Genomic DNA, 121,896 nt, shown 5'->3' with positions numbered 1-121,896 from the left:
AACAGTGGGAAATGTATGCATCATTACCTTATCTCCCTCTGACAAGAAAACACAGCCACCTCTTTTGTTCCCTGCTTGTTGGGGAACTTGAGTGTATTTGCTTACACTGAGGCCTCGTTGTAAAAAAAAGAGAAGTGTTTTCTCTTTAATAATGTTCCTCTGTGTGAACAATGTGCCTCCTCTCTGTTGTAATTTCCACATCAGATAAAAGTTTCTGCTGCGGGCTGGTGCCTCCTGCAGCTTCTCTTTGTCTCTGACGTGAATTTGAGATTTGCTTTAGTCCCCTTCAAGATCTGATTGGGTGATCCTTCGATTAGACAAGTGAATCACGTTCGGATATGTTTGTGTTTCTGCGCCTCATGTTTTTCTGTGGAAAGGATGGAATAGATCAGCAGAGCCTATATGGATTCTGCTGCAGAATTAAAAGGTTGATTTAAGAGATTTGTTTTTTTTGTTTATGAATTTAAATCCTCTGGGACCTCTTTAAGATAATGCCACAACAATGGCTCTTTGGTCAACCATTCCAAATTTGTTATAAAGTTTCATTGAAAAACAATCGATTTCATACAAACAGCTCAGAGCGTTTGGCTGACGACCATTTGAAGCAACTCAACAACCTTTCCTTGGGACCAATTCTTGGATTTCCAACACCGCAAATAAACAAACACACCCACAATAAAATGTATCGGTTAATAGCTTTACTCTGTTTACTCTTTTGGCAGGTTTACATTGTTTATTTCTATGCAGAATTAGCCTTTTTGTAGTTGGCTTTATATTATATTTCTGAGATTCTGGCTGTATTGCAGTGCACGGAGCTCACAGGGGACAGAGGCTGGAAGAGAAGAGGAAAAGGATGAAACTGTGCCAATAAACTGAAAAGCCAAAACAAAGCACATTTCTTTCACTCTAGGATTTGTGATTAAAACATATGACAGCTCCTCAAAAACTAAACAGATCACTAGAAACCAACAGCGGATTAATTTTACATTCCTGGAGGCCTGGCTTACAACTGCTGTGCAGTAATATGAGGCACACCAGACCCAAAACCATCAGATCGGATGTTATGCAGGGCCACATTCATTTAAAATAGGAGTTATTTTTAATGTCATTTGTGAATTTGAGGCATGACAAAAGTCTTGGCTGAGGTCAGGAGTCCCTGCCAGCTTGAATGGCACCAGTTCAAGGGATCACGAACAGAATAATTTTGTAGACGAGGTGACATTAATCTCAGCATCTTTAAGTTCACACATGCAGCCATTGATACTAATTGGAACCAGACTGAAGACTTCAACAGTCTGTTGCATGCGGACTCGCCCCAGAGACCTTGGTTCTCTCGCCAGCAACAGCGCATGAGCTCATCTCCAGCTGGGCCACCAGGAGGAGGGGACTGTGCATGCAGGCACTGAACGGAGGGCTTTAAATCGTGAGTCATGCCTGCAGGCCATACATGTTGTGTATGTGTGTATCCAAAAAATGACAGAAGAAGGAAAACTGAGAGATTTCATAGAATGCAGGTGTCCTCTGAGCGCTTCCTCTACTCCTGTCATGGGATGATGTGCGAAAATGTTACTGTGCTGCCAAAGGAACACAGCAAATGAGTTCAGGCCACACCAGAGAGTGATGTAATGTACTGCTTAAAGGCACAGTCGGCGATCCAAATGTAAAAAGAAACACCCACAACTCAAGACCTTCCATCAATCAGACATCCGCTGACAGGTCTGTAATGACGCAGAACCACACTAAAGCAAGTTAAAGTAAATTCATGGTTTTTCTGATGCGGTCAAATGTTTGTTTATATATTTGTAAGCAGGAGTAACAGATCAATGTTTTCATATGCCATCAGATAAATACAAAAACAATTAAACTGAGTAAACTAAGATTTCAGTCGCACTCTTCAACTATGTGTATACAGTAAGTTATCATCATGGTGTCAAATAAATGACTAATTGCAGTTTTCACGACGAACTCCACCGATTCATCATCAAGATCAGTTTAGTTCTATGATCTATCTTTTGTGTAGTGTGAGAAAACAGTCCTGTCATCAGGGTTATCTCAGTGTGAGAGAGAAAATTCACTTTCTAACAGGATGTCTGCGCTACAAACTCAAGAGGTGGAGTTTGAAAGATGGGGGCATTTACCAGACAGACAGGGTCAATGGAAAAGATCCTTCTGGCTGCATTATGGGAAACGTGACATCCATGGTTTAAGAGCTTGACCTTTAGGGACTAAACATCAGCCTGTCTCAGCCTCTGCTACCTTGATTTTGACCATTCTCTTTAAAATCTGTGTCTTGCAAGCCCACCAACTTTATGGAAGAGCGATATAAAATAAAATACAGCATCACTGGAAATCAAAGAATAATCCAGAGAAACAAGAAAGGCTGACTTTTGAGTACAGATCTGAAGCAAACTAGTTAACTGCATTGTGTTGGAGCTGTGCTCAAACACACTGGATGTGAAAGTTGCCATGACGCAAAAACACTGACTTTTAGCTTCATGAGTGTTTGAGAGGGTCACATCCACACTGGGTGAACAGTGCAGGATACACTCACCTGCAAAGGCAACAAGTCAGTGTCCCGTATTGAAGGTTCACTGAATGGGAGGCTCTGATGGAAACATAGGACACCACTAATGCAAGAAAAAGGAATTAAGGCAAGCTAAAGAGGCACAGAAACAATCACATATTAACTCTGGAATGCAGTCAACATCAAAGATTGCTGTCGAACTGCTACAGCATCCAGAGGTACGTTTATTAACCTTCATTAGCTCAGTCATGACAGCAGCATTATTCTTAAAATGTTTATTTCAATAAGGTGCAGGAAATATTCAACAGTCACATTTGTTCTTTTTCCTTTCCACAGAACAAGGACAGTTATGACCCAAAGCCCGAGAAACCACAGAGTGTGTGCTGTGGAACAGAGGAGCATGACCTTCACCATTACATACACACAAAAGAGTCACAGTGTGGAAGAGAGGGAGGCTGAACGCACTGCACTGGGCAATTAAGGCAACACGTCAAAAGGTAAAAGACAACCTTTTCTGTACAAGGAGAGTAAAAAACAAAACAAAAAAACAAGCACCAAGGAACACATTACAGAGCCTCCTCGAACCCCAGAGAGAAACACATTAAAACACTTCTAATAGCTGCTGTGCAAGACAAAGACACAAAGACAAGTCATGAACAAGTTAGAGAACAGAAAATGTCTTCAAGTGACAGATGTTTTTCATTTGCCTGGGTGTGTCTTTGTGGTTGTGTCCCTCCAGATCTGGAACTGGTTTCTTGTCACAGCTCCAGTTTTATCAGTCAAGGAATCTAAGAAAATGGCACCTTCCTTTTCTTTTTCCCTTCAGGTTTTGTCTCAGTAGACTCTCAGTAGGCGCAGAGACACCTGCTGGTGCTTTGGAGTAGGAGCAGCTTGGCAATTACGACGCGACGTAATCCTCATGCCTGTGTAATAAAATAATCTCCCTCAGTGTGCCTCAGCTGTGGTTAAAATCACCACAAAACATCCTGTTTCAGTGAGACTAGCTGTTAGCTGTGTTAGTGTTGAAACATTTCCAATAAATACTGGCAGGCTGCTGAGGAAAACAAATATTAAAAAACTGTAAAAAACAAATTAACATCATTGAGTTATATTAAAAAGCAAATCTCCAAGAAATCGACACAATTAACCGTAAATAGGCTGAACAACTTCTGAAATGTGAAGGTGTCACAGCTCAGTGGACTCAGATGAACAGTTCATTGGCAGGTAAAGAAACACAGGTTTGTCCAATCCTGGCCCACATCTCTGGCCAGCATCCAATCATGAATCTGGTAGATAACTTTTGCATAATATTCGTCTCGAGAGAGCGATAAAACATAATATTAGTACCTGGCTCTCAATGACAGGCAGTATCGCAGGTCACTTAACAGTGTTGGGCCAGTTAAGTCTCCCCAGTGAGTCACAGCCAGCAGTTTGAAGCAGCACTAAAAGGCCAGGAGGTCGCTCGTTTAGCCTCGACTCAGCACAGCCAGGCCTGCTGATTGGCTGACGAAGCTGTCTACTTATCACTCTTTCATTCCTCGTTAGGCAGCCGATACCTTGATGCTGGTCCGGAGTCGCATCCAGATCGTAAGTGTTGATCAAGCTTGAGACATGTTTGAGGAAGGTGAACCGAGCAGCCACGCGGGGGGCGACACAGGGGCGACACTGAGAACAATGTTAAATATTAAATCGTCTGTAAACAACAACTTCTCTCAGTCCGTCATGCTGTGCCTGCTTACCAGAATTAAACCGTCAACAAAAGTTTGTTTCCAAAGGTAGACTGACAAATAAAAACAGGTAACGGTGTGTTAGACAGTCATATGGCATCGAGTCGATTGTTAATCAGAGTAAACATCGGTGTAGAGTCGCTTCTTGGTTCTTCTCAGCAGCCATACAACAGCAATCCATCACCACAGTTACCAATATATACATTTAAATCCTAAAATCGTACATCTTAAAAGAGCGCGGGCTTTTCCCACTTTCCTTTCACTGCCCTTTTCTCCTCGTGTTTGTGCAAGAATGATTATTCAGTCTGTTGTGATTAAGTTCTCCCATTTTTGTCCTCGGCAGTGTCACACGGAGACAAAGACGTCCAGGTAGAGGCGGTCGTAAGACTCCCTGAAGAAGAGGATGAGGAGCAGGCTGAACAGACAGGAGCCGGTGAGACACCAGTTCAACCACGACAGGTCTGGATGAAGGAGAAAGAGAGAGAAAGAGGCATGTTAGGGTAAAACTGTAAGAGGTCTTTATTCATGTGTTTGCCTTTTATACATTGGATGGCCAAATGTATACAGAAAGGCCTGTCCCTTTGTTTACTGTAGGTCTGGGGCTGTCTTATAATTTGGGGTAGGTCCCTGTTACTACTGTGCAGCATGCAACTATATATTAGACACCAATGCAACCATTTGGGGAACAGTTTCCTGTTTCATGTGACAATACACCCATGCAACCAGGCCCATCAACCAGGCCCACTTTGGTGTGGAAGAACCTGACCAGCCTCCACAGAGCTCTGACCTCAGTCCCATCCAGAACCCTTTGGGATGAGTTGGAGCACAGACTGTATGCCAGACCTCCTCACCCACTGCTCCTTTGGCTGAATGGGAGCAAATCCCTGCAAGCACGGTTCAACAGCGATATACAATGATATATTTTCCTGTGCGCACAACATTCAGCTCATTTTCCTTAGTAGTGTAAACACGCACAAAATAAATTATTCAGCAGGTGGATGTACAGTAAGCACATATTGGCTGATGCAGATTTTGCCGACTCAAAATCTGACCAGGAAACGACCACTGAGTTAAACCCTGCCTCAGCACTAAGCGACAGCGACACATGATCACGTGCTCTATAATGAAATGAGTGATCAGCATATATGCAGTAAGGTAATACGAGCTAGTATGAAGTAACATTGAATTATTTATGAGTATCATATAGAACCAATGGCTAATCAATAGGGATTCCTGACATACCAGCGAGAAAATACGAACAGCCTCCTGAGCTGTCTTTCATAAAGATTCTGAATAATTCAATGATATTGGCAGTGTTCCCCATTATCATTGACCTACACTTGAACCTAAACATAGTGCAGAATGAGGTGTTCTATTTTCTCTGCACTGTTCAAGCTCCATTAACCACAGGAGAGGTGCTCTGGCTGTTTGCAATAATGCTGAATCTGGAGGGCAGATGGGAAGCTCGCAGCTGCACTGAACCGTTGGCATCTTAACTCATCAGCACACAGACAAATAGCCTCTTCTTCCTGTTCAGCCTCTGTGATACACACACTCAAGATTTTCGCCATGCAGCCTGCATGACCAGGCAGGCACACCTCGACTCAAGCGTCGAGTTGGGGCCAAACCCAAATCAATAAACTCCTTCTTTCAAATGCATCAAATAGCCCATCGCTGTGAAGCTGGTTATCGCAGCCCCACGAAATGCGGATGTTTGAGGTGTTTTGTCCGGACAGAGACATTAAACAGAATCTGCGCTGCTCGGGCCAGCTTCTCAGCCAGGACAGAGGATGTGGTAGCAGCACGCAGCTGCCTGGGTCCTGATAACGAGCCAGACTAAATATAGAGAAATCAGGTCGTAACACGTAGTGGAGCCCCGGGGGCCCTGCCAGCACAATGTGTCTCAACTCCTGCCGACTCCACTTCGATTCCAATCACCCAGTTTTTCATAATGTCGTCAATCAGCTGCCCTGGCCTAGAGAGTGGCCGATCAATGCGTGGAGAGACCGGTTCCTGGACTGCACGGCGCTGCCTCTTTGCGGTAAAATATGAGTTTTGGTGGTGAGGTGCTAACCTTTGTGTGCTCGATGCTGCGCCGCCTCTATGAGGAGAAAGAATGTGGGGTAAGAGGTGTGAGGATGAAAGCAAAGGATACATCAAGGCATGAGGGAGGTGGAGAAGGGGCCTGAGAGGAGAGGGAGCTGAGGGATTGGGTGAGGTGTTTGCAGCGAGTCGAGACTCCTGAAGCAGCCTCATTAATCAGGGCTGTGTGAGCTGGACAGCAGGAGACCCGGCGTGGAGGCGGGTTAATGGAGTTGTGTTTATCTGACCTGCCGTCTTCTTCGCCTCACTCTGTCTCGCTTTCTCACATGTACGCCCGACACACACTTGTCCATTTAAAGTTCGAGACACTCAGTGTGTGTGTGTGCGTGTGTTTGTCTGTGGATGTATGTGTGTGTACGTGCGTGTGTGTGTGTGCGTGCGCTCGTGTGTGCTTGGGCCGGCAGCCTTGAACTAATGCTAATGGGGAGCTAGGTAATTGTATAATTCAATCAGGTGATATGGTAAAAATGGACAAGCGGCTCAATTGCGTGCCTCTGATCCCTGAGGACACGTCTGGAGCAAAGTTTGGAGGAAACACAGGCAAAGTTTGGCTAAACGGAGGAGAACTCAGGAGGAGGAGGAGGAGGAGGAGGGATGAAAGGAGAAGATTAGAGTAATGAGATAAAAGGAAGGAGAGAGAAGTGACTTGGGGCCTTAGTTTACTGGTTTGCTTTAAAGTTGGTTATTAGATTTTAATGATCACTGTTTTAAGGACACATATACATATCGGCTTGAGATGGGCTGCAGGTCTGAAAACTCGCTATGACACAGTGAACAGCCGCAGATACTTGTTCTAAACTCCAGACTGAGGACTAAAAGTGACTACTGGCTTTGAAGCAGTTCAGACTAATAAAAATCACTAGTATCTTCTAAATACTTTCTCTTTCCTATACTTTGGTAAATTATTTTAGTCTGTCATGCCCTCTTGTTTTTTCTTGTTTTAATTGATGATTAGGCTTTCATACTGATTGTTGAAGCACTTTGCATTAATCAGCAGAGTTGTTTAAATGGCTGATAATTAAGTTGCTGAAGAGGAAGGGGGTGATGATAGTGAATGTCTGTTAGGTAACGGGGCCCGAAGAGCTGGTAGACGATTCCTTTTGACTAAATTCTCCTTTTTGTCCTTCCTTTCTCCCCATCTTACCGAATTTAGAACTATAAATCTGTAACTGAAACATCCAAACTTCTGTACATCATTTTTTCCAGGAAGTCCCACTGGAAGCAAGCTCACCGTGCCTTTGCCTTTGCGTTAACAGGATACTTACGCCATTCTTGGACAACTTAGGTGATATTTTGCCAAGCAGCACTTGATTCCTGTTTGTATCTGTAATCTTGGAGGCGAGGGACAAGCATAAAGAATCTGCAATAACAATCTCCTCCACAGACTTTCATCCACAGCAGGTGAGGACGAAACTTTCTGTCACATCACTGCATCACTTTTTTTTTTTTTTTTTTGCGAATCCCCGCTGAGCCTCGAGACAAATCCCACCCTCATTTACATGAAGTTGAAAATGCTCAACTTTTAACCATTTCTTTCTTTTTGCATCACTGATCAGTCCTGCGTTGCCTGGAATCCCACAATGCCTTTGCTCACATCAGTAAACACATGAACGGGGGCAAACGTTGCCTCGCATCACAATTCCTTCAGTGGGGCTTCACTGTTTCTCTCCTTCTCTTTTATTTATGCAAATTTTGAGCCTGCAAAGAACACTCTAAGATGTGTGACTGTGGACATATGGTCGATGACTGTGGGAAGTTTTATCTATTTATGTGATTTTTTTTTTTTTAATCCTGGCAAACTATTGAATTTGTAGTCATTTTTTGATTAAAATAAATGGACAACTGAGTATTTACACAGTAGAAGGCAGGAGTAGGTGATGAAGGCAGAGGATGTTGAGTGATTCAACCTGCTGTGTTAAGATTTAACTGAACCAGAACAACTGGACAGCAGCCACAAACGACTTTTCAATTGATCACCGGCGCCATTAACTATATCAGGTTCCCTGTGACGGTGTGATCATATTCAGGGGACATCAGTGTGAACATGGACAGTTCATCATATTAACAGCCAATTACTGTAGCTGCTGCTGTCAGCACATTGGTGCTACAGATGAAGACAGAGACATGGGCCAGCAGGAATCTTATGGCCTTAATCAGTCTTAATTGAGGTCAATGCAGCATTACAATGAACGCGGCTCAGCTCTCCTTACGTAGACGAGCTTTGTGTAAAGATCAAGGTCATCCATCAGAAAATGATGACCGCTTCATCGTTACGATGCATGCAGAAATATTTACTGTGGATCGACAGGCTGCTGAACACACCGGATCACTGTAGTGACTGCAAAGCGTATGTGTGTGTGTGCGCTCTGCAGGTGTGTGAGCTGAGCTAATGTACAGCTGTTCATTTATTCTGCCAATGCTGCTTTTCACTCATAACTCAAAAATTACAGAAACAGCAAATGAAAAAGGCTTTTATTCTCTCAGGAGTGTCTGAACTCTACAAAGAAAGGCTGTTTGTTTTTTGTTTTTTTTAAACACCTCCACAGTCTTTACGGGGGGTTGAAAAAGTTAGACAGCAAAGCCATTTTCACTTCAGACGAGAATGCAAAGTTTAGCAAAAAGGGAAAAAAAAAAAACTTGTTGGGACTAAAGAACTGTGGCAATTATTTCTCCGTGCTGAATAACGCCTGCTTCCCCCCCATGCAGTACACTAACAACTCACAGATGAACAGAAACTCCACGCCACGCCACCCCTCCCCTCCCACCTCATCTTCCTCCTCCTCCTCCTCCTCCTCTTCTACTTCCACCACAAAACCTTTGAGGCTCTTTTGCTCCACAATACCTCTCTGCTGCTTTGTATTCCGCCCGATGCACTGCACTAAATGACACAAACACACAGTCGATGAAATCGAAAAAGAGCGACAAGCAGAGATATATGGGCTGGGGGCTCCATTCATGTGTCTGAGTCACATGGTTCAGAGACTTTGGGGATTTTTAAAACACAACAACAAAGTCAAGAGGCCAGGTAGGGCTCACTGAACCAAGACCGGCCTCTCGTGGATATTAAAAAGGACAAGGAGGTAAACTCATAAACGCTTCTCTGCTTGCAGGGAAAGAGAGCCATAATTCAGAATGCGTAATGAGGCAGTGGGCAGCCCAAAGGAAAACCTTAAAATGAACTGGAAACTGGAAATAGATGGAAATCTTTAAAGGCCGGGGTTGATATTTTCAATATCAGGAGTTAAAAAGGATTTTGAAAAGACGAGGCTCATGCAGAATTTATCAGGTTTGAAGCCTGCATATTATTTACCACATCCATTATGAGACTACAGAGAGGAAATTAGAGTAATGAGACGACCCACTACAATACTTTCAAGGTGAATTTACATAATAATCAAATTAATCTTCGCGGGAGTGATCTCTTCAGGAGAACAGAATACAGCTGATTTCCAAACAGGACAGGAAATGTGCACTTCAGTTCAGTAATCTCAGTGTTTTAACATCCAGGGCGACTTTCAGGGTAGATGTAGAGCAGAGGAGGGTAAAAATCTGAAAATCCATTTTCTACCACACAAACTGTTATTGTGCAAGTGTCTTTATTGAGTTAATTATCTGCAAATTCAATTGAGAAAATGGTTATAAGATTATAATAAGATGATAAGAATTAGCGCTGGGTGACACTGAAAAGGATTTACATGAATAGCTAATAATAATCAATATATGTTGATAAGGTGTGAGGATTAAATTAACGCTGATACAGATATTGATCCTTGAGAGTCAAATAAACATCTAACAACAATGCATTTGTCTATATAATTTTGTCAAACATAAAAACACAACATAAAAAAGATATTGGATTAATCTGGTTATTATGCATACCAGTGGGACGTTTTACAGATGATAAATGAACTTGCTAGTTCTCTCTGATAGACACATGATGTAATGGCAATGCTGTTTCTAAATGACCTCAAAATACCTTCAATCCACACAGATATGGATACTGTGTATCTGTGGTGAGCTACAATTTGCTGAGAATAGGGTATGTTGAGAGCACTGGTCAGCTGAGCTCTGTGGGGATCACTATGATTACTTGAGGAAACGCAGTGCGAGAATGGCGACTAAACAAGCATGTCTGAGTTACTGTTCATTGTATTGAGAAGAGTCAATTAAGGCCAGAATATCTAACCACTTAACTATAATGACACCCTGAAGAGCGACAAAACACAACATTTAAACAATAAGGATGATGATATTGAATTGTTTTATTATCGACACATCTCATAAAAAGACCAACAATGAATTCATCTAATGAACAAATACAGTCTGTGTATCCAAAGCCTGATCTGTCTTACTCCTCTGTGCCACTGTGCTCCATTGTTGGCCAGAACATATTAAAAACACATCAGTAAAGAACGCTTCAGGCCTGATGGAGTACACCCAAACATCACTGATTGCAGACTGCTTGGCACCACAACAGTACACAGATAAGTGCCAAGGTCAGCCTGCACAGGCAGAGCTACACCGACCCTCTTCTTCACATCACAGAAGGCATCCAGAGGATGTCTCTGTCCCAGTCAGGGATCAAACACCCCTCCTCCCTCTCTTCACCGCCATCTCTTTCTCCAGGGTCCCAGCCTCAACAACAAAAACAATCCCCTATTAAGGAGTTAGTGAAAGCTGCCACACTGACGCTCAGTCAAATTGGTGAACTATTAAACAACAGTAGCCACGGCCATCATCACTCAGATGTCCATCAGAAATGGGACAGAAGCCATGCCACTTCTTCAAACATACCGGTGATCTCTGACAGCTGGTGGCATGGTCAAACACTTAATAGCAATCACAGACCATCTTGAACCTGTCTCAGTAATCTGAAATTGGTCAATGTTGAGCCACAGTAAGTCTGGTCTCCTATAACAGAAGCCCTACAGCTGAAATTAGCTCTTTTTAATATCAGCTCATTGGCTAATATATCTTGGTTGAACATTTCAACAATACCATGTCACCTGCTTTAAATGCTGTTGCTCCACTAAAGGTTAAAAAGAGGTTGACTGACAGAATCTCCTCATGGTTAAACAACAGTATACAGAGAAGTCATGACTGTCTACAACAAAGCAATATGTCTGTCAAGAAAGGATTACTGTTCCAAGATAATTACAGGGAATGCTGGGAACTCTAGAATATTATTATCCACTATTGACCAGCTGCTCAGCACCGCCGCCACCCGCCCACAGTTCTCTGCATCAAACTGTGAAGAACCTGCATCGTTCTTCACTAACAAATAAGATCAATCACAGCCAGCACTGCTGCTGATGTAAACGCATGATGAGCTCAACAAACCCTTTGAAAAAGATGTAGCCATCTGCAAGACTGTCACTGAGTCTAACTCCTCCACCTCATGTGTTGACCCTGTACCTACAGTGTTTCTTTAAAGCAGGTGTTTGACAGTGTGTCAAATCATCTCCTGAAAATTATAAATACATCTCTGTAAGTGGGCATCTTCCCCAATGTGTTTAAAACAGCTGCTGCAAAACCTTTACTAAAGAGACCCAACCTACATAGTAATGCAGTCACCAACTACAGGCCGACATCCAACCTTCCATTCATTGGTAAAATACTGGAAAATGAACTCCTTTCTCAAAGAAAATAACATTCTGGAGGAATTTCAGTCACAGCTCTGAAACTGCTCTGACTGAAACAATCAGCGACCACAGACTAAATTCTGATTAAAAAATAAGGTCTCAGTTCTTGTCCTCTTCGATCTAAGTGCAGCGTTTGATACAATTGACCATCATATCTTCATCAATCATCCTGAACAGCTGGTTAGTCTGTCTGACTGGGTGTTAAACTGGTTTCAAAAATACATCAAAGGGAGAAAGTTTTCCGTCAGTTTTGGAGATCATGTGTCTGAGAAACATGACATCTGTTTTGGGGTTGCACAGGGCAGCTACCTTGGTCCATTACCGTTCTCATTGTACATGCTGCCACTTGGTGATGTCATTACAGAGCACAATGTATGTTTCCATAGTTATGCAGATGACACACAGCTGTACATCTGTGCTGAACCAAATGATGCTGCAGCTGCAGACTCCATTACAAACTGGCAATAAATAAATGGATGAGCAATAATTTCTTGAAGTTAAATGAGGACAACACTGAAATCCTATTGGCTGGCTCTAAAACAAAGAGAGAAATGATGTTTAATCATCGTTGGAAATTAACTCCATGGATTAAATCTGAGGGTAAATCTTGGTGTCATCCCAGACTCAGATCTAAGATTCAAGTTCCACATAAACAAGATGACTACAACTTAATTTTTTTTACCTTAGAAACAACTGAAGTACAACCATTTCTAAACCAAAATGATGCTGAAAAACTAATTCATGCCTTTATTTCAAGCCGAATTGATTACTGTAACGCAGTATTTACTGGCCTCCTGAAAAAAACCACTGAGACTTCAGCTCACTTAAAACTCTGCAGCTCAAATATTAACCAGAACCAAGAGGAGAGAAAACATCAGTCCAGTTTTAGCTGCTCTGCACTGGCTTCCTGTAACATTCAGGATTGATTTTAAGGTCCTCCGCCTCGTATACAAAGCCCTTAATGGACGAGGACCAAGCTACATCGCTAACCAACATTTGCCTTCAAGAACACTGTGATCATCTGCTGCTGGTTTATTGGACGTTTCCAGCAACAGCTGACAGAAAATTGGAAGCTCTGGAACACACAACCTCCAGATATCAGGGAAGCAGTTCACTGAATATTTTCAAAAGAAAGCTAAAAACTTATCTCTTCACTTCAGCTTTTCACTAGCTCTGACTTCCTGATAAAACTTTTGTGCTTTGCCTTGCACTTACACACTGCTGCATTTCTTTTAAAATGCTGTACTTTACTTGATTTTATGCATTGTGTGTAATCTATTTTAAGCTATACTTCATCATATTATGCTGTGATTTGCCTTATTCCACTATTTTTACCTTTGTTTGGTTTGATGCATTGTCGTTATTCCATCTTATTTTTCATTCACTTTTTATCTGTTTTTCATGTCCATTCTGTTATCAGTATCTGTAGAGAGGGAAAAAGATTCTGTTGTCTGAGAACCACAGAAAGCAGACAGAGATACCAGACGAAGAGTTCTTTTAGAGCTTCGTCCTAATAGACTCCTTATCCCTATTCTACTCTATTTACCCCTAGATTTTAATATTTATTTCAATCTTATATTGTTTTTATATCCATTCTGTCTATTTTATGTAAAGCACCCACTTGGAGCAGGTGATTTCTTTCGTGTAAAGCACTTTGAGCTGCAATTCCTGCATGAAAGGTGCCATACAAATAAAGTTTATTATTATTATCAGTGAGCCACACAGATAATAGCGCCCCAATTTAACTGCTCAGCTATTTAGGGAAATTGCTGAACCTTTTGATGAAAGATAAAACTATATGATTGTGAGCCATTTTTTCGGAGTTTTGTCCTCAGGAATGATTGGGCTTGAAACTGAGATCCACAGGCGGGGATGGGAAGTTAGCAAGTGTTGAGAGATGGATGAACACTTTGTTGGTTTTGGTCTTTTCATGGGATTTGCTGACAATGACAAAAATATAGAATAATGCCAGAGCTATTATTAAATATGACCAAACTCAGGACACTGAGCCACTGATTTATCGCCCTGTTTTAACAGCTCTGACCTGCAAACACTGGTTGGTTACCTGCCACTGTGGCAGAAACAGCAGACTTCAACAACTTGGTAAGTACAGACACTTTCTGCAAGTAGATGGTAGGTAACAACAAGCTCACATTACAATGCCTGCAAGCCTACAGCAGTGAGAACTTCTTGACAAGGAGGCTCTGATGCATCACACTGCAATAGATGACTTCAGGGTGGGAAGTGAAGAAAAGAGCAGCAAAAGCCTCCATCATCTCAGCTTGATCTTCTCTCCGGCTGTCGCAGGGAAGTTGTCAGGATCCATCTCAGCACATCAGACGGCCTTCAACCCGCCCACATACATAGTATACACACAAACACGCACACGCACACACACGTGTCGGCATCGCACTCAAAAACAAGCACATACTTTCCTGCTGATCACAGAACACACAAAATGCACATGCTATACACAAAACATGCAAGGCATTCAGGTGTGCACGCACACACACACACCTGCAACATCTAACAGTCAATCATTCAGCACAGGACGAGGAAGTGTCAAGCTGAGGATATATCATGTATTCTTTATGAGTCGGACTCGGGTGATTTTGAGTGTGTGTGCATGCATGTGTGTTGGTCTGCCGCTGCTCTATCTGACCATCCACACCTGGTATCATGCTGTCTAATCTATGATTTATCACCTCACTGACACAGTACCGCTTCAGACAATTCAAATGTATTATTTGGGGCCTGGATCACAATTTTCAAACAGCTTCATTTCAGTTGGAGTTATCCCTCAACTACTGCACTGTAACAATAACAAAAACTAAAATCAACTAATCCACTCAACATCCCTCCAGCTTCATTCTCAACCCTTCAAACTCTACCTGCTAAACATATTGAGCCAAACCTGTATACATGTGGAATTTCAGTTCAGTTGCCCTGACGAAAAACGTGAAACCCAGTCAGTGCAAAGGCAGCTGTAGTCCTGCCACAGAGGTCCGCTTAATGGCTACACCCTCTTGAAATAAGGCTCATTCAACAGAATTTTCAAGACTCAAGCTATATTTTTTTAAATTCTAGCATTGCAATCTGCCTTAAATCTATCAAACTTTAAATCTAAGATTATCCCACTTACTGTACCCTTGATAAAAAAAAGTATTTGCAGGCTCTAAATTTAGATTTATAAAATAAGATATGACTTTCTTGAATTACTGCTTATTTTGTGGTCTGATGCCAGCTAAGCACCACACGTCTGTTTGTTGGCAGTCGCTGGCAACTTTCTCTTCTTTACAAGCCACATTGGCAGGAAAGCAATCAAAAAAAAAAGTGTTGTATATGTATGTGGGTATGTGTCACCTAAATGTTTAAGACCTGCTGATTTCGACAAGACAAGCAGGTCTTGTGTCCTGGCTGTCATACTTGTTAGCGGGTCCAATGGCTGATCGGGTCAAAAAAGACTCATATCCACCTGCACCGGCAAGACAACCCAGAAGGCAGGATCAAGATGCAGTTGTCAGGCAGCAGCTGTCAGTAGCCTCGTAGCTATCAGAAGGACTTGGCGGAGGAGGATGACTCTCATGAATATTTACGAAGGTCTGAAAATATATCTCTTATTTACTCAGACAAACAGGGCAGGAGGATGTGTCAGCGGCGGAGCCATCATTCCAGCCGATTGGTGTCATGATGTAGCCAAACTTACAGGGCAGGTTAATGAAAACGAAGACAGGTGGGCAAATCTCAAAGCAGCGCTGGACTCATGAACCAAAACACTGTCCTGAGTTCACACCAACATACACATGTGTACACAAAAAAGTCCTCACACATGCAGGCGCTTACATAGATGAGTGAGCTAAGTTTACTTGGGATTTTTCTTTCTCCCGTGAAAGCCGCAGTGGCTGAAGAGAAGCAGATGACATGCCGTCCTCTCTGCTGTGGGCCTAAATTATTATATCAAATTCTGCCAGGCAGCCAACTCAAAAATAAATCGGAGGCTAAATTACAATAGGGAGTTTTTCTTTCTCTGTGCTGAATGTGTCAATTGCATTGTAACCTAATTTTCCCACTGTACGCCTTTTATCGGCAGCATCTGCAGGGCTTCAAATGGATTTTTTGAAAACAATGGAGCCTGTGGCTTTCGGGAGGTGGGAGAAACCGGCAGGGGTGCAGAAAGCTTCTGAATGAAGTAAACACTTCAGAGGATTTAGACTTTTTCCTTTGACAGCGGTCAGAAACACAAAAGAAGTCCTGAAGTGGCGTTACCCTGACCACACGACACTAAATAAGCACGAGTGGGTCCAGTACAAACGGATGAACAAATGCATTTATATTTTGTACTAACAACAGAGATTTCATTTTCAGTTATTTTCACTGTTTCCCCATTTATAGACACGCTATCTTACCTGTACAGTAAAAGGTGAGGAAGAAGAGAAGCAGACCGGTGACCAGACTCCCCAGGAAAGTTACCACTCCACACGTGATGCCTTCAGGGACCGGGTACACGGTCTCGATGAAGATCTCGAAGAATATTGGCACGCTGCTGTTGATGAAAATGCCCACCAGGATGCAGGAAGTGTACAGGATGGCTGCAAAGGGGCAAAATGAACAGCAGAACGACAGTAAGTCACAGTTTAACTGGAAACTGTGATTTAATAAGGTATCAAATCCCTTCAGAGCTACTCTTTTAAAAGGATGGCACACTGGTCAAGTTTATGGAGCAGCAGTGGTGATTTATGCCCCCTTCCACAGCCATCTACTCTACCATTTTTTTCCCGCAGCACTAAGATTTAAGACTCATCCTGAAATAACATTTGAATTTAGAATACCACCCCTTATGGTGGCAGTTTACCAGAGACAAAACCAAAATACTGTAGGTGTCCACCATGACCTTCACCTGGTCTGCAGTGTCACATGTTGAATATGTCAGCTTTGTCCTTTGAACTGTGTGTTTCTGGCTTCCAATGTTTTCATCACATCTGACCAAGCATCCCATGTCACCTTCGGTAATGGCAGATTTGATAGTCTGGACACATTCGGACAAGAAAGTATTGAGTTTTGATACGCAGCCGTCCATAAGGAGGGTCTTTACTCCAGTCTGGCATGAAGTCTCACGAGAAACTTTTGATAGCACGGTGACAGCCATTCAATTTCAATTTTGTTCAATTGTTTTTAGTTTACTTGCATGCTTGGCATTAAGATATAACTAATTTCACGGATTCTACAGTATATTAAAATCTAATTTCTGATTCTGATTCTGCCAAAATGTGCAGATGTCCACATAGTAAACAGCTTGTCTCATTTGCTCCTCAGGCATGACAAGAATGTTACTCTTCACGCTGGCTGCTGCTTGTTTAATTTGGGTGCAAGAACTTCTTGAATGAAGTGAAAAAAAAAATTGTGGATGGTAAACTTTAAATTGAAAATTCTGATGTGCAGACTGGCTCAATCTAGTTCCCACAACAAACATTGCAGGGGTCATCTTTTGCAGAGGTTTGCGGAACAACTGTGTCAAATGTGTGTGTGTGTGTGTGTGTGTGTGTGTGTGTGTGTGTGTGTGTGTGTGTGTGTGTGTGTGTGCATGTGTGTGCGTGGCCATGTATTACTCATGTTGTGGAGACATAAATCTGTTTACACAGTCACATTGTGGGAACTCGCTTTACTTGTGGGGACAAAATGCATGTCCCCAATATGTAAATCAATAAATTTTAGTGTGAAGATTTGAGTTAAGGTTAAGATTAGGCAAGTAGTGGGTATGGTTATGGTTAGGCTAGGTCTTCTGGAAATGGATGTAAGTCTATGTAATGTTCCCAAAAGTGATGAAAACCTAACCTCTCTATGCGTGTGTTCGTCTGCAGTGCAATCAAAGAGTTCAGTGTGTTTGGCCAGTGTGGGATCTACTCTCAGCCGCAGTCCTTTGACTGGGACCTGGAGTAAAATGTGTGAATGTGTATTAGAGTGGATGTGCAGAGAGATTAAGCCATCACCTCTGGAGCATCACGGCACCCTCCATCTCCCTTATCACAGCAGATTGGTCCAAATGAGCTCCCCATTAGCCTGCACGTCCCTTTAATCACAGTGCCTCTGAGGGCCCTTGCGAGCCTGCCTGCCCGCCTGCCTGTGACGGGGAACCCAGGAGTCACTCACGCAGCCATCATTGGCAGCCTTCTCCCCTGCTCGTCTTTATTCAACCCCAATGAAGCACTGATATCAGACACTTAAGGCCGCTTCAACCACTACACTTTTCCCCTCACGTTATTGAATTAGGCTATCTGGCCCTATTTCCCAGAAGGCAGTAGGATATCCCTTGAAGGAGGGAAACACATCGTGAGCACAGCAGTGGAGGTGGTTGGGATATAACTCAGTAGCCTGAAGAGAGGAAAATGTTTTTGTTTGCTTTAGAAATTATATAGAGGATCGTATTGCACAACCCTGATTCCAAAACAAAACAGAATGTGAGAATTTGTTAATCCTCTTCGACACATACTATTTAATGTTTGACCTCATCAGCTTCATTGGTTTGTGTACATATATGCTCATTCAGAATGTTTGCCAAAGTTGTGGAATGCCTCCAAGAATACCTGTTTGGGACATTCCACAGGTGAACACGCAGGTTCACTGGTAACAGGTGATAGTATCAAAGGCTCAGTCCACATGTAAGGATGGAGCAGGCAGATGACTGCGTTCTCTTTTGATTTACATTCTGCACAACTTCTTGGGAATCAGATTTGTAATGAAGTTGAACTAATAATTATTTTCATTATTGAAAGATTTGGTATGTATGTATGTGCCTGTGTGTGTGTGTGTGTGTGTGTGTGTGTGTGTGTGTGTGTATATATATATATATATATATATATATATATATATATATATATATATATATATATATATATATATACACACGTGTATGTACATATATATATATATATATATATATACACACACACACACACACACGTATATATATATACATATATATATTATGGATGATGGATGGATAGATAGATACACACACTCAAAAAACATACCATTTCGACCTAAAAAGTGATTATTCTTCATGGGAAATAAAAGCTGAATCCACAATATTCTCTATTTATATCTTTATATCTACCACAAATGCACCCACACAATCATAAATGTGGTATATCTGTTTACTTTGTTCATAACAAAGTATAACTGACCCCACTGACAATTTATATTCAAAATATTAAAAGATTTCTGATCACTCTGATCTGTGTGTGCGCAACTGATCACACCACAGTGATGAGGTGTGATCAGTGGCAGTTTTTGGTGCAGTATCACACCATCCTCTCATATGAAATGCTTCTTGGATCAACAAGGTTGCAGCTCGGCTGCTGCAGACTGCCAGTGTCTGGGATATGAGGACGTGAGGAGAGCAGTGCCAGGGCCGAGAGAATGATGATGGATGATGATGGCAGGAATCAGTGGCTTTGAACGACATGCTGGTATGCTTATTGGTTTGGCTTAGGAAAAGGCAGCTGAGTCCAGTTCAAAGTCCCTAATGGGTTTATCACTGACGTCTACAAATAGATTCGTTCTGCTGAATATGTACCAAAGTAAGTATTTGGAAAGTGAGACATTTTTTAGCGATTTGGCTCTGTATGCTGTGCACTTGTAATGAAACAGTAACTACATGGCTGACTTTAAGCTTTGAGGGTGTTTGAGGGTCCATACTGGTTGAATTATGTATGACTTTTTTATAGATAATACAATATAATTTGTTTGTGTCCCACATAGTCACATGACCTAGATCAGCCACAAAGGATAGTCAAACACATTACGGGTGTGGATTTATACTCAAATTGTAAAAAAAAAATTCAAACATTTGATTGTGAAAATAATATTAAAAAAAGAAATGAATGCACTGAATGATGGACAAAAGTCACAAAACCTCTTGTCCAGTAATTAGTTCAATTCAACACATGTGACTCCCCAAGGTCATAATGTCCAGTGAAATTAATTCTCAAGTTAGATTCCGGTTCAACAAGCTGTTTTCCCCGCTGCTTCCCTGGCGTCTACCCTCTCCCAGTTTGGTGAATTAAGGGTTTATTTTGCCCATACCAGAATAAGTGATGATTGTTGGAACGATGGAAAGATCAACCAAGAAGGTTTTGGTCAATTATATTTTCTGTCTGTCGCGTTTGACTGAAGTGCTTTTACAATGATAAAATGCTGTTTCTGTGAATGGAGTCCGGTGGATTCTGGTAAGAACGATAGAACAGCTGTTTCTAGTTAAACGAAGTGGGTCTTACTTGCTAACAAAAGGGTCTATCTCTGCAGGGATGCTTTCCAGAATTCTGAAATTCTGAACACGAGGATATGCCACTTCATGGTGTAACTTTCCAACTACAACAAGGAAGAACATGTGTAAAGGGACTCATACGCAAATAACGGTCTGTATGCCCATGCGTGAAATAGCGAAAATCTGAATTTTTGTGAGTTACAGTGAGTTTGAGTACAGTTATTCACAGGATATAATGGTGAGGCGATGTGTTCGGTGTGGAAGCAATGACTCTGAGGAAGAACTGCAGGAGAAGGAGGACAGCGAAATGTCTGCTGTTGACTCACAGGCAGAGGCCATGTTTCTCGAGGGAGAAGATATTGCTTTAGACAAGTAAGTATCTATTTTATCATGCAGCTTGAGTTTTTATGTGCACAATGTTTAGTTTCAAGTAGAAGTCTCCAAATTGCCATTTTTGGAGAGCGCTTTGACATACCCTAAGAAAAATGTGTCAAATTTTCATTTTCTGTGATTTTGTTATCAAATTTGAAATGGGACTCGGTAAGACTTCACGCTACGGTCCCATTGTGTTTTCCAGCAAAAGGTCCCAACCACAGTCATCTGCAGGTGTTTATTACAAAAAAATATTCAGCCAGAAAAAAAACCCTAAAAATTCAGTGTGTTCAAAATTCTATTGCTCAATGCCAGTAGCACTTACAGTGACTCTGACTGCCAGGGATAAAACTTCAGAGTGCGACTTTTCAAAAGAGACCAACACCATGCATGTTCTCCAAATAGTTCACGAACAGCTTTCAGTTTACTTTGGGTGTGCTTGGAAAGGCATTTTTATTCAAATTCTGCTGGAGTGATGAACCATGCTTATGTTGAAATAATACACAAGTAGCATGTCTCTGGTTGTATTGGTTTTCCCTCTTATGGACGTAATGCACAAAGATCAATTTTTGAATGGTTTGAACCTAAGTATTACTTTTAGAGGGTAATCAAACGTCATTTTGTCAGCCCTGCAGGGGCTATCACGTAAATCTGGGGAATTTATTTTACAGGTATGCAAACGTTTTTTTCTTGGATCTACACAAATCTTGTAGGTGACCCATTTTGAACTCTATTTATTTTATATTTAATTTTTGGTCTCTTTAAATTGTGGGGGAGTGGGTGTATAAAGGGCCTGTGGACTGTCCCGTGTTTCCCAAAAACTGAGCCGAAAAATAACCCTGAACTGCCAATGAATTCAGTTTGGCTGTGGGGTGTATCAGCTGCACTGCACATATGCAGTGTCACCTTGACAGTGATGCTACTGTGGACCCACCTGCAGTGGAGGGGAGGTGAGTGACTCTGCTCAGACACGTCAGTGTGAACCAAGTAGAGGACAGTGAGGCTCCTGCCAGCATCAGCACCAGGATCAGCTTCAGCATCCCCCGAATAGAGTCTGCAAACCTGGGGGGGTGGGTGGAAGGGAGGGGGGAGAAAGGAGGAATATCAATTTCTAAACGCTGAGGCACATCACAACATATTCAAGATACTGACCCTGAAATACACCAGGACAAAAAGCAGACAGGATTACTAAGGTGACTGAAGACAGCTGCTTCAGAAACAAGAGGCATCCTTCATAAACACAATGAGAAGCTAAGCAATTTCTAAATGTCTGCTTCCTCTGTGACTTGTGTCATAATCTATTACTGGAGACATGCATTGTTTCAGGGAAAGGGTACATCATTTTCCTTCTCCCACTTGTTCTAAGTGTATCAGTTGCACTTGTCATTACACAAGCAGACACTATTCTAAGAGTTGATTCAATTTGTCTCAGCAGCTAAGCGCGCAGACTTGAGATGTGCATTGTATTATAGTGTGGAAGACAAGCCATCGGGCCATTCCAAACCCTCTTGAGCACTGTGGTTTCTCTTTGTAGCCCTTTCTAAAGCCTCATAGTTCATTAACTCCTATCCGCTCCTCTGGGTACATATGCATATGTATGCTTGTGAAAGATTAGATGAAGCTACAGAAGCCTGTAGCAAAGACAGACACTAATTACTTTTGTTTTGTTGCTCACAGACAAGATGCTCGAGAAAAGAGGTCTGAACTTGACAATGAACTTAATCCAAGAATAAAAAGAAGTGTTGGAAACGGCTGATTAGTTGAGCTAGGTTGTGAAGTTCTGTCAGCATGCTGAGGGCCAGGGGATGAGGGAAATCATCCCGTGGACGGATAATGAGAACCCCTCCACTCAGAACGTTGCAGGGTGACATTTTTAGATGACATCACTGTCTCCTGGGATTTCATGAGCTGTCATTCACAGTCTCAACACATTACACACAGGACATCGGCTCCATTCTGAATCGCTACCTTTAGACTCACTCTCACTGCGAGAGGGTTTCGAGCTGAGTATGGCTATCGTGGGATAACACCATGAATTCTTTTCTGCTAAACAGATCTAAAGCTGTCATATTTCTGTTTACAAGAATGAGCTGGTTGCATTGCAAAAGGCAGTCTAGTCCAAGGGCCAAGCACTTGCTACTTCACAGAGATGTCTGGTTTCCCTGCCCATAGCTCGAATCTGCATCACCCATCTGCCACTAACTGGCTCACATCCACAACCCTTCAACCACCCTGGTGCCAGAGAGGGATGAAATCCTTAGCCTGCACCCAGTCATGCTCTCATCTCTTTGCGGAGAGGATCACAGGCTACTCCTATGTTTCAATTCCAATCTGATCCTCTGGGCAGAAAAACCATAAGTAGCTTATTTCCTATACTAACTCTGATGGTCCCTGAGTCCACTTGATAAAGAGCTTGGTCACTGATTGACAAGACAAGTTTGAATAAACTAATACAGCTGAGCATAGTTTGGGGTTTGAAAACCACTGGCTTACAGTTGACCAACAGTAGGATAAATATCCTATCATTATAATTCTCAAGTTAAAGGGCAGTGCTCTTCTGTCTGTCTTTCTGTCAACAAATTCTATGAAGACCTAACCCAACAATCAATGCTACTAACAACTGATGCCTGCATAGTCAAAGCCTGATATAAAACACCTTATCCCTCACATATCAGTGGGCTACAATGTTGCACTGGATGAGATGTTCCATAAGCAGTTTATTTTGAGTCGATCCCACATATGTTGTCCTCATGCCACAAATTCTCATTAAAGCAGCAAATGTGTATCAATCCACAGCTGAAAATAGTCCCCTTCAAATGAGCTTTTTACTCCTGCTTTTATCTGTTGGGTGCAGTGAGCAGCTGCTCAAAGAAATGCCTGCACCTTTTGTAAAAATGCAACTATATGTCACCAGGATTTAAAGATTTACCTTAGTAGAAGCAAAGCTTGCAACAAACAGGGTAGGGGTGGCGAAAAGTATTACATTATTTAAAAAATTAAATTATTTGATGATGATGAAAAAATATTGATCAAGAAAACTCTTTGCTATAAAGGTCTGCATGTCTCCAGTAATGTAATTCAGAGCTCTGTTACACTGCTCAGTGAGTAAAGAGGGTCATGTCATCTCATGAGGTAATATCAAAATTAAAAGCCTATCTTTTACACTGCTCTAACAGGATTTATTGGCCATAAAGATGGCATCATTTAAGTCATGTAGAATCAGATTCCATTTTCTGCTCTCCCAGTGCCTGCGGGGAATGATGAAATATCACCATCAGTACGATATTATCAATTGAGCCTGTCTCTGTTTCCAGTGAGGGACATGCAGTAAATGACCAAATAGATGTGGACAGTATAATATGATGATCAGCATGCAATCACAGATTGTCCCCATTTGCAAGCAAAACAAATTAGGCAGTGGCTGATACTCATTTGTGTTTGCTCTATCTCATCTCATTAACCTAGAGTATTGTCTGGCTCACACCTTTGTGATGTGAAGGAGAATACCTTGGTTCTGTTTTCCGCCACCCCCTCGTCCTTCCCCGCCTCCCCCCCCGTCTTTTCCTGAAGCTTGTAATGGGAAGATAATGAGGGACGCTTGTTAGTTATTCTTTCTACCCTCCTCAATCTGTGAAAAAAGCGTACAGTGTGCCGCTGTCATCCAGTCAGCTTCTGTCTTGGCCATACAATTAAACAGCTGCCAGACTGTTTGTCAAATGTTTCCATGACAGGTGCCACACCTTGGAGCATCCACCACTAATTGAACCTGCTGCATCAAAGTCCCTGCCATTCCACTATCCACCGGCAAGACACAGGCAATGAAATGTTCGCAAGCAGCCAGTGTTTTTTTGGCAGAGGCCAAATGCTAATCCCCCAGGAAATTCAGCCTTGCAAGAGTATAAGCCACATAAAATGTGAAACTGCAACACCTGCAGCATGAAAAGCATTTACAGGGGGCCTTTTTCTGCCCTCTGTGGTAAACTGTGCTCTGCATTGGCACCATTTTGTGCTAGCTGGAGGGACAGGGACATCTTAAGGGCTGTTAGTAGATAAGACAAGGGACAGAGATTGCTCTCTGCTCAGTTCATTACCACAAGCTTTCCCGGGACTGTATCTAATGATGCCATATTGCAGCACACTGATGAAGAAAGAGACAAAGAAAGCAGAGAGGCAGCATTTAGTTTTACAGAAGGAACAAAGCAGTAAGACTCTGGTAAATGTCTTCTGCTTCTGCTGTTTTAAGAATTTCTCTAATCAAAGGACCTCAGTCGGATTGTGCATCTAGGGGCTCACTTCCCAACGGACATCACCAATCAAAGAGAAGAAGTGAAAAAAAAAAAGCCATCAGCCCGGTGACAGCGGAAAAAAAAAAAAGCCATCAGCCCGGTGACTGATTATTAATGAGAACGTCTGCTCCCTATTGTAAATGACCCAGCAGCAGAAGCAGCAGATCACGGTGGGTTAACACTTCAATCAGCTGATTCTAGCTTTGTATGTAGCATTATAAGACTGATGACTTTTCCGCAGTCACTGATTTTTAAAGTCAATACAGTTGATGACAGAGTAATGGTGCTGTTATCACCTTTGTCACATTTGTGATCACTAAATAGTGATATAATCACAGGTAACATTTATAAGCTGCAATCAAATCACTGTTTGATGCTTGATCAAAATGATTTCAACCAACAGGAAATGACAAGTTTACTTTCACAGCACTTTTTAAAACTTACGTCACACACGGCTTCATAAAAGAATGGACCACCTTTAGTCAGAGAATACTTTATTGGTATTTTGCTTTGTTGTCTAAATTAACCCTAATGGGAAAATGCAATAAGGGATCATTTCTACCATTGCTACCCACTGAGCACAACTCTCTGGCATGATCAGAGGCTAAGAGAAGTTCATAACCAACCCCACAGCCACATTAAGCACATTTCAACAGTTGCACATAGAGCAAATTACTATCAACTGTTGCACCAAAGAGGGACTAATCAATCCCTCCACTGACTCAGAGTCTATGCAATCAACACCAATAATTCAACTGCTCTGTTTACATACCCTTTCATCTTGTGCTGCAAACAGCTTCATTGATTAACAGTGGGAGTTATGGGCTTATTTCCCTGATTACAACTTAAAGAAAACAGTGGGCCTGCTTGGAAGTGCTGATTGGGCATCAGCCTGCGCTAAACATATATCCCGTCAGAGGAGGAATGCATCCCTTGCTTTTGCAGACTCCGCACTTTGTCTTCATGGTGCAGCTCCCTATCCATCAATGGAGGTGAAGTGGCTGTTGCATTAGCATCCATTTCCCTCGCTCTATCACAGAGTCACTGGCTTCAGATCATTTATTAAAAGAGAGTAGATGAGATTAGGTGAGCAGCAGAGAGGACCCGACCCCACCTCTATTGAACCCTCTGCCATTTTTCATAAGAGATTTATTAGTTATTAATACTGTTATAAGGACACAGTACAGTATCAGTACAATATGTATGCATACAGAGCGACCAGAGCTATTTCACTGTGAAGAAAAGTCAAAGGTACTGGTTTCTAATCTTGTTTGTCAGGTAGCAAAGGTACAGCCAAGGCTATTAAACAGAGCATGAATTGATTACTTCCATGCTTTATGAATTAAAGGACCCTTTATTCACAGCTGTCTTAATGTGGTCTGTAAGAAATGAATTCACTCATTCCTTCAGCAGATGGTTTTGGCTGTGTGTCAACTGTCACATTTGTATTCAATTTGCAGAGGTGTTGGGGAAAAAGAAGACTCCCTATATATTCATATGAAAATTTCCATTGTCTTCTCTTTTAACTATGCAAATCGTGATGTTGAAAAGTCAGTTAAGTCAGTTCATCTGCTTTACCTTTATCTTCGTCTGAAAGGCCAGTGCTCCTTTCAACAAGGTAATGTCTACTGACTTGTGAACCAGGTTGCATAAACCTATGAGTTGTGAGCAGTTCAATTGAAGAGTGATTCTTCCTTCTCAGAGTGTTTCATCTGAATCATTTTTACAATGAAAAAAGAAGGAAAAACGAGAGAAAGTCCGATCCAGCTCACTTTGTGTCGCAGATACATGCATTTTCTTATTTCTTAATGATCTTCTTATCTTGTAGCTCTTTTGCGGTGCAGCACTGATCTAAACTACTTCTTACATATATTATATATTTGCTTGCAAATACTTCTTAATCGTTCTTTTCACAAATAATTTTCTCACTTCTAAAGACTTTTTTATATCAGGGTAAATGTGAAGTGCTAAATTCTTTTTTTTTTCCCACAGGTTTTCCCAAGCAGGAGAGGTTTCAACCTCCCTCACTGTGTGTGCAACCTCTCTGGTGTTCTGACCATCTCAGAGACATGCCAGACTCAGCTGCAAAGAAGGTCTGCAAATGTAAAGGGGGGATTACAGTAAACGCTTATTTTCTAATTTGATGCCTCACCAGGTCCATCGAGTTTTCACCGAGCTGAGTGGTATTAGCCTGATAATCAGACTGAATTGCCATTTTGCTTTCACTTAGAACGCTGAAAATCTGAGATGTGGGGGGCAACTCAGAGGTCTGGAAGCAGGGAAGGGTGCTGCTGCATTTATGTTAACTTTGAAGTCACTTCAAACCATATTCAACAGTCACACAATGAGCAAGTTACAAAAACACATGGATGAGAAGACTGCATGCACGTTAACCAGCTTGATGGGGGTTTGTGGGAGACGCTAATTAGCAAGGCCATTATTCCAAGGATCTGTGCACATCAATAGTCTTACTAGTCTGGACTTGCTTGGACAATCTTGGCTTATTACTTCCTTTTCACCTTAAAATCATATCAAAAATCATACTATGCTATAGTCAAACAATAAAAACGGGTATATAGTGGCTTACCTGGCCATTGCTACTCCAAACACACATCCACCAATAGTCGACCAGAAACCAATCCAACCTGCGTCAACCTGTGTGTTAGAAAAGAACAGGGGGTGGTGGGGGAGAATGAAAGAAGGTTATTCAGTGTTCAAAATGCAGTCCATGACTGTGGGGACAGAGTTAGACAGAGAGCAGGCACTAAGTGTCTGAAGTCCACAGAGGCCTGTCAATCACTGTGTCTGGTAAATTGCCAGGCAGCAATGCTATAAGAGCAGCTGTGTGTGTATGTGTGTAAGAGTGCAAGATTGTTGTCCTTTCTTATTTACACAGATGAGAGCCAACGCATACACTTAGCCTTAAAGTCAGGAGAAAAGACGTTATGGCCAAGCAGAATCAATATGAGGGAAAGTGTAGCACATAAGCGCACACACACAGACACACGCACAAAAAAACAATCAGTGTGTGGCACCCGGGCGAGAATGTCTCCAAGTGCCAATGAAGGTGTTTGGTTCCCATCAATCTCCTCGTGGCAATAGCTCACATTCAACCAAACCCAACCATATGGAAGATGAGACAGCAAGTGACCAGACTCTAAAGCAAGATCTGATGCTGTTTGCTTAATCACACTCTGCAGCGACCTGTCAGGAAACTCTGTAATGAAGAAAAGTAGACTATCAAAGATATTAAATGTAAAATGCATTCTGGCTCAGTAAGTGATGAATGTCTAAATGGCATTATGTGTAATCTAAATTACACTCCAAGTGTTGTGTGTGGGCCTTCTGTAAGAAGCTAGGAGCTCATTGGAAGGGCACCCATCTCTTGGTTGCGTGGCCTGAGGCAGCTTGTTGAGGTGAAACCTCAAAGATTTGACGCTTCATCATGTCTACTATATTGCGATGGTGTCAATAAGCTGGAGATGACTGGTGTTCGGGCAGGGAAAGCCAGGGCTCAAGGCTCTTCACACAGTAATGTGTTTATTTTCCCTAATCCTCTCTGTGTCTCTCAATCACCTTTTATAAGCCATTTTAAGCCAATAATCACAGACCTTATCCTTAGCATGGACCAGGCATCTAGTTATGCAAAATGGATGTTGTTCATTAAGGGGACAATAACATATGACCAATGAGTACAGCACACATTTCCTGAGTTATAATCATTATGATGGTGCTAAACTGAGTGAATTATCCTTTTGTTTGCAGGTCTTGAACACTCCCCAAGCAGAACTCAGGTGTTCAGGCCCCAGGAGTGCAGTGCTTTTACAAGATCCTATACTATCCCAATTCCAAGTCACGAGTAAGAATAATACACTTAAGCCTTTGTCTGACCATTTATACTTTCACCATGCTTTTGGCTCTTGCTCTGGTCTCACCCCAGCTCTTAGAAAATACAAACACAGTGAAGACTATGCTGTCAAAAAGCTGTAACTGTAGGAAGCACGGACTGACTGCATTTGAGAATCTCAGGCGCAAAACTGAAACAAGAACGGCAATGCAACCACTGATATGTGTTTCTGTCAAAGAAAACTGCCCAGTTCTGTTGTTTTTATTTCTTTTTCGGGCAATGCAGCAAGCGTCATGTCTGCAGGGCTGAAGTCAATGAAAGGCGATACTTCCAATGGCTGCTGTATGCTCACTGGGAAATAGTCGGACTTGATGGAAGTGAACTCCTTCACCACAGCAATTCACTCCCCAAGTGACTCCAAAGGGGAAGTCCACCCGGCAGAGTACCAAAGCCCTGGACTTGCTGTTTGTCACTGGAACAACTTACTACTCAGCTACAAGTTGCCCAGTATGTACAAGACGGCAACAGAACTAAATTATGAGCAACTACAACTACCACCTAGCAGTTGTATGCCTCCGTCAACCAGTCAGATTGCAGTTTACATCCATGTCTGCCCAGACTCATAAATGTAGTGCAGCCTTTGAAGGACTTTAATTAGGCATTAAGTGTATTTTCTGGTGGAAGTTATCAATATATTGACCCTTATGATTCCAATGAATAACTTCCAGTGAGAAACATGCTGTCTTCACTTAGAGACTATTTTTACAGAGGACTGATAGAGAGCTTCATCACATGGAGCAACAACAATCACCTGAAGCTCAATCAGCAGAACCAATGAGCCTGTGGTGAACTACAATGATTCAAAGATGGGTGTTGCGACAAACAAGCTACAAATTGTACAATGGGGATGCATCTTCAACCCAGCAGCACAGAAGATCTCTGCAATCAGCACAGTTTGAAGGTGGACACCCAAGATTAGAGTCAACAATTCAGTACCTGACCAAATGTGAAATGTGGTCACAGTCTGTCCTTCTGTTCCTGAGTTAAGGTGTTGAATAATGACCTGAGAAGTGTTTTTGCAGAACATTATGATGTCACAGTGAAGCTGACCTTTGGTCTTTTGGAGATACAATGTCATCACTTCATCATTTTGTCCCATTTCACACATTTGTGTGAAATTGTGTCATAATTAGTGCATGAACTCTTGAGTTATGAGGTCATGAGGTCTGACCACCAAAATGTAATCAGTTCATTCTTGTGTCCAAGTGAACTCTTCTGCAAAATTTCTGCCACAGATGAATATGCAGCTCTCATGCTTCCATAAGGGTTATAGGACTTGTATCAATGGCCCTAGAACCCCATATTTCCATTGTAGCCCTAACAGACAGCCCACAGGATGTGATCACAAGTGCACGTGTACTGTATGGGGTGGGAAAACGCTCAAAAACTTCAAGTTTCACAAGTTTCTCTCCAAAACAAGAGCTATGGCTGAAAGGCTGATTTGTGGCACAACACTGGTCTTAAATATTCAGCAATGGTGGTTGCCAGCCACCAGTGGTTCCACCACAGCTTCCCCTAGGATCCACCCCAGCTCCAGGCTTGAAAGTGTCCCCTCAGAATCACAAGTGTAACATTACAGGTACTGTGTCTATGTCTAACTCATAATATGCTCACACTAAAACTTGTTGGAAATCCGTGTGCATGTACCTTAAGAAAGCCCAACACGCAGTCATCTTAAAGCTAATACAGTTTCAGCATCCATAACCCTGCAAACTTTCCAAGGCGGGCTTCAGTCAGATCACCACATCTTCTCCTGCTGCACCGTTTGCCAGCCAGCTGATCCCTGTGTGTCTCTGCCCCTCTGCTTTTAATTTACTGACTAAATCTTCGCTGGTTGTTAAACACCCCAGTTGCATTTCTGGTCATATTTAGTCCTGAAATCTCAGCATGGCTGCTTACAAATTATCGGAAAGCATGAGGAAATTAATAGAAAGTATGGAATTGCTCTCTTGCTGTAATGCGCTGTGCCGTGGCCCGAGGCTCTTACTGCATACTTTAAATTACCAGAGAAACAGTCAGTCTCAGTAACATTTTTCAGGGATGAGAGAAAGATAATAAAAGACCAAGGGAACAGAGCAAGAAACATTTTTGAAATTGCAAGGGAGTTTAGGGATAGAAAGAGGAATAAGGTCTACATACAGCATCATGTGTTTGTATGAAATGCTCATTTCACTCCCTGAACAGCATCTTTCCGCACTGTTTCTGGATCTGACAGAATCAACAAAGCTTACAGCCTAAGCTACGATATAGGTCTGCAGATTCATACTGAGCTTAACAAAGAAGAAGATGCCATATTTGTTTTCCTCAGTTCAACTTGACTTTAAGAACAAACATCTCACACTCAAAGAAGAATGAAACACTTCAGAAGTCTTTTGCTGCATTAGTACTCCTCCGCCTGTTTAGATGCTCCACTATCTGCTTTCATTTAATTTTTAAGCTCAAAGTTTTGCACCCATGGGATATCCTGTAACGCAACTCACCTCATTGCGACACGCTTTTCATCTTCACACACTTTTTATCCTCTTAAATAGCATGGATAAAAGAAATATGGAAGAGAGAAAAAACTCTTTTGAGAACAAATGAAAATCTATGAACAATTTGGTATGCGCACTGCTGCCTCTTCACTGAGGTATAAAGACAGAGGTGTGACGAGGTGCGTCTCATCCTCCGCTCTCCTGTGTGTGATCTTGTCTCAAGCAGCAACTGTCTGATGATAACCTTGAAAAGATTCTCGCTTTGTCTTCCGACAGACTGCTGTGTCGAGACCTGAAAGACGCACACTACACACAGCCGCACTCCCAGTGCCACTCAACATGTCTTCCTCTTCGGTCTATCTCAGGCCGAAGATGGTGAGCAGGCATGCAAATGGTGAACTGCACTTGACTGGGCCTGAACGGACAGAAGCTGTGAGCAGGTTCAATGACTGGATAACACACAAAGAGAGAAGAGATGAACGATAATTGTTCTGTTTTATGTTTTGGTTCCCTCAAAAGTTACTAAATCTGTTTTTGTGTGGTGAGGCACAATGCTTTTGAACTTTAAAGTGTATTATATGTGTTATATAAAAGAGGGCGGGAGTGAGTTAATGAACCCTTGCAGGAAGGTTCAGCCGTCTGGAGGCCCTACAGACTGAAATGCACTTTTTACTGTAGTATAGGAGACATGGAGTTAATTATCCCTCAACATCTCCACTATTTCAGATTTGCTTTAAAGCAACTACAAGGAACTTTCGTGTGATTTTGGCAGACCCTGTGGACAGAAGCGGGAGTGTTTCCCGGAATGAAGATTGCATTTCCCATGAGCACCACTGCCTCGTGTCATAAAGATCTTGATCTGGCTCGTGTGTTCATTTGTTTTGGAAGTGAGTGAAAGAACTTATTTTTTATGCTATTTTTCTTTTTTAAACACAGACTGTATGCAGGAATCAAAGCGATGGGGTAGTGTTTCTACTCTTGGCTGTGTAAGATTAACAACTGTAATGTGATGATGGTTGAATAAAGTACACTTTGTTATAGTGCCATTCACACACCTAAGTTACATGTAAGCCCAAAACTAACAGATTCAATGGCTGAATTTTGTTGAGAAAGCTGAAGCTATCAGCATTCCAGAGTAATATTTTTGTAGGAAGATATAAGCCAGGCTAATGTGAAATGTTGGAAACCAGTTGTATTAAAGTAATGCCCACTGTGACCTATACCAGCATAAATTCATACCACACATTTTGCAGTGTATTTCATAAATAGGGCTGAGAAGAGGGCCAATTTAGGATTGGTTCTAAATCCTTTCAAATCCCGCAATTCTCTCCACCTGTAGAAGGACCAACCAAGGCTGCCCGTGTTCTATCGCCATCCCTTTTAGCTTTTTTTTTGCTCTTCAGCCAATTCTTTTCTTTTTCTCTTTACTGATCCTGCCACGAAATATAACACCAAAAACAAAATTCTCCTCCTGCTCTCTTTTACTTTTAGTTACTCACTGGATTGTTTCATCTGATTTCAAGTGGAAATGGACAGGAATTCAGAATAAGTATCTAGAAATAGCCAATCTTCTTGCTGATGGTCTTGTTTCTTTATTTGGATCGTATAGAGACATCAGTATTAAACTGAGGCTGTTTCATAAACAGTTTCATCTACCGGTCACTGTTTCTACCAGTCACTGGCACAGAGGAGGTTTTCAAAATGGGAAAATTAAACCCGGTAAATGGACTGACAAGCCACTCATGACACTTTGATTTTATGCAGAAATAAAAGATGAGCTTCTATTCATACTTGATCAATGTATAGACGGCAGACTGAGAGCTGACCTTGTCTGCACATTTTTACAAAAGCCAGTCAAAATAGCAGTTCTAACTCAGGACTGTACCATTTTGATGGAATGGAGTTTGGAACAGCCCTCTGCAGAAACTACTTTTGGCAAAATGTGCACAGAAAGCAATGCCTGCCCAGGGTCACTGTATTCTGTGTCAGTGACCTTGGTTTACTGATGCGCTTCCTTATTCAAAGTCTAACACATTGGCAAAATTCAAGGCGAAATGTAAGTGTGTGTTTTGCTGCCTACCTGGCTGACTTTAGCTGGTGTTAGGACCATGTCGAGGACCCCTGTCCAGCCAGCAATCACTCCTGTGGGGACAGCATAGGCCACGGCTATCATCAGGAAGCGCAGGTTACTAAAGGGGATGAAAACACATTAGAGATTCAAGATGGTGCTCACAAAAAGATCTTACAAGCTAACTGTTTGTGTGCTGAGTCTCCCCAAAATATGAATATGGATGAGTTCTTTGACCTGGTGTGTCTATGCAAGACAGGATGCATAATGTGTCCTGATGTCCTAAAGAATATGCTGGACATTAAGTTCTGCGAAAAGACAATGGGTTGTTCTTTTGTTACCTTCTGGTTTATGTCCATACAACACCCATTTGCCTATGTTCCTTAAAAGCAGACTGTCAAGACATTTTTTCGAGGGGCCCTATCGCTGTCCTCTGGGTAAGAAGATCTTTACTTCTCGAATGAACCAATCAATTTTCATGGGGCCCAACATAAAGCTCACAGCACATCAATCATTACATGCAGCAGTTTGCTCAAATCAATAACTAAATGGGCAGATCTCCACATGAATTTGATGCGGCATCTAACTACATCCTGCTCAAATCATTCCACCGCACAGTATTTTCACATTTGCTCTTATTATAACGAACAAGGGCAAATGTTCTGATATCTATGGATGTGAAGTTCAGCAGTTGATTTTAATCCTCATTAAGGGTTTCATAGTCTCATCTAACGAAAAAATGGCACTAATTGGATTACCGTGCGTGAGGCCTCCTCCAACGACAACCTACATCCCAACATCAGAAGCCTAAGACAAAACAGTGAAAGCAGCATAATGAAACGTCTCCTTCCCCTTCTGTTCACTGGTTTGGAGGCCTGCCATCGGCCTCAGGTCTTTTCACCAGCCCACTGCATGTGTCACACAGCTCTGGCTCATCTCCCTGCTACTGTCAAAGCAGAAGATCTATCCTTGTGAAGAGCGAAGTGACAGAGAGATATGCAGCTACCTGAGCGCAGTGGCCAGAGCTGCTGGAATACAGCAATTTGCATCTAAAACTGAACAATACAGTCCATGGATTTATATGATTATTCAAAACACTCTAAAGTCTTGTGGGGCTCAACAGTATGGTGTGTGTATTCATTCGATGGGTTGATGAACTGATCATAAATTTTGCTGCTAAACTAAATAATGGAATCAATTCACTCGAGCTGCAGCAACGATCAAACAGCTTGAATCAAAATAATCAAATTGAATGGAAATGATTCCCTCTTCTGCAAACATTGAAAGGCTATGATTACGGCAACTACTACAGCTGCCTCTGTCAGTATCAGGCATGTTTAAAATTGTTGATCACTTCATTCAGTACAGAAGATACTCAGTCTTTAGATCTCAGTTTAAATGCCATGTTCCAATGTGACGGCACTGTTTAATCAAACAGTCTCGGTAGCATTTCATACTATTTGGTGAAAATAGATGGAGATTATTTTTATGGATTTATCTACTGATTGTTTTAGGCTTCTTGAATGACAATTCAATTAAATTTACAGCAAGTTTACGTAAGAGCTCACATTTGGGAAGCAAAAACCAGAAAATGTTTGGCATTTTTGCTTGATAAATGACTTTTGATTATCAAAACTGTGGCCGATGACTTGTCTGTTCACAGCCCAAATGATAAACAGGCTTATCTTTTCAGCACAAACTGACTGTACTGTCTACCGATGGCTGCTCATCAAGTCATCAGCTGAAATCAAACTGTACAAATAAGAGATCTCCCAGCTGTGATGAAGAGCTTTAGGCTACAGATATTGTGCTGCGTGGTCTGATACGAGCTGTCTGCTAATATCTCATCAGCTCACAGTGTCCTGTGAACAACAGGGAAAAAAAAGGCACCTCCATATGCCTCGTTATGTATGCACATCTAGTATACACACAGAGCTCACCTCTTTAGGGTATATGGCTCCGCTCCAATCACATGCAACCCAATTACAATCACTCGGAACACCCACGCTAATCACCTTCGCCCAATGAGGTGGCCTGCTGATTTAAATCAGTGCCACCTCCTCAACCCTAACAATATGATTAGAATCACTGGGCTTCTGACAAATGAGGCGAGGCTGGCAGAGCAGGCAGCAGGTTCACAGATTGGTTTGTTTTCTTGCTCTGATCTCTTTTGTTTATGGACACTGTTTAACTCCTGATTTTATTTTCCCTGCCGTTGTTTGTTATTAACATCTGCAGAATTTGGGCTCTGCTGCACTATCCTTCAAACACTCAACACACAGACAGATTAAGTTCACACACGCTTTGAGTCAGTGTTTGACTTTGCAAACTATGGGGGGGAACTTGGCCCATGACGCATAACCTGTAAAGCAAAAGCACTGCAGCTGTAAACATATGCACATCCTTTCCCTCTGCTGACACTGGTGCACTGAATCACTTTTATTCGTGAAATGCTTTGACTCCACAGAGAAACAAACACGGCCCGTCTGCCTGCTGCAGGCCTGTCATGTCCTAAGCAGTATGAGGCTACTTGGCCTTGGGGAGAGTATGGAGGGACGGTCATAAAAGCCCCGTGATGGAGCACCTTCTCTGCTTTTCTCCCAGCAACCCTTTCATTAACCTTGCCACAATAGCAGGAAATCAATATCCACGCACCTTTTTCTCTGTCCGGGTGCTTATTTAGATAACCAAATGTAAGCAAGCAGACACTAGCTACTGAGTAAGAGAGGGGACATTTTTTCCCTTTCCTTTCCTCCTGTTGATGAAATATTTCCGAAGAAGTCTCAAAGCTGGCGGCGTCATCAGCTAAGTGCTATTTGTCCTTGGCAGACCCAGCTGGGGATCAATGCATCAAGATGACAACTTTCAAAGCTAAAGTGAGTATGACTGGGGAGGGAGGGATCATCAATACTCAAGCTCTGGGCTGTTTAGTATTCCCTCACACTGTGATCAGAATACAATGATAACTTTCCACCACGTGTAGAGACATTCAGGCTTCTAATTAGACTGCTGCTGTGGAAGCAGATGTGAACAGCTGGAGGCACTCATCAAGCTGAAGATCATTAACCAGTGCTCAGACCCTGACAGGCTAAATGGATGAAGAGATACATCAATGGACAGGTATCAGGCAGGCTAACTGACTAGCTGACTGCCACCTGCTGTCATTGCAGAGGCCACAAAATGTTACCGTTTTGTCAGCGTCTAAAGATTCAAACTTAAGTAAGGATGCGACAATCCAACCCGCTGGCTCAGAATCAGCCGACCTTTAAGCAGATCAGGTATCACGCAGACATGACCAATCCACTTTCTTCTTCAATGTCATGAAACTATTCTGCGTTCACGCTACGGCTGGTAGGTCACGGCAGACTACCAGCTCAATTTTCAGTTCCACAGCAACCTCCAGCCTCATGTTACCTCACATGAAACGATCCAGATTGGTTTCATGCAGTGAGATATATAGACTTTTGGGGGAAAAGGAGCACTGGTACTCTACCAGTCTCTGTGATTGGTAGTGAATTTCACAATCACATACAGTCCGTATAGTGAGTAGAAAAAGTGATCCAGACACTGACACAATTAGTGTGTTTGCAGTGGTGATTTAAGTTACTTTAAAGCCACATTAATTGTTTTTTTGTCCATTTGTGGGCACAAGAACTCCACAGAATGGTCGTATTTCTGTCATCCTGATATATCCAAGATCGATATTCACCAAACTCTGAGAAAAAATATCTGACTCCTTAAGCTGCTAGATGTTCCACTCATCTCACTAGTGAATCAGTTACTCTGACATTAGGCACTCGGTAGGAAGCATACAGCGGATTTATGAGGGCAGTCTAGTCTTGAAATCAGCTCACTGCTGCTGCTGGAAACAGGACTGATAAATGCAGTGAGACTGAACCAAGCAATGAATGTGCTTAAAAACAAAACAATGAGCCAACTGAGGCTAAAATACCTGTAAAAGACCCGTATCCGTGCACATGGATGCAAACACTCGTACGTCACTCTCCCTGCTCTATGTCCGGTCCCTGCAGCAGAATCCTAAGGCTTGATATTGCTGGACCGAGACACAACATGCTGCTCAAACAGGTCACTGGACGGCTGCCTATCACATGTGGAACAGAAACCCTCTCAGCTGGATGGCCTAGTTAAGTTGGCCAGTCTGTGTGCGTGTGTGTGTGCGTGTGTGTGTGTGTGTGTACATCTGTCCAAAACTATGCATTAGGTTGATATCGGCTTGGTCCCTGTCATCTATCTGAGGGAGCTCTTACAGGGAGTTAAGCCTCTCTGTGCTGGTGAGGAGCCTGTGGAAAGCATGGCACTGTAGTGAAGCAATTTCTTACTGCAGGGGACCAAGGGTAGCCAACAAAGCTAGGCCAACTCCCTGGCTGCCATCGCCCAGCTTTTCCTCTCCCTTCTGCAGTCCCTTTAATCCCAGGCCACTGCCATGGGCCTCATTCCTCCACAAGCCGGGCAAAAGGTGCAGCGCTCGCTCCTAAGGCAATGCCGTTTCCTCTGCCCAGATGATAAACACTGCCTTGATGGAAAGTGTGACAGAGTGTAACGATGGGTGTGTTGCAGGGTTATAGTGAAGTGTGAATCCATCACTTAGCTCCGCCCTTACCATAAGGGAAGGACAAATGTGATGAAACATCAATGAATGCATTCCACTATGGTGTTTTGAGAATATATTGATGACTGGCTCTGGTGGTGCAGATGTAGAGGATGATGTGGTTTTCAACAGCAACCAGCATGTTATAGTTTAGTAATTAATCTAGAGGGAAGGCTGGGGTTTCTTTGATAAAAACCAAAGCAGATGGTGAGTGGCAGACCCCTTCATTAAGATTCCATATCCTGCTCCAGCGCAAGATCCTGTCACTTTCACTTTCTAAGACAAGAAACGCGCAATGCATCAGCAAATAAGAAACCAAACTACACCTAATGGATTTGTAGACACAGTGGTTAGAGAGCATTGAAAGCGCTGCAGAAATATGCTCTTGACTGTTCCCTTCGGGTCTGATGTCGTAAAACATAACAGCACCTGAAACTAATTTCAAATGCAGTGCTGAAAGTTTCACTTCCTTTATATGTCTGCAAACGAGCTGAATCAAGGACACATTGAATCGGGCATACTGAATAATGTACTGAAAGTATGGTTTTTAACAAAACCTGTCAGATCATATTGGTCACATAACCTTGTGTGCATATGCTGTGTGTGTGTCAGCATGTGTGCCTGTGTGTGCGTGTGCATGTGGTTTTACCTAAGAAGTCTGCAGATGCTGCTCCTGTAACTGAGTCTCTGGCTTGCAGCGGCCACACTGGGAGGCATCGGTGGGCGTGACGGGAAATAGAGCAGGACTGCCACAAACAGCACAGCAATGGCAGCCAACTCTGCCAGAGCACAGCAGCACAGATAAAAGTGTTACTTTCATAGATAAAACAGTCTGACCAATTTTTTCTAAAAAGGGTCACCATGACATCTAAAAGTCCTCTGAAACTCCCCTGGAGTGAGCATAATGCCCTCCTAGACAAGACATATGTCTGTCCTTCTCTCTTCTCAATGACCTCAAAAACTTTTGGTTCACACAAGGTGTCTGCTTTGTCCTTTAAAATGAATGAAAATACTACTCTTACATTAAACAAAAGCCGCGGGCTCAATCTATTACAGCGTGCTTGTTTCTCTTTTCAGCATGCTTTTAATTTTCTGAGTCAGTTAAGCATAACAGTCTCAGCAATCTATTTTTCAGAGTGGTGGTTATGAAGATTATAATTGGGGTTTTTTGGTGTTAGTGCAAAATTCTTGGATCCCCTCGCCTGATTGTACTTGTGTCCCTTGACAGTGCCAACATGATGTTGAAATGATGTGCTATCGATCCTCCGTGCCCTCAGAGGTTCTCGCTTGCTGTCAGTACCTGCATACATAACCAGCTGGATCCTGTCTCGGATGGAGCCTTCGGAAACTGCTGCCGCCATTGTGGTTCCTGCCTGGGTCTCATTGGGGGCTGGCACTACCAGAGGTCCGACTACAAATGAAGCAGCGCCTCCAAGGTAGGAGAACAGTGTGGCCACGGCTGTTGCGGTGGCTCTCTGGTCGGGGCCAAACCATGTGGTGGAGAGCAAGGGGCCGGCGCTCATTATGGTTGGGCCAGCTAAACCGTTCAGGAGCTGACCTCCGTGTATAAACCTGTGACAAAAACAGCAGGAAAAAATAGCTTCATTTCAACAGATTATGTTGTGATAAACATGTTTCGTGTGGGTCCTTTTCTGTATCAGACTTCCAACTGTTGAACAAATACAATGAAACATGACTGCAGCAGTGAGCCTCACATCAGTGCGGTTAGTTAAAAATATATACAAAGACATGGAGTAATGATGCATTTTCATGAATATCTGATGGGATATTGACGGGCAAAGCAATGAAAATAAGGCCTGCTTATCCCAGGGGGTGTCAGTAACAATCTGCCCTTGAGAGAATCCAAGTTGCTGTACAGTCTCACTTGTGCACCTTCACACTGAGCTGTGCAAGACAGATGTTCTCTGAGACGTCCCCTGATGTCACCACCAGACCCCTCACCATGTTCCTCCCCCTTCAAAACTGTCTGACTGAGACAGCAAGCCGCTAGAGACAGCGCATGGCTGATTGTCTATGAGCTCAGTAAAGACACCATTCATTTAGAGCAGTCTGAGACGGCTCAGCTGGGAGAAAGGGAGAACAGCGGGGAAGGAGAGAGAAAAAAGGCAGAATGGGTAAATGATTCGGAAGAAAGAGGACAAGGAGGGATCTTGGGCTAATTCTGAATTTATGGTACACAAAAATATTCAGTGTGTCAGTGTTTCGATAGTAAATCTGACAGCTAGATTCCTGATGATTCTTTTTTTAACATAAGTGAGTGCAGGCGGGAGGGAGAAAGCTGGATGTTTGTTAGTTGAATCAAGTTAACTTCAACACTCTTTAAGAGCTTGTTAATACCAATTTGGATGACATAATGTATATCACCAATAAGGTAAGCGAAGTAAATTTGAAAATTTTCTAAATTGGTGTTGTTAAGAAATATTATTTAAGACCTCACTTGAAATATCAATTATTTGATTTGCATGACTTTCTCAGGACTGGGACCCTAAAAAATACATACAGTAACGGTCAGGTTTTGGTATCCATCATTGTCATTGTCAAACCATCACTATGACCATTTAGAAAATTCACCTGAGTGGGGATGACAACTATATTCAATTACAGCAGAATACCAGTGCTGACATTAGTTTTGTTACTGATACCATCACACAGGGCTTCTCAAAGTCTGGACCGCAAGTCAATCCGGACACTGCCCATAGCACGGTGATCATCAATTGGAGGCCCATGGGCTACATCCAACCTGCAGATATTAATGAATTCACAAAATGTGCACATCTAACATTTCTCACCAGCAGAACAGGACCAGTGAGTCCTGAGAGTGATGGCAGGTTAGCTTGCCAACCCCCTGGCAATCAGCCATAATTCATAGTTCACCCATTCTTACAGAAACAGATTATTCTCCATCTCCATCCAACCTACTCGATAGACCCACCATCAAACCATCTGAATCCAGGGGGACCATTCCCTGGAGCTGATGGCAGTGAACTGGTCGGATTACGGGAGATGATTCCGGAGCTGTCGGAGAACCACCAAGCTTATCTGTTAGACGTCCAGCCCCCACAGTGTCTGCACAGAAACACTCTGGCTCTTGGGCAATCGTAATTGAACGCCCCTGCCTGCCTTGAAATAAATTTACTGTTGATCAATAAATTATTAGTGACGTTGAATACACTGTGTAGCTGGAGATCCTCACAGTGATCGTGTCCTCAGATGAATGTGGTTTTAATATAGCTTATTTCCCTATCATTGACATCGTTGTCATGGCGACATTAACAGCGTTAACAGTGTTGTGTGTTGTTGCTGCCGAGGTAACACATTAATGTTACACGGGAGAATTCGCTGTCAGTTCTTAAACTGCAGATACAAAACATGTCTGTGTAAATGTATTTGTAATGAAATGTCTGAGTCAGAAATAAATATGGACTAACTGTCTGAGCCTTGTCTGCCTCTGTTTCATGCTGGATCAATCACAAAAGATCTTATTTTGTTATCGCCAAACGTTTTGGACCTCTGACCTTGAATAGAAATCAGATGCAGACCTTTGAGTATTAAGTTTGAGGACTCCTGCCATAACAATACAAAATCAATAGCTGCGATGAGACCTATGACCACGTTTTTCTCCAACACACACCCAAACAAACAAACAAACAAACAAACAAACAAACAAACAAACAAGCAAACAAACAAAAGCAGAATTACCGCCTCATGGTTGTGTGCTTTCACCAACCAGTCAAGCTGCAGTTTACATCCGTGTCTGTCCAGACTCATATGATACTGTATACATAGTGAAATTTAATAAAAGGTATTATGTGTATTTTTTTTATCTTACTGACATGTATACATGTCAATATGGCACCCTTACTGAGCAATTCAGTATCCAACCAAATGTGATATATGGTCACAATCTGCCCGTCTGTTCTGTTCTGGCATTTAATAATGGCCAGAAAGTGTTTTTGCACATCATTATTTCACAGTGAAGCTGACCTTTGACCTTTTGGACAGAAAGTGTCATCACTTCATCATTTTATCCTATGAGACATTTCTGGGAAATCTTGTCATAATTACTGTATGAATTCTTGAGTTATGGCCAAAAACGTGTTTCATGAGGTCACAGCGACCTTTGGCCGCCAAAATCCAATCAGTTCATCTGTGCGTCCAAGCGAACTTTGGAGCAAAATTTGAAGAGAGGTGTGTTGTTCATGAGAATAGGATGGACGGATGCATGGACGGGCAGACGGACATATATACAGACAGATGATTGTAGTACATACACAAAGACGGACAGACAGACGGACAACCTGAAAACGTAAAGCCTCCTCATAGCTGTCGCTGTCGCTGACGCAGAGGTTTGGACTGCAGAGACGCAGACCAAAGTCATCACCTGTTCATTCTCTAATCCTCTGCTTCATCTAAACGTTCTTTACGTGGCAGCCAAATGCTTCCTGACTGCTCCTCCTGAGACATCACATTCACGAGAATGGGACGGATGGATGGACAGATGTTTTCGGGACAACAATGCACCTCTGGTCAACGCTCTCACTGGCACAGAGGCATAAAAATCACAAGAAAGTAACCTGCAGTCCAAAAGTACCATTTTTTTCCAACTTCAATAAGGAACTATGTGATCAAAGAATACGTAAACAAGATTACAAATGTGAACAGGCAGTCAATGCCAGCTTTTATTCTCTGCTATGGACACGTTTCATTTGGTACCATACAAGTATTGCTGCTTAATACCCAGCTCCACATTTAAAAAAGCAATTTCTTAAGACTTCAAGCAGGCACACAGCAGTTTGTTCTACTCTTCAGTCTGCTTACTCTTCTCTGCCCTCTAACTCTTTTTAACTTTGCTGTCCATTGCCTCTGGAATTCACAGATAAATGTGTCATGGCAGAATATAAAGTGCAGCGGTCAGTGGCAGATTGATTGGAGAATAACTTGTTCACCCTATATCTCCTTCCCACATCTCAGACCTGCTAACATTCCAGCCTACACACCAGCACCTCCTAAAATACTCTGTGGCTTTTACTTTTTATTCATCCCACTCCTTCTTTTGTAGAGTTCTTTGTGCATTTCTCACTCTTTACTGCTCAATTAACTGAAAGAGATTTCAATGGTGTCATTTTACAGATTAGTGAACGTCCATGATGTTTACACAGTATTATCCCGTTTTGATCACATGTGGAATATGACATTTACATGGAACAGAGTAACTTGGTTATTCATTACCTTGGATACATGATTCTAGCACTATCATGCTTTCTGCTCTGGTCTGGTAAGGTATTACAAAATTTCTTCCTTTCTTAGGATTGCTGTTCATCACATGACAAATTCTGGTCATTGAATACATCTTTCAGATTCATGACTAAGAGGTCTTGAGTTCGCCCCTCTAACCAAGTGGTTAAGCACCACATACTTCACATCAAAATGAGTGGCCCACCTGATGCACTGTTCCAGCTGCTTGGCCATGTCACAACTTGTGGAAACATCCATAAAATCAAAAAAACCATTGGAGATATCTCTTTCATCTCTCCATGATCAGGGACTTTTTCGTGTACTGTCACACTTTAATTACCCCTAACTACAACTACCACTGTGGTCACGCTCCATTTGATTAGGCCAGCATGTCGCTTCCTAACCGCGAGGGCAGAGAAACCCACTTGAACGGAGTGCAGGCAGCAGGTATGACACTGAAACCTCTATCAGCTGATGATCAAATGGCAGCAGGTGGAAGAGATACTGTAGTTAGCTTTGATTTAAAGCTTTCACAGCTTTTAAGTGTTGGCTGAGACGGTCCAGTACGTTTTCCATCTGGCTTCAGTTACAACAAACCATGTGAAATGTGTGTTTTTCTACTATTTGTGGTGCTGTTGATAACACATGGTATTTTTGTTTACCTGCCCCACCGATGCCATTAATTCCAATTGGCATAAGCGGCCTGTGCTGCTTTGTGTGCCGAACTGAAGTAGACTGAAAACCATGACCAACTGGCACAAATAAGCACCGTGCTGGTGAGGTTTTGGAACACACCGTGTGATTACAGTCTCATTTAGGCCTGGGAGGGGGTCAGATACCAGACTGGTCCACCTGCTGTACTGTGTCATCTCATTAGACGCAAGAATTATTCCAACTGCAAAAGTAAAATCCACTTTGTCCAAATACTGATAATTAAAGCAACTATGACACACTGCATAAATTAAAACAATAACTGTGACCTAGTGTGACTATAGTGTAGTACTCATCACACATTTTTCTACAAAACATTCTCCTTTTTTTAATTGAACAAAACATGTGAGTAAAACAATCCATGAAAAGGCATATATGTGAATAAATCAACAGAACTAATAATCTGATGGCTTCAATGTCAGCTTTCAGCAGTTCACAGCCTTTGAAACTTTGTGTTACAAAGTTTGGTCAGAACTTAAAAGTATAAAAGTTCAGTACCCTGCCTTACCGGCTATCAGGATGGATGTGACTACGAAAATTGCCTTTAATGTGACAGGTGATGAGGACGGATGGCGAATAACATGAGGATGAGTGGTCACATGAGGCAGTCGCACTCTGGCAGGAGAACGAAAGAAAGGCAGCAGCTTTTTTCAACAGGATGATTAAGTTAATCGGTATTGATGAAGCCTGTCAGATGAAATCTGATCGAGAATGAGACAAAGAAGCCAGCACTGTGGTGAAATCATCCCGCTGCGTCTGGTCCGCCAGGGCTGACAGACCCAATTTTGCCATCACAAAAAGGCCAGGCCAATTCTGTCTTGAAAACGACACCACAGCAATCGTCACAGTAATAGGACAGCCTGCTGCGGGACCCACAATGTGTTCTGATGGCCAATCAGACAGTGTCTGAGTGAGTCTGAGATCTAACTGATTGGCACTTACTAATCACACAGCTGGTCTGTATTTAAATGCATGAGAGAGACAGACGGAGAGAGAGACTCAGAGGGGGAGAGCAAACAGTGAATGCCTGAAAACACAGGAGAATGAGGAGGTTCAAAATGTTATGTCTTTGATCCGCGAACAGTCCTAATCACAGCAAGGTCTGCTCAGTGACCCCTGATGCGGCCGTGCCTTTTCTCTCCTTATCTGAACTTAAAAAACAAACACGCGCTGCTTTTTCAAAAGTGACCGTGGCAGCTACACAGAAGATCCTGCTTATAAAAGAGAGGAACTTCCACCGCTCACAAGTTCACAACTGCCTTTGATTCACTGAAAAGAATCTCAAAAACTCAAAACAAAGATGCAGTTTCCTTCCTCATGAGGATATCTTAAAAAGAAAAAGAAGCAATCGCCTATCAAACATGAAACGGCATGTGAACAAACACAGATCTGCGGGGGGCTGTCGAGGGAACGTCTAAACCTGGATAACTATCGCCACTTCTCTCCTGATCGGGCGGGGGGGGGGCAGGAAACTTGAACGTTTGATCGCTCTTGCAATGCCTTTGAACTCCACACATTCAAAATTCTGGAGCCAGCTACAGTTGACCTGTTTTGTTAGGCCCCCTCCCCGTCTTACAGGTCATCTCAATCATCATCTAAGCCCATACTTCTGCTATGAGCAAAATGCTCTATTTATGAGAGCCGGCACACACAGCAAGAGCCCAGGTCACCAAACAAAGCCCTCACAGTCTGATAGATCTATCTCCACTACCGCAAAGCAAAGAGTGACATCTACTGGTGATACGGGGAGCCGCATGATTCTATCAGCCTGCTCTTCACTGTGATAATCCACTGTCGTCCATTAAAACATGGCTTTGAGAGCTGTGACCTTTTACATTTAATATGCAAATGAGCCTGAAATGTGTCAGAGTTAACATTTGCCGTGTTATCTTAGCTTCCGCTGTGCCATCTTGCTTTCCACTCTGAATACCAAATCTAAAGAGCTGAAGGTCCCCCATCGTCCAATGGGGAAACAGCACAGCTCTGGGCAACCCGGACAACATACCTTGAATTTTTGTGCACTTTTTAGCTTGAGGTCAGCAGACACAAAGAAATGATCATATGTCCTGTTGTGCAGCTGAATTCAGGAGGAGCGAGATTGAAAGCATGGTGGAGATACAGGTTTTTGTACTCAACTGACACTTCAGCAATGCTGGAAGTTGACCATTAACAGTTCGGCCCCGAGCAGGTCCAAACAAGTAGAGGAAAAGGTTTCTTGTGTCTTTGCAGCTGTTTCTATTTTAATTCTATTTCCCCTTTACAGTAAATGCCTCCGGTTACTCAATGCCTCTGCGTTGTGCGACCGGTAAAAGTTGCCACTGTAAAACACAGGCAAGACCACATCACGCTGTTATGCAATGCACTGACCTACAAAAGCTTAAGAGCCCGAGATAAGACACCTGAACATGGACCAAACAAGTCAGTCTACATGCTGGAATCACAATCTAGGAGAGAGCCCCTAAAGCTCTTAGTATGGGCTCTGAGGACTACACAAATACAGAGGCAACAAATCCAGAATACAAAACCTGAAATTTCACAACAAACTGTAAACACTCTTTTTCACGTAGGTAGTATCACAAGGGGATCATGATTCTATCACTTGTTCTTGATCATCTGAACAGAAGATTTTTATTTCCTTATATTTAGCCTGAATCCATTAGCCGCTCACTCCACTAATGGCTTTCTTACCGCAGCCTCGTGGCACACAAAGAGAGAGGCTGAGAAACAAATCTGATTTATCTGCTCCCTTGAAAGACCAAATTATTTTAAGAATTCTCAAATGCACGGAGTGACACTGAAATGTGACGCGTTCTGTGGAAATACAACTCCCTCTATGTAGTGATATTTTATGACATCCCGCTTCATTGTGCCCAATAGGAATCATTAGGCAGATTGGCACCTAGAAATATTCAATGATATCACATTTTTAAAAGGCACCTCATTAGAATAATTGAAATGACCGTCTCGGAGCTCTTGCACTTTCTAAAAGAAGAACACTGAGCTCGTGAGTAAAACTGAGAATGAAGCACTAAGGGATTTTTTCTATGATTTCCAGCGATGGCCCGTCTTCCAGTGAAGTGCTGTCTGATAAGGAAAGGAAACTGGCAGCGAGGACCCAAAAAAAGAAGTATAGGATCCACACAGTATTGAGCTGTCTTTCAGAACGCTGGTCTCTGGCAGCCAAATGCTTCCTGACTGTCCCTCTACTCAGCTGCAGGTCTCCAGTTTGAAGAAAGGAACAGGGCCTTGGCTGGAAATGATACATCTCAATATGGCATAACACCCTTACAAGCCACATTAATAGTCACCATTGCATTTAGCGCCAATGTTGGTCAGTTTAAGCCGCTTTCCATACACATGTGCTACCACTTATTGCTTGAAAACCGAACATGGGATGATTGAAAGTGATGAAGTATATCTGCTACGCCTGGCAACAGCAGCAGAGGCTTTTAAAACATGTCGCTGAATCATCCCTGAATGATGACAAAGCCCATTTGATGATTCTAGTGACAGTCCATCTCAAGAAAAACCAACAAATCCTCACATTCCTCACGGAGGCTAAAACGAGTGAACGGCTGATATTTTGCTTGAAAAGTGTCATCAACTATCAAAATACTTGCTGGTTGCTCATTTTCTGTGGATTTACTAATCCATTAATCTACTAATCTTGTCAGCGACATCACAAATCATGGTGAACTCATTAGACAAGGAGAGGCTCCAACTTTGGCAAGCAGCTACCTTTAGCCTGTAAACTGATGCACATAGCTGGTCCTGCGTTGGCTGTGGCAGTCGCTTCGAAAGTTTCCCGTAATGAATCGAATTATGGCAGGCTTATGACTGCACTGAAGATCACGAGTCACTGTCTGCCTCCTCTCCAAAACCCGTCCAAGGATCATCCTCACACCAGCCCTTTGAACCATCTGCTGCCATAATGTTTCCAGATGAGTCTTACCATCGTCTCAGATGCGCGTCTGTCAGCGGGATGCTCTTCAGAGCCGCTCCGAGCAGCATGAAGAACGCTGAGAGGAGGAGGGATGCCCGCAAACCTGGAGGACACATGACAGGGTGATGGAAGAGGAGAGGAGTAAAGTTACTTAAATGTTTCATTGACTGCCAAATTATTGCCAAGTAGTATTAGTATTTGATCAGGACACCTAATTAAAGCTAACGCAGTTCTTCAACAAATCCTCCCTTCAGGACGGTTAGAATGTTCAGTCTTTATTGAAACTTTTTGTTTTAGAGAGGAGCTGATTCATCTGTGTGATCATTTTGGAGGATGTTGTGGAGTTGTTCAATTCTACTGCTCTATACAAAGAGGCATTTCTATTATTCAGCCTACCTTCATAACGCAGAATGAACAAAATAATGGAAACACTTGTGAGTATAACACAACAGCTCCGCACACTGCATCCCACCTAATGACTGCATTACTTTTAGCTAGGTGTAGCTGATAAACTGGTAACTGGGTGTACGTGGCCCATAATAAGACAACAGCAATCCCAGAGTTCTTTCTTCGTACAGACAAAGCACTTTTCTCTGATAACCTGGAAGTCTCTACTCTCAGTTTCAATCCCATGACATCCATTTAAGGAAACTCTCTCCACTTCCCTATTCTTCTCTTTCCTTTCCAAGTGAATGTAATTATGTAATTTGCTGAAGCTTTGTCAAAACACACACACACACACACACACACACACACACACACAGTTAGGAGTTTGTTGGGCTCTTTTCGTTAGATATCTAACTGGGCATGCAGTCAGCTGTTTGTGTCCATGCTGTGCTTTGCTGCATCAAATACTGACACATCACTCGAAGAAACAAGTACCACCAAAGCTCTGTCATTAAAGCAATGCTAATTTTCTGTCTAGTGTCCATTTTTTTCTAATCAAGACACTGTTCAGCTTTAGCTCGATAAGAGAAAGCTCGGTCTCATTTGATTTGAGGAAAACGATACATGCATGACAACACAATAATCACCGTCTGACGTAATAACACTATTATGGACAGTAGGGAATTAGTTGTACTATTACATTTAGGCTTCACAGTCACAGACGTCTTTGTAGAGTCAGCCAACAAGAATAAAGGACTTCTAACGCGTGTTTTAAAGGGGCCTTGGTTATTTAAAATGTTGGGGTAGCAGAGGCCTAACATGGTCAAGAAGGACTCTTGAGTTTGACTCTGGATCAGCAGGATAAAGAGAATGAGGCACATAACCCCCAAACTGCTGCAGTTTCCTGTAAAGCTGGAAGATGTTTGCTGAGCAGACCTAACAAGCCCTCAAACACAACGAGTCAATAGTAGACAACAATTTTGGTCATCAGTTATAAGTTTAAGTAATTTAATAAGAAATATGTCAAACTTTCTCTTGTCAAATATGAGAATTTGTTACTTTGTTCTGTTTTATATTATTGTAAATGGAATTCTTTAAAGTTTGTTGTGTCAGTTGAACAAATTAAGTAATCAGACAATGTTGATGCGATGCGCATTCTTCAGTATTTTTGACGTTTCATAAACAAACAGATTAATATACACAAATCATTAATAAAAAATAGCCATTAGAGGAATCACTAAACCATCCATCCATCCATGGAGTGATTTTTAATATCCAATACAGTAAATCTTCAAGCTGTGTCTCTGAAGTGTTTCAGCCCTCCTCTGTTTTCACTGCTTTCTCACCAGGAGATTCAATTCTTACAAGTGAGATCAGACCCTATTCAGCTGATCAAATCTGATTTCTGCAGCATCATGTTATAATACATTTGCTGCACAGATAATATTGTACTTTGTGTGAAACATGTGGGCTTATATTACACACAGAATGCATTTGTATTGACTGACACAAAGAGTCGGTCACCTGAAGAGTACTTCAGAGAGGCCCTGGGGACCGGCTGCTGCACACAGGACTTTCAGGTTTCACACCCTTGCACTTAAATGGGTGGATCACCTCTCTCGGCACATTCTGCAACATCAGCATTTACATGTATGTATGTCATACACTGAGCACATTATGTAGGCTTACTACTGCATGGCTGGTTCACATACTTGATTGTAAAACTCTAGCCTCTCTTGGATTACAGCTACTGTGTTGCTGATCATCAACAGTCTCTACCTTTGGGGAGGGGGGACTCCCAAAGGAAACCAAGTGGTTTCCCCACTGGCAAATTGGAGCAGAGCCAGCAAGTGTGTGTATGAAAGAGGCTGAGAGTGTGAATCGCACATAACAGACAGTCTAAGCCTGTTGCAACCCCTGGATGTCATGTATCTCACACCCTGGCTTAAGGCAATTTATGAGAGCTGAATGAAGTACCCTAATTCGGTCTGTGACTTAGAGGCTGAACTAGCTGCAAGATGGGAATAAAGCTGAGCATTAACTTTACAGGTATGCAGAGAATCTCCTGCTGGATTATTTCACTTTATAGTCCTGTCAGTAAAGAGTTTCTGGTACTCACTGGGAGCAGCAGATAGGACGCTTCAATTAGGAACACAAAACATCCAGAACCACTAATTCCTGATGAATCAGGATCACAAGATGAGTTGTGCAATTTCTTGGCAACATTTTGCTTTTGCTCTTGAATTCATCACCGGCCTGGTTACTGTGATGTTGTCTCTGCGTCGTTGTAACTGTTTTTGTCATGTGACGGCCCAGCCTGAACACGAACCACTACGTGTCTATCAGGATCAGATGAGGGGGAACTGGTTGGATGAAGGGCGCTCTGACTCAGCAGCTCAAGACAAGAGCTCTTCTACAGGCAAAGGAATGTCACAAAATGTTCTGTGGTTTCAAGACCATGTTTAAACTCTTTTGAAAGAGAGAAGTCTTGAGAGCCATTCAGGAGTTGCTTCTCCTGCATCAGCACTTTTAAAGTCTTACACGGGTCCCACTCAGATGCTGGGCGGTGGACTCTGGGAAGCCCTTACACACAGGCTGACGTTCATTTCAAAAGTTAGAGTGGCCTCACAAGTATTTAAAAGTATGCAAGTATAATTAGTTCATGGAAAAGTGCTCAATGCAGACAAATGGTGCCTGTGACTGTGATGGCGTTACACATTATATCATTATTATTACTCATGTATTCATATGAAAGCAGGATTTTACTGTTGTAGTTGGTTGAGGTGGAGATCATTTTTACAGTTTTGTATACCACTGCAACTAATGATTATTTTCATTATTAATGATTATTAATCAGCTGATTACTTTCTACATCGATTGATTGTTTGGTTTGTAAAAAAAAAAAAAAAAAATCTGAAAAAAGTGAGAAATGCTGCAACCATTACCCCAAAATAACACCTTCACAATGCTTATTTTGTCCCATCACTAGAACAAAATAATTCAAAAATAAATTCAAATTATTAAAAAGGTAAGAAAAGGAAAGGCTGCAAATCAAATCACCATTTTTGCGTAATACATCGCGTGACCAGGAACCACCTCTGTCACTGTGATTAACGTTAAATACCAAGAATGTCAACTCCAGATAACAAATCTGACGGATAACAAAACACTGTGAAGCAGATAAGACTATCCATGGCAGGTTGTCCTGTGCCAAACTTCACAGTGATTTATCCAAACATATCAAGAAATGCGTACGTGGACATTAAGTTCTGCTGACAACATCCACACAGAGGTCCAGCTGTGAAAAGACGAGACAAACACGAAAGGACACAGTGTACCAAATCAGAACAGCTCACCTTTCTTATCCATCAACCACATAAACAACAGCCAGGGGACGAAGCCCACCGGGCCCCACAGCACCAGAACTGCGATGTCGGACTTGGTGAAGCCGTAGGCTCGAACGGCCGAGTTCTGAATGGGACCCCAGAAGTTCCATATCATCCCTTGCATCAGTCCCAGCAGAGAAAACAGGGTCAGAACCAGCCATCTTCTTCCGTACACTCTGCTGTTTACAGGGGGACTGGTTGTCTCCACACGAGGAGGGACGAGAAGCGGCTCCCTTTCGGCCTCGGTGCTCGGTCCGGCACCCATGTCAGCTATCTGTCGGTCAGTTCAGTTAAAATTCCGGTTTTATCTGCTGCGAAGCCACGGGAAATGGACGCCTCACTGGGGTTCAGTCGGTCACAAAAACAAAAACAGTCGATAGCTTCAATCTGTCACTGAACTTTACTGCGCATGCCCGACCGGAAACGGTCGAGCTTTTGGAAACTGTGGTCAATGGGTCGCCATTTTTACTCGCCTGGTGCATTATCTTGAGTGGGCCTGATGCAGCGGCCACAGAGCCGGAATGGAGTAGATTATCAAGGGGGTGTTTCAGACGTAAAAAGGACCCATGTACCGTCATGTGATTTTTGTTTACTTCCGCCTGAACCTCAGCTGCACGTGTAGTGAAAGGTGAGCCCCCTGTTTTTCCTAAGAACCCCTCTCTTTCCGTGGAACTCACTAGCTAACGTAAGGTGTCCTGAAATAGGAGTTTGGCAGTGGAGTCTGTTGTTCAGCGACAGCGTCCAGAAACATAGTTTAGCTATCAGCATCGTCTATATGTTTGCTGAAACAAATACGGTCGTCACTGCTGATGCTCTATTTGAGACGCGCTCTCTCGGGAGCAGAAGTTAATTTTGTCCTGTCTGGGCTGTCGGATGAGACGAGTTTCTTTTTTGAAACGACGTAACCAAGTTGCTCGTTCTGCTTCTTTTTGCATTCTCACAACTAGTCATCCAGAGTAGCCTCATTATCCGTATGGACCATTGCTGACATAAATGAGAAACTAGTTCGATTAGGTGGGAAATATTTATCAGAAATGACTACCAAAAGGATCAATGTGAAAATGAGATACACAGTTCCCTTAAGAGGACAACAGCAATTGACGTTGACCACCGGTAACATAATAGTGATCATGTGTAGTGTTATCGGCACTAGTGTTTGACCGATACTGGATTTGTAGGACCGATACCAGTATTGATACCTTAGGGTCAAAAATGTGATCTATTTAACGTTAACAAATAACATAATCACACGTTTTTAATAAGGATCATTTAAATTCCGACCTAAATTTATTGCCTTGTCGGTGCTCCAAACTGTGTAATGGTGACTGTGTTTCTAAATCTATGCAAACATGTCTTTGCCTTTTATGTAATGTCATTTCTTTTTACTTATATGCTTATATGTACTAATGTAAGTGTATCTGTGATGAGCTACTATTGGCTGATGATATCAGCTGACCAATATTGACTGGGATCTAATTAGCATGGAGTGCCAGATAATAAAATTCAATACATAAAAATAAGATAATACGTTTGGTCAAGTATAGCATACACTCTGTGTACACAAGTGCATACACATAAACTGTTGATCTGTGATGGTGACACATTTGCTTTGCACTGAATCTGTCTCATCCACCTGTTCACTCTCAGACAACCTGACCGCACTCTGAAACGTAGGGAGGGAGATTTGGCCTGTCATTATTTCAAATGTAAACTTGCTTTTAAAACTTAAATCTATGACCGTATTGCTTGAAAAAGAACAGACCTAAGTTTGTGTTAAGAGGCATGACTGTCAACCCCATCCAACACCTTCGGCATGAACTGGAACACATCACTGGCCAACCTCACTAATGCTCTTCCCAGAGAGTCAATGTAAGGCCCCCCCAGAACATTGGAGGCTGTTAAAGCAACATATAACACCAATGGTTCTGGTTTCAGTGTACCTCCAAACCTGACCTCCAGTGACACACAAAGCAACATATTTGTCTGAAGTTCATGTTCCAGGTTTATGCTGTAGGTAGTACAAACATGGTAAAATGAGGAAGCTTCAGTTTCCTCTTCTCCCCACATGCTCCCCAGCTTCCTCAGCGCAATTGTGGGTTTTTTAAGGTTGTTCATGAAATGACAGAGCGCTGAAGGTAATGTAACACCACAACCTGAATTCAAGTTGTTTATCAGCTAATCTGTATCTACATCCTCTGTGTTGTGACCCACTATCAGTGTGTACTACAGGCCATGGCTGCCCCCGACTCTGTTAAACCCTTCAGCTCAGAGGAAGTCCAAAGGATTCTACATCATCTGCAGCAGCCCGCAGTCTTCATGAACATGACCCGCGACTGGCCTGTTCTTCACTGGACTGCAGAGCACCTGTCTGGCTGTCTCGGTGACAAGCTCGTCCGATTCAGACTTGGGAGAAAAGAGGAGACAAACAGTAAGAACAGAAGATTAATGAAGATGGATTTCGGTTGAAATAATTCTTGTTTGATAATCACCTGGATTGAACATGCAGAATGAAAACAGACGCCTGTGACGCAAAAAGGTCTAATTTCAGACACCCACCAAGCACTCCGAGTGGATTCGTGATACATTAGTACATGAAAGGTTTCCTCAAACAAACATAATTTAGGAGTCTGTGTTTTATAATCCAGACTGTCCACTCCACTCTTAGATATTAGTCTAAAGTGATCAGGCAAAATTGCATTCCTATAGACAATGCAATTTTCATTTCCATTGAAAACTTACAACATAATTGATCAATTCCAGTTTGGTAAATTAAAAAGTGTACCTATTTTTGTGTTCCTGATCACATCAGTGCACAGAGCCTCGTATGGCAGCTCTCTACTTTTCCCCCAATTTCCATCGAGTGCATAATTGCCTGCAGTCATGTGTAGTTCATCCTCTGACATGTGATGATTTACAGATTGGTCTGCAGTTGTCAGGACGTAATGAAGTGTTGGAAGCTGTTTAATGATCTGATCTAAAATGCAAAGGAAAAAAACCACAGAGGGTTTTTGTCTTTGAGCATCTGGTGTATTTTGCCCACCATGTGGCTCTAAAACAGCTCCAGTAATGACTCCTCCTGTGATGAATAACAGAGAGCGTGTCCTCTGATAAAAGCTGGCTAATTAGATTTTGAAATCATCTTTTTCAGCTGTTACAGTTGACAGGAGGACATCGCTCATGATGGATTATAAATTACATCACTCAACCACAGACACACTTTGTTTACTAAAACAAAAGCAAGTAAATGACTACAAATATGATGTATTTTTCCTCATAAAAGCGGGTAAAACTAAGTTTCATGCCTCTGTGATTATGTGTAGTGCTGAAATTATGGGATATGAATTGCCCTTCTTTCTGCGTAAATTAGTTGAATTGTTTAACTGAAACTTTTTCCCATTTTTCCAGTGATTACTCTCTTTCTTGTGCTTTTTCTTGCTATATTCTCCCGCTGTCATAGCACCTCTGTTTGAAACCCAGTGTTCCTATGTGGAGGCCACGCTGGCACACTTTCTCAGCTGGACCCGGGGCCAGGCCGGGACACATGTAGGGCCTTTCCTTGAATACCCCAAGTCAGAGTATTGGGCCTATGCTGACTACAAATACATCGCCATGTTGTTTCAAGATCAGCCGTCAATGTTTGAGGTAATCTTTTTTGATAAAGAAGAGGCTGTTGAATATTGGAGATACGGTACATACGTAAAAGTATGTGGATACCCAAACGTTACACTCAGATGTGCTCCGATTCAGCCGCAAGAGCATGGCTGAGATCCAAAACTGATGTTGGGTGATAAGGTCTGGCTCACAGTTGGTGTTCCAGTTCATCCCAAAGGATCCGTTCTGAGATCAGTACGTTTTTAAAAAACAGGTCTACATTTTAAATTATGACTGACCAAATGTCACTCACTGCATTTAAGACTGCAGTCAGACCGTCTGAGAGCAAATGTTGACACGACCAAGAGAACAGCAAATGTGCCATCATCACCGATCTCGTATTGGGCTTCAGTCTGTCAGCTCATTTCCAAGCCAGAACAAATGAAAAAGAAGCCAGAGTCCATTTAAAAGCCAGTTTCAGTGGTGTTTTCATTCTATAAATGTGTCCACAATCAAAAAACATTCAAAGTGCCAGTTTTTCTTTAAGATGATATTAAACACGTTTAGAAGCCAGTCCCTTAAAGTTTCATTTAAAAAATATTATTCACATTTGATTACCTTCTAATTTATCGCCGAGAACTTTGGCTTATCAACAAATTAAATAGGAAGTGAAAGCAAAAAAGATGAAAGAGCCAAAATATTCCCTTCTAGACGCATTAAAAAATGCTTATTTATATTTTTGCTTTTTTTCCCCCTTGTTTTGACATTTTCAATTAAAATGTTAAGCTTTTTCTAATAATGACTTTACGTTAGCTGCTATTCTTGTCCTCCGGTAGGTAAAGACATAAAAGTGTCATCCTTTTTCACGCCACTGCCACCCATTCATTTCATTTTTATCTCAGTGATACATTTTTATTGGGCATCCACCTGCAATTATTACTCGCTGACTTTCATGCCTTTGAGACAGGCAGACATGGGCTTTTTACAGGATAAATGGTGCTGGGAAAAGGGGCTGCCTGAAGGCTAGATTGACCATTCTGTCATTTACAGCTGCCTGCATATATGGTAATGACTTCATTATTCAGGATGCTGGCGTGATTGCTACATCTTTGTGCTCTGACAAGACATGATTGACAGACCAGTTTTCTTTGAAAGATGACAAATACTGCAGCTTGGTTACTCTACACTGACACCTCCATTGGTCACCTATAATAGGACCTGTCAAAGTAGCTGATGAGGTGGGGGCAAGTGTGTGAGTTGTGACAGTAGCCAAAACGTGAGTCTTGTCTCCATTTCATGTCATTATCACGGACAAAAAGAATGGTGACTTGTAATTTAAAAATCCGGCTTTTATTAATATTTTCATTATTTTGCATTGTTAACTGTAATTGGTGTGTGTTTGTGTGTGTGTGTGTGTGTGCGTGTGTTGCAGGATGTAAAGTGGTCTGAGTTTGGTTTTGACGGACGTAATGGGAGAGAGAGCACCTTATGGATCGGCACCGAGGGGGCCAACACGCCGTGCCACCTGGACTCCTATGGCTGTAACCTGGTCCTGCAGGTTCAAGGACGGTAAGAGGGATCATAGCGTGTGTCTGCTACTTAATGAGCACCGAAGCGACCAGGTTATAATCAGTAATCCCATTTGTAACTCACACTTCAAATAAATTTCTTGCATTTTTGTGTCAGCCAAAAATGAGAGCGACAGCTGAACAGAGGGGTGTTTGAATGCAGTCAGTGATGGACCTTGAATAGACTCCCATTCTGATACTGTTATCTACATAACTTAAAACAAAGCATCACACATTTCCAGGCCTCACAGATTTGTGAGTATTGCTTCGAGTCACAACACAAGATTTAATTGAACGAAGCACACATCAACACTGAAGCATGAACGAATTGTAATATACTGAAATGCTCAATGCAGAACAAATAGTTTTGTGCAGCGCACCGCAGAGGAAGCCCAAACACTGGTCCAGAAATATGAGAGAATGCAAGAGAGCGTTTAGGTCCGTTATCCGATTTGTTGCCATGATCTAATTTCTCACAGTAATCTGTTTTAGTGTGTGCAGCTTTTTCTTTGGCTTTGCACTTTCTCTAACAACCCACATTTATGTTTTTTTTTAAACATTGATTTTCAATTTGGGCTGCAGAATAAAAAGCATGAAGAGAGATGTGCCCACTCAGAGGTGTGCAGTAAAAACACGCCCTGTCAAATCTGTGATGATGAGTTTGTGCATTTAATAGAGCAGATAACTGAGCATGAAGTGGATTCCATACAACCACGGCTGTACATCGCCGCAGCGGGGCGGTGGCAGGTTAACCACCGAGCTCATCAGCAACATGAGAGGTGCATAGTACTGTAGCTGCTTACACACAGTGTGATCTGTCCTCTGCCCTCTGGAAGAGAGTTAATTTGTCGCAGAGCTCGCCAGAGCAGGACGGAAATGGAGGCAGAGGGTGAGGCGCTATATGGGGCACCGCGAATCAAGAAACAAAAGGGAAAAGGTCTTTTTGTATCTTATCTCACTCCTCTGTTCTCCCAGAGAGCAACGGTTTTATCTCTCTCCTTGTAATTGGGTCTCAGGCTCTTCTTATTCGGTATTGATCTCAAATGGAATGAAAGTCAGCTCGAGCAGATCTTTGACACCGCTGAGCCATGACAGTACAGCTCTGATGATTGATATGGATGCATTTGTGACAATGGTGGGTCAGATAAACAACACAGAATGGCTGAGTGTGTTTTAAACAACACCCATATCGTTCAGATTTGAGAGAACTGGATTGTTTCACACTGATGGATTTGCAGTCGCCCCGTCAGCTTTTATCATCTCCCAGAATAAAAAAGGTAATTTAATCATTTTTCTTGATTCCCACATTCTGTGTTGTACTTTGGGTCACTGCAGGTCAAATCTGGCTCCATCACAGCTGAAACAAATATATTTACTGTGCTCTTCATTTCTAACAATCCTTCCCCGCTCTCTCAGTCTGAAGTCATATCTAACTGTGATGTTTCCTGTGCGTAGGAAGCGCTGGCACCTCTTCCCTCCAGATGACACTGTTAACCTCTACCCAACCAGGATCCCCTACGAGGAGTCCAGTGTGTTCAGCCAGGTGGATGTTCTCCATCCAGACCTGAGGAGGTTCCCTGCATTTCAGGCAGTCAGGCCTCACATCGTCACTCTGCAGCCAGGCCAGGTCAGGATTCTTCATTTCATGACCAAATCAGGTGTTTGGACAATGTTATTCTAACCAAATTCAGATATTTACTCTTTATCTTAATGAGGACGTTGTTTAGAAATGAATGATTCAGTTCTCGTCTGAGCATTAGCTTCTTTGTCAGTTTAGTTGTAAGCAGATCTGCAGAAACATCTGTTTGGGAAAGGGATCATTTTTTTATTGAACAGGTTTTTTTTCTCACAAAACCTAAATGATGACCAGAGATTAAACAGTTAGTCATCCATCGTTTCGTCTGCTGGCAGGAAAATAATCAGCGACTATTTTGATAGTGCGTGAGTGTTTATGTCATTGTACAAGCAGCAATGCTAAATGCTCTTTTGTTCCAGCGTCTCAGTTGTGTGGATTTCCTGCCTTTCTTTGTCTTAACGTGGAAGTAAACTGAAGATCTTAAGATTTTAGCGCGCTGGTTCTTCAAAACAGCTGATGATGTTTGATGATATCACATTGCTTGTTAGGGAATCACAGTAGGCATTTCTAACTTTTTATAGACTAAACAATTAATTAAGAGAATAATCAGCAAAGCAATCAGTTGCAGCCCCCAAGACGAGTTTTATAAAACCCACTGAAATAGTCGCATTTGAAAACCGCTTTAGACACACCTGAGGGAAGAATAAAAAAAAATAATCCACAGTCATCACATGTTCTCAGTCAGACTTTGTGATGAACTCTGATCCCTGCACCATGCATCGTGCCAAACAGGAGCTGGCTGTAATGTACTTTCACAGCCTTAAGGCAAAACATGTTTACTTTTTTTTTTTTTTTTTTATCAAACATTGAACTAAGACATGCCAAACACCTCTTTTGTAAAATCACTTGTGTGTTTAGAGGTTGGAAAACCACCGTGGGTGATTTACTAAAGTTTAATGTTATGCAATGTTGTCGCGCTAGATTTATATGATGAACTGCTTGTGACACGGACGCAATAACCATAAAATATTGCTTTATTGGTCCTTAAGCTCCGAACATGTAAAAGTAGACTCAACGGTGAGATTTATTTGTCACGGCGTCCTCCATAAAAATGTGAAGCAAGGCAACGGTCGTGACTTGTGTTCCAATTAAAATCTGGCCTTCTCAGCTATAGCCTGTCACCTTCAGCAGACCGGAGCTTTTAGATGGAAGGTTAAGTAACATTAAAGTCAGCTGCATCATCACTCTTCATGTCTTGTCAGGAGAAAAAGTAACAGGGACATGTCTAGGCTAGGCCTGTCCCCCGCTTTGCTTTAGCAGCAGCCGAGTTCACTGAGGTGTTGTGCGATCTGAAAATGACCATCATTTTCAGAAATCTCCCGCTCAAAGTCTTCTTGGATGTATTTGTCCTACTTTGCCTCGTTTCCAAATCCAGCTGCATTGTTTTGTTCTTCAAGAGCGAAAATGGTGACAAAGCAATTAGCCACCTGTCTCTTTTCACTGTCTGCTTGCGCCTGCGCTCCTGTAGCGTGCTAAATACCCTGCTATCAGCAACACTAAAACCCAGCTGTCAAATAACTCTGAAAGCTGGTGAGGCAATGTGCAGGTCAGGGTTATGGCAGTCATACAGTCAGACAGACAATAAACTAAACACTGAAATGCCCAAACTCATTTGTTTCCCCTGTCTAACCAGAAACTGTTTGGTGTAATAAGAATTTTGAGCACTGATGTTCAATCTTGACTGGGAACGGCATGTGGTGAAAAACGCCTTCAGGACAAAGGTCAGCTCGCTTTCAGAGCTCTTCAGCCTCTCACAGTCTTCATTTAGTAAATGGAATTGGCTCAGGTGGTATCACATTTTTTTAGTCACACAATAATAGTGGTTTTCCAGCCCTTAAACTCTTCCAGTCACTGTTTTGGCTGGCTTTGACGTTGCGTTTAGTGGACTTCTGTGATCAGATTCATTTCATCCTACACTTGGAAATAATCCAGCTGTTGACGCAGAATGGATAGTTTCTGTATCTGCAGCAATCTCCTAGAGGATGGTTCCTCCTCTGTAAATCAAAGCAGAGCAGGTCATTCCTCTTGTCTTGTCAGACCACAGGCCATGAATGAATCAGGACTGCTGAGGTGGCTGCCAATCAATACGGCTTGCCCATTTCAATAGAGTCACTTTATGAATGGATGGAAGAGCCGCTGTGCAGAAAGCAGTGTATGCTGCCATCTAGTGGATGCTCAGTACAGTTGCGCATTCACTCGACATTACAAAAAAAGGAGGGAGTTTGCGAAATCGCTGAGCTGTTAATCCATTTAAGCTTCTGAGTTTAAGTTTAAGTCTTCTGACTGTGTCTTCTCTGCTCAGGTGCTTTACGTCCCCAGACACTGGTGGCACTACGTGGAGTCAGTGGACCCCATCACTGTCAGCGTCAACTCCTGGATTGAGTTGGTAAGCGTTCCGTAAAGTCTCTTCCTCAGCCTGGACTACTCAGCTCGAAAGCTATAATGATGAAAAGATATTCTGTGATTCTCACACAGAATTTGATAAGCGTTTGCCCTGAAGAGCTCCTGCTCCAGTTGATCCTAACAGTGTTTAGTGCTCCCAGATGAAGCCTCCTCTCAGCTTTGAGTAATGAACAGGCCTGGCAGTAAAAGATTCCCTGTCATTATGATGAGTGTGCACACAACGAGGAGTGTGTGCAGCATGAAAAGCTCTTCGCCACCAGACAAATGTTTATTCAAACAGGGTGCCTCTCTGGCTTTCCCTACAAGGTCACCGACACCACAGACTGTGCCTGCAGCGTACCTCCAGACTGTGTCTGTCATTCAGACTAATTATCTTGATGCTCGTTATTTGACTTGGCTTTTCGTCGGACTTTCTGTTCCTGAACAGGAAGTGGATGACGTGGCAAGAGTTAGTGAAGCTGTGACCAAGGCTGTTGTCTGCGCCATAAAAAGCACACCAAGTGATGACAACACGGACGACTGGCTCAATCCCACCGAGGTAGCAAATGAACACTGCCGGATCAATCACTCCATTAAATCAGCAGCTCCCTGATTAATACCTCTTGCTGTTGAATAAAAAACACAATTTGTATTCTTTGTGTAAGATTTATACATTCTTGTCTCACTACTCACCTCTCACAGTAGAAGGAATTCTATCCAGATGGTCTGATGTCAAAATCAGAAAACAAATTTGGCCACTAATCATGTAGTAGCCTAAATACGGTCTGAGAATTAATTCAGTCTCATCATTCATTTCACTTTAAGAGGAATCAAATCTTGTTTATATGATTATAATGTTTCATAATAATGATAACAACATTGTTCAGACTGTGTTGGAGCACATAAGTGTTTTTTGGGTGCGAGATGTCCACCATTGTGCAACATTATTGGTATAAAGTAAAACTTTTGAAGTATGACTTTTTGTCAGACTTCCACAGGCTTGATGAGACTCTGGTCTGCCTGTGATAGATTACTAACCACTGTACCTCCCACACCTTCTTCTCTTTCTGTGTATCAGTAGGCAAAGCCAGGCTGCTTCCACCACTCAGAGTGTATATTTATCCACCCACAGGAGTTCATTTACTGTGCAGTCACAGTCTGAGCTGCTGTATTGAAACACAGATGTTAGGGAGAGACTAAAGCTCCGAGGACGCTTCCTGTAACTAGAAAGAGGGGAGAGGGACTGAACTTAAAACACTGGTACTTTCTCAGTCCTACAGGAGCCAAGCTAGACAGCTGACATGTGAGTTCAGAGAGTTTAAAGTATTCAGGAAAATAAAGTCAGTCGGTTCTCTGTGGTCTTTCTACAACAGCTATATGAGTTGCAGTAGCGGTTCTGCAGGACCAGTTCAGTCTAATTTGTCTCAGCTTGTCACCATGTAAACAGAGACATTAATACAAGATAAAGGAGCAGAGGGTCCCACAGAATGTTTAGTAACCAGCTGCTGCTGCAAGACAGATTATTTTCTGGTGAAATATACCTGTGATTGAACAAGCTCAGTATTTATTCTTCTTTTAAATTATTCCTATGGCAAGTTTTTGTTTGGAGAAAAATGGGGAAAGCGGTGCAGTCTTTGTGTTTCCTTCTCCCCATGCACCTCGTTTGATCCAGGGTTGGATCTGTGGGGGAGTCGGGGGGATGCACTGGCACTTACTGCTTTCTGCAGCAGTGTTTTTAGAAAAACTGCACAGGCTTTCCAAAGTCATACATTTTCACACCCTACACAGAACACAGGGGATTTATTGAGCATTAGTTTTAAGTGTGGTTCAAGGCATGTGATGGTTGGGGAAATAAACACATTACACCCCACTGAAATTCAATGCAGCTGTTTCCTCCTAGAAACTCTGAGGCTTTAAATATGCGTGTGTGAGAGAAGACGTTAACATTTTCTTCAAAGGCCCAACGTTGGATTGAAACCCCCAAATCAAACGATGCCTCGTGCAGTAAGCATTACCTGCATCGTGCTGTTCAGTCAGTCAGTGTATTTTAGGACATGGCAGGTAGTGTTTGGGGATGTCTGACCAATAGTTTGTGTTTATGTTTCTGCAGGAAGGCGTGCCATCCCATCATGAGAACATGCAGTATGTGAATCTGGCAGTGAGAGCTTCTGCTCAAAGACAGAGGGGCCTCTGCCACAGCAGACTGACCCGTCCAGTCAAGCGGGACTCCAGGGGGCAAATCAGGACGGGCAGTGATTTGGTCGGCGGTTCCGTGCCCTTCAGTGTTCCCTTTGGACGGCATCTCGCCGCTGTACGCTGTCAGCAAGAGGACTTGCCAGACGCGAGGGCCGTGATGACAAAAGGTGTGGAGGTCAGCTCAGACACAGCACCGAGAACCGAGCTTGCATCTGCAGCCAGGCTCCACCAGGGAAGACATGAATGTAGTTTAACTCAAGGTAGACCACCATGTGACTGTGCAGATGGGCTGTCAGAGGACTCTAAAGGGGACTATGAGGAACCAATACACACAAGGATAACCACTAATGACCTGCTGGACTGCCTGGTGCATCCTGATGTCATCGCCCATGTCACTAAGCTTTTAGTGGAAAGGCACACAGGGAGTCACAGGACCACGCCACCATCATCGCTTTAATACTGACCGGCCATAAACACTATATAGTAAGCCCAAGAAAAGCTAATGGTCCTCGTTTCAGGGGCGTTTTCGGGCACTTGATCCGAAAATATCAGGACAGGACTCTTGTAACTAAACTACTTCAGATAGCTCACTGGAGTGTGCAGTGATAGAGAGCTGTGAATAGAAAACAAAAGATGTTTGGCTGCGGAAATCCATCCTCCAAGGTACAGCTAATGCTTTGGTGTCAGCAAGAAGTGCGAGAGGAGAGATGAAGAGTTTCACCGAGCTTTTCTTTGAACTCTCATCTGTCAAGGGCCTCCTGGGACCAGCCCCGGATGTAAGAAGTCACAACCAAAACTAATCAGAATGTGATGAGTGATGCCATCGAGTGGCTCTACCATTTCCTTGTTTTGCTGTCTTGCACATTCTAATCCTGTTTGGTTCCTCCAGAGCAAGAAAAATGACCACTTAAATCAATTTGGTATGGTAATAAGCCACATCATTCAAAGTAATATTCCTGAAATGTGAACATTTGTTTTCCGCAGAATGTTTCCCTGTCTTTTGCTAATGAAAGTTGTCATTGAACAACCACAGAAGGCTGGCTGTAATGGTTTGGTGACAGATGAAAGCTGCGATGATGAATGAAATGTTTGTTTGAAAGCAGTCTGCCGCCACAGGTCACACATCTCTGAGGAAGGAATAGCACATCCAATCTTTCCTCTAACTTTGTTTGCTAGATTCGATGTTCTCATTTCAAAGTTTTAACATGAAAATAGGCAGATTTTCACAGTTGCAGCGTAACATATTGTGGTAAAAAAAATAGGTTTGGTTATTGAAATTGACAAAATCTGACAACAGTACACATTTTAATCTTTAATTTTCAAATGGCATGTGTTTTTACAGAACTTCATAGGGAGCAGCATCATTTACACTTTCCCTGAATAAAAAAAAAAAAAAAAGAACTTCATGACTTTAAAGGACCAAACTGTTGGCTTTACATGTTTTAGCACATAAACTACAGATCATATACACATTAAATTACAGTACTGGTGGCTATTTCTCAAAGTTTTTAGATGTATTTTTCCCCTGCTAGCTGGTGACTCACTTCAATTTGTAGGCTTGAACCTTTTCTGGAAGAGACAATCCCTCACCCAGAACTCTCTCTTATCTATGTCCTTGATGATTTGGCGTGTTCAAGGATGCGGCCACTTTTGGCACTTTGCAATGACAAGCGTTGTTTTCAGGAAATGAAGCCCAGATGACAAATGTTCGAGAAGCCTTCTCAAAGAACAAATATGAATTAGGTTGTTTCTGTGCTATGAAGGTTGGCTGTAGTTCATCGAGCTTAAACATATAAATGGCGTCAGAGACTGAGTGACTGAGTGCTTCCTTCATGGCGGGACATCCTTCATGGTATGCTTTGAAAAATGCTTATCTGCTCAACTTTCAATTGATGGCGTATAACATGCAAAACCAGCGGTAGCTTTGGTTTTTCAGTATCGTCGTTATCGGCACACAATGTAAACTGAACCGTTTCTCCAACATGTTCTGTAAATGGCACTTAGAGATTATTATGTAGCTAAGAGTTAATATATACAGCATATACTATTTGACATTCATTTGAAATAACACAGTTGATCATGGTGAGGGATATCACCACATTTAGCCTCTTCTAAACACCATGTATTCAGGAAATACTTTCCTGTTCCCTGGTTAGTTTTGTAATGACTTCACAAAATATATTAAACAACGTGACAAACCAATACTGTACTTCTAACCCACAAGAAAGGCCCAATGATCACACCTTAGTCACATCATCACGAGAACAGTACCTTAAACCATAAAACAGGAAGTGACATCAACTTCTCATAACTCATCCATCTGACTCAAATCAAATAAGCTGCAGCGAAGAAGACGGAGCACGCCATGTGGCACAGTTACAGTCTGGTGCTGCCCCCCGTTTTCTTCATGTATATGTCATTAGCTTTTTTCTTCAGGTCCTCGTGGTCCTCTTCCTCCTCCACTGAATCCTTTGCGTAAATCTTCTCCAGCTCCTCGGGGTCAACGTAGGTGTAGAAGTAAGCCATGATGGAGAAGATGATGCAGACGCCCAACAGCAGGCAGGCAAACAGCAGGAATTCCGTCCACTGGGGGAACAATTACTGGTTAGTGTGTGATTGGACTGTTGTTCATGGTGCTCAACAGCGCTGCAAAACTACATCAGGTTTTGGTATGTATCACTTCGTACCTGGGCCAGTCCCGCGCCCTCTGCCACGATCAGCACTATCACATTTCCAAAGGCGACCGTGAGCAGCCAGCCGCCCTGCAGGACTGACTTCATGTTGGCTGGAGCCTGGAGGGAGGAGAGAGAGATCCACAGTAAATAAAGAAAGGAGAACACACAAGCTTACACAAATATTTAAAGGTTCCATGAAGTGGGATCATTAGTTCCTGATCCTGAAAACGAGTGAGCGTGGGACATCAGACAAACTGTTACTTTAACAGAGCAGGAAGAAAGGCAGGGAAGATTCTGTGATGAATTTTTATTGGTTGGGACTGAAAGCCTGAGGTCACGACTGAAGATGTGCTGTTTTTAGATTCATTTCCTGAGACATCCTGGTTATAAACTGTTAAAAAGTTTTAGAAAATCATTAAGATGTGCTGGTGGCGGGTGGTTTGAAAGGGGGGTGAAGGAAGCCATCTGTGGAGCAGCCCTTGCTACACAGAGGAGGAGGTTTGAGACACCACCTGTCCCCAGCTTTCAACACTGTTGAACACATTTTTTTTAATCCATTGTAACCACCTAGATGACAGTCAGATTGAATGTAGGCACTCAGGCATTCATAATCATTTCTAAGAGGAATGCTGGAAATACAGACTCACCTGATGGAAGACAATCTTCTATATCTCTTTTTTTTCATGCATTGTTAAGAAGACTGCTTTCCCTCTGGTGAGTTTGTCTTTCCTGCATCAGGTAATCCATCCTGGATCAAGACTACAGTAGAAATACTCATGAACCCAAGCTGACTACAACTGCCGTCCCCCTTGAAGAAGGAAGCTCTGATCTTTCTTCCTGCATGCCTGCAGGTAGCGACTGTTTGACTGTCACAGCAAAAGTTTTCAGTGGAGTATTAGGAGCACAAAGGACGCAGAGTTACTGCTCAGTTGATAGAGTGTATCATGACCAACCTGCGAGTAGGAGAACTCCAGGCCTGTGATGGAGAACAGGACCTCTCCACAAGTTATCAGGGCGTACTGCGGGATCTGCCAGGCAATGTGCACGTTGTTGGCTTTCACATCCTCCATCTTGTGAGGCACGATGTTACCTGATTGCTGACACACACAAATACACATACGGGGTTCTGTCATGCTGTCTAATTGTTAAAATCTCATATAAACTTGTATAGGAGGCATCCTGACCTCCACGAGTATGACAGTGTAGGAGGCTCCGAAGTCCAGCAGGCCCAGATCAAGATTAGAGCATTTCTTTGACTCCAAGCTGCAGCTGACGTCTGAGTATCTACCCAGAGGAGGAGGTGCATGAAGCACGAGGTGAGTTAGAGAAGAACGAAAAACAAATAATATGATTCAACAAGCTTGGTACGAGTCTGACATCAGACATCAGCATAAAATCAATGAATTGTTGATTTAGTTATTAGTAGTAAATAGTTATTTTCACTGTCTCATTTTCTGCATGAACAACGTGAGGCGGAGCACTGATGCTGTTGTTAAACAGGAAAGAAGTAAAGAAAGAGCCAGAACATCCATGTACAGAGAAAACCTTAAAATAACTAATCACCAAAGTAAATACGTTACATAGACATTAATCTGGAGCTGTGTTTGCGTCCACCTGATGACAGCCCAGTGCTACTCACTCTGCCCGCTCCACAGGTTGGGTAGGAGACATGCCATCTGACAGCACAAAGAAGGTCGCATCTCCAACAGTCAGGTCTATTGTTTCTGGTAGTGCGTTGAGGAACCTGTTAAAGTAGAAGAACTCATGAGCAGATTTAACTGATTATTCAAGTTAGTTAAGTTGACCTCATTTTTTACAGCAATATGAGATGAATTAGGTTTAAATGTTGACTTAGTCAGTATAAAAGTAGGGAAGATTAAACATACTCTACCTCAGGAAAGGATTTCCAGTTTCATTTTTCATTATGTTGTCTTCCACCTGGATGATTAAAAAGAAAACACAGCCATGTCAAGGAGGTTTCTATCAATAACATCATTTTACAGTGCAGTTCATGCAATATATTGTGACTTTGTCTTACACAAGTTTCCCCAGAGATCAGCGCTCACCATGAGCACACAGTGTTTCTTTAAAGGCTGTGAAATGCTGTTTGTTCATTCAGCCTGAGGTTGCGATGAGGTAATTTCACATGACAGATCTCTGTGTCAGTGTTTGTCAGATTTTTACTCACTAATTTTAAGTGGGAGGGATCAGCTATGAAAATGTGATGAAAGGTGAATGTTTGTGCACCAATCAGGATTTAGCACATTTTAAGTCAAAATGTGATGACAGTTGTGGGGCCAGAAAGACTGTCAATCAAGTAAGTGTTAAGTAGTGTATATCAGTATATCAAAGCTAAGGTAAAAAACCTGAAATCTAATTGTGGACAAATAGTTTGCTAAATTACCTAAAAAATGCAATGTGGTTGACATTACATTACATTTATTAACCCTGTAAAACCATGTGAAACACTTTGTAATACATCATCCAGAAACCATGGACCTCTCTTGTGTTATCAGTGTCAGAGTCTGATTTTAGTTAATTATGTGTGCTTAAGCTCATACTGCCTCAATATGTAAACATCAAATGTGGAATAAAAAAAAGTTTTCCACCCTATTCCCACCCAGAATAAAAATGTTATTGTACAGTAACACAAAATCACCTCATGCAACAAGCTAATCTTCAGCACCTTAATATTAGAATTAAGCTGGACTTTAATTTAATGGATGTTAATTATACACATCTTATAACAGACTGAAGATGTAATATCTTCATAGGCACTCACAAGTTTGCACTGGATTCCAGTAGTTTCAGCGAATAAGATGAGACTGTAAGCCTTCTCTTGGAAAACCAGGTGGTAACACTCGGACGTTTTTCCATTCGAGGTGACACTAATCGGCAGCACCTTGCTGGGCGCCTCCAGTGGAATCGTCTTATATTCAGGAGGGTCCTGACACAGAGAAACCACGGGGTCAATGTTCAGCTTCTCTCCAAAATCTTTACTGTGCAAAAAACTCTCTAATAAAAGACAAACATACAGTCCATCAGTTGGTTCCCAAACTTTTTCAATCTGTTGCTAAAGAACACAACAGACCATGAAGGTAAAACAGGAATACATTAAAGCTCCTCCTCTGCATTTCGGAGAACAGCTGGAGGCTCAGACAGTTGGTCTGTAAACACAAGTTTAGCTAAGTGGATTCATTAATATGTAAACTCAGCCGGGTGAGAAAAGGGTTTGTCGGCACACCTTCTCTCTTTTGTCTTCCGCTAACTGCTGTGCATGTTTTTGTGCTGTGGTTCAGTGAGTGCTGACAGTGTAACAGTATCCTTCTGATCTTAGGCGAATTAGTCGATCGTTGTTTGTTCTCCACATGTTTTACATATTATATTAGAAATCTTCTGTAAATGTTTTGTAAGTTCTCTGCACTGCTGGCTGCACTCCTGTAAAATGAATGTTTAATCCCAGTGAGGCATTCCCTGGTTAAATGAAGCTGATATTATTGAACGCAGGGGGTGATAACCCCTGCACAGGTCAGCACTCTCTCACAGTCAGACCTCTGGCAAATTTCAAGTCAGCAATCCTGACTTGGAAATGCAAAAGAAGATGGAAAAACCCAGTAAACATATGAATTTGAGGAAATCCTGGTGACTGAGAACTCTGGACACTGAGGAGTATGAAAGGTTGTTTTCCCCTCCTCTCGTCTTTTTACCTTAAGGTACTGGATCGGCTCTGGAAAGGGCTCGATGCTGGGGAACTTCAGACTGACATCACTTTCTACCAGGTTAAAGACCTGCAGGAGACAGTTCCCTGCAGGGGCAGGATCCACCACCGTTTTCTAGAAAACAGAGAAGGAAATCAGAGCCTGATCAATATTGGAGAACACAGTATTTTCAAGAAATGACTATTGCATTATAAAGACTTCTATGCTATTTTGCATAAACCATGAAGTTTCCATTAAAACCTGCAAGCTGCTCACATGATTTGAAATGTGCCTCCAGCCACAACCCTCCTGAAGATGATTCTACTTTTAGCTGCTATCTTTTACAGTATGAGGACATCATAAAAAAATAAATTCCAGGACTTCTGATAGTTTGCACAATAAAACTTAAAGTAAGGAGAGCTCAGTGTTGTTTTAGTCAATGTTGTTCTCTTCCAGGACTGGAAAGTTTCATTAAAGTATTTCAGGTTTTCCAGGATGCATGACAACCAGCAATCCCATGTGTGTAGGTGAGTAAGGGTTTTGTAAGCATCTCTCATGATTGCTGCTCATACCTACCACAACGTTCACCTCCACCACTGTGGCCGCTCCAAACGCCAGCGCGGCGAAAATCATCCCTGTGGCCATTTTCCTGAGAGGCCTGAAGGACAGACAGTTGATAATTTTACACACCTTTCATTCCTGTAAGCCAAGTGTGTGTTTACTGGTCTGAAAGTCAAGCTTTATCACAGAAAGGTGATCAGTGTCTTCACTGCCTGATAAGAGACTGCATCATCACTTGCTTTGACATAATGCCATCTGTTGCAAATGTGTCCTTTACGACCTGAGCTCTGTTCTAAAAAGCTTTAATAAAATCAGTAACTTAAGAGCTCTGTGCTATTTGTGTGTGTGAACCCAGGTGACACCACATTTGTACTTCTGGAAGTACAACACAGATTGCAAAAAGAGTTGGGACGCTGTTTAAAGCACACATGAAACAGAATATGGTCGTTTACCATTTACCTCACTGATTTTTTATATATATGCTTATTCAAACAAGTTGGGACAGGAGCAACTTAAGACTGGGAAAGATGTGGCATGCTCCAAAAACACCTGTTTGGAACATTCCACAGGTAAACAGGTTGATTGGTAACAGGTGATAGTATCATGATTGGGTATGAAAGGAGCATCCTGGAAAGACTCAGTCGTTCACAAGCGAGGATGGAGCGACGTTCACCACTTTGTGAACACATGACTGGATAAAGAACATTACTACACAGGCTCGGTAACACTTCTTAAAACCATTGTTGGTAAACAACTCTTTTTCTACTGAGGCGTATTTGTGGGACATAAATATGAGGTCACATGGGTCATTTTCCCAGTTTAAGAGACTTCTTAGTGCTTCTTTCTGCAATAAAGATGGTAGTATCCAAAACAACAGGCGTCTACTCACGTTATGTTGATTCTGCAAAGGCCGACGAGCGGATATATGATGAGGTCAAAGATGGGCACAAAGAGAAGAATCAGCAGAGCATTCATCATCTAGACAGCATGGAGGGGGAAAAACTCACCTTTAATTGACTCTATAAAAGCTCACTAAAACTCGTAAAATCATAAAGGTTAGAGTTATACATGAATTGAGACACTGGTTCTGATTTCATATCGGCAGTAAAGTGACAGTAATATGGCAGGGTTTCAGAGCTGTAAAAGTGTTTTTCATGAGAATGACAGCATCATTTGCCACGTCAAACATGAGACATCTTTACTGCTTTACTTGAGACGCGCTGATGTGGCATACTGGTGTATGTTTTCATTTGTGTGTGTTCTCACATGCAAAGTACATCTTCCCAGATGGCTGAAAATCTATATCTAACATACACAGTGTTCTGTAGGTATTAGATACAGCCAACAAGTCTAAAGGTCATTAAATGGCCTTTTGCTGAGCTCTTCCCCCTTAGTTACTGTTCTTGCACTGCATATGTGTAGTTTACAAAGCCCACAGTGGCAGATTTACCACACGAAATTCATCAGCGAGATAATTAAACTAATGCTAGCTGCAGAAAATGGCTGAAAAAGTTTGATTGCTGGAATGTAAACTTCCCCAAATCCAGTGCAAAACAGGACAGATCTGTGTACAGATCTAGAACATAACCAGTCCTTAACTGCGCCACAATGTTACTTATTCACCTCCTCTAGTGTTTCTTATATTAAAACACTTGTCGTGCATTATTGCTTATTTCACTTCGAGCGAGAGGCACATACCTGTATTTGGTCAGGCTTAATACTGAAGGAATCTCCCTGTAATGAAACAAGATGACTTCAGCTAAACAGGACAGTCACTTAAACTTAAACTCATAGAATTAAAAGGATGTGCAGGGCATTGCCCAGTAAAATGCACTTCAGCCTGATGAGTGCATGATTTATCAGGATCATAAACAATACAGTTTACTGGAATAAAATGACAAACTGCAATAAGTCTATCTTACAAGACGGTTTGCACAATCAGATAAATAAAGCAACCCACCTGCTGATAAGCACAATAAAAGATGTTATCAGCTTTTTAAAAAATGTAAAAAAAATAAAATAAAAAAAAAAATAAAAAAAAATTATATAATGTTAGGAAACTCTTACAAAAGCCATGTTCATCCTGGCGGCTTGAATTGTCCAGCGGGAACCCTGCAATGAAGAAAAACACTGACGGTTACTGAACATGTAGTTTAGGACAACGGCTTGACTGGTAGCTCGGTAAACTGACCCTTTAACCACAGCAGCGGTTTGTTTGCTTGTTTTCCTGGAGGGGAAAATAAAGAAGATCTGGTAACATTTGACATGCCTTCCAAGGAAGACGTGGGTTTGCTTGTTTCTTCTGACAGTTTTCAGCTGCTGTTCTAAGGACATTTCAAACGAAGAATAAGTTTAGGGAGGGATGCAATTCAGGAATGTTGAATATGGCTTTGAGGTATTCCATAATCAGATGGTTGTGTTGATAAGATAACAAATATGGGATTTTATAAGAGAGCTATGATACAAGGCTTTGACCTTGAGCTGACTGAGAACACTGCTCATGTATTTACAATCAACAAGAGCTGAATATGACAGTTGGTTTAAACAATAACAGTGTTTTACTCCGTACAATGAAGCTGCAGCAGCAACGTTACTTAAACCTGCAGGTCAAGGGGGATTTAAGCACAAATCAAAGTCAGGAACACATATCTATTTATGCATATGACAGACTATATTAGCTGTGTCCCAGCTATGCTGAGAACTGGGTTCCAAATAGTCTGATCCATCAGAATTATATGCCTCCGATCTTATCAGCTCCTTTTAGCAATGCATTTTTTCTGGCAGTTACGCCAAACTCATGCATCCACACTGTGGGAAACTTGCATGGCAGAGAGGAAGTACCGGTCCAGAGCTTCGTTTCATGCAGAGAGACGATAACAGTGCTAGTTTTAATGTCTGTAAAATGATCAGTTAAAGTAAGAGTGGAAACACAACCAATAAGCTGAAACATCTTTCTGTGCAACATGGGCTTAACTTCCAGTAATGCCATATATTTGACACTGTATGCACGAGTGCACTGCTTCCCAACTGAGCGAACTACATAATAAAACTAACAAAACAGAATATTCTTAAAGGATCATTCACATTATTTTGATAGCATTGGTTTTTGCTCTGGTAACAATGGGGTTTGTTCAATCTGTACAAAAAGTGAAGTTTGTATTTTATGCTGTTTTTTATGGGACCACTGATTTCCTGTCTCCACTGTTCGCCTGGCAGCTACTCAAAAGGTTGATGGGAATGTCATTAATATTGCGGGTATGTGGTCAAACACCAAAGTATTAAGCAAAAAAGAATTCCGGCATGACCATGGCATGAAATCAAACGTCAAAGATCATCAAAGTGATTGCATTTCATCCTGAGGGGGACATGAATGTCTCTGCATGGCAATCCGTCCAATAGCTGTTGAAATACTTCAGTTTGGACCAATGTGGTGGACCGACAGGCCAACATTACTACCCCTGGAGCCTCTTGTGGCTTTTTCAGTGCACTCAACTTTAGTGCAGAGTGTGAATGATGGAGTCGGGACACATTAAAGAGGGTAGCTCTTGTTGCGACAGTTCAAGTCTTTTGTCTTCTCGTACCTGCTGATCAAACAGAGCCCAGAACATTGGCAACGGGATGTAGAGCACCAAGACCCGCAGCACCATCTTAATCTCCTGGATCAGATGTCTCTGTAAACACACAAACACGCAGACTGAACAGATCATTGATGCACTGAAACCCCTTTTGACTTTTTTAAGTACCATCATCCGAAAAGACTCTGTGTCAAATGCAAATCATTGCATGGAAGAGTTAATAGTAATAGTCCTTTTCTTACCGGATACTTCTCCTCAGCCCAGTCCAACCAGTGCTTCCTCGGAGACTCATACTTCCGTCTCTGCCAGCGATTTCTGATGGCAAACTGCCAACAAAGTAAAAAACAGGAATACAAAAGTGGACAGTTTAGTCCCAAACAGAAGCAGAAGCAATGTGCAAAGTGAATACCTCTATTACAGCACAGAATAATTCTTGGCAGTAAATAGGACTGAATAAATCATCTGATAGGATTCAGAGGCACTGGGAGATGACTCACCCCAATGCATCTGCAGACTTGCAACAGAATGTTTCCCTGGGGAGGATTCTTCTTGTACAGGGGGCTGCCAGCAATGAACACAACTGCACAAGATGGATGAAGAGTTAGATAGTTTATGTTGAAAATGGCTCGGCTGTTGTGCAAACAATCGCTTTGCTTGCCTGTTGGTATCAGACGTACCAACATGCTCACATCAGCTTTATGTATTCCCTCACCAACATGAGAATAAAGAGCAGAATCTGACAGAGTGTTTTACCATTTAAGGATGTTTTATGAAAACAGTAATAGAATCGAACATGTTGTAAACATACAAATCTTCGGTATAACAGTCAAGACACTGAAGCCTGTGCTTTATCACACCCGTATTACGATCTGTCCGTGGCCCCTCCAGTAATAAAATCAGAGTTTGTTTTCACAGTGAGCGGTCAGCCAAGCATGAATCCAATAAGGTTCAGTGGGGATGGTGTTTCAGTGGCAGAGACAACAGGCTGTCAGGACATATGGAGAAGGGCCTTGATCATGAGGAAGCCCAGCCTGTCGAAAGCTGGACGTCATACAAACATGCTCCCAGCATGCAGATGGCAGCCTGAACTTAGCTTGGATTCTCAAATGTGACACTTAATTCGGACACTGATGGTAATGATATCAAAATTAGGGCATTATGTTGCAGGAGTGTCACTTCTTTAATGTGACACAGACTAACAAGTCAATATATTATAGTCAGAGTCCTTCTGGCATATTAATGGTTTAACCAAGCGGGGCAAGGGAGCAAGGGAAATTGTTTTATCCATCATTACCATATTTTTCCCTTTTGAATATCCCTAGTTACCTGCCTCACTCCACAGCGGTGAGGCTCTAAAAAAGAAAGCATTATGAAGTCACTTTCTGTGCATTCACTACTATGTGGTTTACATCTGACTGGCTGATGCTGCAGGTGGATGGACACTCACCCAAAGCCACCACCATCAGAGCTGCAGGAACCCCAAAGGCCAGAGCGTAGCAGTCACCACCAAAACACTGCACATCACCTGCAGGAGCAAATCCAGCATTAACGGCATCAACACAGTGATGTGAGTCACACAGCGGGCCTCGGTGGGTTTACAACATGTATCAGACTGCCAGTGCTCACTTCTCAGAATGGGTGTAATCACAGTCGACAAGAAGCTCCCAGCGTTGATTGACATGTAGAAAATGGAGAAGAACTTCTGCCTCTCTTTGTTCTGTAGGAGAGCAACAAAATAAATATGAGACACAATTTTTTGTCCTACTTTTTGCAAATGTTGTATTTTGTGATCTTTAAGTCCCCATTAATGTTTCCGATTAGTTTTCTAAGGACTGATTACTGTGCAAAGCTACTACAGATTCTTCTGGACATACATGGCTTTACTGACTCATTTCAGATTATTTTTCTCACTGAGTCAAAGACAATACGAACAATGAAAGCTATGTTGCTTTCATATCTGCGTACTGAACTTACATTCTCCTCGTCAAACTGGTCTCCTCCAAATGCTGCCACGCACGGTTTGATTCCTCCAGTGCCGAGGGCTATGAGTATCAGACCCAACATAGACAGAGCGCTGCAACATGTACAGTATGTGTGAGCTGTCGTACTGGAACTACAGTACTAATTCACTGTTGAATTATTTATCAATGACATGTCCTCTGCACTGTGACACAGCTGTTTACTCAGAGATGAAGAATTCATCTAGTGCTGAAACCAATTTGATTAATTAGATTCATCTGTTAAGTCATTTATCAAGCAAAAATGCCAAACATTTGTTACTTCCCGTTGAAAATGTGATGCTATTCTCTGTGTCACATGTGACACCTTTGGGAGTTGAATTGGGTCATCTCGAACGATCTAACTGAAGAGTTCTAATTGATTCATAGTCTGACTAGTTTATTTGTCAATATTAAGAAAATGATAATAAAAATAATTGTTGAAACTGCCTAACTATGACTCTGTTGAGGAGACTTCCCACATCTCTGATATGCTGAGTAATTCACACATCACACAGTAATGACAGGGTTAGGGTTTGGTTTAGGGTGAGTAATGATAAAGACCTCTTTGTCTTCTGTCTAACAGCACTGAACATTGATTCTGCCTGCTGCTTATGCGCAAATCAGCTCCTGATAACTTACATGTGCACTTCATTGTTCCCCACAGAGGGAATGGCACCGACCGACTTCACCACATGTCCGATTACATAGATGATGGACAGATAGATGATGGTCCTATTGAGAGCAAACTGTGATTATGAACATGCACTATAATTATCATTATACAAGATCCATGTGTGTGGCCAGAATGATTCATCTCCACTAATGGGTGGTGTTACACAAAGCAGACAAAGCTCCCAGGTTCAAGGGCTGAAACATTGTATGATGTATTGCAAACTGGTGCATACAGTATGAGGATGAAGTACACCAGGACTCACTTGTATTTTCCGAGCCAGGAGTCGGCAATGAGAGCTCCCAGTATGGGCGTGAAGTAGCAGAGGCTGCCGAAGGCGTGGTAGACGGCGGTAGACAGGTCCTTGTCCCAGTGCAGATAGGTGATGAAGTAGAGCGTCAGCAATGCTGTGAACAAACAAACAGGCATGATTTGTGACCCACCTCAGGGGATGGATACTCCTGAGTCCTATGAAATGTTCAAATTCCGCAAAACACGTTCACAAGACCTGTTCTATTGCAAAGTATTTCCATTATTCAAGCCAAGGAGGTCCCAAAGTTTCCAGACATGTCAAATTAGTCATAGAACACGTGAATATTTGACTTATATTATACAGCTAATGAAGAATAGTAATTAAATTATACAAGAAACATATGAGATACTCTCAGGGAATGTGGGTTTTTCCAACCTTAAAGCTACTTAAGAGAAATTAAAGGGATGATGCAAGGATGATCTCCACTGTTATCAGCTGGACGTGTATTTATCACCATAATAGCTGATAGAGACAAACAAGTGTCAAATGTCCATGTTTACTATTAACCTTGTACGCTGTTTGTCCAACGTTGGTTGTAGTATCACAGTTAATGTTGTAAACTCAGGAACCGAAGAACCTGCCTGAGTAATACATACCACTTTGTCTTCCATTTGAGGCTAATTTTCTGGTTTTAACAATTAACAAATAAATTGATAATGACAGTTATTTGTAGCTGATGTGTGAAATTCATTCACTTCTCTCACAACTACTTTTCAAATCAAATGAAATTCACTTCCTTGCCATAAATTAGCATCAATCCTCACATTCAGCTGAAATCTATGACAGGATGTGTCAGTTTAAAACAGCTTGAAGGGGAAACCGGGCTCCTGCATGGTGTGCTTCTATGTGTGTGTGAACCGATGGAAGTAATGTGACAGACAGACATGTGAGTGTAAGTGAGGCCATGTGAGGGGAAGACAGACGCTCCGGCTCTATCTGCCTATTGTAGACTTCTAACTCTGTTAGTACTAGTTTAACAAGCGGAGTATCATTACTCATCAAGGACTTATGACTCTAAAGCTACTCTGTGAATACAGAATCCTGTTCTTGAGGTCAATCTATAATATCACATGTTGTCTGCACAGAGAATTTGCATACCTTTCATGCCATAGTAGGAGAAGCGTTCACAGAACTCATTCACCACTATGAAGCAGATGCTGGTTGGGTAGTTGGTCCCACATAGTTTCTAAAAGAGGCAGAGTTTGTTAACCAAATGAGGTTCAACATTTCTTAGACAACATAGAGTATGAGACATTAATCATGCAAACCTCCTACAAAAGATCCATAAAACAATCATAGTATAGATTATATTACATTCATATATTCAGGATGTGTCATACCACTGATGACACTCAGATCTATTTCTCTGCTGAACCCAGTAATCTGAATCAGCTGTCCTCCCTCCATGATTGCTTAGCTGCAACCACAGAATGGATGTCTCCTCATTTCCTCCATCTAAACCCTGACCAAACTGAAATTATTTTAATTGGTCCTGATAACTTTTCCTCTGCAGTTGATCAGTTTATTGGTCCATTTCACTGAAATATCAAATCTACCACTGAGCCTCTTAGTATCATCTTTGATCAGTTTCTGACTTTTGACCAACATGTTACTGAGCTTGTTCAGTCCTGTTTCCTTCAGCTAAGAAACATCACAAAAGTCAGATGTATGTTTCCTCCAGCCTTGATTATTGGAATTCCCTTTACACATGTCGTTTACGTTTGGCTCAGAAAGAAGCTCCCAGGCTGTTAACTGAACTAGCTGATGGTCCCACATTACCCCTGTTCTTACTTCCCTCCATTGGTTTCCTGTAAAATTCAGAATAAACTACAAAATCCTGTTGATTACATATTAGGCTCTGCATGACTTCACCCCCAGTTACATTTCTGATCTCTTCTCTCCGTGTTCCACTTCTTGGTCACTCTGATCCTCTAATCTCGGCCTTTTATCCATCCCCAGCTCTAACTGAAACATGAAAGGCGATGGTGTCTTTGCTGTTTATGTCCCAACCCTCTGGAATCATGAGATTTACTGAATCTTTGGACTATTTCAAGCAGCTTCTAAAAATGCGTTTTTATAGGTGAGCCTTTTTTTCATTTCCACTTTGCGTGTTGTTTTTTGTAACTGCATGTCTTAAAAAGTCTTATATAAATAAAGTTTTACTTACTTATGATTGAATGTTAAAGCTTTAAAGGTGCAATGTGTAAAAACATTGAAAGATAAACCAAAGAGACTTGGTGGGTTTGATTTTGTTTCCGTTGAGTTGAATGAAGTGTGCTTTACGATGAGTTAACTTAGCAGTGAAGCTCGTTTTGGTTCAGTAAAAGCGAGAAACCTAAATTTAGATGATACAGCTGTATTTTTCTGTTTAATAAGGACAATATTATATATCTTGACGTTTTGTGAGTGTATTTTGTTTATCCATTAAGCTAAAAAAAAAATCTAAGAGAGCTTGTGAAACACAGCAAACTCAGTGCTCACACACATCCCTGTGCTGGAACTACAGTGCAAAGTTGTATTATGAGACAGGACAGGCCACAGCTAGCTGCTTAGCATGCTAACTTCAGCAGATATCTCTGCAACACAATACACAGATGTCTTTGACATACGGTCAGAACTGTTATTCCCTCACATTCTGTTGATGTTAGTTCATTTTTTCATGTTTTAAACTAAAATTCTTACACTCATCTGACATATTGCACCTTTCAGTCTGTGCTTGGACGTTTACTTGCAATAGGGACTGCATTGATCCAGTGTTGGTGCTGACTGGTGCATACCTGCTTGTAATGGGTAATTTCTATATGCAATATTCCTTCTAATAGCTTCTTAATGTAAGAGCTGTTCCCTCAAAATTCCAACAAAGCTTTTTTTTTTTTCTTCCCTCCAGCAGTATCTATCCATGCAAATACATTACTTCATCTGCATAAAGGGCTCAGAAAATACGGAAATTTGTTCATGACAGCTGACTAAATGCTATTCACCAATGACGATCATGTGATAATCTCAAGAGCTCCAAAGCAGTTACAGCTCCGGGACCTTGAGGTGTGGTTATTTTGTCAATCATTGTCCCTCTTCTCTCTACCTTCTCCACTTGTCTCACTGTCAACAGCTGTCACGGGGACTATTTCTTTAGTAGAAACTGAGAACAGCACAGTTAGATATCTCAAAAGCACGATAAACACAAAGAAAAGTGCAGAGGTATTCTGCGTAAATGCGTCTGGGGGTGATAAAAAAAAAAATAAAAAAAAAAATAAGTTTGCCAGTGTTTCATCTGAGGGACATGTCCTTGTAAACTATTTACTATCACGATCTGTCTCTAAAGAAGCTCATTAGAAGTGTTTGTGGTGTCAGATTTCTCCAAACGTCCCCTTGATGTCCCACATTTTCAGTTTTCCATTTGGTGATGATGCGCCTGTTGCATCATCTCACTAGAAGTGAAACGGAGCGGTTCAGTGAGCGCAAAGAAGTCCCCAACACCGCTAACACACGTCTGCGCTTTGGCTGAGAACACAAGAGGACATTTTCGCTTCCTCTGCAGACCCTGGAAGCAGCCTCCGCTCCCGTGTGTCCACGCGTCTCTTCCACAGACTCGCAGTAACTTTTCACAGTGGCTTGAAGTGACTTTGAAAAAGAAAACGAGCCGCGCAAAAACAGCCAGCTGTCCCACCTGAGCGGCCCAGTCTGAGCTGCACGAAAACACCGCTTCCACTTACCTTAGTCATTGTGCTTTACTGGCTGCTGAGAGTTTTGATCTTTACTGCCGCATCGGGAGCTCCTGACTGACATCCAAGTCCGTCCCTCTCTGCTCTCTCTGGGGCCACGAATGTTGAAGCTCGATCATTTATGCTCTTTCCGCCAAATTAAAGTTAATATTCCACCACACAACTTGGACTTGTTACTTCGCCCACAGACTTTACTCCTTGTGTCCCGCACGGACAGAAGTATCATCCAGAGGTCTGGTTGTAGTCTGGGTGAAGCGGAGCGGCAGCAGCGGCAGCCTGTGCGGACAATAGCGTCGTTGTTGAGCAGCTCTCATTCGTAGAGGACTCCGTGGGATGGAGGCACAAACTGTGGATGTGTCGGCCAAGCTGCCTCTTTTCTCCGGATGGCTGAAGCCGAGCCCATCACTAATGTTCATGTAATTCACCATGAGTCCATGACAGCACAAGGCCACCTCACTACTGTGTGTGTGTATGTGTGTGTGTGTGTGTGTGTGTGTATGTGTGCGCGCGCGTGTGTGTCAGTCATTTCACTGGAAATGGTTCATCTTGATCATCATTGATCATCAGTTATTCATGTTCATAGTTTTGGGCTTTGGCTAGAAATGCAAAGTGACGCCCTTTGAAATCTGCTTCGAATATCCAATTTGAACTTTTCACATATTCAAGTTTTTTTCTCTCTTTTTTTCCCTCTCAGAAATCGGAAACAATTCGGTGGAGATTGGAGATGATACCCTGACCATGCAACAGGTCTCCAGCGGGATTCAACCCGTGGTATTCGGTCTCTGGCAACCCCTGGCGGTGCTGTTTGAAGGGACAGGCCTGCAACACCAATGGAGGATGAACACAGGAGTGCTGAGAGAGAACCTAAGCCAGTTTACTAATTTATGACCTGCTTTCACAAATCAGTCCTGGAACGGACCTGCAACTGGTCCTTTCAAGAGCCAATATTCCATGATCTGGATTTCATCAAGGACTCACACAGAAAGGACAAAGAAAATTAATTTGTAATGCAGAGCTAAACGAACATCCACTGATATATATGAACGTTTTGTGAACTGTTTCTTACTGTGTAAAACATGTGTGATATTTTTATAAAGCATGGATCACCACTTCGCTGTAGCTGACACAAACCTATCTTTCAGTGACATTGCTGATAATGTGGAAAACACTTTAATTAGTGTAGACTCCATCCCTAATGACACATTTCAAAGAATAGTCTAAATTCATGTCTGTTTTTTCTTAATCTCAAACTTTTTTTTTTTTTTTACACAGTTACTTGGTATTATTACGAAGTGTATGATAGTTTCATTATGTCCTTACTCCAGTTACTGTAGCTCAGATGGTGTGTTAGGGCTCTTTGAGGCGCTTGTAATAAAAAGAAAGTAAAGACTGACATCCCAAAACTCCCTCAGGCCACCCTCAGGGTGTAACAGGCCATGTGTTACTCACGTTGTGGGGACATAAATCTGTTTACACAGTCACATTCTGGGGACTCATCTTCCTTATAGGCACAAAATGCAAGACCCCTTAATGTAAATCATTACATTTTAGGGTGAAGACTGGGGTTAGGGTTATGCAAGTAGTGCTTATGGTTAGGATAAGTGTCCAGGAAATGAATATAAGTCTATGCAATGGAAGCACGGCGTGCATGTGTGGATCTGTGTGTGTGTGTGTGTGTGTGTGTGTGTGTGTGTGTGTGTGTGTGTGTGTGTGTGAATGAGTGGGCCCCTGTTGCCCGTCTTCAGACAGAGAAGAGAGAGTATATGTTCCTTTTACATCAGGATGTATGGACACTCACATTATTGATGTTATTTTACTCATTCGATAAAAAGAATTAGAACAAGGTAGGTGTGAAGAGGAGTGAGGAAGTTTCATGCCTCTGACAGCGGACACCGCCTCTCTCTCTACAGAAGACTAAAGCAAGAGGAAACAAAAGTTTTCCTGACTTCACACCTCCTCTGCTCTTCTGTCTATTAACTTCAAAGCTCTTAAGCTTCGTCTCTGCAGGCCCTTTCATCCAGAGATCAACTAGCTTCATCCGCTCCGGGATCAGCTGACTCAAGCTGCAGCGAGCACGATGAAGACATCCAGCTAACCTGAAAGGAAGACACCTTCTTCAAGGAACGTGCTCCAGTCTGCGCCTTGCTTTCATTTCTAACTTGATCAAAGTTAGAAAAGTCAGACATGTGTCGACTTCTGTCAAAGCTGCCACTGCGACTCCTGTCCAGCTAAGTGGGTTGTTGTGAAGAGGTTAATCTCTCCGCTGCCTGTTGAGAGACAGCCAACTCAAGCTGAATTCGCCACGTGAGATCCAAGGTAGCCTGAAAATACCCGAGAGCTCCAGGAAGCTCCAGACGACAGAAAGAGACACCTCAGCTTGCCGAGCTGCTGGTAGGATCAAACACCTGAGAGAGGCAGCACTGTGTTTCCTCTGCTCCCTCCAGAGTGACATCCTCTCCTGGCCGTCTATCAGCAGATGAACATGTGACACTGGGTTCATGCTATAGATTAATAGGAACACTAAAGAAGGAAAAAGAGGATTTCTCATGTCTGATTACTTCAGATCATTTCTTTTGGCTTCCCAGTGTCATAATCCTCATTTTAACGTTGAGTCTTAAAGATCACGTCCCTTTGTTCTTTTGTCTTTCCACTAATTGATGCATTTGATGAAGATGTCACGCTTGATCTGGTCTGATGGTCCTCATTCACAAATTTGTTACACTTGCAACTTCAATCATTCAATCATTTATTCATTGATCACAACTCCCCATAACATGAATCACGTAGGCAAGGAGTGGTAGTGTTAAGTCTCCAGAAAATTAATGAAAGTCTACAGAATGTCTTCACAAGTGATGGAGACATGGCTGAATTTGTGCGTGCGTGGGTGTGTGGTGTTCAGTTAGTGGTAAATGTGTGTATTTGAGAGTGATAAGCCTTTCATTTTTAAAGAACCTGGTTATGTGAGTTTGTGCGTATGAAACATTACAGTCACTGTACTTGAATCAGGAACTGCGTAGCAACCTCAGGATTGAGACTAATTTGATTAAGTAATCAGTTTTTCCCTTTCAAAGGGTTGTACTACGAGGTAAATTTCATGCAAATGAAATTCTGTTCTTTAATAAGATACTATTTCTGATAGCCAGAAGCGAGTGTGAATCTGATTCTTCCTTTTAACACAGTGAAGTTCTTTGCTATTATATCTTAATATCCCTGAAGGTAAAACATGTTACATCATTCTAGTCGAGGAAAAAGTTTTTATGAGGTGGAATAGAAACATAAAGTGGGAAAGCGCCTCAGAATTGTTAATATAGTTACTTTGCAAAGCAGGCTTTGTGTTTTTTAAAGATGTCATGGCACATTTGTTTTCTCTATGTGTAAATACTTAAATATGCATTCAATTCCATTGTTTCTAAGGTGTAACACTGCATATATTTAAACTTTCTTGACACTTTATTGTCTCAGTTTATAGTTCGACAAAACAATCATGACTCAAAGTCCACTTACTAGCTTTCTCTGACACATTCAACAGCATTGGATGTCAGCTGCAGCTGTTTGTGAGGCGCAGACTAAACCTGCTGACAACACTTATCAACAGGGTTGTGGCCAGGATTTTAGGGACACTGAGGTCATCAGTCCAAGTCCTCAAGTGCCAACAAATGCACCTATCTAACGACAAGTCTCATATCTTCTGATTATATATTTCTTCCAACATTTTATCAACTTGGACCAAAGTCGAGAATGAACTCTGACAGCAGAAAGAACACATTACTTTTCTAAGTTTGTGACTCGCAATGGTGTCTATCCTTAGCTAGAGGTTTTCTTCCACTTCCCCTGACTCAGACATCAAGTTCCCTTCTGTGAAATTTTACTTTCCTGACAAAAACAGGATTGTCTCACTGTTGAAATATGACGAAACTTGCCATAAAAAACATTGTAAAATCACCACAGAAATGTGCCGGTCATGCAGTGTTTAAAGTTTAAAGTTAAAGCAAACCTCTTTTTCCCTACTGTGAGTTCCACCAATGAGGTGAAGTCAAGTCAAAGCCAATGGACTCATGCAGAAAATAAGCACTGGACGAGGATTTCTGTGCTCAGAGTGAGAGATATGGGATGTATGTGCTGCACTCATGGCACCTGGTCATTTTATGGCAACTATGGCATCTGTTCAGGGACACATTTACACTGTTTATAAATGTGCATTACTCCTTTCAACAGAATAAACCAATGATAACAGCCCCAATCAGTGAACTGGAAAATCGTGTAGTGCCATAACAGTCCACAAGACGACAGCTTTGATCTCCTGCTGTACAGACAACTGCTACTAACACAACACATGAGAAAATTTAAAGAGTGACAAGACTGATAGGTCCAACGCGGCAAAGACACAGTGTGTGTGTATGTCTGTATATTTGCATATACATACATACATAAACATTTGAACACACACTCACAGCCAAGATTAAAGGCAGCCTTCACAGAGGTGATCAAAGACACTTCAGCTGGTTTAATTCTCTTTAAGAGTTTCGTTAAACTTGCCTCCAGAGCGTGCTCACCTACCCTGGTGAAATTCTGTCCACTGGGTTTTCAAGGTTCACATTATGGTATGTGTGTCGCCCCCCAGAGCTCAAGCTCAAAATGCTTCAGCCGGCCCATACCCAAACACAGCCTGATGATGTGTACTCAGGTTTATGATGACGACACATTGTTCTTCTCATATTACTGCTTTTCAGAAAATGCAAAATGGCCCAACTCCACCATGACAGACTTTCATGGTCCAGGAGGTTTATTTGTAGAGCACACTGAGCAAGTACATCTAAGGCTGACCAAGTGCCACTTTAGGGAACACTCAGATTTTAGCTGGGGCCAAAGCCCCCGTGGCCCCTGTCCCTGGATCCACATATAGCCTGAATCCACCGGCATACCATCATGGTTGTTTTATCATGTTATTTTGCAGCACTGTCTCGTAGCACCTATTGTCCAGCTGGACCAGGAGGTTGTGTTAGGGCACTTAGACTTGTTGTTCTCTCCCATTTAGAACCTTGCTTGGAATGTATGAAAATCTCATATGTATGTCACTTTGGATAAACGCGTCTGCCAAATGACAAATTGTAATTGTAATACCTGGAAGTGAAGGATCATCCGGTTAGACCTCGTACTTTCAAAATAAAAACTAACGTAGTGACATTTTTTAACCACCAGATGGAGACAATGAACATGTTTTCGTTATAACAAGAAACCAAGCAAATCTATTTTTAGTTATGCAACTGTGTGTTGTTTGTGGGTTGTTTTCCTTTTCTTATGCATCTATGAATTTGTTTTATTCATATATATATAAACATGTAACTAACATACTGTACCATTTAATACTGACAAGAAATTAGCAAATATGGGTGCTGTCAGATGCAACAGTACAGTGCTACCAGCAATGTGTGAACACATTATTTAGTCAAATCCTGCTTACAATTAGGAATTTGGATGGACCCGGGACACACCACTTCTGTCTCACGCAGTCAGTGAGCAACACTAAGAACAATACAGGCATTGTGACAATTGTGATATTTCTGCCTTTATTACACAAAATCAGGAGAAAGAGAACAACATGGTAAAGATTCAATTTCAGTATGTAACTTGTACTGATGGACGGAGTCTTAGACCTCTGGAGAGAGCATGAAGTGCTTTAGAACCTTGATGTTTTGGGTCTTTTCAGAGACATTCCATGAAATATTGGGCCGTACATATTTTTAATTGTAATTCTAACTAAAACAAAATCCCAATTATAAACCTTGTTAAAACCTAAAAATCAATTTCTTTATGCACAAGAAACAATTACTGAAATAAGGCAGTAAACCTGCCAAAAGAATAAGAACATTGGTCTGCAGATTTTTAATGGATATAGTAAAGATATTAGTATTACTTGAAAAGAATCCAGTGTGGCTTGGTCAGTGCTTTTTTTTAAGGAGACCTATATTCAATCATTTTCTTATTTAAACAAATCCCATGAACAGAACATCACCAACAATGAAATGATCCCAGTAACGAGTGTAATCTGTGTATGCAAAGCTGATTTATTGTGTTCCTCTGTGCCACAGAGCTCCATTGTTGTCTAAAAACAAATCAAAACATGTCACTGAGCCACAATGTTGTACTGGGTGAAAAGCTCCTTCATTACAATGAACATATTTTGACTCAGTCCCACATACGGCATCCTGCTGCATGAGCCGATTTAGGAAATTACTTAACTGTTAAAGAAAACAAAACAAAATTCTTGCATCTGTTTTGAACGATTCATGTTTTCAGTTGGCTTTGAGTGCCACAACGGGGAAATCTGAAAGACAGACACACTGTTGGTTTTGGCCTTTTCATGTCATTTTTTGACAACAATAACACAAGATTTGTCCTGTAGAAGTTGCATGTATGCATTTTGGTGGAAAGGACAAACACACACACGAAGAGAACATTTAAACTCCAGACAGTAAAGATCCAGTCAGGCCTTCTGTCATCAGGTCTGGACTCAGGATACTTTCTGCTCTGAAGCAACAGCCCTAACAGCTGAAAAACCACATGGCATTTGTGGAAATGAAACTAAGTAAATCCCCAGATGAAAGTTTTCTTTGTAGCTCTTAAAGTTTTCATATTTACATTCTATACATACACCATTACACTCCTCACTATACAACCTTCAACATCTTTAATCCGCTTGCACTTTATGCCACAGTTTATGTGCATTCCAGCCAGTCCTCATGATGTGAATGCTCTATAAACAAGTGCTTGGTGACAGGGAGGCAACACAGCGTGAATACTAACACAGCTCACAGAGAAACTCCTGCCGCGGCTCTCGGTTCCTCCTGCCTGGCCTTTCTGTCCAGAAACTGCAGGTTGATTGGCTCAGCAGGACAAAGCAGCGTCCTGGTGATGGGCGTCACTGTGGTTCCGGCAGGATCCGGCCTCACCTCGAAGTGTTTTATCAACTTTAATGTAAAAAAAAAAGACAAGCAGAAATGCATGAAATGGTATTTTTGGCAGGCTTTTTAAGTATGTGAGGCTCAAGAGTCCAGACACAGTCCACATTCCTGTTAATGATTACCAACTGCTAAATTATGACTGTGGTTTTTAGCTGAGGGACTCAGTCCAAAGTCAGATGACTGATATGTGGTTTTCATCGGTTCCACTGTCAGAACTAACAAAAGAAGAGCAGCCAGACGTCTGTGCTGTGGTTGCACAGTTACTACAGGTCAGTGCTGCTCTGAATGCAGCTAAAAATTAACTGATGTCCAGGGAGCGAAAACAGGGGGAGGTGTTTAAACTGCACACATACAAAGCCGCAAAGTGTTGGTTTGAGTGCTAATCAGCAAACATATGCTGGTGCTTCAATCATAGAGAGCTTTGTTCATCTGACCACCGACGGAGGACTCAGTTATTGGAGATATTTTCCTCAAAGTATCAAAAAGTTCAAGACAGTAACTTGACTATTTTACTGAATTTTATGTGTTCATGTGTTGCTCACATACAGGTTTTCTTTACCTCTTGTTTCAGTTGTCTGTGCTCAGTATTGTTATATCAATAAACAAAATCACAGACTGAGGGTCCAACTGATGCTTCCAAGGTCAAAACTGATCTCTGGTTCTTTTCAGACTATTCATCTAGACTACATTGCTTAGCCTGCTGCTGCCACTGCTCAGCTCCATAAAAGCAGGAGAAAATGGATGGATGGATGCTCAACAAACCTCACAGACATTTCATTTCTTAATCTACAGAAAAGCAAAAATTCCCACCGGAAATGAATGATAACAGCAATGAGAGAGAAAGCAGACCTACAGTCAAGCTGTTCTTACCCTGGACAGGAGGAGATACATCTCCAGCTCAGCCACTCGCCTGCCCAGGCAGGCCCGGATTCCAAAACCGAAAGGCACCGAGCCAAACGGGTGCTGCTTGGACTTCTCTGCTCCTCGCAGCCAGCGCTGCGGCATGAAGGTGTGGGGGTCAGGGAATATATTCTCATCATAGGACACACTGTAGTGGCACAGGTGGAACAGCGTCTGTGAGAGATGACATTCCTGTTACAGTGGAACACTGGTTTTCATTCGGGACAGTAAAATGTTTTCATTAAAGTCCACAGAGAAAAAGAAAAATGCTATCTAAACATTTAATACTGTTTAGGTTGTCAGAGATCTTAACACCATCCACACATATAGTATGTAAAAAAAATTGTATGGGACTGGAACACAGTTAGTTAGTTGCATTTCAGGTTTTTGTGAATGGACACATGATTAAGACAGAAAAGAGCGAGTCCTCACTGAGGACAGTGAAAACAGAACATTTTCCTATTAACCAGTGAGCCTTTCAGGACGTGTCATGTCTGACATGTTTCTCACCTGTTTGGGAAATATATAACCTCCAACCACAATCTCACTGTCAACAGTGAGACGGGCGTTTCCTGGCACCACTGGATACAACCTGGTGACCACAGAACACAGTGAGGAATAAAAAAAAGACCCTGTTTGGCAAGAGCTACTGTTCTTCAAATCTAGATTGGACTCCTGCTCTGGCTTTTTTCTGTTTCCTGGAATTTCAACCAGAGGCAGTAGTAAATTGTGGCGAGTCAGGTAATTGTCAGTTCTTTGATTCTTTAATTCTTACAACATACTGTAATTAGGTTCTGCTTTAATCTGGGGTTTGTGCAAACTTGGTCAATAAATGTGAAACCTGTGTATGGTTAAGAGACCTTATTCTAAAAACAGCTCAGGACTGATTGCTTCAGCTTCGTATTGAGTTGGCAGAAACACTGTTATTGCTCTTCTCATCAAACTCTCAGCGAAAAAGCACATAGAAGTTTTCCAGAATGTTGAATAATACCTATAATACCTAATAAGTGGCAGCTAAATCTATATTTCATACTGTCATATAAGGTATAAAAAGTCTTGTTTATCAAAGGATAGATTTTTATTTGTCTAGTAATAAGATAGATGTCCCCATTTTAGACTTCGGGTGATGTTATGTTTTTTCTGCCTGAGCAAATATACTTTAAAAGACAAACAAACTAGCTCCTGGTCAGCGAAAGAACCAGCAGCTCCTGCAATCAGGTTAAAGTAAATATGAAGAATTCCTCTAACCGCAGTGTCTCTCTGATGATGGCCTTCAGATACGGCATGTGAACAATGTCATCACTGTTTGGCACCTTGTCTCCAGGACAAACACTTATCACTTCCTGGTATAACTTCTCTTGGATCTCCGGATCCTTCGCCAAGAGGTACAGAGACCATGAGACAGTATTGGAGGTCTGCAAAAGAGAGGGACACAATCATCTTCTGTTTTTTGACGTAATATATCAGTTTGTGCCCTCTCACTCAGCACTGATTTGGTCATCCTTAGGTCAAAAGATGGCTCGATTAGAACTGGGTTTATCTGACTGAAAAATGAACATTTGGTTGATTTCTACGTCGCATAAAACTACTGTTTCAACATTTCAGTGGCCATATTTCTAATGTGAAGCAGGTCTAATACTTAATACTGAAATGCAGCAGTTAAAATCTTAAAACACTTACAATAAGGCATTGTGTATTTATTGCTGACAAAAAAAACTTCAAGCCAATAACACAAATAATGTAAGAAAAGTTCACTTCTGCACAGTAAATGGCCTCTTCCACAGAGTGCACACGCTCTGTATCCACTCACTGTGTCGACTCCTGCCAGCAGGAGTTCAGTCATGCTGCCCAGGATCTCAGTGACCGTCATCTGATCAGTGAGCAGCAGGTGTGTGAGGTACGCTCCCTCCACGTCCTGCTTCAGGTGCACCTTCTCCTGGATCTCCTGCATCTTTTTCTGCACCAAGTCATCAGCTGTGAGACACAAGAGAAAATGGAGGAACTAACACTAACAGGAGACGGGCTTGACACTTTTGCCCACTAGATGGTGAAAGAAACACAACGTGAGAGATCTTGTTCAGACATTGATGTGGATGTGAGGTGGACTTTGTCCTTTGAGGGAGTCAACAGAGTCTAGGAACCTTGAAATTATTTGCTAGTGCAAACTGAAAAATGGTCATCTGTGACAACAATCAGTCATGGGCAGGGACAGAGAAAGGGCTGTTGAATGATCTACAACACGACTACTACATTACTACATATTCATTAACAGCCTTCTCTCTGCAACAAAATGGCGTAACAATGCTAAACTTTGACTCACTGGTTGAAATTGTTATTGCTCACCAACTTTGAAGAGATAATCCCAGGCTGCCACAAACTGTTTCCAGAAAGGCAGGTAGGGCCAGGTGGACTTGGGGAACAAGACGATGATTGGGGAGAGCCGGAACATTTCCCCCACGGAGAAGATGAACTTCTGGGTTTCCTCAGGCACCACCTCCTTCATGCAGCCCAGACGCTGCTCAAACAACACTGAACAGATACCTGCATTAAAGAAAAAGTTATTCTACACAGACGGTTTGGCTTCTGTAACTGTCCCAGGACAGAACATGTGATTTCAAAATAGCAAGCACTGGTCTGGGAGTTTCCATCTGCATCCAATCATTCAATCAAGGCTCACCTGCCATCACAGTATATAAGCCCTGCTCTCCACTCAGTTTTTATTAAATTGTCTGTGAATGCACGCAAGCAGCCTGCCTGCATTCCTGACTCTGTTTTCTGTACGTGCTCAGGCGCCTTCAGTCCCAGAACACCTGTCTAGCCTCCTCCTCTTCAAGATCAACCCAAAATCTGAAATCTCTTGACTGCCCTAACCTGTTTTTGACAAAAAGGAAGATTAAATGACATTGAACCTTTTCCCAGTCTCTGTCCTCTCTGCTTTAAGTGTGGAATTTGGGTCCTGCATTCAGTTAAACTTAAATACTCTTGTTTTTGCTCATTCTGTCTGTCTATCCATCCCTTCAGTCACCTCTCCCGTTCCCATGCATTTTCCTGCCGCCTTCCCTTCAGCAGGGCTGATGTAGGGGGAGGAGGTAGGTGGAGAAGGTCAGGTGGGCCCAGACCAAACCAGGATAAACCCGTCTAAGACCAAAAGGTTCACAAGAGTATGTTGATAAAATAGTGTCTAACACCAGTGCGTTACTATAAAAACAGAATAGTCAGGAAGCATTATCACATATCATATAATCATATAATGCACCTAAACCAACCTTTGGGATCATACGCCCTGCTGGGGTCAAACCTGCATTATCTAATCAGCTGTCAAGGCCAAAAGACTCACCAACTGTGTCAAAGTCAACACTCTGAGCACATACACTGACAGGTTGCTCTTCAAACAGCAGCCTAAATCTGCCCCTCCAACATAAAGAGGTCAGTGTGTCATTACGAAACACTCAGAGTGAGGCCGACCTGTGACGGACTCTCAAGGACAGCTGTTAGCTCTCCACTGACAAAGAGTCAGGGACACTCACAGCAGGGCTCATAGCATTTCCTTCTATCATCTACCATGGCTGTGTTTTAGAGATATCACATTCTATGATAAAACACATTTTTTAAAGCCAATTCAAAGACACAATCAGTCGATCAATCCATAAAAACAAAAGGTGATTATGTGGAGGCATAGCGGTGTTCAGGTTTTAATTTCAAAAATAATGTTACAAAAGAAGAATTCCTGACTATCAGTTGATTATCTTAACCTTGATAACCTTGATAATCGTGACGTACCTGTCATTCATGTGTTACACTTTGTGTCAGTGTTTCTGGAGCTGGACTTTTGATGAAGAAACAATACAAAAACTGCAGTTTCTTTCATTCTTTTAAGAATTTTTAAACCAGCAACTACTGATGTGTAGTATGTATTCTTCTTCTAGTTACTTCAATACTACTAATCAAGGTGTTTTCCAGGATCTGGAAAAAAAAAGAGTTTCCACAGGTTATTGTTCTCTGCTGACCTTCAAAAGCAAATTTGTAGAGTTCTCCAGCCAGGTCATTCACCATCACTCCCCCGCCGCTGGTTTCCCTCAGCCAGGCCACTCTTTCGATGAAGTCTGTCACCACCTCGTTAATGATGTTAGAGTACGAGGAGACGTGTTTGGGCTTCAACATCCGAGGATTCAGGATGCTGCGGATGCGCTGCCACTTGGGCCCCATTCTACAAACAACAATGAATCAGAAGAAATGGGCAGAATGAATCAGATAAAGTTGTTTAATACCTAAACTAATCAAACTGAATCAATACCTTTTACTGTTCTAAACTGAAAAGGGTTTAATAGTAGCTTAGAGCTCGAGTAAGGCAGGCTTGCATTAGACCATTTCACTGGAAACTTGAAATTATGCCACTTTCTAAGTAGAAATTTATTCCACTTAGACTTTTGGTTACATGCCTTTTTTCTTATTTTTCTGTAATGATGAGGCTGGTGATATTCTACATTTTATCATATCATCACCAAATGAAAGCAGACCAAAACCACCAATGAAGTGATCATAATTAAGTATTGTTTGTGTATCCAAAACCTGATACATCTTATTGCTCTGTGTCATCCATAGTTGTGCAAAAACACATCAGTGAGCCACATTGCCACATTGTTCATGATAATGAACACAGTGTGTGTGTTCATGATCATGAACACACACACTGTAGTTTATTTTAACTTTATCCCACATACCCCACCCTACTGCCTGACATATTCACAAAGTCTGTATTAAGCCACATGCCCCATCTCCTGTTTGAGTGATGTTTGCTTAAATCTAGAGCCGGGTGGTTGTTGAGAAGATGGCATGATATATGACTATGACAGACAGGACAGGGAAGGCAGAAAGTATGAGTACGTGTGGCAAGTGCTGCCACAACAAGTCTGACCAGTGAATACCAGCGAGGATGAGCAAAGGAAACTATGCTCATCATGCCTGGGTCTGCCCGCATTGAATGACACCTCTAGAACATAGTTCCCTTTCCACGCCTTAACATTTGTTATGAAGCTCTTGGCGATATCTCTACTCTTACACAAGGACAAGAATGAGCTGCAGGGGCCAGACTCAACCCTTTTCCCTCCTACACAGTGCTTTGTTTATTAACCCTTTCACCTACGCAATACATCCAGTGCAAAGCACTCAGCAACGTTTCTCCTCTTTTAAATTTGGTTATTTATCATATTCTACAAAGCTTTTTCAAGGTTGCAGCAGCCAAATTAAGCGGGCAACTTCCAAAGGTACAACGTTAATTACCAAATACTGTGTGACAGGTCAGATCATTATGGTTTACATATTACAACCTGCACAGCATAAAACACCCTCTTTCCTTAGAGACACTCAATACAAAAAGTTTGTGGTAATTTAATTAAACACAAATTTAGTCAAGAATATGCACCATGTGGACAAATTATACAGTAAAATAAAACTAGATTTAGCTGAGGACCTGTCCTTAAGACAGTTTTATGGATCCATAGGGATATGGAGCTCTGGGGGTTCTGAAATCAGAAGCACATCTGGAAGTGTTCCTCCTCTGGCCTGAGAGGTGTGTTCAGGCTCAAATCCATACAACTTACTAATAGCATTATAAACTACTACTGTGACTTTAAAAATCCACTATCAATTTGACTTAAAGGTGGGGTTAGTCATTGTAATCCAGTACACTTTTTGTCAAATTCAGTGAATATCTACTTGTGGTCTGCTAGCTGTCTGCTCTGTGTGTGCGCTGAAAAAAAAAAAATCTGGTGTTTGTGCACAGGCTCTGTAAATGGGTAACAAACAAAGCGGCTCAGACTGAGCCACAAAACACCATTCCAGCCAACAGGTGGTGTTCATGCTCGTACACAGGACAAAGGAAGGTGAGATGGGGTCAGATAACATTACAATTACATGTGTATTCACATTGTGAAGAAAAAATGAAAAAGAAGTGTTACGATCAGGCAAAGGCAAGGAGCTACGCTAACATCGCTGAGGCTTTCCAGCTGTGGATAGAGCTCAGAGAGGTGAAAGTCATGAAGGCAGAGGTTGCTCTGTTTCTGCTTGATAGCTGGGTAACATCAGTGTTGCTATGTACTTATGTAATGTGATTTGTGTGCATTGCCCAAAGACATTCAGCTTTCTTCTTAGTTTGCCAAGAAATGCTGTTGTTATGATGAAAACTGTGAGTATCGCTGTGTGAAGAGACAGGCTTAAAGAGGCTGTTTCACCACCAAGCTTATTACTTTTGTGTTGCATTGTGGGAGAACAGGGTCTATCAACAGCATACTCAAAAATCAAGCCTTATTTGGCATGCATGCTGTTTTGAGTAAACAACTTTTCCAGTGCGAAAACACTACATCCTCAAAGCCTGCTAGGAATTAGAATGCAATGTGGATTTGTGACAAAGAAGTGTCCCCAAGTGTCTATACTGTAAAGCTGGAGGATCTATGGTGTGTCACTTACTCTGTCAGGGGGCCTTGGGCCTGGTTTCTGAGCTCTCTGTAGGTCCTCCAGTGGGGCATGTCTGTCCGGACCGGGTGTCTCCCCTCCTGCCTCAGCACCTGCTCTATCAGGTCAGCATTGGCCACGTTCACCACGACCAGAGGGCCATACTTTGTCTTCCACAGAGGGCCGTAGACTTTGCTCTGCTCAATCTTTGAGCAAACGGATCGAGTTAATGACTTATTTATTGGATTAACACAATTAATTGCCTGCTACAATCAGCAAATGATAAACAATTCAGATGTTTAGCTGTGACACTGATATGTGTAATATGTTCATTCACATGTGGCTGTAAGCTTAAAGGGTCAGTTCACCCAAAATCATAGAAAAAACATTTCTTACCTTCTTCAAGCATATCTGCAATAATGGCCCTCTTCATTGCTGAAACTTTGCTCTACGTCTGCTTCAATAACGTGTAAATATAATTCCACAAACTGATGGTGCAGAGTGCATTTTTCAGGTTTTGCTTGTGTAGAAACACACATTTAGTCTGTCTGGTTTGCTTATTTCAACATGATTATTTAAGCACAAGCCAAAAATGATGGAATAGAACTGACTAAAAGTTTGAAATGACGGCAATTAGTTTGTTCAAATCTGTCACATCTCCTCTCCAGGGCAAAAAGAGTACCCATGTCTTATTCTTTTAGTAAATAGGAGAAGATATGATAAAGAATTCCCATGAGTTTAGATACTTATTTTTCTATAAATTTGGCAAAATTATTGGGTTAGTTCATTCAGCAGTTCCATTTTTTTCTAATGGAAAGGTAAGTTTGCTGGAGTTGCAGTTTGTTTGTATATAGGTAAGAGATAGACTCGCCTATACTGTGACAGAGTCAAAGGATACACAGCAGGATATAAAAAGCTTCTGGTTTCTGTTGCATCAGCACGTTCTGCAATGTGATCCATGGGTGATCAGAAACGTTTGGCAGTCATGCATGTCCTTATTGCCGGTGAAGTAACCACTTCTGTTTTACAGCTTAATTCAACTACCATTAACTTCAAGCGTCTGGCACTGAAAACTCAGCCGCAGCTGACTCTGAGATTTCTGCCTCCACTCCAAAACAATGGAGCTGAATGGAATGAACAGACAGAATATTCAACATCCCCTTGTGCAGAAACAGTGTCCTGCCTACGCATGCTGTGACTGGTCTTCGTGGGACCCTTTCTGCTGAAGAAACTGTCCCTATGAAAGCTGTCCACAGTGAGCTCTGTGGATGATCAGGGACAACAGGGACACTTTCTGGAGAGTTGAACCTTGAAATGGATTCTTTTCAGTGCTGCCAGCAGTGCCGCTCATATTCAATTCACCTCCACCATAGAGGGGTCAAGAAACAAATCTCAGATGCAAAACCAAAATGCACATAAACCCAATACTGTCTGCGTGGCTAGATAGTCCATGAGGTAAGTGAGAAAAGGCGTTTCGTTTTGTTTTTTAATTTGGGAAACTGAGCATTTCCTACACGCATACAGTTATTTAACCCGTCTTCCAGCTAAAGTCGATGCAGAAATCGGGGTGAATAACCGCTCAGTGAATACTGGGTGCACTGTAGGGCAAATGAAAGAGGATCAGCGGCACAATGCGTGTCTGTACGCTCAGTCCCCCCGAACACAGAGGCACCCACTCCCCGCGCCTGCCAGGCCAACTTACTTGCAACTGTTGCGTCGTCTTGAAATACCCCTTCACAAAGAGCCAGTTTAAGGAGGCCATGAAACCTGGTCCGCCTAAATCGTCCATAGTCTTCAGTCTGACGTTGTTGTCCTCCACTGTGTTGGTCGTGGAAGAGATGGAGGATGCGTCGCGGCGGCGGAAGTCCTCATAATTCACTGTAACCCTCTGAAGCCCCTGATGCTGCGGACGGATCACTCGCGGTCCGATGTTTATCAGAGACTTCCTGAGCATTTTAACCGCGTAGACCGTCTGTTTTCCGCAGAGTGTGAGATCCAAAGACGTGTGATAGTCCCGGTGTGTGTCTCTGTGACGTGGAGGCTGATAAGAGTGGCTCCTTGCGTGCAGTGACACAGCGCAGCGGAGCACTGACAGCTCCAAGCCTCCGAGCCGACTGTGGACTTTAACTGTCATAAACTCCAGTCTGAAAGAGAGCTGTGCGTAATGTGGTCACTAATAAAGAATAAGCACAGCTCAAACGAAAGAATGGAATGACACAAATCAGTAAGTAACTGAGAAAGTTTACTGTTCTATAACACACACACACACACACACACACACACACACACACACACACACACACACACACACGTATATTCTTAGACTGGCTCTTTGTAAAGGGATATATATCTTGGGTGAAGTGAATGTCAGAGACTGATATCTTAAATGTGTTTCTCCCTTGTCTTCTTGAGTGTCACTTCAAGGCGTACTCAACAAACTGTAAATGGAAAAGGCCAAAGTAAATAAACTTAAGTGTTGTCATGCATTGTAAAAATAAAGAAATATTTACATTGTGTCTTAACAGACTGTTGAGGGACAGTGGCAGACAAATCTGTGATAAACACTGTAAATTCCTACCGACACTGATTTAAGACAGCCTTTTTGGAATGTGACAACTCACACCTGACCACGAAATGAAACATTAAACGTTTAGTGAACTTTCAGACAGAATCAGTAAAAGCTGACTGAAATTTAATCCAAGCGGCATAATGTCCTTATAATTATTACCACTGAAGTTGGTAGGGAAATTATTGATTGTGTTTTGGTATATGCAGATGTGTGAATGAAGTGTGTATGTGCATATACTGTTTATGGAACTGTGTATGTGTTCCGTGTGTTTTTAGCATTTCAGAAAATGTTTTTATCGTGATTTTGATGTAGAGTATCAAGTAGTAGTAGTAGAGATAAAAGAGATCCAAATATACACGTAAACAACATTGATTTGATGTCACATGACAGAATTACTACATACAGTAACTTCCTGTGGCGTTATGTTATTATGTTATGTTATATATTCTTCTGACACCATGCTATTAATTCAATTATACTCAGTTTTTATGAAATTATAATCATCATGATTTGCATACATATTTACATATTTTCTGTTCTGTCTGTTCTTATCTTCCTCCCTGGTTGGTGTTTGTGTTGCTTGAACGCTTCATTTCCCTCCTCAGATCAGTAAAGGCTTATCGTCTATCAGGTATTACATATCCAAGTGGCACGTTGAGTCACACTCTTGCTGCCACAAGAGGGGGACTCTACTCCACTTCTTCCTTCAGATATCTGTCACAAGTAAGTCCAGTTCACTAAACGTTGTGTGCATTTTACGTTCTGAGCCATAGAGTTCAATTTGGAGAAAAATATGCCGGATTGCTTTGTGACACAAAACTGGAAGAGGAAACTCTTCCTCCAGAGCAAATGGAGCTAAAGCTTTCAGAGTTTGTGGTGATGGGAGATGATGGAAGAAGTGAAGAATGCCGGAGAGATCAGCTGAAACAATATGAATCCTTTTTGTGCCTGGCTGTGTAAATATACAGTGGGGGCCGGGCCATGGGTTTGGCATTCAGCTCATCAAATTGTAAACATGGAAGCTGCTCTGGAAATTTTTGGAAACATTCCTCCTTAACGACTTCCCAGAATTGTCTTCTCAAAAACGTCAGACACTAAAGACAGCCTCCATTCTGCATCCACAGAGCCAGATTTGGAGAAAAATCTGCTGTTTTTACAGAGCTATCCCTTCAAATCAAACCTCCAGAGCTAAAATGTTTGGAGATTGAAGATGGAGAAATCACTTTCAACATCTTTGTCCTCTTTGTAACAAAGAGAAAAAAGAAAACTTTGCAAAAGGAAAGCAGTATGTACATGACTGGATGAACTGGCACTTGGAGTCCCTGGGTTGTATAACGGGCTCATCAAACTGTGTGTGTGTATATATATATCTTCTAATTGCACTACATAAATCTCTTCTATCTCTTCTATTCTTGTAAGGAGCACCTATAACGAAAATAATTTCCACTCGGGGATCAATAAAGTATTTGTGATTCTGATTATGATTCTGATTATCAAGACTCTAACTTGCTCTAAAGTGGACAACATTCAAGTACAATAAGTAAAACAGCACCCCCAGCTGGAAAAACACTGGCTTAAATATACAGGGGAGGGAAGACTAACGAGGAACAGGTAAAAGCGATCACACAGCAGGTGGGAACATACAGTATATGGATGCATTTCAAAACAGATATTTCGCCCCTCGGCAACCAGTGGAGTTACTGAATAAACATACTGACTCACATGTCACTTTGGACGGCTTTCAACTTCTGATAGCAGTAAGCAGTAACAAAGGAGAGCTGTAAGAGGAACATGGGGCATGTGAGGAGAACAGTTCTTCCTGTCGTCCTATTCAGGGTTGGAGACAGATACATTCTCTCTCTGTTAAGATTAGTAAATCAATATATTTTTAGCAGGACCCAAGAGGCAGATAAGCAGCAAGAGAACCAAGGGAGCTGTTTAAACAAACGGTTTATTAACAATAATGAAACCAAAACAAATGCAAAACCCTGAATAACCAGTGAACACAAAATCAGCCCAAGAAAACAAAAACATTCACTACACCGTGGCGAGTGGGTAGGAGGGAAAAAACGCACGACTATAATGAAACCAAACAGAGGACTCAGTACAAAGACAAACAAAGCAAGAACAAGATCCGCACAAAGGCGACTAAGACACCGAGATAAGTACTAGGAAGCTACAGTCACAAGATCAAATGGCTGGAAAGTCTCGGCTAGATGCTCTGACAATCTGGCAGCGTGCCGACACCGGCACACTGCCTAAATCATGAGACAATCTGTCACAAACCAGAGAGAATCCACACGCAGAATCACCAGGCAGAGACAGATATAAGGCGAAAACAGCAACTTTACTGGGTCCTTTAAGCAGAGCAAAATACAGTCCGTAGCTAGGGTCGATACCAGAAAGCAGGTTGATCAGGCAGAGGTACAGAGACAGCAGGCAAAAACACAAATCAGGTAACAGGCACAGGTCAAAAATCCAAAAAGGCAGAACAAGAGAACATGTGGGATACAAGGCAGGCATAAGCACTAACAACGGTCTGGCAGAGAACAAAGGGACACTGACTGGTATAAATACTGAGGGGCAAATGAGCAGATGAGAAACAGGTGTGTGGCGGCAGAGCAGGCTGGTCACAGATTGGCTGACAGTCAATGCAGGGGGGAGTGCAGTAGGGTGTGGGCAGAGCTGTGGCGGTAAAAGCTGGCAGGGCTGAGTGGAGGACGAGCAGAGGGGTGTGAGCAGGAGGGTGGGGCTAAGAAGCTCCACCAGAGTGCAATCAGTGGAGATCAGCCTCAGGTGTGCCATCAGCTTGTCGCACCGCCCGGCCACACCTCCACTGCAGACACGGAGAGAATGGTTAACAAAACATAAACAACCGACATGGAAAGGAATAAAAACCAAACTCAACATAACACAGACTCTAACACCCTCTTCCGTTTGACAAAAGTTTGCAGCAAGTTACAGCTTCGTGTTGAAGATACCAATGTTCAGGTAAAGTATAACCATGAGATAACTGTTTGACAACTGTGTTCTCGTTTGTACTGGTTGACATTAATTCACGGTATGGTAAAGAAAGCCTGTTGTTACATAAGTACGGTACCTGGAGCTCTTTCACCAGAGAAGAGCTCATGAACATCTACAACACCAGAGGATTTCTTTACAAATTTTCTGCTCCCAACATTGGAAATTCTGGACATCCTGGTCAAAGGTGCGCTCACCTTTGCTCACGCAGCGAAATGCCGGAGGAGTATGGAGTTATATTTGTGCCACAATCCTGAGCGAGCAATTGTAGATTTTGAGCACAGAAAAATATTTTGTGAACACAGAAAAATATTTTGTGCAAGGACACAAATCAACTTTTAAGGACAAATTAAATGTGTGCCCTCTCACAAACTCGTTCTTTGTGCGCGAGCAGTCCGCAGCGTACTCGCTCAAGATGTGTCTCTCTCTCCCTCTCGACCTGCCCTCACTGTGCGCTCAACTTCCCCTATGCGCTCGCTCAAGTTGTACACGGGTGTTTCAAATGTGCCACAATTATCAACCAATCAGAAAACTCGGGGGTGGGTGGGTTGAACACAACACATTTTTCTTTGCTCAAAATATTTTTCTGTGCTCACAACACATTTTTTTGTGCTCACAAAATATTTTTCTGTGCTCAAAATCTACAATTGCCCGCTCAGGATTGTGGCACAAATATAACTCCATAGTCATGGTCCACCTGATTCCTGCGTACAGGCAGAAACTAAAGCTCTGCAAACCTGTAGTGAGGACATCAAGGAAGTGGACCAGTGAGGCTGTGGATGATCGCCAGGCGTGTTTGGACTCTACTAACTGGGATGTGTTCAGGACTGCTGCCAACAGTCTGGATGAGTACACAGAGGCTGTGACGTTCTACATCAGCTTCTGTGAGGACTGCTGTGTTCCATCACCCCCAGGGTGAGTTACGACAGTGACAAACCCTGGTTCACAGCCAAACTCAGACAGCTAAGGTTGGCAAAGGAAGAGGCCTTCAGGAGTGGAGACTACGACAGATTCAAAGAGGCAAAGTACAAGTTTAGCAAGGCGGTGAAAGAGGCTAAACGAATGTACTCTGAGAAGTTCCAACACAAGTTCTCAGCTAACACGAACTGCAAGCCTAAAGCCCCCCACTCCATCAACGGCTGACGCCTAGCTAACAACCTGAACGAGTTCTACTGCCGCTTGGAAAGACAAAGGGACAGTCCAGCAACCATCCCGCAGGACACCTCCCAACAGCTCCAGCCACCTCCACCAATGCCCACCTTAAAGGTCCACCCCTCCCCCTCCCCACCCACCTCAGTGGCAGCTCTTTCCATCCATGAGAGATCCAAAATCGAAATGTTATGAATGTAACTTCTGTTCCCTGAAGGAGAGAAACGAGGTACAACACATATTGTATGGGATATCACGCCCCTGTGTGGCCTGACTGAAGACACCTCTATTCACGCCTTTACGGCAGATGACCTGTGGTGACGTATGTGAGGCCCCGCCTGCACATATATACGTGCACCACCACAGTCATCCTTCAGTTCGATAACCACTCTTCACCGAGCCCAGCTGCACAGCGGGGCAACATAGTGTTGTACCTCGTTCCTCTCCTTCAGGGAACAGAAGTTACATTCATAACATTTTGTTCCCTTTCCGTCGATTCACTCGGTACAACACTTATTGTATGGGACATGTATACACACCCCGCAGAGCAGCCACCGAACCAGAGCCAAACCTCCAATACTCTAGTGCGTCGTAGACCCAGCAGAAAGGACAGAGTGAGCCACTGAAGGGGCTGTCACGTCCAGACGATAAAACCGAGCAAAAGTGTGCGGTGATGACCAACTGGCTGCAGCGCAGATATCACTCATAGAAACCCCTTTAAACAAGGCCCATGAGGCCGCCATGCCCCTGGTTGAATGTGCCCTCACACCTTGGGGCAACGGAAGACCCCTGCTGCTGTATGCTTGGGAGATAGCCTCCACAATCCAGTGGGAAAGCCGCTGTTTAGACAGTGCCTTGCCCTTAGCCGGATTAGCAAAACAGACAAACCATTAGCAGACTGATCATCTCTGCGTACCACAACTTCGCCGGCCAGCGAGGGGCCACCATGACCAGCGAGAACCCCTGCCGGCGCACCCTCTCCAGAACAGACAAAATCATTTCCACTGGGGGAAATGCATACAGCAGCATGTTGGGCCATGTGTGTGCTAGTGCATCTGTTCCCAGGGGAGCACTGCAGTCTGTTATGGAGAAGAACAGGGGACAGTGGGTATTTGCTCTGGAGGCAAAAAGATCCACTTCTGCCCTGCCGAACCGATCACAGATCTGAGACACCAGCAGTGGGTGCAATCTCCACTCCCTCACCAGAGGACCTCCCCTGGAAAGAATGTCCAGCCCCAGGTTCAAGAGCCCTGGAACATGTGTGGCCCTGAGGGACAGAAAATGAGTACTGCACCAGAGCAACAGAGAGTGAGACAGTTTTAACAGGGGCAGGGAGCGTGTCCCCCCCTGCTTGTTTATGTAGGAAACCACCGTTGTGTTGTCTGTCCTGATCAGGATATGATGGCCTGTCAGAATGGGACAAAAATGCTTCAGAGCTAAAAGGGTCGCTAATAGCTCCAGGCGGCTGATGTGGAGCCTGCATTGTGCTGGCGTCCAAACCCATCTCACTGCTACGCCCTTACACAGTGCCCCCCACCCCCTCAGGGATGCGTCTGTGCACACCACCTTGCGGAAAAACACCTTCCCTATAGGAGACCCTTGTTGCAGTAAACCGGGTTCTCTCCACGTGAGAAGAGCCGACATGCAAGACGGAGTTATCCTCAGCCTCCTCTGGAGGTGACGTGGCGCGCACAGCCGGTGAGATAGAGTCCACCGTTGAAACGCTCGCATCTTTAACAGCCGGAGCCGCACTACAGCGATCATAGATGCCATCATGCCTGTCAGCTGTAAAATCATCCGGAAACGCAGTTTGCCTCCCAACTGAAATTGAGTGAGGCAGCGGTAAAATGCAGCCGCCCTATGCTCTGACAGACGCGCTCGGCTCGAACCGGAGCATATTTCCAAACCGAGGAAAGAAAATCGTTGGCTTGGTGTCAGTGAACTTTTCTGCAGATTCACTGAAAACCCAACGTTTGGATGTGCAACAGTATCAGTGGCAGCTGAGCCGCTGCTCGTTCTCTGGAGCTCGCAATAAGAGCCCAATCGTCCAGATAGGTTAATACGCGAACGCCTCGACACATTTGGTGAATGTTTGGGGGGCGAGTGACTATGGCAAGCCGTTCCTGCCAGAAATACGCCACATTCAGTCACGTTTCAACTTCATTACGGCGTAAAAAACGCTGTTTTTTCAGATTTTACGCCGTTTTTTACGCCGTAATGCGCAAAAAGAACGCCGCTTTTTACGCCGTAATGAAGTCCCCCAAGAACGCGTGTAAAAAACGCCGTTTTGCTCATCTGATTCTGGACTTTGAAACAGAGACCTTTTAGCTTACAGGTGCGAGTGGCATTAATTACTCGAATCCTTTGTATTGTATGTATTTGTTTGAATGTAAACCCACTGACTTTGCAGCCCTGTGTTAGTAAACATGGTGGCAGAAGCCTGTGTGTACTTGTACTTCCTCTCATTTCTGTCGTTGTTTAAACTCCCCTTCCATGCATTGTTAGGATATATAGACATATATTTTGGCTGCATATACATATACATACAAATGTGTGTGTGTGTGTGTGTGTGCGTGTGTGTGTCTCCAGAGCTCTAACCACTGTACCACTTCTTCACTTCATTGGCCAGGGAGTAAACCAGTGAAAATCAACAAAATCAACAACATAGAAGCATTGACCAAGAAAAATAAATAAACGATGCATGGAAGATGAATTTAAAATAACGACGAAGTTATTTTATGGAATATGTTCCTGCCTATCACCCAAAATATTAACCTACGAGAAACTACAAGGTAAGTCAGGACAAACTATGCCACAAAGGAGATCTGTGCTGAACTGATTTGGTCTGCTTGTCTTGATCAGCGATTGTGCGCAGACGCTTCAAGTTCAGTGGCTGAGAGAAAAGAAGGGTGGAGATTATTATCATACTAGGAAAACGCCGTTTTTTACGCGCGTTGTGGTGCGCACAATCGCGCGTATTTTACGCGCGTTTTGATGCGCAAAACGGCGTTTTTTACGCGCGTTCTTGGAGGACTTCATTACGGCGTAAAAAGCGGCGTTCTTTTTGCGTATTACGGCGTAAAAAACGCCGTAATGAAGTTGAAACGTGACTGAATGTGGCGTATTTCTGGCAGGAACGGCTTGCCATACAACGCGCGTAAAAAACGGCGTTTTCCTAGTATGATAATAATCTCCACCCTTCTTTTCTCTCAGCCACTGAACTTGAAGTGTCTGCGCCCAATCGCTGATCAAGACAAGCAGACCAAATCAGTTCAGCACAGATCTCCTTTGTGGCAAAGTTTGTCCTAACTTACCTTGTAGTTTCTCGTAGGTTAATATTTTGGGTGATTGGCTGGAACATATCCCATAAATTAACTTCCTCGTTATTTTAAATTCCTCTTCTATGCATCGTTTATTTATTTATTTATTTTGGTCAATGCTTCTTTTTCATTGTTGATTTTCACTCGTTTACTCCCAGGCCAATGAAGTGAAGAAGTGGTACAGTGGTTAGAGCTCTGGACTTTGAAACAGAGACCTTTTAGCTTGCAGGTGCGAACCCTTTGCGTTTTGTTTTTTTTACTCTGTCGTACACCACGTTGCTATATTGTGATGTATTTGTTTGGATATAAACCCACTGACTTTGCAGCCCTGTGTTAGTAAACAAGATGGCAGAATCCTGTGTGTACTTGTACTTCCTCTCATTACTGTCGTTCAAACTCCCCTTCCATGCATTGTTAGGGTATACAGACATATATTTTGGCTACATACGTGTGTGTCCAGTGCTCTAACCACTGTACCACGTCTTCACTTCATTGGCCAGGGAGTAAACGAGTGAAAATCAACAATGACATAGAAGCATTGACCCAAAAAATAAAAAACGATGCATGGAAGAGGAATTTAAAATAACGACGAAGTTATTTTATGGGATATGTTCCTGCCTATCACCCAAAATATTAACCTACGAGAACTACAAGGTAAGTTAGGACAAACTTTGCCACAAAAGAGATCTGTGCTGAACTGATTTGCTCTGCTTGTCTTGATCAGCGATTGGGCAGACGCTTCAAGTTCAGTGGCTGAGAGAAAAGAAGGGTGGCGTTTTGATGCGCAAAACGGCGTTTTTTACGCGCGTTCTTGGAGGACTTCATTACGGCGTAAAAAGGTAAGACGGAGCCCCCCTCCTTTCTTCGGAACAACGAAATAACGGCTGTACCAACCTTTGTTCGTTTCCGAAGCGGGAACAACTCGTATCGCTCTTTTGTTCAAGTTGTTTATTTCTTCCCTCAGAACTGCTGCCGCTTTGTCTCCTACTACTGTGTGTACTACAGAGTGGAAACGAGGCAGTCGGGCCCCGAACTGTGGACGGTAATGGCAATGGTCCGCTCTACCCAAGGTGAGACTGCGCATGCGCGCCACTGAGGGAGACGAACCGCCAGCCGACTGACCTGCAGCACTGTGGGGGAGGGGCTGTCGCCCTCTGGCGTGCCAGAGCGGAACAGCAACACTGGTCCGCTCCGGCTCATTTGATGTACAATGTTTTGAGAACAAAACGGAGCCTTTATTGAATGCACATGTACATTTACACAGTGAACAACAGGCACCATTTTTGTGGCACTTGTGTGTGTGGGGGAGTTGTGCTTGTGAGACTGTGTTTGGGGGGTGCAGCGCCTCACGGGACTGGACCCCTGAACGGAATTAAAACGCATCCTTTTTGGCGGCAACAACAGTGGGGCAGCAGTGTCTCCCTGCTGCCTCCCTGAAGCCCCTCTAGAGTCGACCCTGCCGCTAGGACGACTGTTTCTTCTTACTCCAGGGCGCTGAGCCCTTCTGGAGACCTGGTGGCGGACCCTTGCTCCAGGCTGATGGGCGCTGGCTCTGGCTGGTTGTCTGTAGCTTCACCGGCTGGGGACCTGAACTCACGGGCGGCGCAGTCCTCTTGGGAGGAGGCGGCGGTGCCGATTTGTGCAGACTGGCTGGCTGCTTGGGCTTAGCATCACGTCTAGGGATGATGCTGCTCAAAGCTTCGGTCTGTTTTTTTTTCTCAGTTCAAACTCAGCCTGGATGGCGTCGAGCGACTGACCAAACAAACCCTCAGCTGACACTGGCTCGTCCAGACAGACCGCTCTGTCCCGGTCCGGAACGTCAGAGAGAGTCAGCCACAGGTGTCTCTGCGCCACCACCGTGGAAGCCATCCCTCTCCACAGGGAGAGCGCTGCACAGCGGGACACACAGAGGATGTAATCCGTGGCGACTCGCACCTCGTTCAAGAGAGGGGACAGTGGACTGTTGGGAGTCATGTGTGACCCAAGTTCCGCCAGCAGCAGCTGCGGCGTACTGACCCAACGACAACGGCTCCTGTTCATCCTCCGACAAACCATGCACGTCTAGACCGATGTCCAGGACGTCCTCCTCATCATGGTAGCATGCTATCCCAGGTAGCGGCTGGTTAGAGCCCTTGAGGGGACCCGGCTCCAACCCTGCTACCTCATGTCGCTGTCTCCTGGCGTGGACAATTCCCAGGCAGATGGGACAGGCTTCGTGGAAGTCCTTCTCGTGCTCTCGTTGCTCCGGGTGCGTCTTCTGTACGGGTCCTGTGCGCCGAAGTTGCCTGAAGATCTGGCAACACAGGACGAGATATCTGCTCTGCAAAAACAAAGACAATAATACATGCAACCTGTTGAAGTAATTAAGGTTAAGATGACACATTTACCAGTTCTACCGAGTGCAAAATCGTTGAGATTTTTACACATTTTACTCCTACAGCTCTCCCAGGGGCTCGTCTCGCAGGGTTCGTTGCTCCAAATGCATCTTCCGGACGGATCCTGTACTGTGCGCCAACATTGTCCGGAAGTCTGGCACACTGAGTGACTGGTGCGCAGGACGAGATATATAACAGTTCTGAGATGTGAGAGTACAAAGGATCAAAGCCAATTGCTGGACTGGCTTTGATGTTTGCCTTTGATGATGACGTGTGTGTCTGTGTTGGCGCGCGGCGGGTGGCGGGGGGGGTGGGAGTTACCCGTCACCATGGCAACGTCGAAAAACAAAAAAAAAAAAACACGTGGGGAAAAATGTCGATCGATTCTCTAAATGCAATCTGTAATCTTTTTTATTATTATTATTATTATTGCTATGAGGAACGGAAGAACTCGTAAATTAGAACTCAAATGCTTCGTCTTTCTTTGATTACATTTGGAAGGTGATTGGCAAGTTCATAGAATTGAATTGATTTTTGTTTCGTTTTTGCATATTTTCCCTCAGAAACTCCACTTTCATGATCAGCTGGGTTTACAGGATGCGCTTCCGCAGCAGTTGTTTTGAGGGGTGTTGCTGTCCTCACTGTGACAAAACGATAGAGAAGAATATACCACTGCAGTTGCTGTAACTGGGCATTGATCATCTCAATCCTCCAAGGGGTTTGGTTATAATTCAGTGGTCCGTGGTCATCAGACCAGCCTGGCAGAGGTTCTCTATCAATGAGCAGAACACTGTCAACTGAATCATATTACTTTTAACATGGAGCATTGCCAGCATACAATATTTAGCTTTCGGGCACCATGTCAATATCATACTTCGAGCAAAATAAGAAAACAGTGGCTAAATAAATAAATAATGGAACTTAAAAATCGTCAACCTGATTTGAATTTACTGAAATAATAAGATCATACAGTAGTGTGGAAACGCAGGATCAACTGTCACCAATGTTCATTGCAACAATACTCTCCTAATAAAAATGAGTGTGTATTATCACTGAAAACCACACCCCAATTAGTGACTCCATAGTTACTCACAGCCACCCTGTGGTGAACTAACAAACAATTAAATGCAGTTCTGAACAACAGATAACACATTTCCAAATGGAGTTTCATGATCAACCAGCACTGTGTAACAAAAGACAGAAAAACATATGATTGTATGAGTGTTTCTATTTAAAATGTAAATAAAAACAGAATCCAATGCAGCATTTCACAACTTTCCTAGTCTTTAGTTGCTCCATGTTGCTGGCATCAAATTCAGAATAAGCAGATATTTACAAAAAAAATCAAGAACAATGACTTAAAACATCAAATATACTCTCTACATACTTTTTTTCAGGAGAAAAAAGATTTGCAGGTTATCACATTTTTTGTATTTATGTTTTACACAGCATCCAAACTTTTTTGAATCGTGTACAAGATTACAAATGTAGAAGAAATGCATTTGGTATATACAGGAAACCACTGGTAACACACATCACAGGACCCACCAAGAGAGAAAGTTCTGAACTGTCTGCTGGCCATGCACTCGTCCTCACTTCAACTAAATTAAATAAACCAAAGCAAAATCAGCCACAAAAGCATATGCACCGTGCATGCATGGTCCATACTCGCTCTGTGGAGAGATGCAGAGAGCTGCAATGAACCAGCAAGAAGTCCTTTTCTCCAGCACTCCTGTGGACACAGGACAGAGTGTAGCATCTGCTTTGTTCGTTGTTGCTCACAGCAGCCCAGCACTGTTAGTCAGGTCTTTATCTGCACATGGCAACAGTCATACTGCACTAGCGACTCTGTGTTTTACATATAATAGGCAAGCCATGGTCTGTCTGGCATTATGGGGTTAGTGCACCGTAACAATATCATTTCATTCATGAACGCTTTAGAATAGCACAATTTAAATTTGCAGAAGACCACGATGCATGTTGGTGTATGAACATCTCCACTTAAGAAGTATTGTGTAGTTATGTAACTGTGCACATAGTAAAATCACTTTAATCAGTTATACGTAGTGAGGGGATGCAGATTTTGAACTGATTTCTAAAAATCTAGTCTCACCTGCTCACTGCTTTACACATCTTCAGCTCCTTCATATTCATCCCCCCCCCCTCTCTCTCTTCAACTGGTTTGAATCAGACATTTATTGTCAAAAATTAGTTTCTGGGATCAGAACTGGACTGGAACCAAAAAATGGCCCTGGCATTTTTGGCCATGGTGGCCCACCATGATTATTTATACGATATGCGGAGGCACACAACATACCACAGGAAATATGCACACATTGTGTTGCTTCAAAAATTTAATATTCAAATTAAATATAATATTTAAAATTAATATTAAATTTAATATTAAATAATTATATATATATGTTCTTTCACTACTCACAGAGACTTTCATTTCGGGAGAGATGCCACAATTCCCATCTTGAAGTGAAAGTGGTTGTCAAAGAAACACTGCTAGAGATGTTTTCAGACTAGCGTTTAATGAAATTTACTGTTTCCACAGACGGACGCTCACTGCTCTCTAACTCCCGTCGAACTCCAATGGCAAAATTTGATAATCTTGCCTGGAGGAGAGGGGCGGACCGAGGAGGGAGGGGAGATTTCATTGGACTAACCATTGTCCTTCAAGAAAATCAACCAATGGACCGCATTTCGTATCTCACATACCGTCGCAGCCGATAAAAAAAACCAAAAAAAACTATTTCTAACTTTTTTTTTTAATTAAATTGTGACAACCCTGGCCCAAAAATGTGCGTCGTCCCACCGGATGGCCTGTCCATGTCTGTCTGGGAGAAAGAGGGCTGGTATTCCTGTATTTAATATGAAGATCTTCACTGTAATGGGCCCTTCACCAGAATCTGATGAATAATGTGACATTATTGGAAATTGGTACCATTGACAGCATGATAATGTAATCATGTAATCTACCCACTGTTAACACCTGCAACCTGTTGCTGAAGCATCTGAAAGTATTTACTTCCTTTATTCCAAGACTGATCATAACAAAGTACTGTAGACATTCAACGTTTGGAAGCATCAGACTTTGAAATAAGCAAATTGTTGCCATCAGCAAGAAGTGATCAATTATCTGTTCTTCACTCTGAATCCCTCGGCAGTGTATCATCCATGTCTGTGTCTTTGGAATACATTATCTGATCCATACATTTCTGATCTGAGTCAAACTGTTGCATACTGCAAAGAAATAGTATGTTGCGGGTGTAAGAGGGAGTTCATTAACTTCAGTGAACACACTTCAGCTCGGTTCATGGGTTTGAGCCGCACTCCTCCAGGGGTGGAAGGTTACAGAAGATGTGATTACACAGGTCGTCCACTGGGGGTCAGGGTTTGTAACGGCAAACTCTGCTGCTTCCTCAATGTCTTTGATAAGTTTCACATCAATCTCCTACACTAGCCAGACACAGAGGAAGCAACAACAGCATATGAAAGTTTTAATTTTTTTTGGATGTTTGGTGAAAATTAGGGTGAAAGGGAAGAAAAACTGCAGGACTGATCACCGTTTGAAGTCTTGTATCTCTGCTGAGGCTGAGTTTGAGTGTTTGACAGTGTCACAATATACATTTTGAGAAAACATGAACCATATCACACAGTCCACTTTGACTGAAAGTGTTGCACATGTACATTTAAGTATAATTTCTCCTGTTCATGTTTATGTTTTTTACACAAAATGCTGGAATCTATTTAACATCTTAAGTCCTGCTGTCACCCCTCCCCTTACAAAAAGGAAATTCATTCAAGTATACTGTTAGTATACTTCTTTTCAACTAAAAATAAGAGAATATACTTTCAGTTTAACTTTGATGTACTTATCAGAGATATACCTAATAAAGTTATACTGAAGTATACTTGGCTTATACTGAGAGGTATACAGAAAAGTCTAAGTATATTTGGCTTACTTGTACTTGAACTTTTGATCGAGATATACTTAGGAAAAGTACATAATGTTCAAGGATATTTGGATTGCAGTTGTGCGTATTCTTTTGATAGTAGCCTATTAATATACTTTCCCCATACATATTGCCTTCCTTGAGGAATTTAAAATAACGACGAAGTTATTTTATGGGATATGTTCCTGCCTATCACCCAAAATATTAACCTATGAGAAACTACAAGGTAAGTTAGGACAAACTTTGCCACAAAAGAGATCTGTGCTGAACTGATTTGGTCTGCTTGTCTTGATCAGCGATTGGGCAGACGCTTCAAGTTCAGTGGCTGAGAGAAAAGAAGGGTGGCGTTTTGATGCGCAAAACGGCGTTTTTTACGCGCGTTCTTGGAGGACTTCATTACGGCGTAAAAAGGTAAGACGGAGCCCCCCTCCTTTCTTCGGAACAACGAAGTAACGGCTGTACCAACCTTTGTTCGTTTCCGAAGCGGGAACAACTCGTATCGCTCTTTTGTTCAAGTTGTTTATTTCTTCCCTCAGAACTGCTGCCGCTTTGTCTCCTACTACTGTGTGTACTACAGAGTGGAAACGAGGCAGTCGGGCCCCGAACTGTGGACGGTAATGGCAATGGTCCGCTCTACCCAAGGTGAGACTGCGCATGCGCGCCACTGAGGGAGACGAACCACCAGCCGACTGACCTGCAGCACTGTGGGGGAGGGGCTGTCGCCCTCTGGCGTGCCAGAGCGGAACAGCAACACTGGTCCGCTCCGGCTCATTTGATGTACAATGTTTTGAGAACAAAACGGAGCCTTTATTGAATGCACATGTACATTTACACAGTGAACAACAGGCACCATTTTTGTGGCACTTGTGTGTGTGGGGGAGTTGTGCTTGTGAGACTGTGTTTGGGGGGTGCAGCGCCTCACGGGACTGGACCCCTGAACGGAATTAAAACGCATCCTTTTTGGCGGCAACAACAGTGGGGCAGCAGTGTCTCCCTGCTGCCTCCCTGAAGCCCCTCTAGAGTCGACCCTGCCGCTAGGACGACTGTTTCTTCTTACTCCAGGGCGCTGAGCCCTTCTGGAGACCTGGTGGCGGACCCTTGCTCCAGGCTGATGGGCGCTGGCCATGGCTGGTTGTCTGTAGCTTCACCGGCTGGGGACCTGAACTCACGGGCGGCGCAGTCCTCTTGGGAGGAGGCGGCGGTGCCGATTTGTGCAGACTGGCTGGCTGCTTGGGCTTAGCATCACGTCTAGGGATGATGCTGCTCAAAGCTTCGGTCTGTTTTTTTTTCTCAGTTCAAACTCAGCCTGGATGGCGTCGAGCGACTGACCAAACAAACCCTCAGCTGACACTGGCTCGTCCAGACAGACCGCTCTGTCCCGGTCCGGAACGTCAGAGAGAGTCAGCCACAGGTGTCTCTGCGCCACCACCGTGGAAGCCATCCCTCTCCACAGGGAGAGCGCTGCACAGCGGGACACACAGAGGATGTAATCCGTGGCGACTCGCACCTCGTTCAAGAGAGGGGACAGTGGACTGTTGGGAGTCATGTGTGACCCAAGTTCCGCCAGCAGCAGCTGCGGCGTACTGACCCAACGACAACGGCTCCTGTTCATCCTCCGACAAACCATGCACGTCTAGACCGATGTCCAGGACGTCCTCCTCATCATGGTAGCATGCTATCCCAGGTAGCGGCTGGTTAGAGCCCTTGAGGGGACCCGGCTCCAACCCTGCTACCTCATGTCGCTGTCTCCTGGCGTGGACAATTCCCAGGCAGATGGGACAGGCTTCGTGGAAGTCCTTCTCGTGCTCTCGTTGCTCCGGGTGCGTCTTCTGTACGGGTCCTGTGCGCCGAAGTTGCCTGAAGATCAGGCAACTCAGGACGGGATATCTGCTCTGCAAAAACAAAGACAATAATACATGCAACCTGTTGAAGTAATTAAGGTTAAGATGACACATTTACCAGTTCTACCGAGTGCAAAATCGTTGAGATTTTTACACATTTTACTCCTACAGCTCTCCCAGGGGCTCGTCTCGCAGGGTTCGTTGCTCCAAATGCATCTTCCGGACGGATCCTGTACTGTGCGCCAACATTGTCCGGAAGTCTGGCACACTGAGTGACTGGTGCGCAGGACGAGATATATAACAGTTCTGAGATGTGAGAGTACAAAGGATCAAAGCCAATTGCTGGACTGGCTTTGATGTTTGCCTTTGATGATGACGTGTGTGTCTGTGTTGGCGCGCGGCGGGTGGCGGGGGGGGTGGGAGTTACCCGTCACCATGGCAACGTCGAAAAACAAAAAAAAAAAAACACGTGGGGAAAAATGTCGATCGATTCTCTAAATGCAATCTGTAATCTTTTTTATTATTATTATTATTATTGCTATGAGGAACGGAAGAACTCGTAAATTAGAACTCAAATGCTTCGTCTTTCTTTGATTACATTTGGAAGGTGATTGGCAAGTTCATAGAATTGAATTGATTTTTGTTTCGTTTTTGCATATTTTCCCTCAGAAACTCCACTTTCATGATCAGCTGGGTTTACAGGATGCGCTTCCGCAGCAGTTGTTTTGAGGGGTGTTGCTGTCCTCACTGTGACAAAACGATAGAGAAGAATATACCACTGCAGTTGCTGTAACTGGGCATTGATCATCTCAATCCTCCAAGGGGTTTGGTTATAATTCAGTGGTCCGTGGTCATCAGACCAGCCTGGCAGAGGTTCTCTATCAATGAGCAGAACACTGTCAACTGAATCATATTACTTTTAACATGGAGCATTGCCAGCATACAATATTTAGCTTTCGGGCACCATGTCAATATCATACTTCGAGCAAAATAAGAAAACAGTGGCTAAATAAATAAATAATGGAACTTAAAAATCGTCAACCTGATTTGAATTTACTGAAATAATAAGATCATACAGTAGTGTGGAAACGCAGGATCAACTGTCACCAATGTTCATTGCAACAATACTCTCCTAATAAAAATGAGTGTGTATTATTACTGAAAACCACACCCCAATTAGTGACTCCATAGTTACTCACAGCCACCCTGTGGTGAACTAACAAACAATTAAATGCAGTTCTGAACAACAGATAACACATTTCCAAATGGAGTTTCATGATCAACCAGCACTGTGTAACAAAAGACAGAAAAACATATGATTGTATGAGTGTTTCTATTTAAAATGTAAATAAAAACAGAATCCAATGCAGCATTTCACAACTTTCCTAGTCTTTAGTTGCTCCATGTTGCTGGCATCAAATTCAGAACAAGCAGATATTTACAAAAAATCAAGAACAATGACTTGAATGAATGAATTACAAATGTAGAAGAAATGCATTTTGTATGTACAGGAAACCACTGGTAACACACATCACAGGACCCACCAAGAGAGAAAGTTCTGAACTGTCTGCTGGCCATGCACTCGTCCTCACTTCAACTAAAATAAATAGAGCAAAGCAAAATCAGCCACAAAAGCATATGCACCGTGCATGCATGGTCCATACTCGCTCTGTGGAGAGATGCAGAGAGCTGCAATGAACCAGCAAGAAGTCCTTTTCTCCAGCACTCCTGTGGACACAGGACAGAGTGTAGCATCTGCTTTGTTCGTTGTTGCTCACAGCAGCCCAGCACTGTTCGTCAGGTGTTTATCTGCACATGGCAACAATCTTACTGCACTAGCGAGTCTGTGTTTTACATATAATTGGCAAGCCATGGTCTGTCTGGCATTATGGGGTTAGTGCACCGTAACAATATTATCTCATTCATGAACGCTTTAGAATAGCACAATTTAAATTTGCAGAAGACCACGATGCATGTTGGTGTATGAACATCTCCACTAAAGAAGTATTGTGTAGTTATGTAACTGTGCACATAGTAGAATCACTTTAATCAGTTATACGTGGTGAGGGGATGCAGATTTTGAACTGATTTCTAAAAATCTAGTCTCACCTGCTCACTGCTTTACACATCTTCAGCTCCTTCATATGCTTCCCCCCCCCCTCTCTCTCTTCAACTGGTTTGAATCAGACATTTATTGTCAAAAATTAGTTTCTGGGATCAGAACTGGACTGGAACCAAAAAATGGCCCTGGCATTTTTGGCCATGGTGGCCCACCATGATTATTTATACGATATGCGGAGGCACACAACATACCACAGGAAATATGCACATATTGTGTTGCTTCAAAAATTAAATATTACAATTAAATATAATATTTAAAATTAATATTAAATTTAATATTAAATAATTATATATATATGTTCTTTCACTACTCACAGAGACTTTCATTTCGGGAGAGATGCCACAATTCCCATCTTGAAGTGAAAGTGGTTGTCAAAGAAACACTGCTAGAGATGTTTTTAGACTAGCGTTTAATGAAATTTACTGTTTCCACAGACGGACGCTCACTGCTCTCTAACTCCCGTCGAACTCCAATGGCAAAATTTGATAATCTTGCCTGGAGGAGAGGGGCGGACCGAGGAGGGAGGGGAGATTTCATTGGACTAACCATTGTCCTTCAAGAAAATCAACCAATGGACCGCATTTCGTATCTCACATACCGTCGCAGCCGATTTGAAAAAAACAACAAAAAAAAAACTATTTCTAACTTTTTTTTTTTAATTAAATTGTGGCAGCCCAAAAATGTGCCACGTCCCACCGGATGGCCTGTCCATGTCTGTCTGGGAGAAAGAGGGCTGGTATTCCTGTATTCCTGTATTTAACATGAAGATCTTCACTGTAATGGGCCCTTCACCCGAATCTGATGAATAATGTGACATTATTGGAAACTGGTACCATTGACAGCATGATAATGTAATCATGTAATCTACCCACTGTTAACACCTGCAACCTGTTGCTGAAGCATCTGAAAGTATTTTACTTCCTTTATTCCAAGACTGATCATAACAAAGTACTGTAGACATTCAACGTTTAGAAGCATCAGACTTTGAAATAAGCAAATTGTTGCCATCAGCAAGAAGTGATCAGTTATCTGTCCTTCACTCTGAATCCCTCGGCAGTGTATCATCCGTGTCTGTGTCTTTGGGATACATTATCTGATCCATACATTTCTGATCTGAGTCAAACTGTTGCATACTGCAAAGAAATAGTATGTTGCGGGTGTAAGAGGGAGTTCATTAACTTCAGTGAACAGACTTCAGCTCGGTTCATGGGTTTGAGCCGCACTCCTCCAGGGGTGGAAGGTTACAGAAGATGTAATTACACAGGTCGTCCACTGGGGGTCAGGGTTTGTAACGGCAAACTCTGCTGCTTCCTCAATGTCTTTGATGAGTTTCACATCAATCTCCTACACCAGCCAGACACAGAGGAAGCAACAACAGCATATGAACCCTAACCCTAACCCATTTTTTTTTTTTAAAAAAACGGTTTTTAATCAGCAACAACTGCAGTCTTAGCTTGTTAGAATATATTGGTAATGAGAACATGGCAACCTGTCCACAGCGTACCCTGCCTTTTGCCCCAGTGTCGGCTAACTGAACTACCCTCACTGAGTCCACGTGATCCAACAGCACTTTGTTTTTGGAAAAGAGGATTAGCTATTTGAGGTATCAAACTGTGAAAACCTTGAACAATTGCACATTTGTGTTTGAGTAAAAAAAAAAAAAAACAAGAATGTTGCAAAGAGTTACTGGTGAAGCACAAATAGAAACATGTGACTGCTTTGCTGAATGCAAAGTGGGTTTTTTGGATGTTTGGTGAAAATGATGGTGAAAGGGAAGAAAAACTGCAGGACTGATCACCGTTTGAAGTCACGTATCTGCTCTTAAAACCAGGCTGCGTTTGAGTGTTTGACAGTGTCACAATATACATTTTGAGAAAACATGAACCATATCACACAGTACACTTTGACTGAAAATGTTGCACATGTACATGTAAGTATAATTTCTCCTGTTCATGTTTATGTTTTTTACGCAAAGTGCTGGAATCTATTTAACAGCTTAAGTCCTGCTGTCACCCCTCCCCTTACAAAAAAGAAATTCATTCAAGTATACTATTAGTATACTTCTTTTCAACTAAAAATAAGAGAATATACTTTCAGTTTAACTTTGATGTACTTATCAGAGATATACCTAATAAAGTTATACTGAAGTATACTTGGGTTATACTGAGAGGTATACAGAAAAATCTAAGTATATTTGGCTTACTTGTACTGGAACTTTTGATCGAGATATACTTAGGAAAAGTATATAATGTTCAAGGATATTTGGATTGCAGTTGTGCGTATTCTTTTGATAGTAGCTTATTAATATATTTTTCCCATACATATTGCCTTCCTTGAAGTACACTGCAGTATGTTTTACATATTATCTCATGAACTTACATATTCCACAAGTAAATTTGCAGTAGCAAGTCAGTTTTGGGGTGGAATAGCTTAGAGTAAATAGTACATGGAACTGAACTTCATCTTTTATGTAGTGTTATTAACCCACACAGAAACAGATAAACATTTGTCTGATTTTATTATAGAAAAAAATTGACATTTCTTCCAAGGTCTCAGTATTGTGACAGACCTGATACGTAGTGGCTGCTATTATGAGCCATTACATATTAAGTATACCTAAATAGTAATCTAGTAGTATATTTTAAAGTGTGAAAATAATATAGAAATAGTAAACTTTAAGTAACTTCACTTAAAGAAAACTTCAAAGTATACTTGCAGTATAAAAACTATTAAACTAGTAGCTTACTGAAATTTGACTAAGTTTAGACTTGAAGTATACTTAAAAATGTCCTTTCATGGACTAAAAAGTGGTGTGGAGGGCCGCCCCTATAGCTCAGGTGGTAAGGTAAGCTCATTTGCTGCGTGTCATCCCCTCTCACTGCCCTCTTTCCTGTCATGTCTTCAGCTGTCTCTGTCCCAGTGAAGGCAAAAAAAGTATACTTAGTAAAATGAACTTGAAGCATACTTCTCTTTCGTAAGGGTCACCAAAGCTGTATCCTTAATAACTGATATTGATTGATTGGAAACAGGTGGTAATGTAACCTGTAACCCCACAAAATACTGTAGAAAGCTGATAACACGCCCGTTGCCTTTGGACGCAAAGTTTGGTTACTGCTGTCAGGAGAAAGCCAGTTACTCAAACATGCTAACATTGGCATCTTACGTACCTTACAGTGCTGAATGTTGTTCATTCATAAACTTATAACTGGTAAGTACCTCACTAGCTTTACTTAAGAAACCAAACCTTGATCTGCATCATTGAATAATTATCCACCAGTCTCGATTCTTTTCCACTGAATCTGCACTTGTTTGATATAAACTCCACCTCTGTGCACTGTGTACTGCTGGATCTCAGTGCAGCATTTGATACATTGATCATAGTACACTGCTAGACTGACTTGAAAACCAGTTGTGCACCTCTGGGCTGCTTCTCACTTGGCTGTATTTTACCTTTCTGAAAGAACATAGTGTGTTTTCCTGTAATAAAAATACTTTCTGACGTGAAATGTGGAGTCCCTCAGGGCTCTGTTCTTGGTCTGTCTTCCACATATATTTTACTTCTTGGCCAAATGCAGTTATGGAATAAATTTCCACTGCTATGCTCCCAATACTCAGCTGTACGTTTGTTTCATACAGATTTGATCACTGTAAACTTTACAGTGTTTTACAGTGTAAAGCTTTACTATCTGGTCTGTCGTACTAGTACTAGTAAGTATTCAAATGGTTCAAAATGCAGCAGTTTGAATGTTAACTAAAAATTTGATGATGTTACACCAATTTTAGCTTCACTTAATTGGCTCGTCCCTTCATACCTGTTTGACTTACCTAAACCTTAAGTCCCATCTCCTGCATTATGCTCTCAGGATACAGGACTCCTCTCACACAGTGTGACAAAAATAATGTGTAAATAATTCACGCAAAAGCAGACAAAGCTGTTAAAATCTTTCTTTCTTTATTATTAATATATATTTTTTTTTTTACAAAGAAAGGACTCTCAAACAGTTTACAAATGATGCTCCGAGGACATCGTTCTCCTTAAGGCTAAAGATACTTCTGACTTTTCAAATTCAAAAACATCATCTCAGTGTCTCACGGTCTCACTCAGCCGGGATGCCAAAGAAATGCTGGAACATAAAGAACAGCTTCCTGTCCGCTGAGACAGCTCAGCAGTGATATGGAGCTTGAGACTGAATAAGATGGCGGCCTACGTTCTAACTGGCCAAGGCAAACAACAAAAAGGCACAGTTCTGTAAAACTCGCATTGAGGTGCAGTATCAAAGCATCTGGCTTGTTATGCAATACAGTTCATACTAACTTGCACTTCCAATTGCTTGGCTATTAAAATATATATAAAATATATTAAGCAATTCACCATTGGTCGAGTATATTTTGAAATATAAATAATTAATTAGATTCAAGTATTGCAGGTTTAAAGCTACAAAGCATGACCCTGACTGGGTCAACTGAATACTAGTGCAGTACTTTGCCAGAAATGAGACCCACTTCTACACTGAAGTATCACTAAACAAGGTTTTTTGCCCACGGGAGCCCAAAAATAATAATGAATGCAGCTTTAAATGAAAATATTTTGTTGTTGTTGAAATTTCAGTAATCCAAAGTAAAAGCCTCTACAATTAACCTGACAATAACTATAAGACGAAAGCAGAAGACTGTCACATCATGGTCACTTGCCTACAAAAATTGCAGTTTCTGTTACATTATTGTCTCCACTCAGAAACTAATGCAGGTGAACTGAAGCCATTCACTGACATCTGACCTAAGGCACAACAAAAGATACTAGTTGCTAAACTGAAATGCAGAAACTCCAGTGGTGGTTTAAGACAACTGATTGGTGGGCAGAGACGTCCGTCTACACTCCATTAACACCACTGTCATCCTGCCTCTGATATGCTTGTTCATCTTAAACAACACATGTGCGTCCAGTGAGATGAAAGATTACAGATGGTTTGTCATAATTTACTGCTTCTCTGACACCAACCGCATCATCACGTCTCTTCACGCTAAGGCATCTGTTTAACATGCACTCTTCACACACAAAAAAGAAAGATCACGAAGCATTAAATGTGACAGGAAATCTGAAGTTTGTTGGCGGAGAAGCAACAAATTATATTTGCAAGCAGAATTGTGGGTATGTAGAGAAGACAGTCCCACATTACAGGAAGGAAGACACTGACAGGTCTGTGCCCGTTTACTTCACTCCCCACTGATGATCCTCCTGATGTCCACAGGCGGGCATATGTCCTCGCGTCATTCAGTCAATCACTTTCACTGCCTGATTCACTCAGCTGGAGGTCGTTCTCTGCAACACAAGTACATGGCAAAATAATCAATGAGTTTTTTTGGCGACAAAAGACTGGAAAAGTTGTGAAATGTCAAAAGAAAACAGCTGGTGTAGCATCAAATGCAACGCATTTCAACTCATAACAGAGCCTATATTTATACTATTCTAACATTTGCATTTTCAAAAAATACTTTTAATTGTTTTGGCATTCAACTACATTTTTTGTTCATTGTCATCCATGAATTCCTGTGATTTGCCTGTTTAATACCTGGCAGCTGGTTGAAGTAGATTCTGTAAGAAACAGATTACTGCTCCTGTTCTACAAACATCATGTCGCTCTGAACCAAGGCCTCACTCTGTCATTCTTAATTTGCACATATTGTGACATATTTGAAGTATTTCGGTGTAGAAGCCAACAGATTTCACACTGAACTTGAAGTGTCTGCGCCCAATCGCTGATCAAGACAAGCAGACCAAATCAGTTCAGCACAGATCTCCTTTGTGGCAAAGTTTGTCCTAACTTACTGTAGCAGGACGAGCAGTTTGGTTACCTTAGTTTCCGGTATGCATTAAGGTGCACCGGTATAAAAGCGGTAGTCCGCCAACTGTCTCTTCCTCTGTGCTGCTATCGTCACCGGTGTCATTTCCGGGTCAGCGGTTGTGTGTTGTTGGTTTGCTGCCCCGTGCTTACTGTGATTATCTGGCGGCTGCCTGGAGTCCTTTTGCCCCCCCCCTCTCTTGTGAGTGTTTTGTGCTGCTAACCAGGTACGTACGCGCCACATGCTACCATAACAATTCTAGCCTTCTTAGTAGTTGCTAACAGGCTCTTTTTGAATTAGGTGCTATTTTAACCCTCTCATCGGGCCGCTGCTGCTTTGGTTGTACCACGTTTGTGGCGTGTATTCGCTGCGGCTGCTTGCCGTCACGGCGTCCTGTGGCCGTCAGGGGATTGGTCGCCACTTCCTCTGCACGATTGCTGGGCCGCACGCCAGGACCGGGCGCGATAATTTTTTTTTTTTATCTTTTACTGGGGATTGAACCCCTTTTATTTTGAATGAGTGGACGTGTGTGTGGCTCGTTTCATTTTATTATTATTTGTAAGTACTGTGCTGGTGTTTATTTTGTTATTTCATTTATGTAATTTTAGTTTAGTAATCCTGAGTTGTTTTTTTTATAATTGGGGTAACTGAGTTTGGTTTTGTGTTCTTTATTTATTTATTTTTCTTCTTTTCCTTTTCTTTTGGTTATATTGGGCAGCCATTATTTGATATATTGTCTAGTCTGCAACCTGCCCATAAATTGTGGTTTCGTTTTTGGTGTGCAACCTTATTAATTGTTTTGTTTTTCCCTTTTCAGTTGCTGTAGGCCGGTGGTGGCGGTGCTGGTGCTCTGGTGGTGGCATCGCCCTCGTTTTGTCTTGCTGTGTCCCTGGGAGCGGGTTTTCTTCACGGAGAGTGTCTGCCACGTGTGCCTGGTGATTTGAGTTTCTGTTTTTTTTTCCTTTCTTTGGTGGATCCTTCCCCTGCACTAGCCTTTGCCCATCCCCTTCGGCCTCAGCCCTGATTAGGTTTGCCTTTTCCTTTGTGTGAATGGGGTTTTTTTTGTACTGTTTTTTTAGAAAATAATAAATTGTATTTTAACCTTGGAACCACGTCTCGTGCTCTCAGTAACCACGAAA

The 121,896-nt window shown here is 42.4% G+C and overlaps 4 protein-coding genes across 6 annotated transcripts; 1 reads left to right on the top strand and 3 right to left on the bottom strand.

The window, feature by feature from the left end:
* Positions 1-2,784: 2,784 nt before the first annotated feature.
* slc49a4 (solute carrier family 49 member 4) lies at positions 2,785-52,065 on the bottom strand. Its single transcript, XM_076747725.1, has 9 exons — positions 51,629-52,065; positions 47,895-47,988; positions 39,276-39,547; positions 38,625-38,754; positions 33,379-33,487; positions 27,505-27,572; positions 21,566-21,693; positions 16,403-16,585; positions 2,785-4,712 (listed from the first exon to the last, which is right to left on the bottom strand). The coding sequence occupies exons 1-9, from the start codon at positions 51,921-51,923 to the stop codon at positions 4,597-4,599; spliced, it is 1,395 nt and encodes a 464-aa protein (XP_076603840.1). The 5' UTR covers positions 51,924-52,065; the 3' UTR covers positions 2,785-4,596.
* An 88-nt stretch (positions 52,066-52,153) lies between these two features.
* Positions 52,154-64,448, top strand: hspbap1 (hspb associated protein 1). Of its 3 annotated transcripts, none has more exons than XM_076747415.1 (8): positions 52,154-52,286; positions 53,876-54,086; positions 55,116-55,300; positions 56,682-56,818; positions 58,327-58,444; positions 60,756-60,839; positions 61,284-61,394; positions 62,946-64,448. In XM_076747415.1, exons 2-8 carry the CDS (start codon positions 53,891-53,893, stop codon positions 63,486-63,488), a joined length of 1,374 nt encoding a protein of 457 aa, XP_076603530.1. In that variant the 5' UTR covers positions 52,154-52,286; positions 53,876-53,890; the 3' UTR covers positions 63,489-64,448. The 3 variants fall into 3 exon arrangements, with proteins under 3 accessions (XP_076603530.1, XP_076603529.1, XP_076603531.1); XM_076747414.1 differs by having other exon boundaries at positions 58,273-58,444; XM_076747416.1 differs by lacking the exon at positions 61,284-61,394 and having other exon boundaries at positions 58,273-58,444.
* Positions 64,449-64,805: 357 nt separating this feature from the next.
* slc15a2 (solute carrier family 15 member 2) lies at positions 64,806-80,421 on the bottom strand. Its single transcript, XM_076747413.1, has 22 exons — positions 80,237-80,421; positions 77,622-77,709; positions 76,476-76,617; positions 76,180-76,272; positions 75,515-75,614; positions 75,167-75,257; positions 74,988-75,065; positions 74,038-74,120; positions 73,783-73,866; positions 73,547-73,636; positions 72,033-72,077; positions 71,664-71,699; positions 70,855-70,943; positions 69,981-70,062; positions 69,414-69,539; positions 68,489-68,653; positions 67,598-67,644; positions 67,346-67,450; positions 66,891-66,990; positions 66,660-66,803; positions 65,719-65,823; positions 64,806-65,617 (listed from the first exon to the last, which is right to left on the bottom strand). The coding sequence occupies exons 1-22, from the start codon at positions 80,243-80,245 to the stop codon at positions 65,408-65,410; spliced, it is 2,112 nt and encodes a 703-aa protein (XP_076603528.1). The 5' UTR covers positions 80,246-80,421; the 3' UTR covers positions 64,806-65,407.
* Positions 80,422-85,788: 5,367 nt separating this feature from the next.
* On the bottom strand, positions 85,789-96,772 carry cyp27a3 (cytochrome P450 family 27 subfamily A member 3). Its single transcript, XM_076747267.1, has 9 exons — positions 96,260-96,772; positions 94,573-94,763; positions 92,115-92,314; positions 90,451-90,648; positions 89,918-90,081; positions 89,356-89,522; positions 88,618-88,699; positions 88,078-88,281; positions 85,789-87,213 (listed from the first exon to the last, which is right to left on the bottom strand). The coding sequence occupies exons 1-9, from the start codon at positions 96,689-96,691 to the stop codon at positions 87,055-87,057; spliced, it is 1,797 nt and encodes a 598-aa protein (XP_076603382.1). The 5' UTR covers positions 96,692-96,772; the 3' UTR covers positions 85,789-87,054.
* Between the last annotated feature and the right edge of the window lie 25,124 nt (positions 96,773-121,896).

The sequence above is a fragment of the Chaetodon auriga genome, chromosome 13 (assembly GCF_051107435.1).
Source record: "Chaetodon auriga isolate fChaAug3 chromosome 13, fChaAug3.hap1, whole genome shotgun sequence".
NCBI lineage: Eukaryota > Metazoa > Chordata > Actinopteri > Chaetodontiformes > Chaetodontidae > Chaetodon > Chaetodon auriga.
This window is presented reverse-complemented; position numbering and strand designations above follow the sequence as displayed.

Bases quoted from the DNA above. Each gene is read 5' to 3' on its own strand.
- slc49a4 (XM_076747725.1), bottom strand. From the start codon at position 51,923: ATGGGTGCCGGACCGAGCACCGAGGCCGAAAGGGAGCCGCTTCTCGTC. The intron at 21,694-27,504 runs GTAAGCCACTAT...CCACCCCCCCAG, and splicing joins TTTGGAGTAGCAATGGCCAG to GTTTGCAGACTCTATTCGGG. The intron at 4,713-16,402 runs GTAAGATAGCGT...TCCTTCATCCAG, and splicing joins CCTCACCTTTTACTGTACAG to ACCTGTCGTGGTTGAACTGG.
- hspbap1 (XM_076747414.1), top strand. From the start codon at position 53,891: ATGGCTGCCCCCGACTCTGTTAAACCCTTCAGCTCAGAGGAAGTCCAA. The intron at 56,819-58,272 runs GTAAGAGGGATC...TCCTGTGCGTAG, and splicing joins GTCCTGCAGGTTCAAGGACG to GAAGCGCTGGCACCTCTTCC. The intron at 61,395-62,945 runs GTAGCAAATGAA...ATGTTTCTGCAG, and splicing joins ACTGGCTCAATCCCACCGAG to GAAGGCGTGCCATCCCATCA.
- slc15a2 (XM_076747413.1), bottom strand. The intron at 73,867-74,037 runs GTGAGTCATCTC...CTTTGTTGGCAG, and splicing joins AAGTCTGCAGATGCATTGGG to TTTGCCATCAGAAATCGCTG. The intron at 67,451-67,597 runs GTAGAGTATGTT...CTACTTTAACAG, and splicing joins ACTGGAAATCCTTTCCTGAG to GTTCCTCAACGCACTACCAG.
- cyp27a3 (XM_076747267.1), bottom strand. From the start codon at position 96,691: ATGACAGTTAAAGTCCACAGTCGGCTCGGAGGCTTGGAGCTGTCAGTG. The intron at 94,764-96,259 runs GTAAGTTGGCCT...GTTTGCTCAAAG, and splicing joins AGACGACGCAACAGTTGCAA to ATTGAGCAGAGCAAAGTCTA. The intron at 87,214-88,077 runs GTAAGAACAGCT...TTTACATTAAAG, and splicing joins TGTATCTCCTCCTGTCCAGG to TTGATAAAACACTTCGAGGT.